The sequence below is a fragment of the Emydura macquarii genome, unplaced genomic scaffold (assembly GCF_026122565.2).
Source record: "Emydura macquarii macquarii isolate MOO-44397 ecotype Brisbane River unplaced genomic scaffold, CSIRO-AGI_Emac_v2 contig_374, whole genome shotgun sequence".
Classification (NCBI taxonomy): Eukaryota; Metazoa; Chordata; order Testudines; family Chelidae; genus Emydura; species Emydura macquarii.
Window position 1 is genome coordinate 527,007 of NW_027130511.1, and position 144,179 is coordinate 671,185.

Sequence of the window (144,179 nt, forward strand, 5' to 3'; positions counted from 1 at the left end):
TGACACCATGAATTATCCTGAACTTTTACAATTCACATTCAGACACTGAAAACTGGTGAATTTAGCTCACCCTCGCCCAGATATGAAATTTGCCCTTTCCCTTTTTTCTTTTGTTAAATGATCAGCCTATGTCTGCTCCACATTTCCATCCCTAAAGGAAATCATACTGCTGGGAGCAACATCGAGGCAGAACAGCAGACTGAAATTGTTACAGTTTGTTTTTCCTTCAGGTAAAACGGCAGTTGCATTTGTTTTAGATCGCATACATGTGTGCACACACCATCATATAAAGACTGAAGTTTAGTCTCAGCCAGATTAGGTTGCTCTGAGACAAATTTCCTGTGTTCCTTTATTCATTTATTTTTAATACACTGATGCAACAATATTTTTCTGGCTCTGCATTTAATCTTTAAATCATTCATAAAAGGCCTATAAAACTGTTCAATGTATTTAGCTTCAAATAGTGTAACTGTACTGCTAAGTTTGGAGGAAACAACTTCCAGTTTAACAACAAATGACACATAGCTTGCATTGTGATTATCAAACCAAACTCAATACACATTTAAAGTGCATGCCAGCCCATTCAGAAATGATTCAGCTCGTTCGCAAATTGGCATTAGACTGAATTTAGACTTCATCAACAAGCCATTCAATTTAATGTTCAGTCCTTGGTGTGATGGGCTGCAGTAGGAGAAAATGACATATTTTATTATTCATGTAGCATTCTAAGTGTACTAGACACTTAATGGATTAGGATGGAGACAAGATCCCTATCACAAGGTTCTTACAATCATAAAGGGTCTATGGAGTGGGGCATTGTTAATGAGCATATTTGAAAAAAAGAGACATTTTTAAATGCACAGTTGCGGTCGGTCTGCCATCTCCACCAGACTGAAAATCCAACGCTATGTTAACCATCACAATACCTAATCACATAATTGTAACAATTATAGACTGAGAAGACCAATTGGCCTAGATCCATGGCTATGCCCAAAGAAAGCACAACACAGTTCAGAAGGGATGCAAAGGTGGCATTTGCACTCTCTTGATCATGTGTGCTATGCCAGTTCCCTGGAGTAAGTTAAAGCACCTGTCAAGTTGAACTAAGTTACACCAGTTACTAACACTACCAAGGGGACTGATATGGCAGATAGGAATTTGGGTCTATAAGTAAGACCGAACCATGCCCTCATTTTTGCCCTCTCATGTCCTCAGGAGCTGGATCAAGAGCTGCTGAGCCAGCTTTATGCCATCAAGGAGCCTTCTAAAATGGGATGATGCTCTGGTGCACATCTACATTGGCTTTGGGGCTGCTTTGCAATGACAGTGCAGTCCAAAGCAATCACATTGAATCATGAGATCATGACCATTATGTCATCCGCTCAACCCTAACCAGATCATGATTGTTCCCTGTATTGTTTCATTGCTTTGTTAAAATCATTTCTAATGATGAGGCTTTCCTCACTTTTAGAGAGAGATTTTTCAATAGTTTAATAAAAAATGTTGGAATTGTTTTCATTCATCCTTGACATTCCTTTACTTAATATTTTATCCTGGTTGTACCACCTTAAATAATTATTCTCCTGACTTGGCATTCAGAACACACTCTTCAGATACAGAACCAGGATATGTGGATAGCAACACTGTGCAAATTTCACAAGTTTTTCAATGGAATTTCACATTAAAATGTTCAGCATATTGTTACACATGATTTTGCAACCCAGCATATAACTTTATTTGTAGTTTTAGAAAAAGAAGAAGCTATTTTAGCATCTAAAACAAAATTTCATACTCATTTAGAAAATGGGTCAATTTTCCCTCAGAAATAGACAGTTTTACTCAAAATATGGATAATTTGCACTGGAAAATATGTCCTTATCTGAGTCCATTTATGAAATTAAATACATGGGAAGAAAAACATTTAAATGTCAAATAGTTTTACATTTCCCTGAACCACCTATAATTTTCATTGCCATTTCCACATTATGTACATTCTTCTTTCGTATGGCAACTTTAAAAGCAGCATCAAAGGTCAATGTCCCATTTGTCATCAACTCTCTGGTTTCTGGTGACATGGAATGAATCAAGGTTGCCCCTCTAGAGAAGGATTTTAGAAGCCAGCAGTTCATTAGATGTCACTTGTTTTGGGTTTCTTCTCCACATTCACATACCAGGCTGTCATTCATTTTCCATTTGTGTTGTAGGTAATTGCAATGCCCATGTGAGGTTCTCATGCATTTTACTGTGATTCATATCTTACATGGCATGGCTGTGCCAGGTGGGTTGGTCTGTAAGATCCATATCAGGTCTTGGTTCATGACCCCATATTTCCCCACCGCCCCACTACTTGTCTTTGGTGATCCTGAGGTTTTAAGAGCTTTGGCTGCTAAGCCGAAGAAGTTCCTGGACTAACAGTAGCATCTTGGTGGTGAGGATTGGGCCAGATTTTGTAGATCTTCATAGATGTGCCAATCTGGGTTCATTATTGTTCTTTGTGTTATTGCTGCATCTCTTTGGAGGGATGATAGTAAGACATGCAAGGGCTGGAAGCCAGACTGTTGGTGCTGACTTCAGCACTCTCATGACAGTTTTCATAGATGTGTTCAATTGCATGTTGACAAGTTTCATATGTATACTCCCTACCTATTCTGGCACATAATATTCAGCTGTTGAGAAGATGAAGGCCAAAACTGTTGTTTGCAAGGTCTAAGCATCTGCTCTCCAACTGGTCCCAGCTAGGTTGTAGATTTATTGTTTCTAGATTTTATCTTGGCAGACGTCTTCATCAGATGTTGGAAGTGTGTAAGGCTATGATTCAGAACCACTCCAAGATATTTTTGGAAATACTCATGCCTGAGATTAGTGTCACAGAAGGTGACATTCAGTCATTTCTTTGCATATTGGCTGCTCAGATGGAATGAGAAGACAGCCATGTTTGGGAGATTTGGTTGGAGATGCCATAATCATAATAGCAGTCTTCCAGGTTTTATATCTTCTACCAGGATGCATTCCATTTGGATGACAAGAATGAGATCATCTATGTATCCAAATTTCTATGACTGGGTTGATGACATGTCACTGATATACATATTAAAGAACAATGGTTTGAAGACAGATCATAGAATCATAGAATCATAGAATCATAGAATATTAGAGTTGGAAGGGACCTCAGGAGGTCATCTAGTCCAACCCCCTGCTCAAAGCAGGACTAACCTCTGCTATATCATCCCAACCAGGGCTTTGTCAAGCCGCAGCTTAAAAACCTCTAAGGATGGAGATTCCACCACCTCCCTAGGTAACCCATTCCAGTGCTTCACCACCCTCCTAGAAAAAACTTTTTCCTAATGTCCAACCTAGACCTCCCTCCCTGCAACTTGAGACCGTTGCTCCTTGTTCTGTCATCTGCCACCACCGAGAACAGCCTAGCCCCATCCTCTCTGGAACCCCCTTTCAGGTAGTTAAAGGCCGCTATCAAATCCCCCCTCACTCTTCTCTTTTGCAGACTAAACAAGCCCAGTTCCCTCAGCCTCTCCTCATAAGTCCTGTGCTCCAGCCCCCTAATCATTTTTGTTGCCCTCCGCTGGACTCTCTCCAACTTGTCCACATCCTTTTTGTATTGGGGGGCCCAAAACTGGACACAATATTCTAAATGCGGCCTCACCAATGCCGAATAGAGGGGAATAATCACTTCCCGTGACCTGCTAGCAATGCCCCTCCTAATGCAGCCCAATATGCCATTGGCCTTCTTGACAACCAGGGCACACTGCTGACTCATATCCAGCTTTTTATCCACCGTTACCCCCAGGTCCTTTTCTGCAGAGCTGCTGCCCAGTTCGTCGGTCCCCAGTCTATAGCTGTGCATGGGATTCTTCCTTCCTAAGTGGAGGACTCTGCACTTATCTTTGTTGAACCTCATTAGATTTCTTTTGGCCCAATCCTCCAGTTTGTTTAGGTCACTCTGTATCCTATCCCTACCTTGCAGGGTATCTACCACTCCCCCCAGCTTAGTGTCGTCCGCAAACTTGCTGAGGGTGCAATCTACCCCATCCTCCAGATCATTAATAAAGATGTTGAACAAAACCGGCCCCAGGACCGACCCCTGGGGAACTCCGCTTGTGACCGGTTGCCAGCTAGACATGGAGCCATTGATCACTACTCGTTGAGCCCTATGCTCTAGCCAGTTCACTATCCATTTTATAGTCCTTTCATCCAACCCATACTTCTTTAACTTGCTGATAAGAATACTGTGAGAAACCGTATCAAAAGCTTTGCTAAAGTCAAGGTATATCACATCCACCGCCTTCCCTACATCCACAGAGCCAGTCACCTCATCATAGAAAGCAATCAGGTTGGTCAGGCATGACTTTCCCTTGGTGAATCCGTGTTGACTGTTCCTGATCACCTTCCTCTCTTCCAAGTGCCTTAAAATGGATTCCTTAAGGACCTGCTCCATGATCTTTCCAGGGATTGAGGTGAGGCTGACCGGTCTGTAGTTCCCCGGATCCTCTTTCCTCCCTTTTTTGAAGATGGGCACTATATTTGCTTTTTTCCAGTCCTCAGGGACCTCCCCTGTTGCCACGAGCTTTCAAAGATAATAGCCAATGGCTCTGAAATCACCTCAGCCAACTCCCTCAGCACCCTCGGGTGCATTGCATCCGGCCCCATGGACTTGTGAATGTCCAATCCTTCTAAATAGTCTTGAACCTGTTCCTTCAGCACTGCGGGATGTTCGCCTCCTTCCCATTCTGTGCCACCCAGTACAGCAGTCTGGGAGCTGATCTTGTCTGTGAAGACAGAGGCAAAAAAGGCATTGAGTACCTCAGCTTTCTCCACATCCTCCGTCACTAGGTCGCCTCCCTCTTAGATCCCTGTGCAAGCCTGTTATTCAGTAGATGAGGTCTGCTGATCTGTTCCATTAGATATACATGAAACTTGCAGCTGGTGAGCATAACTGTCAGTAAGTGCGGTATTGTTCTGCAATACATTGTTTTTGACATTTTCAAAAGCAGACTGTTCCCCCAAATCACATTATATGCCGAATACAAGTCCACAAGGGCCATTGCTATTTTGAGCCCTTGTTGATAGCTAGTTTTGATGTAAGTCATAAGTGCAATTACCTGATTGCAGACGCTTTGTTCCAGTCTAAACCCAGATTGGTTTTTAAGGAATGTATTCCTTAAAGATGGAAGTACATCTCTGGAGTAGCATCATAACCAAGAACTTATACGTTACACACAGTAAAGATATTGGCTGACAGTTTTTTGGATTGTCATTGCTTTTCCAGGTTTCAGAATGGTGGTGAACTTTGTCTGTTGCTATATCTTGGGCATTTGGCCAAGGGCATGCATGTTGGTGGGATATGGTTTTGAAGTGTCAGTCCTCAGAATAGATGTATTGGATGGTGTAAGCTTGCTGCTAACTGGTATCCTAGAATGCAACATTTTGATACTTTTTTGTTATCCAATAAGTGAGTCAATTGTAGCATTAAGCTATTGATCTTCTATTCACATAACAGCTTGATCAAGTAATCACATTTTGTAGGAGAGGCCTTCTACACTGAGTTAGTATACATATAGATATGATCCTATCTTTCAGTGTTTGCCTTGAAGAGGACCATTTAGCTTGAGATTATCACTTGAGTTGCTTTTGAGACCACAAGGCCTTTGATCAGCATTCATTTGCCACATTGATGCCAAAGCACTTAACAGGGAGGATTGCATGAAGGTTACTATTTTTCTTCCCAATATGTTATCATTTTTCTTCCTCACATTAATATTCTATTAATTCTACAGCTGTGCCTGGTCTGCTGCACCACTACTGGCTGAGCATGGCTCTGCAAGTTCTCCCTGCCTCACACACCAGGCTTAACCCTCTGGCCAAATCACAAACAAATTTTATCTCTTACAGGGTAACAAAATCCCCCCCCAAAAAAGGCCCAGCAAACAAAAAGGTTCTTCTCTTCAGGGGTTTCTCTTCAACCCACTCTCTGGTCCCAGTTCCCAGCCCCTTTCTGGGCTATCTTTGAGAGTCTTTCTGACTCTGGGTTGGAGCATTCGGTCCTCAGACTGGTTCCCCTAGAATACTCAGCCTCCTGCAGTGCTTGGGTTTAGAGACTTCCAGATGAATGAATGAACAAACCTGTGGTTACACTCCAGACTGATCTCTCTTAGCTCTCTTATGAGGCCCAAGTGTCCCATAAATTACCACCTAACCCCATAATCTCACCCCATCAGACTGGGGAGCAGCTAATTATGGCACAGGTAAGGTTGGTCCTATATCTTTTAAAGGAGCCAGTCATACTGTGATAGCCTGATTCACTTAAGCACATGCTTTCCTTGCTTAAGTACATCCCTATTCAGCCACCCATTTACGAACATGCTTAAGTCCCAATGAGACTTAGAAACATCCTTAAAGTTAAGCATATGCTTAACTGTTTTGCTGATTTGGGGCTTGAGCCTGGAATGTAAATGTATGCAGAAGAATTTTATAACAGACTCCTTCCTTTATGTTCTGTTGTAGGAATCTCCCCTAGGATTTCAATAGATTAAACAAAATGAATACATAGCTCAAATCCTTCAAACTCCAAAAGTGAGTTGAAAAGATAATGATTACAATAGGACAGAGCTTGCATTGGCTTCCTGTGAAACTGACAGATCCAGAGGCAATTCCAGAGATGTCAATACAATGGTTGACAAAACCTGCCAAGGAGCCAGATGCTGCTGTCGGAAAGAAAAAAAAAATGTCCTCCGTTTCATATCTGTTTCCTGTGATTAATATCAGCAGCACAACCTCACTGCTTTTCTCAGATTAATTAAGGAAATCTAGTCTTAGAAAATATGTTTCTTCAAAGAAAGAAAAAACCATCTGGTTCAGATTTCTTCCCCTGTCTTCCCCTTTAATTGTCATAAATTTCATTTCATTTTTGTTTGTAGATATTTGCTTAGGTTTATTTGGACAACAAAGATGTCAATGCAGTGGGATGTCATTGGTGTATGTGAGGCATGCACTGTGTGCCCCAGGACCAGCTGTGCCCACGAGATGATTCCATCTGGCCCCTGAATGCACATAAAGGATGCTATTTTGTAGAACACCATTCGTGCAAGGTCAGGCCACCTGGAGGAAGCCATTTTGCATGCAAGTGTACAGTTGCATACCTGACTAAAAATGCCATGGCACATCACCGTGTTAGGGATTTGTTGATATTTCTACAAGACAATTCTCTAATTATCTGCACCATATGTTGTATCCATTTTATAATAACTTATTCAGTAACAGGATATTTCCACAACATAAGAATTATTTTCTATACTCGAGCCGGTTGAGTAATATTCATGAATTGTTTATTTGATTCCTTTTATCCCATCAATTGATGAATTAATGTATATACAAACAAAATGTGTTAATTATTTGATCAGCTTTACAGATGGTTGAATAAAATTAAGCAAAGAAATTAGCTGAGTTTTTTCTGAATAAATTATTTGTGTGTTTTTTTTTAAATTCAATCATCTCTGTTAGATTCACATACTTCTCATCAACAGCAGCAGTTTCCTAGCAAGATGTTATTTCCTAGAATTATGAGGCCAGATCCTCAGCTAGTGTAAATTATCATAGCTCTTTTGACCTCAGTAGTGCTACGCAGTTTTCACTAGCTGTGGATATGGCCCATGATATACTTAAGGGAAAGCAGAGTTTATTTTCAGTTTTAAAGCTAAAAGCAATTGACCTTAAAAGTTTAGTGACAGGAGTGGAAGGAAGGTCTAATGTTTAATTTTTTTTCAGTTTTCATTTTTCCCCCCTAGTCCAAAACTGAAAAATGTTTTGGGTTTTAGCAAATCAATGAATAAATTGAAGAAATCAATTTCGAGTCAAAACAACTTTGGTTTTCAGTTAAAAATAAAATAAAATATCAATTTTTGCGTTTTCAAGGAAAATTCAAATTTTTCTGCGTGGGTGGAAAAAATGCTGTTTTCCAGCCAGCTGTAGCTTGACACTCTCAGTTTTTCTTGTTTAGATTACAAACTGATACCTTTGTCACCACAATCTCTTTTTAACACAAATTTGTGTGTAAATTTCAGGGAGGGGGTACGTTGCTCTATCTTTCTTTAGGTTGATTTTCCTGATACCACCTTTTCCTACTTTCTCTCACTGGGGAATGTACAGCCAGTTACACCCATTTTCTGACTACCACATATTTATGTCTTCACTGATGGCCTGACTGTGCCTCGGAGACACAACCCATAGGAAGGAACAGTAAAGTGCTTAACTTTACCACTGTGACTTTAGGAGCATTCTGCTATTATTGCACCTTCCCCTGTGGGGTGTAAGATTGAGCAACATCTAAACTGCTCCAAGTGCAGGGACTCCAATTCTGTCCTGCTGCCATGAAGATCGTGCTGAGGTTGAGGCAAGAAGGCTTCTCCACCACATGCCCATGTCAGGGCCAGGTACAGTTTTGCTCTGAATTTGGCCAGAGACATACATGCAGGATGTACTTTTTTATGTCATTTCTGAATTTGGCCCATAGATTTGTTTATATGGATGGATGTAAGTCAAGGGGCGTGGCGAGTACATATGTTCTTGCACAACCAACACCTGCACAAATGGCCTTTGGAAGAAACAGGGCCAGATTAGCACACGGTATTTTATAGGCCGGTTCTAGTGTCATATGTTTACAGGAGAATCTCAGCTTTCATTTGAAAAATATAAGTATCTAGAAAAGAAAAGCCTGACAATGTCAGCTGAGCATAATCAAAGCAGTGAAGTCTGCCTGAAACTACAGCTCTGGAGGGTGAAAATTGCCCTATTCATCTCCATGAGGTTTTAACTCCAAGAACCACTGCTCTGGAAGTGCCTTGCCATCACTGCCCCAAGAGAGGACTGTGGATGGGGTCAGAGGAGAAAAGGATAGTGGGCGAATCTCACCCACCCCGCAAGTAGACCCACCGAGGTTGCTGGGGTGATGTACTGGGGTTCTGCTTCCTGCCACCTCTGCTTCTCTGGGGGTAAGAGGGTGGCCCCTACTGTCACTCCTGCGGGGTGGGGGTGGGGGAATGGAACCATTGTCCTTACCTCTCTGGGTGAGAAGAGGAGGCTCCCAGCCACTACCACTCCAAATAGGGAGCAGGACCATAGTGCAGGGTTAAGGCCCGGGGTGCCCTATGTTGTGGTGTGCTTAGGGACTTAGATTGCCTTTAAACCAGCGTTGGTTGAAACTATTGTCTGTGCAGTACCCTTATCACACACCTCAGCAACTTATCCTCTCTCTTTGTTTTCAAGTGGATTATACACCTGTGGCATATGAATTGGCAGTTATGAAGACTCCCAAGTCCAGAAACCAATCAGTTTGATAGTTTCAGGGGGGAAAAAAATCCCAGAGCATGGTCCCCAAAGCCTTCTACATCAGCTGCTGCTCTGCCTGGTGAACTCAAAGATCAGCTCCAGTAACTCAGCCAGTAGAGGGAACTCTTACACAGTAGATAGGCAGGCAGGCACATTATTGCAGTAGAACAGTGATGTAAATACACACAAATCTGATCATCACAACCGCAGAAGGGTAGACATTTGGCTTCTTTGTGCATGAACATTAGCCTGCCAAAGGCAGTGAAAACATAACTGCAAAAAATCAGACAGCAGGTGATATTGGGTCCAGACGCATCCTTCATACACACGAGTGAATCAAACACAACTGCCTGTGGGCATTCATTTGAATAAAAACTGCAGATTGACTTTAGGAGTATGGAAAACCCCTTTTAGTCACTTTCTGTGCATAGCTGTATGAGGGAGCGTTTGCTTGCAAAAAGTGTGTGGAAAGAGAAAGTGTTGTGAATACTATGAAAATATACCTTTGCACAAGTGTTTCTGCTGGAAGTTAGGTGTGAATATGTGATTTTATTCAAATCCTCCTTCTGTTTGCAAAGAACAAATTGTTCAAACATTGATACTTAAAGTTAGGCACATAAATCCATATTTCATAGAATCATAGAAGATTGGGGTTGGAAAGGACCTCAGGAGGTCATCTAGTCCAACCCCTCTGCTCAAAGCAGGAATATTTAGGTACCTGGAATTATATTTTTAAAGGAGTTCAGTGCTCAACAGTTCACATTTAGGTACCCAAATGAAGTGCCTAGATTGCCAGAAAATCTGAGCACTTTGGGAGCTGCTGGGTGCTGAGCACTTATGAAATTCTGACCACTTCCTTTAGGTGCCTAAATGGGAACTGAGCACTTTTGAAAATCTGGGGTAAAATTCTGTACCCATTGAATTCAAAAGGAGATTTGCCATTAACTTCAGTGGGGCCAGTATCACTAAATAAGTATCCTGATTTTCAGAAGGGCCAACCACCTGCAGCTCCCACTGACTTCATCAGAATGAAATTATACAGCAACCAGTTTGTGACCATTTTAATGAGAGTGTCTATTGCATTTCTACTCTGTTACCCTGTTATACCTAAAATTCACCTTTAGAAAGTGGCCATCTAGGTGCTCTTGACCATAACATTAGCCCAATCAAGCCTTCAGTAGAGAAACTAACAGGTTATGACCCAAATATTGCTTCAGGATCCATTCATTCTCTAAGACACAACTCAAACTTCAGAGGAATAGAAATCCCCTTCTGTTTTTGGCTGATAGTGATGTTCCACATACCACTCCCAAATCCAGCTGTTTCAGGGATATATTCTTATTATCTTAGACAGTGTTATTTGTGATCATCCTTCTCTTGCTGGCACAGCCATCAATATTTTTTGTTTTGTTTATTTTTGGGCTGGGGGGAGTTATGTTTTGTTGTTTGTTTGTTTGTTCTTTTTCCTGTTATTCAGTGAAATTTCCTTTCACCAAGGACGTCCAGCCATTCTGTAGGAAGACAGTCTTCTCTTGAGTTTTTCTTTTGTTGGCTTTTGGCAGAATTTCTTTGTTCTATCTTTCCCATTTCCTATTTTTTTCTGACTACATGTTTGGTAACCTCTCTAGGGATTTTGTGGCTGGTAATAGTGGAGTGTTTGCATAGTTTTGAGTTTGCCTACGCCTCTTTTGAGCTCCATAATGTGGTGTTCTAGTCTTGTATGAACAATGCAGCAATTTCTTTCTGGTTTCCTTAGCGCATATCTGTATAGAGAGATGTGTGTGTGAGAGAGAGAAAATCAAATTCTGTCTCCTCACTAATGTACAGCCAGTATAATTCCACTAAAGCCAATGGAATTACTGAGTATTTACACCAGTGTAAGGGGTAGCATATCTTGCTCCAGTATGTATAATTCAGTGAAGAGAGATTTTGTCTGAACACTTTACTAACTTTCTAATGGAAAGGGATATGTTCCCTAACCAATCATCCACTTATATATGTGATGGATATTTTTGCCGTCTAAATAAAAACTGATAATTTTTATCCCTCTCATGTCACTCAGTCATTTAGGCTGGTGATTATCTTTTCATGTGTTTCCATGGAGTTTAGGAGGATCCTTTCAGCAAAGGAGGCAGAAAACACAGTATGTAACGGTCCCCATGTCCATGGTTTCAGACGCTACTCTATAGTCACTCAGTGTGCCTCTCATTTGATTTTCAGCTCATTATGTGTGTGCAGGATCAGAGGTATAACTGAGGACCAGTCAGCTATACAGTTGACTTCACTGGGTGTTTGCTTAAGTTAGGACTAAATCTAAATCTAAGGAGAACTTAGCTGGCCCTGAGTTAGCACTGGGGTGGGGGCTAAGTGTTATGTTATTACACTAATTACCTAGTTACATTCTTGTCTTTTCTCAACCACATAAAGAAGCAAAAGCGACATCTGTGCCCAGTCTGACAAAGTCACTTTTATCCGTCTCTGTAACAAGGGTTTATTTCATTCCATGCAGCAAAGCTTTGGTGCTTGGTTAGAACCAAGCAAAGGAAAAATCACATCACAAGTAGCACAGTGGGAAAGAGCTAGGAAATAACAGAAATCACACCCCATCTCCTCCCCACAACTCCTGACAGATGAAAGTCCTTCTAATTCTGAACCAAAGCTTCTTTATATTAAATACCAAGAAAGTATGTTTAGATAACATCAAGGGGCTGACTTAAATCATAAAAGTCAGGAAATTCAGAATTAAGGCTGGCACTCTGGTTTTAACTCACACAGCAAGAAAGGGAGGAAAAAAAATAGGAACCCAGGCACAACAGCAGGAGTTGAGAATAGGCTGTCAGACTGAACTTTGAATCCTCTTGGTTATGCCATTGGAAACCTGAATGCTGTGGGATTTATGCTATTTCCTAATGTTCTTAATTGTCATACTTTCCTCCTATTCTGGCATATTGAGTAAATAAATGTATATATTTGAGAGAGTTCTTATTATGTGCCCACCAAAGACTGTGGTTTCTTTTGCTGCAATCACATTCAGTCAGGACTTTTTCTGAAACCCTTTCTGGCAGAGGAGATAAAGCACCCCAGTAACCATTCTAGTGGCAAGTGAAATTCACCCCTGTACAGAGAGAGCCAGCTCATGGCCTGTTTATTATTTAAATAAGTAAAACACTGTGGCTACCTACATTTCTCCCTGTACTTACAGTAGGATATCATTTTTTTCATGTCTTGTCTTAAATTCCAGTCGTGTTGCTGTGTGCTATTAAAAAAGCTGCAATTTTCCAGCCTAGAGGTGGTTTCATATTAGTAGTGGGTGAAGTGATTTGTATATACAGATATATATTTTTATAGCATGCTTTGGGATTGTTTAGGATGAAAGCACCATATAAATGATATATTATCTATTCACTGTGGGAGAAATTCTCCCTTTTGCAGAGATCCAGAACAAAGCCTACTCGCCATTTAAATGTTATAAAAAGTGTGTGTCCATACACACCAGAAATATTTGTATTGTATTTTTAAAACAATTTTTTTGTCTGTGTTTATGTTTCTGAACAGAAAATGATGCACAATTATTGAATGAATGGTCCATTATGGATTCAATCAGCTCTTCTGAAAAATTGCTCATGCAGTTTTTGGAACTAATTTACCATAAAAGTTAGAATACTTGTAATATTTTTCTTTACTTTATATCCACAGAAGGCTTTCCATTAACAGCTCTCAAAGGGCCAGATTTTTAAAGGTATTTATTGCCTAACTCCAAGTGAAATAAATGGGAATTAGGTGCCTAAATATATCTTTACCAATATACCTTTAGTTAAGGTAGGATAGGATTAGTTAATTCAGCCTCACGACACATTTAGCAGATATATATTATTATTCCTGTATTACAGATGAGAAAATTTAAGCATAAAGAGACTACCCAATTTCTCAGAGTTATTAATGAAGTCTCTGACTGAGCTGGAATAGGACTCAGAACTCCTGATTCCTAATATTTGCTTTAATTACAGACAAACAGACACAAATGGATGCATCATAGAATCATAGCGCTGGAAGGGACCTCAGGAGGTAATCTAGTCCAACCCCCTGCTCAGAGCAGGACTAACCTCAGCTAAATAAACCCAGCGAGGGCTTTGTCAAGCCGCAGCTTAAAAACCTCTAAAGATGGAGATTCCACCACCTCCCTAGGTAACCCATTCCAGTGCTTCACCACCCTCCTAGTGAAAAACTTTTTCCTAATGTCCAACCTAGACCTCCCCAACTGCAACTTGAGACCGTTGCTCTTTGTTCTGTCATCTGCCACCACTGAGAACAGCCTAGCTCCATCCTCCCTGGAACCCTCTTTCAGGTAGTTAAAGTCTGCTATCATTCTTCTCTTCTGTAGACTGAACAAGCCTAGTTCCTTCAGCCTCTCCTCATAAAACTTGTGCTCCAGCCCACTAATCATTTTTGTTGTCCTCCGCTGGACTCTCTCTAACTTCTCCACATCCTTGTTGTAGTGTAGGGCCCAAAACTGGACACAATACTCCAAATGCAGCCTCACCAAGGCCGAATAGAGGGGAACATTCACTTCTCGTGATCTGCTGGCAAGGCTCCTACTAAAGCAGCCCAATATGCTATTAGTCTTCTTGGCAACCAGGGCACACTGCTGACTCATATCCAGCTTCTTATCCAATGTTACCCCCAGGTCCTTTTCTGTAGAACTCCTGCCTAGCTTGTCGGTACCCAGTCTGTAGCTGTGCATGGGATTCTTCTGTCCTAAGTGCAGGATTCTGCACTTGTCCTTGTTGAACCTCATCAGATTTTTTTTGGCCCAATCCTCCAGTTTGTTTAGGTCCTTCTGTATCCTATCCCTACCTTCTAGGGTATCTACCACTCCCCCTAGCTTAGTGCATCTGCAAACTTGCTGAAGATGCAATCTACCCCATCCTTGCTGAAGATGTTGAACAAAACCAGCCCCAGGACACACACACTTGCCCGCACTACAAAGAAGTAAGTGTCAGGCAGGATGGAACTGCTCCAAATAAAGTGTTCTGCCTTCCACTTGGAATTTAGTTCCTGTATTGAAATTTCAGGAACTACAAAGCAGATAGAAACTAAAATCAAAGGCACTTCATTGCATACACTGAAATTCCTATGAAGGATTATTTTACGGAAAAGTCAACTTTATCCTCATGTCAGAAAGCAAATAATCAAATATCCCTAAAATAAGAGTGATTACATTATATTTTGATCATATTGTTTTTATTTTTATTTTGGTGTCTATCCAGATGCTGCTGTTACTGCTTTGGAATTTATAGCTTTAAGACATCCAAAGTGTTTTTTCCTCCCTTTGTTTGAATAGGTCATAGATATTCACGCTATATCTGAGTACCTGGATGCTTAATTTCAGCTTGGGGCAAACTTTGTATAGCATAAATGTAAACCTCTTAAGACACAGGTTATTACGGAAAAGCTGACAAACTCTTAACTCTTGTATTGAAAACAGGGATGCTGTAATCAGAGGGAATTAGGTTAACTACTTTTGATCCTTCCTTATTATATTTGGCTTCACCAAGTTAAGACAACAATAAAGTGAAGCTACCAACATACATGCAATTGATCTACACTGCTTTAATGTAATTAGTTCTTAATTCTCTCTTAAGGACTCTGGATCTGCTTAAATTTTGAAACCAATTCAAAGAAATGCCTTAATTATTACAACATGCAGCTTAACGGGTGTTCTAAAGTATCTCAGCAGTGAACACCTACCAGTCCCCTCTATCCCTGCCCCCAATGTCTGTATTCTATTTCCAGCTTTCCAAAATCCAAGCATGCAGCCTCAACAGACCCACAAAGCTCGTAAATCACTGTTCCACTTTAGCATGCACACATCCTGACTGTGTCGTTCTGCTGATTTATATGAAACATATACATCTTTCTCCCTCTCTCTCTCTTTCTCACTGTCTTGGTATATGAAATTGGCAACATCTTTGCAATAAATAGTATATCTCACTATTTTATCTTATTAGGGACTGAATCCTGCAGAACTTAATCAGCCCTTGCTTAGGCAGAACTCCTACTGGCAAAACAAAGGAACATATCATGCCAACCAATTTTTAATCATACTTGATTTCAGTGGGGAATTCTGATTAAATCTTGACAATGTGACTGCAAGTTTTCGGCCAGTATTTTAGAAACTAGCCTATTTAGCGCTACACATTCTTTAGCTGAAAAGTCAGCTGTTTGTTAAATATGCAAAACACAGATTGAACCATTTTAATGTAGTTGATTATGATGTTTTCTAAGTAAGACCATTCTTTTAATTAATAATTAAACATTCCTGTTATTTGCAGCCATTTTTTCAATTAATTTCCTAAAAAGAAGGAGGAAAAGGTAATGTGATAATATGGGGTAACAGAAAGCTAACAGAAACTGCCAGACCACTGCAATTGACACAAGAGACATAGGATAGAAGGTTAAATTAATTCAAAATAGAAGGGGAAGCACTTACTCAATGAGTTAGTCAAAACAATAAAGGGGATAGGATTATACTGTAATCCAATACATATATTTGCATACCCCCTTCATATCAATGTTATACAAGATAGCAAAAAAACATTTTGACTGCCCAAAGGTTCCATTTAAAGAGTCTAGATTTGAATGACATGAAGTCATTGCAATGCTAAACATCTTCTGGCAAAAACAAACAAAACAGCAACAAAAGTTGAAGAGAGACAGCATGGATTAGTTAATGGGCACCAGACTTGGACTCCGAAGTCTGACTTCTATTCCTCTCTCTGTTTTTGGTCTGCAGCATGACCTTAGTTAATCACTTTACCTCTCAGTGCCTCTGTTTCATCTACCAACCTTTAGCTGTCTTCTCTATTTAGAATATTAACTCCGTCAAGGAGACAATCACCCTCTCGCTACGTGTTTGTACAGTTTCTATTACATTGGGGCCCTAATCTCAGTTGGTGCCTCTATGTAGTACTATAATACAAATCATAAAAAATAAATACATTATACAAAGGAAAAAGTTTTGTTGTGAAAGACCCTGTAATTAATTGTAAAGGTCCTTAAAGAAAAGTTATTGATCAAACAAGGTACTTTAAGTAGATTATAAGGTTATCAACACATCTCAGAATTACCATAATTTATGGGACATTAAAAAAAACCCAAGCTGTTAGCACAAATTTATGCTCCCTGCTGTTCTCCCCACACCCACAAAACCAATGGGATAATTTCCACTGACATACATGGAATCAGGATCCATATCACTATAATGAGAAACAAAATTTAGATTCAAGGCATTCTTTTCTTCAAGTGACATCTCCGATACAGAGGTTGTCAATCACTACCACCTACCTATCTTTTACAGTCTCAATGGACTTGTAAAGTTTCCACTCTCCTTTGAATACCAGTCTGTCTGGCAATCTTTCCATGTAGCTGCTTTCTGGTTTGTCTGTATTCTTGCCTGATAGTACGAGTCTGGAATCGAATCTCTCTGTGATAAGTGAACACTGTGTCCACAGAAATATGTTATTCTCTGACCTAGGGTCTCAAGTAATTACGCTCTTTTAAAATTCATCCTTTTCATCACTTCATCATTCACAATTTTGGTTATCCAGCTAATTAATCGAGACATAACTTAATTAAATATTGACAAATCACTTTGAAGAAAGAAAATAGTCTGCATAAAAGAAGTACAAACATGAAGTAACGCAGTATAAGAAAAATACAGGGAAAACTAGCAACTCCAAGTGTATTAAAATTCCCAATCTACCTTCTCAAGACCGTTCATTATTTCATATACTTTTGTTGTGTCCCTTCTTTTCCATCTCCTTCCTAAGGTAAATTTTCAATATTTCTCTTACTATAAACAACAACATATGACAATCCAGCTTTTAGAAACCTTCATTAATGCAGCAGGATGCAGTTCAAACTTGGAATTTGCTGCTCAAGATATATATAATAACCCCATACTTTTCCTGAAATTATAGTAGGAGATACCAGGTGCTCAGGGCAGGGATTATGCCTTCTACTCTGTTTGGAAAATGTTCCTGGAAATAAATAAAAAAATAAAGAATATGGTCCATAGGCCTAGAAATATTTGTTTGGCACCAAGTGGGATATTGCCTGCCAATTCAATCCAATACGGAGAATATAGGTCAATCAATAATTATTATGACCAGTGTAAAGGGGGCCTCAGAAGAGCTTAGCTGGCCTGCAGGCTCTTCACCCATCAGGTTTTGTTGTCTAGATGCAGGCAACCTCTGGCTGATATCATGCTGTTTAAAAACCTGTTTAAAAACCCAAGAGAACCAGATATCCCTGTCAACAAAACAGTGCAAATCAAGACATGATCCAAAGTTGGATTTTGGCAAAACCAGATGAGTGAAGCTGGAGGAAATGAATGCTCCGACACTGGAAGAAGAGAAACAACAACAACACGGAGAAAGAAATAGCCAAGCAGAGACTTGCTGCACAATTGAGAACTTTATTGCAAGAGGAGAATTTATGCACATAGAGATTGAAAGCCTGAAAAAGGGAGATTAGTGGTGCTGAATCACATATAAACATACTGGCAGACACAATGATACAGGACAAACTGCAGTCACAAATGGAAGAAATATCATGGACAAATATGAGAGAAGAAGCAGCTGAAGAGAAATATGAATAATTTGTTGATTAAGATCATGCAGAGTGTAAGAGACATTCGGTACTTAATGTTGCCAAATATGAAATTTGTTGACTAGCAAAGACTGGATGATATACAGCATTGGTTCTCAACCAGGGGTTCATGAACTCAACTAGATCAGAGAGGGTTGTGGGACAGTTTTAGGGAGGTCACAAGTGCTGTGCCAGCATTAGGAGGTGACAAGCAGGGCAATTGCCTCAGGTCCCATGCCACAGGGGGCCCTGAGAAGCTGTTACCTGCTTCAGCCTGGGCAGCAGGGCTCTGGTTTCAAATTCCTGAAAGGGGTACAGTAGTCTGGAAAGGTTGAGAACCACTGTATAAGCAAACATTGAATGAAGTGCTCAAGTAATCTGTAACATCAGTGAGTATTAGCCAGTTGAACAATATATTTTATGCTACAGCAACAGTAGAAACCCATCAGCTTAACATCAAGTCAGCTGAGAAAGTGAACCATCAGAAAACTCTCTATATTCAAAAACCTCCATGGAAACAAAAGTTAACCTAGAAGATCATGTTTTTATGTTGAGATATCAACCTATGAATTTGGAAAAAAATATTTGAGGAGAAAACAGATTTGAATGACCTTGGAAATGAAAAATCAGCTGAATGAAAAGGATGCAAGAGCTGAGAAGGAACAATGTAAACAGAAGCTGATTACACTGAGTCATACACTTCAAAGATAGTCAGCACAAAGATGTCAGTATCAAGAGAATAGATTCTTCATGAGACACCCTCAGAGACTTTTTGATCAGATCAACGTCAAAAGCAGAATAATAAAAAATAGAAAGCCAATAAATAATGTGGAAGAGTTTCAGTGCTACTGGAAGGAAATCTGGTCTAGAGGATTCACAACATAATCAAATGGAAGACTGATTAAAAATGTGAGAAAAAAAATTAAAAACCACTAAATAAGGGAATGCATAGGAACATATAAGAAATAAATAAATGAGGTATTGAGGGGAATGAAAATTTAGAAACTACCTGGACCAGATAGGGTGCATGGATTCTGACTGAAACACCTAACAGCTATCCATGATTGTTTACTTGAACAACTTAATAAATGTTTGAAGGAAAGGTGTCTAAGATGGAATGTAAGAAGGGGGGGGAAATTTAATACAAAAAAGAAAGGAAGTCCACAGTGATCCTATGAATTTCAGATCAATCGTGTGTTTACCAACTGTGTAAATTTCTAATGGCAATTCTGGCAAAGAAGATCTGGATAGTTCTAGCTCACAGTGGAATGCTGCCTCCTGAGCAGAAAGGTAAACACAAAAAACAACCTCAAGCTGAATAGAAGGATCATAGAAGATGCAAAACAAACAAATAAAAAATATAGAGGTGGTGTGGATAAACTACTGAAAAGCACATGACAGCATCCCGCATTCATGTATCATCAGGACACTGAAAATGCACAAGGTTCATCCAAATATAATTTTCTTTCTACATCAATCTATGGTTAACTGGAACACTTGATTCTACTTTGAAGGGACTTTCCAGGATGAAGTTCAAATTAAAAGAGGAATCTTTTAAGTGATTCCTTATCACCAATGCTATTCATGGTAGTGATGCTGCCACTGACAAGGATGCTCAGTGAGATAATTGTGGCTATCACATCAGCAAAGAGCAACATTTGTTATATATGGATGATCTGAAACTATATGGATGGTAACAAAAGGAGATAAAGATTGATGGCATGTGTAGAAAAGTTTGGTGAAGATATAAAGCTATGGATTGGTTTGCCAAAATGTGCGTTACCATCTGTAAAGAGGGGTAATCTGGTACCAACAGATGGCATAGAAGTTCACAAAGGTACTATCCAAGCTGTCTCTCAGCATAGCCCCTATAAATACCTTGGAATCAGTGAACTGTTGGCATTAAAACATCAGGAAGTCAGAGAAGTAAGGAAAGAATATTACAGATGAATGAGATCTACTCTAAGGATAAAACTCAACGTGAAGAATTTGATCCCAGCCATTAACATGTGGGTGATTCCAATAGCACAATATGCTGCCACGGTGATTAAGTGGAATCAAGAGAAGAAGAAAAAAACTGACATTCAAACAAGAAAGCTCATTGCAATGCATAGAATAATTAATATCAATCAAGATCTAGACAGGATTTTCATCCAACTATGTGATGGAGGGAAAGATCTGCTATCTGTGGAGGAAGCACTTGACAATTAAGAACATAACATCAAAATATATGAGGATTTAGCCAGAGTAAAAAATCATCTGGTCATGATAACATGCATTGGACAAGTGTGCATCCCAGTCCAAGAAAGCATAAAAGAAGGGGGAAAGCAAATCATCAAAGAAACACTTGAAAAATGTATAAAGAAATCAGTGCATGCACAGTGACAGTGAGAGATTGAACCCACTAGTGATCAAAGATTAACAAACACATGGATAGTAGGATACCTCAATATAGAGACTGAGAGATTCATTATGAATGTAGAAGAGCAGTCTTTAAGGTTTAACTATCTTAGAAACAAAACTGGCCGACAGAGCTGCTCCCCAAACTGCAGAATGTGTTCTAAAAAGGAAGAGACGGTGGATCATATATTGAGCACCAGCAGGAGCCAGGCTGGAATAAAATATATGAACAGACAAAATGAGATCACCAAGTGTCTGCATTAGAGCCTCCGTGGCAAGTATAGATTTAAATGAACCATGTGATATTATGACCACCAAACTGAAAAATACTCTAGAGAATGAAGAGTTTAAAATTTTATGGAATTTGACAATTGTCATAGACTGAACAGTGCAGGCAAACAGGCTGGACATAGTTGTAGAAAAGATGACAAACAAGATCATGTTAATTGATATTGACATACCATTAGATATAAATATAAATAAGAAATAAGAAGAGAAGATATAAAAGTATGAAGCACTCTGACATGAGGTGGAGTGAGTATGGAATATTAGAACAAAGATGATCACTTAGAGCAATCCCTAAGGATGTGAATGAGCAGCTCAAGAATACAGCAGGTGTGGAAGACATCACTACCAGTGCCCTCCAGAAGCTAGCACTCCTAAGCACTGTGAGAATTTTAAGGAAAGTAAAAGGAAAAGGATTGTGTTTGAGCATCTAAAATGCTGAAATTGGGTTTAACAAAACTCCTGACTATCCAAACCTAAGGACTTGGTTCATGGTCAGGATTTATTAGTGACTCATTGGGATACATTTTAGACAGTAGCTTTCCCCTTTTTAAGATTAAAGATCTTGTACATTATGAAGGCTATTGTGTTTTATGTATTTTTGTTTTTTAAATCCACGTGATGTAATAATGAGGGATTAGGGTATAGGGTATAAATTCGTAGGTTCATAGATTCCAAGGCCAGAAGGAACCCTTGTAATCATCTAGTCTGACCTTCTGGTAGCAAAGGCCATAGAACTCCCCCAAAATAATTTCTAAAGCATATATTTTAGAAAACATCTAATCTTGATTTAAAAATTGTCAGTGATGGAGATCCTACCATGACCCTTGGTAAATTGTTCCAATGGTTAATTATTCTCACCATGGAAAATATATACCTTATTTCCAGTCTGAATTTGTCTAGATTCAACTTCAAGCTATTGGATCATATTATACCTTTCTCTGTTAGAATGAAGAGCTAATTATTAAAAATTTAGTTCCCATGTAGATACTTATAGACACTTAAGGTCACCCCTTAACCCTCTATTTGGTAAGCTAGATAGATTGAGCTCTTTGAATCTATCACTATAAGGAATGTTTTCTAATCCTTTAATAATTCTTATGGCTCTTCTCTGAACCCTCTCCAATTTATCAACATCTTCTCGAATTGCTGACACCAGAACTGGACAGGGTGTTCCATCAGTGGTTGCACCAGTGCTAAATATAGAGGCAAAATAACCTCTCTACTCCTACTGAAAATTCCTCTCTTTATACACCCCAGGATCAGATTTGATTTTTTGGCCACAGCATCACCTTGGAAATTCATGTTCAGCTGATTATCTACCACAATCTCCAAATCTTTTTCAGAGGCATTGTTTTCCAGGAGAGAGTTCTCCATCCTATAAGTGTGGCCTACATTCTTTGTTCCTAGATGTATACATTATTTTTATTTATGGATGTCTGTCATATTTTGGGGTGCAATTCAGACCAGTCACAGGATATGTCATTGTCTGCCTTGAACCATGAGTGCCTAAATGCTTTGCTGCTATAGCTCTCTGTCTAGACACTCACAGCCAGCATACAAGCATGCACTGAATGTCTGATTCAGCAACTCTGACTCCAGCAGCCTACTTGTTATAGCCACATTCTGGTCTTCATCAGCCGTGGCTACTGTTTGCAGGGTAGCCTCCAGCATCTTGATTTTTCCCAAACCATCTTCCTTGAAGTGTCCAGCCCTTGCCTGGAACACTCAGAGAATTAATAAAGTTTTTTGCTCCCTTAAAGAGGCAAAAATACAGTTAATCACTTTAACATGAGTTAACAATCCTTTCAATCCAAACACCACACTGAGTTGGATTATAGTAAAAATAAAATAAGTTTATAATCAAAAGAACATAAATTTAAGTGATACGAAAGAGAAGAGATTGAAATCAGAATATTTACAAACAAATAAAAGTAAAATACACTGTTTAGTGGCTAAGTCTTAATACGCTATAGACTTGGTTCAAGATAGATTTCTTACAAATCTTCCTTCTTTCCAGTCATGCCTGACTTTCTCTCAGACAGGACCTTCCACAGAAGTACAAGGTGCTTGTTTCTTTTGTTTTCCTAGGTGAAAGATCTTTGCCTAAGCAGGTTTCTCGCTTACATGCAGTTCCCAAAGACTTCAATTCCCTTGGCTGAAAGATCCATATTTCTCAGCTTGCAAGAGCTCTGGGCCCTTGCATCTCTCTAGTGCTGGATCCCAAGATGGCTTCTTTTCACCTGTTATCTTCCCAAGCTTACTATTTTGTCCCCTGAATCAGGAAGACCTCACACTGTTCTTCTCTTCCTTTTGAGTTCACATCTCTGATTCAGATGTAAATGGGGCTTCCATTCTTTTTGGTCATACCTGGCTTAATTTCACTGGAGACAGGTAGCTAGCTGCCTTCCCTCCTATCTGGGAGAAAACCTGTTTGTCCCTTTTTTTGATCACAGACTTTAAAGCAAAATTCCAGTGAGTATTTATAATTCCTTCTATAGTGTTAATACATATATTTTACAATTATATTAATCACCAGTGTATTGTTAGCTTTCATAAAAGACTTTACCTAATACACTTTTATAATACAGTAAAATTGTCTACAACCATTTGATTCAATTACTTATAATTTGAGGTTCAGATCCCCACAAGAGGCTATCTCCCCACTCACTAGGTTGATGGCACATTATATAAAATGTAAATAAAGCCATCATTGTCTTTGCCTGATAAGCATGCTGGTCAGACAAACAAATAGACATTTCTGTGTCTAAGGCAGACTGTGTTTATGCATTGCATGCCAAACACCTTTTAAGACCATAATTCTAACATATATCCATAATTCCTTATACATGCCTCACACATACATCACTAAAGAATATTAATAATCAGTGTTATGATTTATTACATACCACCTTTTTCGTATATATCTTGACAACACTGTGTTTGGTATAGTAAGTATGTCAGGCCCAGCAAGAATTGTTGACACAGAGAAGTGAACCACCAATGGGCTTCTGTTGCACAGTGACAAATACTGAGTTTTTAATAAGAACCACTGTAATGGGTCACATAAGATGAGAATAAGCTCTCGGGATTGCAGGTCACTTGGGTATTTTCTGTGGTAAACTTAAGAATTCCTGTACCAAACATAGTATGAGAATAAAGAGAAAACATTTATAAATAGCAAATAGACAAATCTTATAATTGACATAGTGCTAAAAGCAGCAAGGAGAAAACACAATGTAAATGTAGACACTAACAGACCAGGTTATAAAGCAATACATATGGAAAATGAGAACCAGTGGAAATATTATATCAAAAGTTTTAATAATGATTTGCTATTTATTTAAAATCATTTCCAATTAAAGTTCTACAGAGAGGAAAATCTTCAACAATAATTAATTTGTCTGGAAGAAAGATAATCTTCAATAATTAAAGGGTTAGAATTAATCCTTTTTTTAAAATGGAACATCCACCCCGCTGATGTGAAATTACTGTTTGGAAACATCTTTCTAAAGGAAAGATATTCTTAAAGGGGAACATGTTCAGTAAATTGGAAATCATGAAGTGTAGGATGTATCAAATTTAATTTTATATGAACCAATTTGAAACACATTATATCAGATTATCTTTAATGCAGCCTAGTGCAATACTCAGTGAAATCATACTGTATTTACAGCTACGACTATTGTAAAATAACTATCCTGCTGGAGTGGCAGAGCAAAGATTGTATCAGCACTTAGTAACCTCAGTTCTCAAGTATTTCTATAATGTCAGCAAAGGGACTTTCAGAGCAGTTAATACAGTCTATGGTTTAGGCTGACATTGCAGAAGGTTGGGCCTGTTTTGCAAGATGAACTTTCCTCTCTAGCTTTCAATTGCCTCCCTCAGTATTCTATGAACTTGCCTTGCTGTGCTGATGAAGTGTATGCAAAGATCAGTTTGGAATGAAACTGAATCACTGTGAAAACTGTGAATCTTGCAATTACTCCTTTACTGACCTTTTTGCCTTTTTTTTCTTTCAACAACACCAGTATGTGTATGAGTTTCCAAATTCTTTTCCGGACCAGGCCAGTATCTAACTGAAGGAGAAGTCCTAAGCTTAGAGAAGGTTTTCTTTACATTTGGGAATGAGATAACTTCTTACAAGTAACTAGCCTTCTAGATGGACATGGAGATTTTGATAGTGCTGAATTGCAAGCTAGGTTCTTTTCAGATAGTTTGATACATGTGAAATATATTGATATGTATTAGGGGGATGATTAGTAGATTTTACTGCTGTTCTACGTGTTCTGCTGTAGGCCAGAAACAGAGCCAAGCAGAAAGCAGGAAGTGTGCAGTTAGTGGCAAACTGAGTTATGCACTTTGGAGAGCATATTTGTAAAGAGGAGCCTCTCTAGATGACTGGGGTCAGATGCTGATGGTGATGGTGAAGCTCCATCCACAATCAATCCCACTGATGGAAACTCCTAGTATACAACTATACAGCATCATCAGAACCAAAATGATCTGCTTTTGATACTGCTATGTAGAAAGTCAGATGGTATTGGTATGTCAAGCATTGCATTGGTGCTGGCTACACTAAAATAACAGGGATAGAATTTAAAAGAATCCACTTGAGATGGTGTCAGCGGAACTGTGACATTTCATCGCTTCATATTTCAACACTGTTAACTTTCTCTCCAATTTATCTGCTAGGCTACTGCCACCACATATGTGTGTTACCAGTGTCACAGCCACCTCTACAAATCTACACTGTTGCAATTTTGCTGTATCAATATAAAACATACTTGTTGTACTGGAGGACAGTTAGCTGAATTGTTGTTCTTTATGACTCCTCTTAGTGAATGTATTTTCTTACATTGGTTCACCTGCTGCCATTTGCCTTGGAATCTGGATGCCAGGTACAATGGATCTAAAATGAAATGCTTGACAAATGAATGCACACCTTATGTTGATGAAAAGTGGATAAAGGACACTGGGTGGTGAAACTCTTATAATGGGACTGCTTCAGACTCCATCGATGTCAATGTAAAAGGTTTATTAAATTTTGGATCAGAGCCCATATGTATTTCCTATCATTTTTATTAGGAATGGGTGAACTATTTGCAATGAATTATTGATTTGTATATAGCTGATTTAACCATGTCTTTTGTTGGTATCTTACTCCATGAGAAGTCCCATTGATCTAGATGGTAGAATATGGTCTAGTGATAGAATATGACCCAGTCTGACTGTACCATAAGGAAAATTCATGGTCCTCCTCTTCTAACCACTATACCACATTACAAAACCTTTGCTGCTTCTTCATATAGGCCATAGTTCATCATGATACTTAAGCATATGTGTAACTTTAAACTTCAAGGATTTCCACTGTCATATGAATAACAAATACTTTGCTGAATGAGGCCATTTTCCCTTCATATCGTAAAAATTAAAATACCAAAATATTCTTAAACTGTTTTGAATCTGAGCCTCAAAGAACGTAACAAACTCCATATTTAAACCATGCTGTTTCCTTCATCTTTCCACTGAATTTTGCATCCTTACTTGGTAGACATTAATCTTCCCTCCTTCAATATAAAATGTTAAAGGGAGGAAGGGGCACTAGTTAAGCCACAGTTATCTTGGGAAAGAAATGCAGTTTCTCCACTAATTGAATTAAGGATTATGGAGGGCAGCCATTTCAGCATATTCCAGATTTGCTTCGCTAATTAATACAACATGCTTCCAATATTAACCAGTTAAAACCACAATCTTAAATAATGTTTGACCTTAAATAGGATCATTATTTATGATATATTCACAAAACTATTTTCAGTGGCATTTATTCAATCATATCAGCAAGTGCTTCTTAATATGAACAGCAAAACTTCCCAAGAAAAAGATGAACATTACACTAGAGGGTAGTATAAACCCTCATAAATGCACCTTTCTTACAGACAGATACTGAAGTATCGTGTCTGAGGTCATTAAGGGCACCAGTGGACAAATAATGTACCATGAGATGTGAATCTACACTTTTTGGTCCTCTTTTTGTACTGACTTACTGATTTTTTTTGCAATTGGATATCAGATGTACAGTCTGGAGGTTTCATTTTCTTTCACATCAAACTGCATCATAAGTGAATTGCTGTATTTTTCCCCTTGTAGATTTCTCTGTCTCCCCTTTTTCTCCCCACTGCTGCTTTATGTTATCAGCTGTCCTTTATAAGACATAACTAGATTCCATATCAGACATATTAGGTAACTGCAATCTCTTTATATACATTCCTATAAGGACATATCAATTATAATCTGAAAGGTGACTAGAATAACAACACATTGAGGGGTTCCATATTTTACTCTTACTCAGTGACTTCTGTACAGAATTATTCTGTTTACAAGTATACAGATAACATTGATTTTTCTAATAGCTAGCCCTGCAAACTCCATGTGGAACCTAAAAATTAAGTGATTATATTCTGCTTCTTATATCACCAGTATTAATAACAGTGCTGCAGTTGCAGTGTAGATGCCTTTCATGTTGATGATGCCTGAGGCAGAATAAAAACCAGCTCACGCTCCCACAATTATGTTGGCTCAGCAGTGCTGACAGACAACATATTAATTATTATTCTTACAACTTCATACATATGCACTAGAGACAAATATGACATGGTCTCCATCCCATTGGAACTATTTGCAGGAGTAATGATTTATGAATTAGACAGAATTTAGATTAAAAGAGGAGCATAAATTTATTTTCACGAGCAAAATAAGCAATGATGCCTACCTGACTCCCATTGTCTTCAGTGGGCATTGGATTGGATCCATAATGTTCAATGATTTGTTTCTACCCAACCCATTTTATAAATCCTAATTAAATTCCTAATTGATTAGCCAATGAGAAACATTTATAATAGAATGTTACATGAAGACTACACAGAATAGTGCTGAATTTTGATACTTTGCTTAAAACTCTCTTAATGCATATTCAGTTAAATGACACCAACTCAGCAAAAATTCACAAATTCCCTGCTTTCCAAATATTTGCAGAAATAAAGTGCCTGATCCACTACAGAATTACTCCAAGTTTAAGCTGGAATAACTCCATCTATTTCAATGGAGTAACACAAGAGTCAAATCAGAGTAATGCAGTGGTGACTCAGGCCCAGAGCATTTAAAATCCTATTGAATTTGTTCAGATCTCTGCTTTACTGGCATGTCATAAGAAATAACACATTTTTTTTAAAAGCACATATGAATTGGAAGCTTTAGAAGCAGTATGCTGAGAAGTACAATGCTGTCTCTTTTAATGAAAGACCCCCCACAGAGTGACATTAATAGTGCAATTAATGAAAGTACAGTAGCCATTTCTTCTTAGTATGGAATACATTTGCTCTTGCGGAAGTGGGAAAAAATGTAGTTTTCCTGTGTGGCTGGATTAAAAAAGGAAAAGAAAAACGTCAAGAAAATCTACTTACAACAGAAGAGAGTGCTAATTCATCAGCTTGTGTAAATCAGAATAGCCCCACTGACATCAAAGGAGCTGTGCCAATTTATGGTAGTTGAGGATCTGCTGTAATAAAACAAAGATTGTTATGATGGGGAGAGGAATGGCAGGATTACACCAGAATCAGATGCTGAAATACCCTTATTGTTATGTACACATCCAAGTACTTTTTAAATATATGATTTTGAATTTTATACTATATGTAATGTTTAAATGTGGTAGATTATTTTTTATTTCTGTAATTTAAAAGATTACAGTCTGGATCATGTCCTGAGCCAGTCTGATCTGTGCTATTTTAAGAAAATATGGGGGATAGAAGGAAAACAATAACAATAAAATATGTAAGAGTTCCAGGGGGGTAGCTGTGTTAGTCTGTATACAGCAAAAACAATGATAGGAAGATGTCGTCTGTCTGTAAAGACCAAGGGAAATAAAAGATCCTTAACAATCAAATGATCTATATTTTACCTTCATTGAGGAAAACAGAAAGAAACTGACACATTAGCACATTCTGGCAGCCCTTCCATGGGCATATCATTTTCATTTCCAACCATTGCAAATGTAATCTGTACTTTGGACACAGAGCCAGCCCTAGGCTTGCTAACATGGCACAGTACGTTATATGCCCATTATTTGTCTCAGTGTGAAACACGAAGCTATGAGAAGCAGTCAAAATTAAGGAGTTGACAAGAACATGAAATGAAGGGCTCCATGCTGTGAGAAGATCCCCATTATCATTGCAGTGGAAAGAACTTGGTCAAAGCAGGCAGAATTATTTTATGCTAATAAAGACAATAACAGATTTCACTTGGGTAATTCCATAATCAAATATTATATCTTGTCAGGCTTCCCTAAATAGCCATTAAATGGCTGCTCACGCACACGCAGAGACTAATGCCTCAAATAAGATAAAGGCAGTAGGACCCTCCACTGTGCCTATGATGACACTTGCAAATTCTCACCTGGCTTGATTCCAATCTTTCCTGTTATTTCAGTTGAGTGTAATGCTCTTTATTTTCTCTCCTAAAAATATTAAGTCTTGTACTATTTTGATTCATGCAAAACAGCCTCTATATTTTGTCTCTGAGGAGGTATCTGTGGCTCAGTGATTGGACTAATACCATCTACATTTGTGATATATTTAGATATAGTTCTGTCTTCTGGGCACTGTAACTTTAAAATTCTGCTTATATGTCTGCTAGAGGTATGGGCTGTGAAGGGATTCAAGATAGAGGATCTTCCAGAGGAAAGATATAGTCTGTTTTCATTCTCTCTCTCTTTCTCACTCAGAGACTTTATATTAGTTCTTTCTTTGTTTTGCTGTTTTCCCTTGTTCTGAAGTAAAATGATCAGACTGAAAGTGTGAATTTTCCTTTTTCTGTACTGAACACAATTTGGTGATGATTCCAATGCACATGTATTGTTCAAAGTGTTTTGGGATCCTTCTGGAGTAAGGTGTCTATATAATTATAAGAGATTTTTTACCGTAAACTAACAAGCAACAAATATTGGGCTACAAACATTATTAATATGTAAATTAATGAATCCATTTAATTAAGTTGCATTTCAGGACTCAAGATGTTGGTTGGCTGAGTGGGGCAATGATCATGAGAAGCAGCATGATCTTGGTGGATAAATCATTGAGCTGGGCCTCAGGAGAGCTGGGATCTATTCCCAGCTCTTCCACTGGCCTGCTCTGTGACCTGTGACAAGCATTTCAACTTTCTGTGCCTTTGTTTTTCCTACTACTTTTTGTCTGTTTAGACTGTAAGCTCTCCGGGATACATATTGCCTCTCACTGTGTGTTTGTGAAATGCCTAGTATGAGGGGGCCCAACTGAGGTGTTAACGCAAAACAAATAACAATCATTGGTTTTTCTGTGGATCTTGACTAGACACAATATTTCTATCTTCAGTGACATATTCCCAGTACCATATTTACCTGTTGGCCCAATGGGCCACGGCCCAGGGCAACAGCAAACAAGAGGAAACATCCAGCAGTCAAAAGAGAGAGAGGGAAAAGACTTACAAAGAAGAGTTTCAAAATGTTTCCATTTGTATTTTGATGACTCAGTTGAGTGTGCAGTTACGGCTCCCTGAGTGCTGTCTGATCACTTGGACTATAGCCAGTGCATTCTTGGGTTATATTGCACATTTTGCCTGTTTGCCAAATTTGTCACTAGTACCTCTTAAATCGCCAATGCCAGGCTCAGCAATATGACCTGATGCTGAACATGCTTGCTGTGATCTGATGTGTGCAATAAAAGTACAATGCAGCTTTTAGAAGTGGTTCCTTTTTCATCATTTATTCATTCTTTTTTATTTACTTTTTCATTCACATTAAACAACATACAGCTCAATGAAAACATCTGCTCAACATGCAGCAGTGGAGGGGGGGAAGCAAATACAACGTGAGATTGTATTTGAGAAAAGGGTAGAGAATAAAATGAAAATATAAATCGGTGGTCCTCCAGAATCTTGGATACCGTGCTCACTGTCATTTTTATTTCCCTGCATGCACAATATTTGGGATGAATATTTTTTGTCATGCTTTCATTATTTACCTTCAGGGGTGGGGATATGTGGTTCTTGGGGAATGATCATGAAATGCAGCCTGATCTTAGTAGATAAGGCATTGCAGTGGGACTTAGGAGACCAAGTCTTTCTTCCCAGCTCTGCCATTGTTTAGGTGGAGCCTGTAGACAATAACATTTTTTATTTCAGAATCAAACAACAGATAGGGTTCAGGTACGTTTGTAAAGAAAGGGCACAATCAAAATAAATAAAATAGCTTTGAACAAAACTCAGATTGAGTTCTTCCCAAATACCTTCAACATCTACTTCTATATGGCCAAAGGTATCACAGGTTGCTGAAAGATCCAATATGATTGGATAGCATAGTCATTAATTACCTAGTACAAATGGGCTTTTAGGTCTGTGGATTTTAAGTTGTCACTGATTTTTCCTAAAGATTATGATAATTCTCAGTCCCCCTCTACTGACTCCTAGGGTTTAATCTCTGAGGTCCACGAAAACTAGGGTCAGAAATACTTAGTTTTGGGAACAGCACAGACTAGTTTGTAGCTATGCTGGACCATGTCATTCAGGCGGTCATTGATAGCATTAGGACTACTGTAAACTCCTTCTTGGTTCTTTGTACTGTACCTTTTCTATTACTGCTATCTGGAACGGGGTGACCAGACCTGAACACAACATTCAACTTTGATTTATACAAGGTTAGGATAATATTTTCATTATTTTTCCTTATCCCTTTCTTAAATGCAACCTAGCCTTTGATTTGCTTTTTTAATAACTGCTGTGTTTTGAGCATGTTTACAATGAGCTGTCCAAAACCAAGCCAGAAATCGTTTTTCCCGAGAGGCTCCATTAATTGTTTTAACAGATCAAGTAGATCCTTCCAATGTGTATTAGAACCGGTCAGGAAATGTTCTTTTCTTCCTTCTGTGAAAAATGTTAACAAACAACAAAAGTTTATCAACCAAGCACCTAAAAATATTGGTTACTCAGAAAAACATAATCACACAATGGGCCAATATTTTTCAGTTTGCAGCAGAAAAACACGCTTTTATTACCAAAAACTGAAATATTTTCAGTGTTTGGGGTTTTCAACAAAGGCAAAAAAAAATTGAAGTGGATATTTCCATTGTGGCAAAATAGCAGAGCTAGTCAAAAGTCAGAATTTCCCTTCAGTGAAAAATACCCCCAAAATTAGTTTAAAAAAAAATTGTAAACAAAATTCTACCTGGGAGTCCAAATTCTGAGACTTCCTGCTCAGCTCAGAGATTCTAGGCTCTGCAGCAGGGAGTCTGGAAGCACTGAGAGACCCTTGGCTTCTAGGCCCTCAGGTCCTGGAAACCTGGAGATCCATAGTTTCAGTTGCAGCTCTTGGTTTCCAGGCTCCTTGACCTGTGAACCTAGATTCTGAGAGCCCCAGCTCATGTCGGAGCTTCTGGGGTTGCCAGGCTTTCAGTTCTGTAGCAGGGAGCCTGGAAGCCCTGATGTCCCCATCTCAGGAGTAGTTCTCATGGCCTGGGGCCATGCACTGGGGTACTAGAAGTAAAGGACTGGAAACCTTGGGCTTATGACTCTACAACATTCTACTAGGTGAGCTGCCACGGAACCTGACAGATGAGCTGGCTGGAGACCAGGTGAGTTTTGAACACTGCCTGTGTTTCAACAGAAGATTCATCGAAATTGGCACAGTCCCCCAAAACTTTTTGATTTTAATGAAAGAGAATTTTCCAACAGAAAAAAATTCCATCTGAAATTTTTTACCTGTTCTACAAACTAGCCATTTTCCGTCAAATTATTTTGACAGAAAATTGTCAACCAGCTGTAATGAGCATAGCTTGTCTACATTCCATTCCATTTGTCATTGTCCATTTGCCCAACTCTGTTAGGTCCTTCTCAAGTTCTGTTCTTCTAAATAACCTCTGTGATAATATAACTTGAATACATGAAGAAAATGGAAATGCTGATTATGTATAAGCCTTTATTTAATAAATTGCTCTTGTGACCTTTCTGTTTATATCTGCATTTCCTTTCTCTTTCAGAGATGCTTAATTATTTAACAGAGGATAGATTCAGAACTTCTCTTCTCTCCAAAATGAGTGGGTGGTGTAGACTCAGGATACTAGTCTGCAATTTTTTAGTAGAGCAAACAAAGTGGTTCAGAATGCAGATAATATAGATACATTCCATGAGAAATGGATTCTATTTCTGCATGATATAATGTTACTAAATTGTAGAAACTGGAGAGCGGAGGGGAAGGAAAAAATCCGTCTCAACCCTATCATATTTTTCATCATAGCTGTGATACTGGTAAACCAAGTGCCAGCTCTGGCATAGGCATTAGCTAAGAAACTGACAAATTCAGAGCTGGAAACCAAAGCAGCTCACCTGTATGTTAGTTTTCTCCAAAATAGGTATTAGTCTTATCAGACTTTATATAGCATTTAGACTCTATAAAATGCTTTTAAGTTACTGCATGCATTAATTTCACTTGTAATGTCTGTATTCCATGCTATAAGAAAATATCCAAGTTTTGCTTTATAAATTTGAAAATGTTTGCTCTGAATTTGCAGACCCAGGCACAGGAATTGTCTCTTTCCCCACCGCCCATCCAGGAGGGCTATCAAAAATTAAGTGGACCGTCATGAGACAAAAGCTTTGTTAATTGCCCATCCACCCATGGAGAAGTATATGCAGAAGGTCTCATTTCATCTATGTGAATGCTGGAAGAGGCAAATAAAAATAGGTGACATTAAATTTTTTCATCTCTTTGCTGTTTGAACTCCCATGGGGCTAAAGATTCTAAACTGATCCAAGAGATCCCCTACGGTTATCCCTGGGTTTGCCCTAAAAGACATTTTGAATTAACAGATCATGACAAATCTGTCACTCTTATTGCATCTTATTGCATCTCATTTGTATTATATGCTTGCTTGCTTTAACCTGTACATAACTTTTTTTATTCCTTTTCCTAGTTAATAAAACTTCAGTTAGTTTATTTCAGAACTGGCTACAGGTGTTGTCTTTGGTGTGACATCTGGGGTACTAATTGATCTGGGGTAAGCGACTGGTCTCTTGGGACTGGAAGCAACCTGAATATTGTGTGATTTTTGGTGTAAGTGACCATTTACCACTAAGTCCAACTTGCCTGGGTGGCAAGACAGACTGGACAGCTTAAGGGCTTGTCTACACTTACAGTGCTGCCATCGCGCAGCTGCACCAGTGCAGCTGTGCCCACTGTAGCACTCCATGAAGATGTTACTTTCAGGAGAGCTTCTCCCATCATCATAGATACTCCACCTCCCCGAGAGGCAATAGCTATGTTGATGGGAGAGCTTCTTCTGTCGACATAGTGTTGTCTACATGAGGAGGTTGGTTGGTATAGCTGCATCCACACCCCTGAGCGATGTAGATATACCAACATACGTTTGTAGTGTAGACCACGGCTAAGGGGATTGTCTGTGACTCCATGGTAAGACTGGTATAGTGATCCAAAAGTTCACATTTGTTACTGTGTTGGTGAAATCCAATTATATACCAGAAGTTAGCAGTGTCTGCCTAACAGTTTTTGACAACCTGCCTTGAGGTAGCCATTCATGGTCATCAGCCACTCCAGACAGCATGAAAATAGCCTCCAATAAAATTTCTATTCTGACCTCCCTCCAATCTTTAAATAAACTTACTCAATCTTACTTCACAGAAAAAGCCCTTATAAACAGATCTGTCTTGCAGCCCATCCAGAGAGTGTCCAAATCCAGGCACAATAAGAAGGGAAGAGACTTCCAGAACCCAGCACACTTTTCTGGGAATGTCACCCTTTCAGATAAACTAGGAAGTACAGCTATGCAAATAACCCATTTTTCAGTAGCCTACCCAAAAAAATGTGGGAGGGGGAGGGAATCATTTTTCAGTTGTGGAGAAATGGAAAAATAAAAAATAATAATTTCGGATCAAACTAAATGTTTCATTTTTGAGGGTTTTTTTTAAACCTTTTAAAAATAAAATCAAGGTAAAATTCAAGACAAAAAGTCATTTTGAATTGAAAAATCCAAACATTTCATTTCTAAAACATCAAAATGAAACTTTTCAACAATTTTGGATATTTTTTTCAGCTGAAAATACTTGGCAAATTCAACAGGAATTTGTGAAATGTTTTGGTGAATGTGAATGTACATTTTTTTCGGAGAAAAAAAGTTCTGTCTGAAAAATATTGCCCAGCTCTGCCAGGGAGCTGGTAGTTCAAGGTTCTTGGATGACTCTAGTTCCCCACAAGGAAAGGATGAAGCCTTCCTGCTATGTGCAATTGATGAGAAATAGAGTTGGCAACTGCTACTACTTATGCATGTAAAAAGTCCAGGATACAAAAAGATCCTTAGATGACTTTTAGAAACAAACAGCAGAAGCTTGGGGTCTTGTTTGACTCCAGTTGTCTCTCTACCCCAAATAGTAGCAGATGCAAAGTTTGTTTCTCATCACTCCCACTTAGGAACAGGGGGACAGATTTACTAAGATATTTAGGCACCTAAAGATGCAGTTAGATACCTAACTACCCTGATTTTCCATGGGATTTAGGTGCCCACCCTGCTTATATAGGCACTTTGGTAAATTCTATTTGGCACCTATCCTATTCTCTGGCATTAGGTTCCTAAATAGCTTCATCAATCTGGCCCAAGGGCAGACCACAGTAAGGACTTAGCCACATTTGTCTTTGTCATCTCAAGGTCAGATTACTGTAAAGTGCTGTGCTTGGGACCACTCTGAATTTGCAGCTAGTCCAAACCATATATGGTCACTTGTTATTTAATATTGCATGCCAGAAGTACATTGTGCCCTTGCTCTGATTTCCAGATGATATTGATTGTGTTGGTTTTGACAATTCAAGCCTAAAGGACCTGGAATCTAGCCACCTGAGAAATTGCCTCAGTTAGGGCTGTGGTTATATCTTTTACCACATCCTCGGGTTGCTTCCCTCACCAATAAGCACATTTTCAGACTTGTCTGGGTTGAGTCTCAGCCAGCAGTATTTTGAGCTGTGCAGGATTCTACATTTTTTCCTTCTGATTGATAAAAGATTTTTCTTCCAAGCCAGGTGGGATAAATGATATTTGTCAACATTGCTGAGCATGTCTGTCAACATATTTATGAGCTAGCAACGATTTCCTTGCTTCTCTGACACTGACAAGAGTAGATAATCAATGCTAGGAAGTGACCATACAAATGATCTTCTCAAACAACGTTTTCCCCCTCACCAGCTATTGTTCATTGGCAGACAGATTGTCACTTTAAACTACAAAACAGGAATATGCACTGCACCAGAAATAATGCTTAATTGACTAATTGCAGTTTAGCTCAGCTTAACGCTTTCTAGACGCCAGCTCTATTAAATGGTTTCAGTGACTATAATAGCTTGTTGTTAAACAGAAGTAAAAGACATCAGCATAGGTAAAATCCATTAAGGTGATGATTTTATGAAGGTTTCCATAGAGGTTTTGCAAGGAGAGTACTGGATGTAGTTGAAGGGTGAATTTCACTGCCTACTGGAAGCGTGGAATGTACTCTGCCAAATACAATCTGTTGGGGGCAATCAAACATTTGCAAGAACATAAAACATCACATACAAAATTAGAAAAAGGGGGTCAGGTAGAAGGTAAAGGTATGTGGAAAGAAATGTATAAAATAAAAAAAAATCTAAATTGTTTAAGATCCCAAATCAGTTACAAGAAAATACAAAGAAACGTGGTCCTACCATTCCCATCTTCAAACAGCTTCATTCATTTCCATATTCCAATTCAAAATCTCCTTCCTTGTTTAAAAAATACTCCACAGAATTACCACTTTCATAGACCATGAGTGTCCTCTTATGACCTTTCCTAACCTTTGGCTACTCTGTCCTTTAACATTTGCTTTTATGCGAGGGTCTTCCCCTTCATAGCTGCAACTATCTGGAACAGCCATCCTCTATTTCTCAGCTTCACCAACTCTCTACCTCTTTTCAGCGCTCATCTGGAATTTTATCTTTACCCCTACATCTCTTTTTTTAGTTTATCTCTCTATAGTGTTAATCATAATTCACAGGACAGATCATATTGGAGTGGGTGGAGACAGAAAAAGAGTTGGTCAGGAATTTCTCATCAAAATGTTTTTCTGATGGAAATTTTGCTTTTCCCCCATGAGAAAACATCAATTTTACCAACCTCTCCTCTCACTGCCGGCTTTATGTTGGGATGATGCACTTTGGCAGATCAGCCATAAGGAGAGACCATGCTGCATTATGGGAGATGTAGTCCAGCTCGGGAGCCCAACCCATAGTGGAGAATGAGTCATCTGAACTGCAACTCCCATGAAGCAGTATAGTGATTCAGGAATGTTGAAACATCCCCACGTTTCTGATTCAAAACTCTTCATTCTGTGAAAAGTTTTGATATTTTGTCTTTTCATCCTGATTTGTGACAAAAACAAATGTTGAAATATGGGAATTTCACATGCGATGGAATTCCGTGTTATGATCTGCTAGAGAGAAGAAGGTGGGGTAGAAGGCACAAGAATTCCTCCTCCCATGACAACTGTCTCCCTAGGGAGACACAATCCCATAGGGAGCACAGGCTCTGTTCTAGGCTAAGTACTGATGGTATGTTAGCATCACAAAATGGGTGAGGGGGAGCAGTGCTTTTACATTGTTCAACAGAAGTTCCCGCTCCCAACAGTAGCTGTGCTAATCAGTGCACAGAGAGTGTAATCATGGTTTCTGTAGTTCTGCCAGGCACTTTTCCTTTGAGGAAGATAGAACTGGTGCAGTGCTTGTACTAGGAGACTTTGGATATGTCTACACTGCCAGCAACTTGAGGATCGATGCAGCAGGATTGATTGATTGAGACCTGCTCAGTCAATCCCAGAAGTGCTCTCCAGCTGACGCCATTAATCCACTTCCCCGAAAGGAGTAAAGCTGCATCCACCAGAGGGTGTCTCCCGTTGACACAGCACAGTGAAAATGCCACAGTACAGCAATGTAAGTAAGTCGATCGGAGATGCACAAGCTACATTATGTAGATAGCGTATCTCCCGTCGACCGCCAGTGGCAGTGTAGACCAAGCCTTTGATTACCTTTGCCTCCTTCTTGTGCCCTCTCCACTCTCATATACCCACTCAGAGCTAGTCAAAACCTAACCCTAGATTAGAAAATGCATCTATAAAACACTGGCATCAGTGTCAGTTACAGTTAAGCACATGGTAAATAGACATCAGCTAAGATATCCCACTTGTACTTGTCATTTGAAAAAATAACTCTTCTAAAATAGACTTTGAATTGTGGGTCTCCATAGTTACTTCATGTTACTATATTAAAATCCAGTCTGAATGAATTCACTGCATATATATCTATATATGAAATGTTTGTGACGTTAATTTCTTTGACATTTTGAAGTCTGCACAACTTCAGTCATGAGTCAGAGCATTTTATTAACATTCAGTTAAGAATAAGATACTGATGAAGGCCTAATTCACCATTATGTTATTCCAGTTTTATACTATTGCAATTCCATTGAGATATGTGAATTCTCGGTGCCATGGCAGTGGATTTTTTTTTTTTTTTTTTTTTAAATAATACAGAATCCAAAAGAAGTTCTTTAGAACTAGTTAGGGAATCAGTTTTTCTTTCTTACCAAAAATTTCAGTTAAAACAATTTCTATCTCATTGTCATAACATTTTTCCTAGAAATTTTTAACTTTTTCACAGAAAAGACAAAAATTTACAGTTGAAAATGGATTTCTTTCTATGAAAAATTCCATTCCAAATAAAAGCTATTTTTAATCTCAAACACATTTTGATAGAGCATTTTTGACCAGCTTTAATGTTCTCAACTAGATTACAACAATTTAAAACTTGAGAAACGTGGTCTTCAACTACTATTAGGTCTATTAATGATAAACATAATTAATATTGGTCTTGATATTTATATTACAGCAGCACATACAAGCTCCTAAGGAAAGCAAGTGCCATTGTGGTAGGTGCTGTGCATATTCATAAGAGACAGTCCCTTTTGCAAAGACTGAACAATCTACCAAGACATGACAGAGGCTGGTGTAAAGGGAATATTATTATCCCTTCTTATTTTTATTTTTTACAGATGGGAACTGAAAGGCAGTAAGTTTTAGAGACTTGCCCAAGGTCATAAAGGCTATCTGTGGCAGAAATTAGAATTTAACCCAGATCTTCTGAGTTCCAGGTTCTGTGCATTAACCACAAAATGATTCTTCCTCTTTCTTCTTAGGAACTATACTTTTGTACCAGAGTGGTTTTATTTATTTATTTATTTAAATGATTTCTGGAATCTGATTCAGCACTGCCTGGCTCCAAGTGCTTTCTGATGTGACTCTCTGTGATATTTTAAGAACAAAAAGTTGCCAACTTTTAAGTTGCTACCATCTAAGAGAGAAAGTTTGGATAGTCTATCACTTTTTCCCTCCTTTTAAATCCAGAGTTGTGACAAATTGTGATTTTTGGAGGGTCGGGGTGCAGGGAAGGGGAATGAAACTACTTGTGATGGATGGGGAGAACTGGGAAATTTCTGATATATTATTATAGTAAAATAAGAGTAATTGGGTTTCCCCTCTCACCTTTTATTGTTAACCTGCTGGGAGGGAAGGGGTAATTTTTTTTCTTGAATCAAGACAAACAATTTAGAGACTGAGAAGAAGTCACTTAAAGCATGAATGAACTAACAGGAACTAAAATGGGTTATTAATGCAAATCCAGAGCCAGATTTAGGGGCAGGTGACCCAGGTGTCCACCAGGGGTGCCGGGCTTGTGGAGTGCAGGGCTCAGGGTGCTGTTTTTGTTGTTAGAAACAAAAAGGAAAATAGAATGATGTAAAGTGTTCATTTTTCACTAACCTCTTAGAATGTTCTGGACCTTTGTAGAATCTCATGAAACCTTCCAGACTTTCTGAGAACTACATTTTCCTCAAATCTCCTAGAATATTGTCAGCCATGCCCCCATGGGTATATAAGGGGCAGGGCATCACCCGTCAGTCAGTGAGATATAAGAATGAACTGAACTGAACTGAAAGCCCAACTGCAATATTGTGAACCTTGTTTTATAGTGTAATTGTGAAAGTGTACTTGTGTTTTAAGACTTGAAGAGTGTAAGTAGCAACTAACAAAGACATATTTAATGAGATGCTAGAGGTATCAATTGAACTTCTAGGTACACAACAAAATAAAAGAAATATTGTTACTTCTTTTGCCATTCTTAACACGTAATGTTTGATGACGTTCAAAGACTGTGGAACATAGACTTTTGCTCTTCCTAATACTATCTGTTTTCCCCCGAAGAAAATAAAAGATGCCCCTGAAGAAGCCTTCAGGTGCTCATTATAGAAAGTGAAAAGCTCAATTGCAATCTATTTTGCAGCAAGGGGCAAATTTGATGGGAAAATATCTGAAACAAAATGACATAGACATTAGGCAGTAGCGATCGTCGCAGAGCAGAAGAAATTGAGGAGCAAAGAGTAAATGATGGAATTCTTATTACGAAGGAATTAGCAGATTTACCTGAAGATAAGGAATGGAAATGTGAGGAAAAATGATAGAGAATCATCCAGTTTTCTCAATGGCATAAAGGAGAATGATGGTAGGGAAAAATGAGGCTCACATGAAAAGGAGAGTAATGACAAAGAAGAATCAGCCTCACATGATGAGAGAAACAGCAGTGAGAAAAATTGCACACCACAAATCAATACATCAGATCCTGCTTTATGGCCAGTAATCCTAAACTCTGCCGATATTGATCACAGAGTTCTACAATGAGAATTGAGAATTGTACAATGTGACAGCCTGATCCAGAAGAGGGGTCACTCGCACCAGATCCAAGAACTGACATGAGGCTGTGACAAAAGGGACAGACCTTGCAGAAAGGGTTTGAAGGAATTTTTAAACCTATCAGGGTGTCCTTGTGAAGGATGGGTAACACTTGGTAAAACAGGCATGTATATAAGCTGTTTATTGTTTTCAAAATATGGTAATCTGTAATGCTTTGGTTCTAAATAAGTAATTTGCTTTATGAAGACTAGTTGGTTATTTGTTAATCCTATTATATATCCAGGATAACAGGTGCTGAACTAAACTGAGCTAAGGTGATCACAGTGAGTTGCCAGAGAAAATTGCATCCAAAATCTCTAGTCTGGATGGACAGGGATGCGAGTTACAGCCCTGAGAAAAGTGGTGGTAGAGGCCTGACCGGGTGTGCCCTTAGGGAGGGAACCTTAGGAACTGTGACAATGGGTGCTCACGGGGACACACACACACACACACACCAATGTCATGAGCTTCTTCTGATGGCTATTCATAAAGTCTTAGTTGTTGGCTACTCATTAGTTCTTAACTATATATCCACCATCTATGTTTTAGCTAGTCAAATAAAGAATGATACACAAAAGTACCATGACCAAATGTTTTATAAGTGACTAGTGATTTAGGGTGCCTCAGTTTTGGGGTGCATAATTTGAGCCACCTTAAAGCACCTGGGTTTCAGAAGCACTGAGTATCCACACCCCAAAAATCCCTTTAAGGTGTCTTACGTTGCATACCCCAAAACTGATACACCCAATATAATTAGACACTTTTGAAAATCTCAGTCCCTTGTTATTTTTTGCCCTGTAAGAATTAAATGAGCAAAAATGGAAAATGACAAAACAATGTAAAAAAAGAAGGAAATAATACAATTTTCAGAGTTCTAACACACAACAAAAGTGGACTAGTGAGAAGATTTTATGTGTAGTCAGGGATATTTCACCTTAAAACACTGCACCACACAGAGATTAATAATCGTAACACATGTTGCCCCAGGCCAATCAAAAATACAGGGCCTCAAATAGGCTTGTGTGTGGTAGAGAGCTGGCAATAGTAAAAGGCTATCTTAGATCACAGAGGCTGATCACCAGAGATGTCCACTTCAGAGCAAGGTTTGAGTAGAACATTGATAGTGCAAGGTTAGGTGAGCTCGCACTTGTGTTGTCTGGGTGTGCTGTGTGGAGAAACAGAACTCTTTCTTCAGTCTTTACATCAGTCAAACCAGAACTTAAATTTGTGGGAAATATATATTTTAAAGAAACAAACAAACAGAAGCAAAATAATGAAGAATAAGAAAGTATCTGAGTCAGATGCAGCAGTTGAATGTGCTCAGAACAATGTGAAGACTTTTGAGCACATGGGTATTTAAGAAGGTGAAGGAGAAGACATATTTTATTACTTTCATCATTCCTATGGTCTCTAAGAGAGGCAGTACACCAGATCCTCAGATAGTGTAAACCAGTATGGCTCCATTGACTTCAAGACTCAGAACACAAGGTCCTTCTGGCCCAGGAATTATTGGGAGGTTGAGGGGATTGTTCCCCAAAGTATGACTTTTCCATAATCAGGAAAACAGATTGCCTGGTACACTCTGGCACTGCTTTCTGGGGATAGTCATTCTGAGAACAGTGTTACAAAGTGATGATTCAGAGCAGGAATTTTCCTTTGCAGGACACCCTTTTGTACTGTGTTGCCAGAGAAATAAATAAAAAACAAATCTGATTTTCCCTTAATTTCTTAGCTACAAATGGCTCTCTGAGTTCCTAATTCTTAAAAGTCTTGTTTGATCTCACCAACACCTCAAACTTGGTCATGCTTAAAGTGCTTACAGAAGGCCTTGTTTTTATAAAGAGACCAAGGATCTAACACTGCCTTTCACAGGGCATGGCTGGAACCTGGTTGGGGTTAAGATAATAATTGGTTTGCAAGCCTGAGCTAAAACAAATATTGAATTTGTATTGAAGTTATTCACTACAGTCCTTTTCTTGGAGCACATCAGAAAACCCTGAGCTGGAAAAAGTGCAGTTTAAAATGAAATTAACCCACTTTCATTGTGATCTCATGGGCCAATTCACTAATGAAGTTCTGGGGATTAGATCTAACATAAGCAGTAAATATTTATATTTCAAACAGAAGATATTAATTTGTTATGATAATGCCTTAATGGAATCAAATTCATGTTAACAGACACATGCATGCTTTGAATTTTGCCTTCTTGGACTTAATAATGAAAGTTTGGACTGTTGATGTTAGGCATAAAATACTTTGTTCTCCTCCTACTCCACTTTAACACCAGTGTATCTCTATTCACTTCAGTCAAATTACTCCTGATTTACACTAGTGTAAGTAAGGAAGCATGAAGCCCAATACTATGATGATTGGCACCACTATAAGAACCAGGGTATATGGATGGATGGATCACTTTGAAAAAGGATCTGTTTAAGTGTGACTGAAAAAAATACCCTACCCCAAGTTTCTGTCATTTTTATCCTGCAGCATATTTCCAAAAATGCTAAGGGGGTGAGTGTTTTGTATTTCACATAAGTGAACTGACTGAGGGTTATATGTGTCAGACCTTCCCATACAGTAAGGACCTCTGTTTATCTGTCAGATAATTAAGATATATTCAGCACAAGGGCAAGCTTCTCTTAGACTACCCGATCTCTAATCAGGAATCTTGAATGCTTTGCCTCTCTTCTGAGACAGATTATCAAACAGTTTGCCAATTAATCCCACTTTTGGTACTTGATTTTATCATGTGGAGACCTGAATTAAGGCCACCAAGTCTCAAAGTGGTGCAAAAATATCTAACAAGAAGTAATGGAAAGGGGAAAAGGAAATTTAGAAGGTAGCATTGCGAAAAATTCCCAGTTGTGAAGAACATTAGGTTGTAAAGTCATCTCCCGAGAGAAGTTGTGGAACACTCACAGCTAAACATTTAGGGTACATCTGGGGAAACACTTCAGAATAAATCTGAGGATGGACTAAATGACCTATAGGCCAAATTTTCAAAGGTCCTCGTTAACTGAGCATGCTACATTTGTGAGAATATCCATTTGAAAATACATATGCAAAACCTAAATTTTTGTGTACACATCAAGTAGCCACATATGTGAATTGATACAGTTACTTCATCTGCACATATTAACACATTCACTTGAAACCATTGCATGCACAATTATGGAGGCAATATATGGTTGTTGTTTTTTTAATTTCACAAATGCCACTGAACTGCCAATGGCCAATGCCTTGAGCTATCACATCTCCTAAGATTCATTATTTCCCCTGTCCTCAGATCTGGAATCTGGCCTCTTGAGGGTCACAAGAACAATAAACATGCCAATGCACAAAAATGCTTTAGTAAAATCCAGATATATAATATCTGCATTGCATTGCATTCTCTTCAATAACTGCTTTTGTAACTTTAAAGGGGTAAAAGGAAATCGGGTATGTCTGACAAGATCTATAAACAATTGAGTTGGGTGTAAGTTTTCAGTGGGATAAGATAGTAATCAATGTTAAGTCTCATCTTATTTATTGTAACCTTTAATGATCTGGAAAAATAAATTAAAAATATAAATGAAATTCACAGATGATGTTAACTTGGGAAGAGTTGCAAATGCTGGTGAAAATAAAGCAATATTTCTGTGGGACTGGTATAGATAAGACATTGGGAAAACATTATAAAATGAGATTGAGACTGGAAAAAGATTCAAGAGAATATATTTGACATAAAATGATCTGAAATGCATAAGATACACAATGTCATGAGTAGCAGGGAAGCATTAATATTGAAAGAAACCATAATGGAAAACAAATTGGGCATGAGTTTACAAAGAGATATAGCTGCTGCAAAAAGGCTAGTGCAATTGCCATGCTTGATTCTGTCAGGGTAAGAGCAGCATGAGCAGTAAGTGAAGTGAGTGCATCAGAAAAATAAATCTTAGCACTTGTAAATTGTAAAGAAATGAATTCTGGCCAATATAAGTATGGCTTTTGGTACTGAAATATACTGTTAAGATTTCTGGAGTCCATTCCCAAACAGACTGTAGTGAAATATGTCCTTCTTTTGATCAATAATAAATAGATTCATTGGTCTTCTAATCCATTTGGCAATTATTTTATTTTGATCTGTTAGGACACACCAGCAGAGGACACAAAGAAGGTGGCCTTTTTGGAAATTGAGGAGTGGATTTTAGGAGCTTAACAATGGTCCTTATGTTTATGTGTTCTGAGATCTTTTTTCTTGTTCTAATTTTTCTGTTCCAAATCATAGTATATAATTGCAACATTTCTGCACTGAAACTGCTTATTTTGGGGTTTGGAGTCCATTAAATATGTTGAAATATTCCACTCACTGCAAACCTCTGTTAATTCCATTTTTTCCCCCAAAACATATTTAAAATGCAAGGAGTTTGAAAGTAATATTCCTGTGGCTAAGTAGAAGCTCATATTAGCAGGTTTTGCTTTTTCTTGTTAGTAAATGGAAAACTTTTTTTTTTAATAAACTCTTTGGAATTGCTATCCTCCCCATTATTTCTGGTAGAGAAAGAAACCATCGGGGCAACACTTCTACCCAGGTTGATTTGTATTTATTTAAATTAATAGTAGTGTTTGTCATTTTTAACCATCACCAACTCTTTCCACTCAGGTGAATTCTCCAAAGTCTTTAAAGTATATTACTTGAACTACTAAAGCTATAGTAAGCACACTGAAGCAATTAAAGTGAGGTAAAGGAGGTAATAAAAAAGAGCCTATTTACTCCTCAAAGCACGTGCGAACCTCACATTGAAACAGAAAGAGTTGACAGGTTGGACAGAGAGTAACCAAAACCCACTCTCACCTGAAGTTGCAGGGAATACGTTTTGTGAGGTACGCTTACCTTGAGCCTAATGGATGGTCTATTTTATCTGTCTGGCTTTCTGTCTCAGTGTTTCTGATACACCCATCATCACAATGTGTGGGTGCCTATACACAATTAGTACTGCATTAAAATTGTCCAGAAAGGACTCTCCTCTCTTCTTTAACCTGCTTCAGATGTTACTTATAGATTCTCTCTCTCTTCCTCACTCAGGTCAGGTCAGGGCTTATTCTGATTTCTTCCAGTAATTTGTTCTCTAATAAAGACCCTCTACTGCCTTCTGCTCTCCATTGTTTTGCTGTGGCCTCCATGGCAATCAGATTATATTTATGCATAAGAGAAGGGACCATTGTTAATCACCTTAGTATCATTAAGAGGAGAATAAACCAGAAATCGACATGAGCTACAAAGTTTGGCTCTAGATTGTGCCCCTTTTGATTGTGCTTGGATGTGGGATTTTGGTTCGGCCCAGCCAGAGACACATATAGAAGCAGAGGTAGCAGATACTTGAGAAGCTGGAAAGTGAAGCTGGAAAGGAATCATGACTTTTATGATCTGGGGTGTTGGTTCGTAAGAATTTCTGTACATTTTTGTCTTCACTCCATTAACAGCCAACCAAGGAAGCCGCCTGTTTTTGATCAAACACCATTCATCATTAGATTTTGCCTTTACTCTGTACAATCACCTCTTTTTGGTCCAGATTGAGATCCTGAGCCCCACTAAAAAGGGGAGTAACATCAGATGCTTTCTGCCACCTTTCCACCCACCCTGACAAATTCTTGAGGCACCTCAGAGCAGTTTGACACCCCCCCCCCCCCCCAGCATAAGTTTGACCAGTATTAAGGCTGCTCTAATCTGTATTGGCTGGAATGCTCTCATAGGAGCCATTTTTCTGGCCTCAGCGCAATCCCTGGTGCGGCCATTATACCATGGGGAACAGGAGTGGATGGCATAAAACCAGCTGGAAATTTCCTCAGTGGTCCTGTTAGGGCAGCTTTCATTTGTCTTTGTGCCCCAGGAGTAGGGGTTGGGGATCCAGCCTTATATTTCTACATGAGTAACCCTGCAAATTAGTTAGTCAGACATTCCCTTCATACATACCAGGAATACAGTCAAATACACCAAAAGCCAAATTAGAAAACAGGGGCTACAAAAGTAGGGATGGACAAAAAGGTCCTGAAAAAATAAGGATTCCATCCCACTGCATCTTCCATAAATAAATAACCCCAACATGAAACGAGCCTTTTTAGAGGTTCAAAAGATTTGGGATATTAATATTTTCACTCCCTATTCAATGAAGAACTGTAAGTTTTGCAGAGTCAGGAGGTCAAACAGAGCTGTGGAACGGACAAGCACAACCCATCTTAAGGCAGCGGTATTGTGTATCCAAGGTCTGAACTTAGCTCCAGAGGACTGGATTGTTCAGACGGACTGCAGATAAACTCCCACTGACTTTACCCTTTGAGTTTTGGATGTTTACCCACCCTGAACCTCTGCTCATTTAAAAGTTCACCCATCACTCCATTCAGAAGAGATATAGTGCTTCCAGAATAGACAAGATCCAAATGTTGAAGTGCTTGCACAGTAACTTTAATATAGTTTCTAGGCTTTATGTTGCATTTCACAACTAGATTTCACTATCATAGGCCATTGTAGAAAACACTCCTCCTGCTGTAAAGGCAACAAATTTCTTAAAAGCAAAAATTCAAATACTAATATTCATAAGCTTCTGACAAACAAGCCTTCATTTAACAGATTGGCCTTTATTGTCAGCTCTGCATTTTGCTGGTAACTTGACAGCTTAACATCTGTGGCTGAAAATTTCCATAGATCTATGTGTTTTGAAAAAGCAAGATGAAAATATATTACTTTCCACTTAAAGTCCAACAAAAACAAGCCTAGTCAAAACGTAAAAGACTTTTTACAGGAGGTGAAATTTAGGACAAAAGAAGAGGGATTAGAATCTTTGAACTGTCTGCCTCTCATCTTTTCAGTGCATTTCTCTTCTCTTCCTCTAAAAAATAAATAAATAAATAATTCAATTTCAGTCCCAGCGCCCTGAACACTGTGTAATCAGAATCCCGTGGTTCCATTCAATCGCAACCTTCAGATTGTACCAGATCTCATATTCTGCAAACTTTACCATCATTCTCCTTGTAGGGATCTTCTCCATTGCAAACCTAAAATATAGCTCCACCTATATCCCATCACCTCCATCCAGGAAGGGAGTGTTACAATGAATCTAGAACTGTCCACCTATAGAAACCATGCTTGTCACCTACACTGTGCACATGTGGAGGAGAACTCAGGACCTTGTCTTCTGCTACACAAGTTAAAGGTTGATCTTCCTTAGTTTTCGCTAAGTATTAGGGTACATAGCCACTATGACGGCTGATCACTAGAGAGTGTCATAGTTACAAACATTCATACAGGTCTGACGCCATCTGATAGAGGGCTATGGCACACACATACACACCAGACTGTATATATAAAGTATATCTATACCTTTGTATTTATGATGGATGTCCATTTGGTATGGCATTGACCTAGGACTCAGAATACATGTGTTCAATTCCCTGCTTTTCCCATAATCTTCCTGTGTGATCTTGGGCTAGTCACTAAATTTCTCTGTGCCTCAGTTCTCCAACTGTAAAATGGGGATAATGGCATTTTCCTACCTCATGGGTGTTGTGAGGATAAATATTTTAAAGATTGGGTGACACCAAGATAGTATGGTAATGAAGGTGATAGAAGAACCATATATCTATGCACCCACTATAATAGAGCATGATTCCTACTCAATGTTTCAGAATAAGGTGACCTTCAGAACCTTCCCAAGGTCACTGCCACTATATCCTGGGGGTAAATTCAAAGATTCTTAAACACAAGAGCCAACAAAAATGCTAAACTCTAAGACAATAACAACTTAGGAGGAAAGCACTGCATCATGAGATCATATCCCTGAATGCAATTTGCTGTGGTTTTAATTGCTTAATTGGCTTTAATTGAGCTTGTCCTTGCACTGAGAATGTAATCATAAAAATAAATAAATAAATAAAGCTAGCTTTCTGGCCCGACAGGTTTTCTGCTTTATCGCAGTCCCACAGGCCATTCCCTTCTGATTTTAGGACATTAGCATGGCCCTTAATCCATGATATTTTTCCTTTCTAAGGGTATGTGCTGTAGTGATGGCAGATTTCTTATACTGCATGAATTCTGTGCACACTTTATAATCTTTGCTTAAGGGGGAATGTGATGGTCATTGTCTTGAAGCTAGTAATGATTAACTACAGAAGATTAGGTGGGCACCTGCAGGCTTGGATGCCTCTCTGAACCTCTTGAGTCTGCAAAATGGGTCAGGATACCAATTTTCCTGTGATGTTTGGGTGCTTCTACTTAGGAGGATCCCTGCTGGAATAAGTAAGCACATAGACAACACAATAATTAATATACGTGGGTTTGTTCACCCATCCATCAGATGCTATGGACTTGTCTTCACTGCAAGGTTAGCTTGCAGTATAAGTTAAGTGTTACCCCTAACCTGACTCCCATTCCTCTAGCTTGAATTAAGCGATGCGTTAAATTCCAAGACAGCTAGGTATGAATTGAGGCTCAAGTGCTACTACTGCTGCTTCAGCTAGTAATGCAGCAGGGATGTAATCTCCCTCTGCTGCTAATACAATCATGCTTTGTAACTTGAGTGCTATTTTGCAGTGTGGTCACTCCGCAGCCAGGCTAACTTGAGACAAGTTAACTAGAATGCAGATAACTCAAGTTACCTCTGCCATAAAGACATATTCTATGTGCATATATTAAATCCTGTACAAAAAATGTGGGCAAAAGTATACCCTTATTGACAAAGCAGGGATCCATGGGACTGATTTATCTGTTGTATGAATATAAACAGCTGAATAAGATCAGAGCCTTCAGGAAATAGTAGAGATAAAGGGTTAAATCTGAGTCCTATTGAAGTCAATTGTAAAACTCCCATTCATTTCAGTGGAGTGAGGATTTAGAACTGTGATTTATCCAGTTTGTCATTGCTAATCAGAGTACTCCTCAGGCTATTCTAACTTCCACTAGCAGCTAAACTAACTCTGGATTACTGAATCCACAGCCAGAGAGATGGAGTAACGCCTCCTCCACAAGGTGTACTTTACATATATCTTATAACTAGAGTTGGACAAAATAAAAGGGCAAAATATGCAGATTCAACAACACCAAATCATTTTATGAATTCATGTTCATTTTGCCTAATGGTTTCAGACAAAAAATTGAAATGATTTGACATCTTTAAATCAATGTGTTTTGATTTTTCAGTACAAAATTACTTTTTTGTTTAAAATTTTCCATTAATTTTATTTTTAAAAATAATCAAAACTGTTTTAAAATGGTCAAAATTGAAACAAAAAGTTTGGGTTTTATTGAAATGAAGCATTATGTTCAACTCAAAATGATTTAAAACTTTTTGATTCTCCACAAATTTTGAAGAAAAAAAAAGTTTCCTTTTCAACCCAAAATGAAATTCCCCTCCCCCCCCTAGCAATTTAACCATAAAAATCCTTTATTCATACAGTTCTACTTAGAACCAGAGATCTTTGAACCCTTCATTGCTCATTTCTCATGTGGTTCACTTTGGTTTCCATAAATTGGAATGAATCCTTTCTTGGAGGTCTGCTTGGCAGTTTGAATTTCTGTGAATCTAAAACTTAAAGGGACAGGAATATGACTGAAGGCTCACACCCACACCTATTCCCCACAGATGCTTCTCCATGTTTAATAACTGGCAAGCCCCTCCTTTCCCTGTTTTTCAGATTAATGGGATTGGAACCCACTCATCCTCTTAATTTGCCCACTTTGATGATCGCCTTGCATCTACCTACTATTTACATAACATTGGCAAAAGGTTTGTGTTCTTTGGAATTAGATAAGTGTAATGCACTATTATTTAAATTATTATACACACATCTATTTTCATTTGGACAAATGGGAAGGCTCCTGGGGACACAATTACAATTTATAAACATTCCCCAGAAATCAATACCAATAAAGAAAGTGTATCATTCTGTCTTAAAAGATACTAGAAAAAGAGGTAAGAGCCACAAGCCAAGAAAGGAAAATGTTAGGCTACTTATTAGTAAAAAGTTCTTATTAGGAAGTTCAAATAGGCAATAGAACAGATGATCAAGGCAAGTGGCTGAGGCACCCCACTTATAGAGATTGGCAAAAAGGCTAGTGATAATGCTATTGTCATTAAACAGTACTGAAAAATGAAGATATCAGACCAGTCAATTCCAGTTATCATTTATGACTTAGATTCTGTGATTACTTGTGATGTTAATAATTGGGATGGTGGAAAGAGATCAAGGGTACATGTAAATAAAGTAAAAAATAGATGTGGGATGAGATGAGATTTTTTTACAATCAAATCTGAAGAGGGCAGACACAAGGAGTAATGAGGATGGGCTAAATCAAGATGTTGCACCAATGTAAACTGGGGTAACTCTGCTGAACTTAAAGGAGTTACAACTTTATAAAACCAATGGGAAAGAGAAGAATCAGAGAGAATGGGTCTGATTCTCCACTGCCCTACGCCTAGTGTTGTCATTCGTAGCTGGGCAACTTAACAGCAAAGTGGGTGTAAAATATTGGCACTGGTTTGTGTGCATTGTATCACTTTTCCCTTACTGTTCTCAGGTCCTGTGCCATGTGCCACTCATCCAGATGGGAGAAGCCTCTCATGATTTAGCAGTGCTTTACAACCATTTTGCACCTGCTCTGTCTCAGTGTAAATGACTACACATGGTGCAAGGGAATGGAAACACTGTTCCAATGTTTTTAACCACAGATGGCTGTTGGGTGTCTTAGTATAAGGGCAAAGCTGATATCTTCTTAACATAACAAAGAGCAGAAACTGAGTATCCAATATGTTCCTTACTCAAAGTGCTCAATACTCCAGGATACATAAAAACATAAGAATGACTATATTGGATCAGATCAATGATCCATCTACCCCGGTATCCTGTCTTCCAACAATGGCCAGCACCAGATGCTTCAGAGTGAGTGGACAAAAGAGGGAAATTTACAGTGATCCATCCCCTGTTGTCCAGTCCCAACTTCTGACAGTCAAAGACCAAGGTCACAAGAATATGGGGTTGCATTCCTGACCCTCTTGGCTAATAGCCATTGATGGACCTATCATCCATTAACTGTAGTTCTCTTTTGAACCTTGTTATGTTTTTAGTCTTCACAACATTCCCTGGCAATGAGTTCCATAGGTTGACTTTGCATTGTATGAAGAAGTACTTCCTTTTGTTTCTTTTGAAGCAGCTGCCTATAACTTTCATTGGGTGACCCCTCATTCTTGTGTTATGTGAAGGAGAAAATAACATTTCTTTATTCACTTTCTCCATACCAGTCTTGATTTTATAGACCTCTATCATATTTCCCCTTACCCATCTCTTTTCCAAGTTGCAAAATCCTAATCTTTTTAATCTTTCCTCATGTAAAAGCTGTTCCATACCCTTTATCATTTTTGTTGGTCTTCTCTGTATATTTTCCAATTTAAGGATGTATAAAGTGGCATTATGATATTTACTGTCCTATTAGCTATCCCTTTCCAAATGGTTCTTGACATGCTGTTAGCTTTTTTAACACCTGCTGCATACTGAATGGATACTTTCAGAGAACTATTCACAATGATTGCAATATCTTTTTCTTGACTCATAACTAATTTAGATTCCACCATTTTGTTATGTATAGTTGGGATTATGTTTTCCAATGTGCATTACTTTGCATTTATCAACACTGAATTTCATCTGCCATTTTGTTCCCCAGTCACCCAGTTGTGTGAGATGCCTTTGTAACTTTTCACAGTATGCTTTGTACTTAGCTATCTTGAGTAATTTTGTATCATATGCAAACTTTGTCACCTCACTCTTTATCCCTTTTTCCAGATCATATATGAAATATAGTGATTAGCACTGGTCCCAGTAGTGATTTTGGGAGGCACTACTATTTACTTCTCCCCATTCTGAAAACTGGCCATTTATTCTTACCCTTTGTTTCCTATCTTTTAACCAGTTACTGATCCAGGAGATGATCTTCCCTCTTATCCCATGACCGCTTACTTTGCTTAGGAGCCTTTGGTGAGGGACCTTGTCAAAGGCTTTCTAAAAGTCCAAGTACTATATATCCACTGAATCACCTTTGTCCACGTGTTTGTTGACCCCCTCCAAGAATGCTAATAGATTGGTGAGGCACGATTTCCCTTAACAAAAGCCATGTTTACTATTCCCCAACAAATCATGTTTATCTATGTGTCTGATAATTCTTCCCTTTACTATAGTTTCAACCAATATGCCTGGTACTGAAGTTAGGCTCACCAGCCTGAATTTGCAAGGATTGCCTCTGGAGCCTTTTTAAAAAATTGGTGTCATGTTAGCTATCTTCCAGTCATCCAGTACAGAAGCTGATTTAAGTAATAGGTTACATACCACATTTAGTAGTTCTTCAATTTCATATTTGATCTCCTTCAGAACTCTTGAGTGAATACCATCTGGTCCTGGTGACTTATTACTGTTTAAATTTATCAATTTGTGACAAAAGGAAGAGGGCCTACTACATTACTGTGTGGTTCAGGCTTACATCAGTGAGCCCACTGCTTACAGAAAGAACTATACATACCCAAGCCATTAGGTATAGGTACCCACCTCTATGAAAATAGTGTGTGTGTGTGTGTGTGTATTATATGCAAGTGTTTTGTTTCCCCCTCCCTGGTATTTATTTCTTTTCAGAGAAAGGGAAAATGTTGTTTAGAATCTAATTAATAACTTGTTTTTTCACATTGAAGATTGTATATTAATTATTAATAAGACAACATTTCCCCCCTCATTTTTAACAGATCTTAGTGATGATAATAAATTAAAGTACTCTGCACTTTTGCAGCATCTTTCATCAAAGGATCTCAATATAATTTAAGTCTCCCAATATCCCTGTGAATAAAGTACAGTAAGTATTATTATGAAAGCTGCAATTTTCCCCATTAATATTTATTTGATTTTTAAAGGAATTTGCTGCACCTTATCCATGCCTCTTTTATATTTGATTTGCATGTACATTTGTGCAATCATGGAGGCTTATGGAAAGGAGAAATGAACCTTATATGCTCAGATATTTTCAGAAAGAGAATTTACAATTTGTTTTCTTTAATCATTTGCATACCTAATTGCAAGCACTTGCTCATCCAGCTGTGGAACCAAAACAAAACCATGGCAATTATATGGCAGTTAAGGATTAAGGATTAGATCCTGAACAGGGATTTGTGGAGCCCTAAGAAATATCACTCAGTTTTTTAATTTTGAATAGTAAAACAGTGAGTTAAAATTAAACAGAAAACAAACAAACAAACAAAAAACAACCAAAGATGTGGTTGAATTGTTTTAATAATAAATAAATTTGAGAAAATTGTGATCTGGGTGCACTGTAAATGAGGTTCATAGGTGAAAGCTGTCAGTTAAATAATTTATTAGGAATTATTTGTTAGTCTCTAATGGTAATGTTTATTTTACAGAAGGTCACATGGAAGCAGAAAGCAAGATTCTGATGCTTTTACTCACATTGGTTCTATATTACTCTATAAACACTTCCATTAAAATTAATAGAACCACTTTTGTATTGAGGCATGGATACACAAAAGGGATTAGTTGTTGTGATCCTGAGTGTCACAATGCCTAACTTTTTGGTGCCTAGAAAATCACAAGAACCACAGGGCAATCCACAAACCTGAGTTAGGCACCTAACCGCTTACACATGAATGGGGAGAGAGCGGTACCTTAAAAGGTGATTCACAAATGCCAGCACAGTAGACAGGGAGTTGCCCGTCTACCAATGGGAGATGTCAATGACAGGAACGTGTCCTAAGCCCCACCCCTCTCACAGAGGCAGCCAACACTAAGTTGCAGGGAGGTGCATATCTCTGCTTGCAATTTGTGAACTAGGGGGAAAATAGATGTTCAGCTGCCTAAATCACATGGAGGGCTTGATCTGGTAGGTGTACCCAGAGGCCACTTAACACCACACAAAAGACCAGGGGGTAAAGAGGACTCCATCACTAATAATCTTTAGTTTAGTGGTTAGGGTGCTCACCCAGGATAGGGGAAACCCTGGGTTCTAGTCCTTCTCTGCACAATGAGGAGAAAAGATTTGCACAGGTTTCTGTCACCTTTCAGGTAAATTCTCTAACCAATAGTGTATGGACTGTTCTAACATGGTGCTCCCTCCATCTCTTCTGTTCAAGTTGTTCCACTTCAATTAAATGATTGAAAAATTAAATATTATTTAAGCCAGAGAAAGAGTTAAATGATTCTATAGCCTAGTCGTTGGGGCACTCACATGAGGGGTAGAAGACACCTGTTCAAATCCCTTCTCTCCCTCAGGCAGAGGGGGAACTTGAAGGAGGGTGGTCTCCCAAATCCTGGGTGAGTACACTAGGCAAAAGGTTATCCAAGAGGTTCTCCTCTCCCCAGCAGTTCTGTGTGGAGTTAGGTGGCCTCCGAACATGTTTGCTGGATCAGGCCCTCCAGTGACTTAGGTGGCCAAACACTTATCTTCCCTTTCTTCCCCTCCCTGCCCCTCAGGTTCATAAATCACTCTGGGGCTTAGACAGGCGACAGGTGCCTTGGAGTCTTGAAGGAGACTGCAGTATGCTCAGAGGCAGACGCATAGGCACCCATGAACTTTTAGTGCAAAAACTGAGGCTCTGAGAAAATGTAGGTACCCACAAAGTTAGGTGGCATCAAAGCAGGAATTTTGATCACATTGATGCTTAAAAATGGGCTCTAAGCACCTAGGTATCATTGTGGATCCCACCTTAAGAAACGATACAGTGTGAGGTCAGAATCTGGCCCACAAAGAGCTGACTGAATGAGCCCAAGGGTATAATAATTCAGTAATAACCTTAGAAATAGAACCCCAGTGTCCTGATCCCCCGTTTTCTGCTCTCACCCCAGCCCCACAGTCTGTCCCAGTTAAAAACACAGCCCTCCCAAATGCTGCAAAATCGATGCTCTGTTGTCACACAGCTAAAACTTCTGATGACTAGCTTCGACCAAACATTTCCACCCATGCATGAGAAACAAGGATTTTGAAATAAACACTTGTACAGTAGAAATTGCTCTGAGTCAGATGGGTCATTGGCACCTTGTGCCAAATGCAGTCATGCAGAATCGAGGAGATCATACTTAAAAGCTTGCACATCCACAGCATTATAACCTTTTGGTACAATGGTGAGGCTGTCAGCAAACTGTAACCCAACACTTCCCCTCAAGTGTCTCTGTCTTGTCCTTTCTTCTTTGCTGACTCCCATCAGCTGAAATGTTAAGTGCCTGCCTGAACTATCACTGCAGTTATGTAAAGCTTTTTAGGAAACATCACTTCAGACAGATGTTTAACCTCGGGGCCCTAAAGGGATAGCTCTGCCAGTTGCCAGGCTTGTCGATTAATTTTACATCAACAATCCTGCTAATGTAGTTTGACACAGAGGAGAGCTTTTACAGTCAGCAAGCTACATTAGATAAACTAGGTGGATGAGTGTAATCTGCTGCAAAACACATTTGCACACACAATGCATCACAACGCACATCTCCACAAGAAGTGCTGCTCAATTTTCTTTCAGCTACCAACACAGAACATCATCAGTGCTAGTGCAAATCACTTGTTTATTCATCTGTGAAGTGTCTCCCCCCCATTCTCAATTGTCACATTACCACAAATGTAGAAAGGAAACACAAGAGGCTAACATAATTGAATCCTTGGCTTATGGTATAAACAGCAGAGCCAGGTCTATACCTCTGAGACTTCTCTTAGATAAGTGCTTTCAGTTCTGGGCATCACCTTGTCAAAAACATGTCAACAAATTGGAAAGTGTTCAGAGAAGAGCAACAAAAATTATTAGGGGGTGGAAGGAATGATTTATGAGGCTAGTTTAAACAAATTACATATGTATAACTTGGCTTAGTAATGGCTAAGCAGTGATGGGTACAAGATAACCATCTACAAGTATGTGTTGAGTAAAAACACCAAGGAGAAAGAGGGGCATGGTACAAGGAAATGGGACTAGGAGAAATGGGTTTAAAATAATAAAAAAGAACATTTAGGGTAAATATCAAGAAGAATTTCTGATAGTGAATGCAGGGTATGGGGAAAGTTCTCCCCAGGGTAAGTGATGGAAATCCCATCATTTGGAATATTTAGAACTAAACTGAGAAAATCACTAGATTATATACTGTAGGGCTCAGTTCTGCACTGGCTAATGGATGGACTCGATGATGCAGTACTCTCTCTAGTCTCTAATTTTTGTGGTGCTATGAATCTCATGATTAGGATATTTTTAGAACTGATGATGATGGAAAATTTTAGGGACAGGGGAAGGTGATTTTTTTTTAATATTCCAGCTCTGATAGTGAGCCTGACTGGTGATTAGTGAGTCTGACTTCATTCTAAGCAATGCTCTCAAATTTTAAAAATGAGTTGAGCCTGCATGAAGCTTTGATCTTGGTGCTAAGATGTTAAACAAACAGGGAAAGAGCTGGGAAATGAGAATTTTTTTTTTTTTTTTTTTACTTTTTCGTGACCCTGCAGAAATAAATAAATAAACTCTAAATCTGAATATTGTGATGACTACAAATGAATCCAGATGTTAGATCTATGAATATGAATATAAATGTCAATCCTCAACACTGTGCTCATGAGCCACGCTCCAAGCTAGATTGCGTACTGCCATGCAGAAGCAGAACAGGGGATAAAGGGCTGTGCCTTCATACCTACCCACACTGCTGGTTGTCTATAGTCATAAAATAAAACAAATGACAGGGCAGGCAAGTATAATCCCTCAGGATAGATCTCACGTTCTGAATCTGGACAACGCTTTATCTCCTTCCTTTGGGCCAGGTGTTGTCACTTCCTCATGGAGAGCAATATCATACTCCACTCATTGATCTCCAAAGGAAGAAGGACAAGGACAAGGACTTGAACAAATGCACTGGTCTCCATTTATCCAGTATCATGGTTGCACCTAGAGAGGGCAGACATGATTTTAGTGCACACGAACAGCCATTGCCCCAGAGAGTGGCAAATAACTACAGAACCTGACTTGCATCAGCAAATGGACAGCGTGCGTACTTCTGCAGGCACAACCATCTGCATACGAAAAGAAGACATATAAATCAGAAAATGGAAGGTTTTTCCTTGAATGTACTTCTTATTCAAAACTGTATGATTAAATAGTTCTTGATCTGTAAATTGCTTGTGAACAATTCATTGTAAATATTAAGAATTCAGGTTACATTAGTGAGTATCACTTTATAACTCTGGTTCTGCTCCCTGCCTGACTGACTTATGCACCAAGCAGCAGCATTCTAATTGCATATTTATGTGTGAAATTTAAAAGAAAGAAATGTAAACCCTGCACTGCTGACAGCTAGTAATACCGTTTTTTATTTGCTTTCAATGAACATTCAACTGTTTGTGCATAGAATGCATTGTCCATGCATATTCATGCTGGTAAAACTTGTTTGGCAGAATAGCTATATGTGAACACAAAAAAGCGCATGCGTACAGTTAATGTAAATTTGTTTTAAAAAATTGAATCAACATTCACAACTTTTTTTCAGGGCTCCCCCACTGATGTGATGAATGTACTTTGCCGCTTTACATTTTAGTTCCCTCTTCTGGCTGAAAGGAAGAATGCAAGAGATTTCTCAGCACACAGTTCAGAGCCTTCACAGTTGCTTTTGTGCTGAGTAGCAGTGGTGTAAGCTCTGAGACGTGTTTGGCAATTCTCCTATCCCCTTCTCCATAAAGGCTCAGTTTGTTGTAAACGTATGGATTTCTGCCAATTTCTGCTGAGGTGCTAGGAATAAACTGATGAACAGGAAGTAATAAAAATGAAGTGTTTGTTAAAGAAACCTGATTCTTCTTTTGTGTTTCTGCTCTTAGGAGCAAGCATTCTACCAAAACTTAGAAATACTAGAACTAAGAGTCTCACTTCCCAGGGTCTCCTTCCGACTCCTCTTTGGTTTTCTTCTCACTGGCAATGGTTTCTTAAGCTTCTGCCAGGAGATCTTTAAAACTGTCATCATTCTTAACAAAATCCAGTGCTGGCAAGTTCAGACAGCAGGCAAACATGTCAACAAACACTGAAAGAGCAATGCTGCAAGGCAGCAAAAACACACAAGGGCCATGTTTGCTCTCTGTCCAACATGCCGATACATGGTTTTGCTAAGAGTGATGACAGTTTTAAACACCTTCTCGCTAGTGTTATGCAAAACGAAGACCAAATAGCAACCGACCAGAACCCTTTTACTCCAACGCAAGCCAAATCCCAAATGTTGAGGTTAGGAAAAGTTTTGATTACTTTTTCTTTAATTGAAGAAATAATATGCAAAGAATAAAGACCTGATACTGATACTGAGTCCAGCCAAGTCAATCCTCCCATTGAATTCAGTGGGCTTTGGACAGGTCATAAGAGGAAACCTTACATATCATACTCTGTGTGGAAAAACATAGGCACAAAAAGAAGGCTAAAGTTAACGTACAAATGCACTGTGTTGTTCTTATTAGGGCACAGAGCTTGTATTTAACTACTATATATTTTTTAATTTCATGGTTATGTAACTAATGTAATAGAAACCAGAGCCTGCTGGTCACAGCCTGCAGCTTATCTTGAGCTACAGTACAAGGTCCCACCTTTTAAAATGGACAAGATCTTTGGTCTCTAAAGCCACATTCAAAATTCTTACATCACAGCAGCAGCTGCATCACAAAAGTGTCTTATACGTATGAATCTGAGTGGGAGATTCAACATGTTTTTGCCTATTCACAGTGGATCAAATATGTTCCCAGTTAATAGGAAGCTAAAATTGTAACTGAGATATGTATTTGAGCATTCGTGTTCTTCTTTCAGGTTTGGTAAAATTTGTCCTTGCCAGCATCATTATGCATCTTGGCTATCAGATCACAAAACTCCATTGGAGCATGGGATCAGTCCATAGGATCAACATGTAAGTCCCATTAAAATTATTATATCTACTGTTAAGGGCCAGAGTTTGACAGTAATTAAGCTGGAGAATATCATGAATAACTCTTTTTTACTTTATTGGATTCCTTCCAGATTTATACTTGTGTAACTAACAACAAAATTTGGCTCTTTATCTTTTCAAGTCACCTTTAAGGATCTTTTCAAGTCATCTTTAAGGATTCAACCTTTTAATTTCCTGGTTTGGGGTTCAGACCTTTTAATAGCTTTGGTGGTTTTATTACTACTGGTCTGACTTTTTGCCTGAAAAAGTGGGTTTTTAAGGTGGAATCATAAAATATCCTGAAATATTAAAAATTGCCCTTTTTATATATTACACAATGTATTACAAAACCAGAGAAAATAAACAAACTTAGAATGTGGAACTGACACAAGGCACTGTTTTCAAACCAAGGTGCTTAAGGCCTTAATTCATATTTAGGTACCTAAATACAAGAGGCCTGCTGCACATCTGTAGTTCCCATTATGCCCCATTTCAGGAACACACTAAAACACACGCTTAACTTTCAGCATCACTGGGAGTTAAGCACATGCTTAACTGTATTGCAAAATCAGAGCCTAAGTGCCTACCTTTAAGTACCCAACATTTGAAAATCCTGGTTACAGTCCATGGACATGTCTCATATCATCTGTCCTTTTTTAAAATGTTCTTTCCCAAAATACATGTGTTGCTTGCTAGTGATAACAAATGTGATGATGATGCCAGTTACAGCTATGTGAAACACTTGGCTCCACAAACATTTCAGTATGGCCAATTTTTGTTGTGGTTGTTGTTGTTGATGCTGATATTTTATATGGAATATTGTTTTCTGATTCTGATGAAGTTTGCAAACTTGCAACTGAAAAGAAATTGACCATTATTTGCCAATGTAACAGTCATATTAGCAACTTTTTTTTTTTAAAGTGAGATCCAAGATGATTAAGATGATTCTTTCATAGGAATCACACCAGAGCTGCACTGGCAGTTACTTTATTGTTTGCCTTTTTGCAAAACTGACTGTAGCCAAAAATTTACTGGTTTCCAAGGATGTAAGAGACAGAAAAAATGTTCTCTGTATATTTAGTCATGGAACAACACTGCCACCAACAATAAGAACTCTGCTGGGCCTCTCTTTATTAGGTCTGTCCATTTCAAACCTCTAATGATTAACTCAGCACAAAATGACCACTTACTACTCAGTGGATAAGGTAGCATTTCTCCATAAAGGACATTGTTATTGGAGACTGTTTTTATAAAAGCATAGTTTCCTTAATTCCTCTATAATGATCTTTCCTGCCTTAGTTATTGTTGTTTTAAGTGGCTAAAGTAAACTTTCTTGTTCATGTACTTTCAAATGAAAACATGAAGGTTCATGGACTTGAACACATTCCTGAAGCTTTCCCTCCTCCCTTTCTTCCTTCAAACTACAGTCTTGGGCTAGGGTGATAGTTTGCACTTTCTTTTGAAAGTGAACTGTTGTAAAAAAAAAAAAAAAAAAAAAAAAACTGCTTTGGCAGCTACCAAAATATGTCATGTTGGCTGTAACCTTTTCAAAAGGAAATGCTCTGAGGAACTTTCATTGTGAAAACAGTGCGCTCTGTCCTAAAAATGGGGACATTGTTAAAGAAAAAAATAACAGAAATTAATGCATTTTTCTAACTCCAGTTTGCTGTTTAGAGGTAACTTGTTTAAACCACTATATGAGAGAGTGTGTAGTGGTTTGTGTGTGGGTGTATACACACACCCACCCACACACACACACACACACACACACACACACACACAATGTAGTAGTTTAAAGGAGCTATTTCTAAGTAGCAAACTATTATTATTAGATGCTTTGAGAAATATCATTACCTATAATACGTTATATATAGTGGCTACCATTAAAAATCAGCAATTTTCCACATTTAGCACATAGTATTGTCTTTGATACATCAGTTATTTCCTTTTCTAATTGTACAGCCATGCTGGATTTTAGAGCTGCATGGAAAATAGTGGGGAGGGTTTTGTGAAAAATGCTGACAAAACATTAAAAAAATGTCAAAATTTTTCTTGGGAAATGAAGAGTTTTCATCAAAAACTGAAAACCTAAAAATAACAAATTTTGGTCAAAAACTGAAAAACATGTTTTTGGAGAAACTTTTTGGTTTTTGAATTTTCAGTTTTTCAGCAAAGATTGAAATTTTCTATGGAATGCAGATAATTTAGGGAAAAAATAAAAATCCTATTTTCCCTCAAAAAACAGGTCTGACAGAATTTTTTTTTTTTTTTGACAAATCCTATTTTAGACATGTTTGTGTGATGACTGGGAGCAGTAGTGACCACTGTACAGTGTTACAGATATGCACAATGCATTTCAAGTAAATAAACCAGACAAAAGATTTCCCCAGAGATCTTACAATCTAAGGCGTCAATGCTTCAAACTCTTCTGAGAGTACTTAACTTTATGCACATGAGAAGCTACATTGACTTCAATGGGATGACTTACATGTTTGAAGTTAAGCAGATGTATAAGGATAAAAGCTTAGTTTAGACAACGATTCATAGATATGCAGATTTTATGGTGAAGAAGGAACCATTATGATAATTTAGTCTGACTTGCTTATCATAAGCCATAGAATTTCACCTAAATGCTCAATAAACAAAGGTGGGATTATGGAAGGGTAAGGATAAACATCAGTAAGTGCTCATTTTTTGCTATGCATGTGAAAATCCTTTTTTAATCCATATTAATAGTTTGCATTTTACCATGTGAAGCAACAAAGGGAGGAGAGGGCAGGAATGGATGGGAGAGGAACAGAGGTACTGGTTGTGCAAATTGGGTCAGATTCAGTGTTGCTTTTTGGCTACAATGGCATAAATGGGCCACTGGGCAAACATAAGGCCCTTTCAATGAAGCACCAGTATAGGAAGCTTCTGTAGTAGAATTAGAGCTTTCTCTACCAGTTCTAAGCTGCTGAGCTGGATTTCAGACTCCACTGAACAGGAGAGGTGCAAACAATTTCTGCTCAGCACACAGCGATGAACATACCTGAGTATAAGCAAGAATTATAAGCAAGAGAGCAAGGATTCAATGGGAATGGTCATTAAAGCACCTTTTTGCTATTAGGGATGGTCTTACCAGTCCAGCAGAGAAGCACATTCATTATCATTTATTGTTTATATAACATTGTTTGCTAGATGCTGTGAATCTGTCCAGTACAGTAGTGCATATACAGAGAGGTACAAGGGAAGCATATGCTGCTGCTGCTGCCCATGTTGTACCTGCCCTGAAGATAGACTTCTGTGTGCAGGGCTTCTTACAGTTACACGGATGCTGAAATGATTACCTTCGGTTACCTTTGCAGCTAAATGATATTGAGCACTGTTTTAGCTGCACCCAATCACGCTAATAGCTGTCAGCAATAGATCATTTCAACAGTGTTGACAGTGTTCAACAACTCAGACATGGAGATGAAAGATGAACTAGGAGACCTATTGGAGAATACAAACACGTTTCTGGTTCTCTCTTCTCATGCATAACACTGTACTGTAAAGGGGACTAGCTGTGTATAATTGGTTTGTAGGCTTTGTGGAGGAAGTGGGTTTTTAGGTCTGCATCAATACTGAAGGAGCACACTGGATCTTACTAGGAATAGGTCTTTCTCAGGTTCAGTAAAAATAGGGTTCATAATTTCTTACAACATCCATCATTAAAACAAAAAGGCCACAAAGGGAGGACTAGAGGCTCAGGGGCCATCTCCAATCCAGTCCTGGAAAGTAAGAATATTACTCAGACTGCTTCATGAGCTCTGTAAAATGTTTTTAGCTGGTCTCAGCCCATTGTCAAATGCATAGGCATCAACATCGTAATAACTGCTAAGAACATAAGAAAGGCCTTCCTGGGTCAGACCAATGGTCCATCTAGCCCAATATCCTGTCTTCCAACAGTGGCCAATGCCAGATGCTTCAGAGGTAATGAGCAGGCAATAATTGAGTAATTCATCCCCTGTCATCTACTCCCAGCTTCTGGCAAACAGAGGCTAAGGACACTCAGAGCATAGGGTTGCATCCCTGACCATCCTGGCTAATAGCCAAAGAAGGACCTATGCATCTTGAACTTACCTAGTTATTTTTTGAACCCTGTTATAGGGCCTTCACCACATTCCCTGGCAATATGTTCCACAGGTTGACTGTCTGACTACTGACATTCATTGTGGAAGAGGCCAAAGACCAAATCAAATCCAGACTATTGTCTCATATCTAGAAGTGCTCCCTCCAGGTCAGGGTTAAGGTACACCTTTCAGGGAGAAGCTACTCATTCCACACCTGTTATATGGTGAAACAGAGGACTTTAGTGTTGCATGCTGTCAGTCCAATAGATGTCAAGAACCCTAAATTCCTGCACATGCTCACACATGCAAAAAGGTGTCTTTCATCAGATCTCTAACTATTGTACATTCCAGAGGAAAAAAAATCCTGCAAAGGCAGAACACATATTTCTTGGGGAATTTATTCTCACCGGGGCTGTGAATAAGCTTCTGGAGCTTAGAGTTTTATTAGTTGGGTAAAAAGGTTATACAGCACTGAGTAACACTGGTTTTATGCATTTCCTCAAATGTTATGTATTAAACTCACTAAAATAACAGGCCCCCAATGCTCCTCACTCTCAACTTCTCCTAAGAATGTTTGATGACTAAATCTGCTACTTCTGAAAACATTATTAAAAATTGCCAGTTTAATATTAAAATGGGAGAACCGAGCTGAGCTGCTTCAAGCCTGTAAAATGCATGATGCCTCATCCTTGCAATAACACTGTAGATGGAGAGAAAAGTTCTAAATTTCCTGTTTTGGAAATGATTTCATGTAGAATGAGCTAGATTAAACCATGATGATTTACATGTACATATACACACACACCCATTACCTCCAGAGAACAGTTTATCTCATAGGGAAAAGATTTGCTAGCAATCTCACTGAGAGCCTTCTTTTTTTCTAACTGTTAATATTACTTTTTGAATATTCTAATTGTCTCCATTAATTTTTCTGTCACGTGGCTATAGCTGTCTAGCATGCAGTCGCCACTCTCAGAAAGGGAACAATAATATATATTGTTCCTTTTCCAAGGTTTCACCATGTATCTGGAAGACACAGAAATTAGGAAGATCTTCTGTTTGGTTTTACCTTCAGGGTATTGTTAGGAGACTACATAGATGTTATGATCAAGTCATCTGTGCTAAATGTTGTATATACACATTGTTATGCTGTCTGGAATGGCTCATGACTGTGAGTGCCTATCTCAGGGCAGATTGTCAGAAAGCAGGGCAGACACCTCAACCTGGTGGTGAAGTTCTATAATTAAATTTCACTAAGCCAATAACAAATGTGAACTCCTGGATCACTATACCAGTCTTACCATGGAGTCACAGACAGGCTCCTTAGACTCTCCAGTCTACTTTCCACCCAGCAAGCTGGACTATGTGAAAAATGGTTACTTACACCAAAAATTACACAACATTCAGGTTGTTCCCAGACCCAAGAGATCAATTCCAGCCTCAATTGGTACCATAGATCTTACATCAAAGACAATACTGGTAGTGGATTCTACAGAAAACTGACTAAAGGTTTATTAGCTAAGGGAAGGAAATGAGAGTTATTGATAGGTTAAAGCAAGTAAAAATATTAACAGCTGTGTCACAATTTGTAATTCCAAATGGTAGCAGAGCTGTAATAATCTGCCAGTTTCCCACAAGTCTCTCAGGGCTACCCAGAATAACTCTGGGGCTTTCCGACTTCTCGTTCAGTTATTCTACCCTGTTAGAATCCAAACTGTCTTTCCCTCAATACATACTTGTAGCTTCTTCTCACAGAAAACAAGCTGACAGGGTCACTACTCGTGTGGGCTTCCCAGTGAGGAATGCATTTTGAGTCTTTGACTTTCAGTCATCACCCACGATCACTTGCTTTGAAATTAACTCGTCTCTGTTCAAGTTCTTCGATTTGCATTCCACAGGGCTATTTTCCTCTTTAGATGAGTTATTTAGTTACGGGGGCATATACAGTGTAAATGTTTGCTAATACATTATAACGGGATACAGATAAATGAAAAAAATGCAAGTAACATCCCATTAGTTTTCTTGATGTGTAAATACCAAATACACTCTTACATTTAACAATCCCTTTGATCTCACCTCAATCCCTGGAAAAATCATGGAGCAGGTCCTTAAGGAATCCATTTTAAGGCACTTGGAAGAGAGGAAGGTGATCAGGAACAGTCAACACGGATTCACCAAGGGAAAGTCATGCCTGACCAACCTAATTGCTTTCTATGATGAGGTGACTGGCTCTGTGGATGTAGGGAAGGTGGTAGATGTGATATACCTTGACTTTAGCAAAGCTTTTGATACTGTCTCTCACAGTATTCTTATCGGCAAGTTAAAGAAGTATGGGTTGGTTGGATGAATGGACTATAAAATGGATAGAGAACTGGCTAGAGCATAGGGCTCAACGAGTAGTGATCAATGGCTCCATGTCTAGCTGGCAACCGGTCACAAGCGGAGTTCCCCAGGGGTCGGTCCTGGGGCCGGTTTTGTTCAACATCTTTATTAATGATCTGGAGGATGGGGTAGATTGCACCCTCAGCAAGTTTGCGGACGACACTAAGCTGGGGGGAGTGGTAGATACCCTGGAGGGTAGGGATAGGATACAGAGTGACCTAAACAAACTGGAGGATTGGGCCAAAAGAAATCTAATGAGGTTCAACAAAGAAAAGGGCAGAGTCCTCCACTTAGGAAGGAAGAATCCCATGCACAGCTATAGACTGGGGACCGACGAGCTGGGCAGCAGCTCTGCAGAAAAGGACCTGGGGGTAACAGTGGATAAAAAGCTGGATATGAGTCAGCAGTGTGCCCTGGTTGTCAAGAAGGCTAATAGCATATTGGGCTGCATTAGGAGGGGCATTGCCAGCAGGTCACAGGAAGTGATTATTCCCCTCTATTCGGCATTGGTGAGGCCACATTTAGAATATTGTGTCCAGTTTTGGGCCCCCCACTACAAAAAGGATGTGGACAAGTTGGAGAGAGTACAGCGGAGGGCAACAAAAATGATTAGGGGGCTGGAGCACAGGATTTATGAAGAGAGGTTGAGGGAACTGGGCTTGTTTAGTCTGCAAAAGAGAAGAATGAGGGGGGATTTGATAGCGGCCTTTAACTACCTGAAAGGGGGTTCCAGAGAGGATGGGGCTAAGCTGTTATCAGTGGTGGCAGATGATAGAACAAGGAGCAACGGTCTCAAGTTGCAGTTGGGGAGGTCTAGGTTGGACATTAAGAAAAAGTTTTTCACTAGGAGGGTGGCGAAGCACTGGAATGGGTTACCTAGGGAGGTGGTGGAATCTCCATCATTAGAGGTTTTTAAGCTGAGGCTTGACAAAGCCCTGGCTGGGATGATATAGCTGAGGTTAGTCCTGCTTTGAGCAGGGGGTTAGACTAGATGACATCCTGAGGTCCCTTCCAACTCTAATATTCTATGATTCTATCTATCAATGAATTGGCCTGGGGCTTTGTCATGAGCCGGTATCTGGTTTACCAGCATCACACACACACATCATAAAAGAGAACCCTTTCCCCAAAAAGCTTACAGTCTAAATAGACAAGACATAGAAAAGGTATTTGACCAGAAGTATTCATAGATTTCCTAGAATTTCAGGCCAGAAGGGACCATAATCTTATCTGACCTCCCATATATCACAGAATCATAAGACTAGAAGGGGCCTTGAGAGGTCATCTAGTCCAGTCCCCTGCACTTATGACAGGACCAAGCATTATCTACACCATCCCTGACAGGTGTTTGCCTAACCTGCTCTTAAAAACCTTGAATGATGGAGATTCCACAACTTCCCTAGGCAATTTATTCCAGTGCTTAACTACCTGACAGGACGTTTTTCCTAATGTCCAACCTACACCACCCTTGCTGTCATTTAAGCCTGTTGCTTCTTGTCCTATTTTCAGAGATAAAGGAGAACAATTTTTCTCCCTCCTACTTGTAACAAGCTTACATTTTGTTTCACCGTGATACCTGTACATTGAGCTCAGTTAGTTTAGTCCCACCAAAGCATTTGGAGACTACTTTTTGTGCCACAGGCAGAGAACAGGCAAGACTCAGGTGGTACAAATGCCCATTGTAGGAATAAAATTGTAATTGTAACCCTGTAGATTAATTCATATCTTTTAATTCATACCCTTATTTGTGTCAACCTCTATATAGTTATTATTGAAATCATGTAACATTTGAACTTCTATCAGTCATACTCCATCTTGTGTAAAAACCCCATTTTGACCCTATGTACTCCATCTTGTGTCAAACCCTTTCTAAACCTTTAGATGAATAAGGTAGTTATCTGAACAAGGTATGAATGGAGGGTGTATGTGTGTGTGAGTCAGACCCAAACTGCCAGCTTGTCCTGATGAAGTTTTCCTGATGAAGTGTGAAGTCCATCCTAGGCTGAAGAGTGTGAACATAGCCCCAAAAAGCAAAGAAGGATCCACCCCAGAAAAACTTAATCAAACTTAATCAAACTTAATCAAGACATCAAAGAACAAGCTGAAAGTCACGTCTGCTGTTGTACCAGCAATCAAGGGTCACAGAGAAGCGATGTGACACAGCAGAACTGAAAAACCTATAAAAGACTGGGTGAGATTTCAAGGCTTTGGGGGAAAAACAGCGTTCTACACATCATCTAAAGAAGAGCGTCGGTGCGCGCCCGACAAGGACCCTGCTCTCCTCGTGCCCAGCTTCCCTGGCCAGGTAGCTGCCACGAGCCACGAACTCCAGCAACGGACCCTAGCTACGGTCTCAAGCCACAATCAGGACTGGTAGCTATATATAACTATAGAACGCTTTCTGGTATGTTTGGGCGCGTGAATGTGTGTGTGTGTGTGTGTGTGTGTGTGTGTGTGTGTATGTGTAGGTTTAAGTTAGTTATTACTTTAGTTTCTGTCAATAAATGCGGCATACTGCCTTTTCCCCTTGAAAAAGTCCCGAGTGCTTAATTTTGCACAACATTATTGGTGGAGAATGCGAAGGGGGGGAAAGTGAGAGAGATTGAGAGTGAGTGAAGTATTGCTGCAGTTATAAAAGTATAAGATAAGCGCTTGATACTTGGTGTGCCACCACCGGTTGTAGGGATAGCCGGAGTTAGAGCCAGGTTTAGAATACCTGCTCTATTGATAAATAACTATTTAATATTTGGTGTGTTACCACCGGTTGTAGAATAGCCGGAATTAAAGCCTGGTTTAGTATACCAGCTTTATTGAAAAATTTATTGCCACTGGGCAGAGAGTTGTGAAATAAAATATTGGTTTACACACCACCGGTTGTAGAATAGCCGGATTTAGGACCAGGTTTAGGACCCCGGTTCTATTGAGAGCATTATATTTACTGATAGCACTATGTTTATGTTTAAGCGTAAGCAAACCCCTAAGGACTCTTCTAAAAAGAGATCCAAAAATTAAACTTTGTAAAAGAAATAACCCCGTTCTACACCATTTTAGAAAAATTTGGACAAAGTCCCTGGACTCAGCAAGTTTTGTCTGATGTCCGTACTATAGCTGATCTGGAGGACAAATTGGCTAAATACCTCCTAGTATATGAACCCACAAGTCCCACAAAAAAGGATGCAGCAGCAATCTGGCTTTTATGGGAAGCCTGTAATGATGCCTACATTTGCCTGACTGATTGTCAGGAAGATATTGCTTCCCTCCAAAAAGAAGTCCAGAAATCTGGCCAGGAAACTGAAAAATGGAAAGCCTTGGCTGCAGGCTTACAGAACCAATTGGAAATTCTTAAAGACATGTTGAGAAAATCTAGAACTCAAGAAAAAGAGAAAAATAACCTCACAAAGGAAAATGAGCATTTAGAAAAAGAAACCTCAAATTGTTTGAGTGTTACAAGTAGCAGTGTATCTGCTGGGGGGGAAGTAATCCCCAGAGTACTGTCTGTGGAGGAGGCAGAAAGTACTGTTCAACTTATGCTGGTGAAAGATTTATCAGTTGTGGGTCTGGATTCAACTGAGATCCAGGAAGGAAAGGTTCCTAAGCCCGTGTCTGTTGAGGGCAATAGCTTGCCCATGGGGAAAGCCACCCCGGTCTCCAAAAGTTTGGCTGGGAACAGCCATATGGACTGGGACAAAAAGGGGGAAATTTCAAATAGTTGGAAGGTTAAGAATAGCAGTTTGTCTGCAGAGAGAGAGTTTAGCTCCAATCATCTGTCTAAAGAGCAGACAGGGTGTGCTTCTCAGTTTATGCAAGTTAAGGGGGTGCCAGTGGTATCAGATCTGGTCCTGGACTTAACAGAAACCCAGAAAGAGTCTGTTGGGGATCAGGGAAATATTTCTTTGGAGCAGGCCCTGGATGAAAAGGGTAGGGGAGGAATTTCTGTGAAAAATGATTTGTTGCCTAAAACTGCTCCTGAAGGAATAAAACCTCCTGCTGGCTTTTGCAAGCAGTTTTCTGCAACTAAAGGGTGTGAAAGTGAATTGATTAAGCCAGCTCAGGATGAGTCATTGCCTGTAGCAAGCAACAGCTTAGATGTTGGGAAAAGTGGTTCAGTTTCTAACTGCCAAAGTTTTCCAAATGTGGATGGATTCACTGACTCTGTTATAAAAAAGTCCAGTTTGGATACCTTGGAAAAGGTTCCAGATGGGGTGAAGATTATTAGAAAGCTTAAACAGCCCTGTAACCAAGTGGCTGTGCTTAATCATTATAGTGGGGAAACAATGGTGTTGGAACCTGAATGTCTCCAGGCTGTTAGCTCTGTAGGTGAACAGATAGTGCCTCAGTTTCAGAAAAAAGACTGGGCACCTAAAGCTACACAGCAGAACAGATGTGCTGTTGATCTCTGGGAAAAACAGGGGGTGGCAGACAAACTCTCCCCTCTGAATGCTTTGGATGTATCTTGTAGTCTCTTAATGGACTCAGGTACATCTGATGCTATGTGGAGTCAGATATTAGCAATGGAAGAACATGAGAACCCTGTTTATGAGATGCTAGTGAAAATGGTTGATATCTCTTTAAAACCTAGTCCAGTCTGGAAAGGGATAGCAGTTAAGCATCTGGGAACTAGTGAACTAACTAGTGCGGGTGTTGATGCATACTACCTGCCTGACAGGGGGGGGAAAGATCCACCCATAGCTGTTTACAAGAAGAATTCCTCTCGGGTGTGGCCAGCTGAAAGTGAGTTGGGCGTGCCTGGAATGGCTCTGCATTGGAGCCACATGTGGAATGAGTCTGTTAGGGCTCAACAAAAAAAAATATTTCTTTGGAGGGGGCCAGAGTGGGGGCCCAAAGCCTAGTCCCAGCAGGAGAGTGATGTAAAGGTAACAGAACAACCAGTGGTGAAGTATGTGTCACCATTGAGCTAACTAAACTATTATAACTATTTGTACAAAAACAAAAAACAAAACAAAAACAAAACAAAACATTGTTACCTCCATGATGAACCTTGCAAGGAAAAAGCCTGTTTTAGCTAAACATGATTTTGCTAATGATATGTGTGCCATTGTTAAGTCTTGTAGTTAGTTTGTTGTTAGTGCGAGAAATGTAAAAATGTGCCGTGTACCTGATATTATGTAAAAGCCTTGAAACATGTTAAAAACTGAAGAGGGAAAGTTCCTATGATGCACCCCTTTCTGCATCAGTTTTGCGTGGTGGGGTGTCACGCTGTCTGGATAAAGAGGGAACCTGAGGTTTATTCAGGAGCTCCGATTGCTCCTTTCTACACCAGTCTCACGTTGGGGGTGTCACACAGGCTAGCTTGAGTGGGGGGGCATTTTGTATATTGGGTGACATCAGCATGGCAAAATCATGATAATGCGTGTCATATACGTCATGTCAGTTACAATGTTTACTTGAGCATGTTTCAGGTATCCCCATAAGAAGCTGAGCCTCATAAAATCTCCGGTAGCTACAGGAAGCTAAGCATTCATACCTGGATCACCTTCCACACATCCTTATGGACAGTCTCGGTACAGTAACCTACTAACAAAGACATTTCTCCAGCGCAAGCGTTTCTTTCTCTTTAGGTGGACGTCAGCAGCAGAGATGTGGACACCATTTCTGGGGCTACTAGTGCAATTTATCATTATAAAAACAACCAATGCGCATTGGGGAATCCAGTGGTTTAATTTCACCACGTGGAACCAAATTGAAATAATACCTGTAAGTAAGCACCCACATTGGACCTGTAACAGATTACAACCATGGGTGTCATCCTATGTTCCTGGATTGGTATAATGTGCTAAACTCCAAAGTATATACATCCACTCTTACAGGGCATATATCTATACAAGTAATCAGGGCACAGCCCCACAGTCACAGGGCTACCCTGTGGCCATTCAAAGCCCTCCCAATTCTCCAGGGCAAACATATCTGGGTCCCTCGATTGGCAGGGACCTATCTAAATAACCAAGGAGACATTATAGATCATCGTTCATGTTTAAAGTGGACCCCACAACAATGGATATGCCCTACCTTATCTATATTAGAAGAACCCTGTTCATTACAACATAAGAGTTTGGCAACTTGTTATTGGGACGAGTTAAATAATGATACTGCAAAGGTGTACTATGATGAAAAAACTTGTGTTTGTGTAATTGGGTTAGAAAAAATTGTTTGGCAAGACAAATATACCTCAGAGCCCCCTGTGCAACAATGTATGTGCAATGTAACTATGTTAACAACTCCAAGACTAACATATTACTTTCCATCTCATGAAGATAAAACAATCGATGGGTTAGAAGCAAGTAATGTTCTATGTTTTAATTTTTCATTGGGAATTAATTGGACAACCCTGTACAAATTAATGCAAAAGAATGAATAAATTAGCCACCTGACCACAACTACCCGCAACCAAGTAGAAACCCGCAGTATAGCTATATTGACCCCTCCTGGTCATCATTTTTAAAAATTATGTTACATCCTATTGTTATTCTCTTTGCTTTAATAGTGGTAATGTTAATTGTAATGTGTTTCATGTGTTGCTGGATGAAAAGAATGTATTCAAGGTTAAAACCACAAGCTCATATTCTATCTCAATATATTGCCTTAAAACAATTACATAAATTGTAATGAACGTCGTCTCCCTTCCACTGGCCACCCTCCTGGCTAACGAATATTGTTTCAGTAAAATGTGACCCATTCACCACATGTGAGGTGAAGGGTCAAAAGGGGGATAATGTAGGAATAAAATTGTAATTGTAACCCTGTAGATTAATTCATATCTTTTAATTCATACCCTTATTTGTGTCAACCTCTATATAGTTATTATTGAAATCATGTAACATTTGAACTTCTATCAGTCATACTCCATCTTGTGTAAAAACCCCATTTTGACCCTATGTACTCCATCTTGTGTCAAACCCTTTCTAAACCTTTAGATGAATAAGGTAGTTATCTGAACAAGGTATGAATGGAGGGTGTATGTGTGTGTGAGTCAGACCCAAACTGCCAGCTTGTCCTGATGAAGTTTTCCTGATGAAGTGTGAAGTCCATCCTAGGCTGAAGAGTGTGAACATAGCCCCAAAAAGCAAAGAAGGATCCACCCCAGAAAAACTTAATCAAACTTAATCAAACTTAATCAAGACATCAAAGAACAAGCTGAAAGTCACGTCTGCTGTTGTACCAGCAATCAAGGGTCACAGAGAAGCGATGTGACACAGCAGAACTGAAAAACCTATAAAAGACTGGGTGAGATTTCAAGGCTTTGGGGGAAAAACAGCGTTCTACACATCATCTAAAGAAGAGCGTCGGTGCGCGCCCGACAAGGACCCTGCTCTCCTCGTGCCCAGCTTCCCTGGCCAGGTAGCTGCCACGAGCCACGAACTCCAGCAACGGACCCTAGCTACGGTCTCAAGCCACAATCAGGACTGGTAGCTATATATAACTATAGAACGCTTTCTGGTATGTTTGGGCGCGTGAATGTGTGTGTGTGTGTGTGTGTGTGTGTGTGTGTGTGTGTATGTGTAGGTTTAAGTTAGTTATTACTTTAGTTTCTGTCAATAAATGCGGCATACTGCCTTTTCCCCTTGAAAAAGTCCCGAGTGCTTAATTTTGCACAACACCATGGCCCCTGCTATGACAGGGAATTGATCAGATGGAATATGTATGTATGATCCTTGCAGGTGATCCAGGCCCCATGCTATAGAGGAAAGTGAAAAACCACCAAGGTCCCTACCAACCTGACCAAGGTAAAATTAATTACTGACCCCAAATCTAATGATCAGTTTAACCCTGAGCCTGCAAGGAAGATACACAAGCCAGGCATCTAAGAAAGAGGATTCTCTGTACCACCTCAGAGCACCATTCCTTCCGGTTCAATGTCATGTCCCCAGCTGTGGCCAATTTCTCTCTGATGCTCCACAGCGAGTAAGAAAATACCCTTAGAATGAAGCTGGACATTTGTGCATTGGGGCAACAAAAATTCTTGCTGGTTCCTGCAGGCAACTGGCTGAAACGCTGAAGCATGAGGTTTTATTTCAGCCATTAACACAGAGCTACAAGGTGTTATGAGCATATTGAGGGTAATGTAGAGTTTCCTTTTCTCTCCATGGTCCATGAAAGAAGGAGATGAATGGGGGATTTATAAATTCAAAGATTCCTAGGCCAGAAGGTACCACCATGACCATCCATCCCGACCCTCTGCACATACAGGCCATGGAATTTCTCCCAAAAGTTGGATTAAAACATATATTTTTTAAAGATGTCTAATATCATTGTGAAAACTCTAAGCAAAGGTGCGTCCACCATTTCCGTAGTAAGATCTTCTCCATTTTTCAACCAAAGATTAATTACAACATATATGTCATGCTGTCTGGAGTGGCTCGCAGCTGTGAGTGCCAACTTGAAGGCAGACTGTCAGAAAACAAGGACAGACACCCCAAACTGGTGATGTGATCTATAATTAGATTTCACCAAGCCAGTAATAAATGTGCACTCCTGGATCACTGTACCAGTCTTACAATGGAGTCACTGACTCTCTTAGTCCCTTCGACTCTCCAGCCTATCTTGCCACTCAGACAAATTGGAATTTGTTATAATAGTCACTTAAATCCAAATTTACACCACATCAGGTTTCTCTCACTCCCAAGAGACCAGTCATTTACCCCAGATTAATTGGTATTCCAGATTGTATACCAAAGACAATGCTGGCAGCCAATTCTATAGTAAACTAACTACATGTTTATTAGCTAAGAAAAATAAATAAGAGTTATTGGTAGGTTAAAGCAGGTAAAAATATTAACAAGTGACTCGCAGTTTGTAATTCCAAATGGTAGCAGTGATGTAATAAACTGCTAGTTTCCCAAAAGTCTTTCAGGCTACCCAGATTGTCTCTGGAGTTCTCTACTTTGAATCTAGTACACTTCCCTGTAAGAGTCCAAATAGTTCAGAGATGAAGGATCTTGCTTTGAAGCCATATTTATAGTTTCTTCACACCCATGTGGGCTTTTCCTTTGAGGATGGTGAGGAATGCACCTAGTCTCCAACCACCAGACCTCCAACATCATGACCGCCAACCGTCATACATAATGGCCACTTGCTTTGAAATTAGCATTTTCTGTTAAAGTCCTTCATTAGCATTTCACAAGATTTCTTTAATGCATTATTTAGTTACAGGAGTACACACAAAGTAAATGTTTGCTATTACATTATAACAGGAACAGATAAGTGAAAACAATACAAGTAACATTCCATTAGTTTTCATGAAGTTTAAACACCTGCATATACTCAACATTTACACTCATTTTGATCTATACTAATACACAATGAATTGTCATGTGTTCCTGATCTGACTTGGTCTGCTAGAGTCACAATATTATTATCCCCATTTTACAACCAGAGAGGAATTCCATGACTTATGTAAGGTAACACAAGAGAACTATGGCAGAGCCAAGAATTGAACCCAGATCTCCAGTTTAGCGCCTTTATCACACCATCAATTTACTTCTCATCGTTGGATATGTTTGCTTTTTGGAAAGTAATTGAGATGCCTATATTCATTACAAAACGTTCCACAGCGGGGACTGTTTATAGCCATAACCTTAATCTCACACATACACTTCTGACTTGTAGTTTGGAAAGAAAACTAAATATCATGATCAGAAGCTAGAAGAAAACATTTCTTTCCAGAAAGACTGAAAATAAGCTTTAATTAAAATGAGACTGAGAAAAAAAATATTTTCCAATTATGTTTGCTGTAATTGTTTCCTCAACATGATCTTTCCTGAAATCAGCTGCAACAGGCAGTAAGAAAACTGTGGTGTTTGGCTGGTACTACTTTGGTCTTGTTCTTAAATTAGATGTGGCATTTGAAAACAGCATCTTTGCTTCAACTTTCAAAACCAAATAACAATGAAAAGTTTATTACTGTTTAGATTTCCCACAGAGCTCTCTTAATTTGTTTGTCCTCTATTGCCTCCCCACCCCTCTCTTGGAATGTTGTAATGATGAGATACAAAATCAAGTGAGCATTCGGTTTTGGAGCCTAGGCGGATGTCTACAGTACAAGCAATAGGAGCTTGTAGTTTGCCTTCATATGTAAATCTTGACACTTCCTAAATGAAAGAGTCATATAATGGATCATCACCTCTAAGTGCAGCTGATATGACTGAGAGGAGGTTTCTGATGTAGATAAGACTGTGGTTTGTAATGCTAAAAGGCCTATGGGCTCACGGATTAGTCATGTAGGTCAGGGTTCTTAAACTTTTTTGCTGGGCACCCCTTTGAAAATATTTTTAGGCTGTGACACCCCTCCCCCCACCAAAAAAAAAAAAGTGATAGCAAATTAGTGTACATATGCATAGAAGCATACCCATGGAATTGCCACCCTTCTATGCCACTGCTGGCTGCGGCACAGCCTTCAGAGTTGGGCAACCAGAGACCGGCGGCTGCTTTATCCTGCCACTCTCCAGTTCCCCCTCCTCCTGGCAATATTTTTTATGATCTCGTGACCCCCCCTACAATAGCCTTGCAATCCCCTTTTGGGTCGGGTTCCCCCGTTTGAGAAACACTGATGTAAAGTATACATAAGAGCAAAGGCATAGTTTGAACTTGATCAGGTTCTTCGTTCTGAGCCTTGGCTTCGGATATGACTTTAGGTCAGATCATTTGAGGATGTGGTCTTGCATTCATCTTGGGATTTTGAGCCTTCTCCAAACCTTCCTAAGGTCTTCCAGATCCTTGGACCAAACTTCTACTTCTTTCTAATGCACCCCTAAGCCTCTGGCCTGCCTCTTCTCACCTGTACCTCCTGCAATAACCTGGCTGCTCTCTTAGTCCTCTCCCAGTCCCTTTGATTTCCCAGCATTTCTTTGTTCCTCTTCAACACTCCCCCCCACACCCATCCTTTAATAAACTTGGCTTCCAATTTCCTCTGCTTGTCTGACTTCATTATCCTATTTTTGCCTTTATCAGACTCAAAGATGAATCCCAGAGAGGATGTTGTTATGCATTACTGAAATGGATACTAGCATCTACACCTTCACAGAAATATGTTTTACAAATGCAAGGGCTGCCCTGCAAAGTAATAACTAATAAAAAAAAATCTCACATAAGAAAAAAATCTGAACTCAGAAAGGATCAGAACTATTACTATAGTTAATCTACATGGGAGAAAGAGAGATTTTCTGTTAATCAACATACCAATGGTTGCCTTTAGAATGGATAGAAATTTCCTTGACAGTCAAAATATTCCAGTTCCTTTAGGTTTATACTGAACACTGTCAATGACTTTAAAATGCGTTCACCTGAAGAAGATATACACATGCATAAAATATATTCTAATTCTCATTATGCTACTGACAGGACAGCTCAGTGGCCAAGTAAATGAGTATATATACTTTTAAAATCATATTTAACCAGTAATAATCCTTGCTTCCATAGACTCCATTATCTGAGGTGCTCAAAGCACTTCATAAATATTAATTAATTTAAACTCACGTATACCAAATTCACAGGCCAAGTCAATATTATCCTTACTCAATTTTCTGCACTGACCACTACACTAATTTTCCTAACTGGTTTAAAGCAAACAAGACAACCCTAATCCCATTTTGGATTTCTTATAGATAAGTGATTTTCTTGTAATCTCCAGGATCACATCCGCTTCTTTGAAAGCAGAAAAGAGAATAACTAAAAGAGAGTAGGAGACTAAAAGGCAGGAATGTAGGGTCTTTTTAGGGAACTTGCTGTTATTCCATATCATTCACCCTACAAGTCTGGAAGTCCCCTGAAGTAAACATGGAATCTGAGGGCTCAGAACTGTAGGAACATATTTGTTCTTGTGATATTTCTGGCCTAACCTGAAGCTGAGAAAATCATCTGAGAAAATCCCTTCTGTTTAGGGTATCACAGACCCAATAGTTTCAGATGCACTATACAAACATCTCTGCCCTCTTAGTGAGTGTAGGAAGGTGAAGTGGCCTTCCTCAGAGCCTGGGCCCAAGGAAGGGCTACAACAACCAAAACAGACAGTGACAGGGCTGGCAGACCAATCTGCCTGGCAACCGGGGAGTCGGACCGGGATAGGTTCCCCCGACCGGCCTATCTGGCAACAGAGGAGTGGAGCTTCCTCCGGGGCAAGTGGTATAAAAGACAGGCCCCGCAGCTCAGTGGGAAGGAGACTGCCGCTGGAAGCAGATGTGCTGTTCTCCTGGCTGCCATGTAGGCCTGACCCCAGCTGGGCCGCTGCCCCGAGTGAGAGTCTCCTGGAGAGACTCCGGGAATGGCCCAAGTGACCAGGCCCTACAGACTGGATCAGGCCTCCGGGCCCCAAAGATTGGCCTGAACCACCAGGCCCCAAGGACTGGACAGGGCCTCTGGGCCCCAGCAACTGGACCGAGCCCCCCAAGCCTGAGGGCTGGGGGATACCCTCGGAGGCCGGCTCTGACCTGGAGGAGCTGTCTGATGCAGAGGAATGCCAGGAACCCTACGACCTAGAGGAGCTGCCCTCCGCCAAGGAGCTCCCCGCCTTGCCGCTGGTCGATGAGGAGGGACTGGTGAGCCTGCCACGGGCCGTGTACCCCAGTGACCCTGATGATACAGGTACCTGGGGATACGGGGAGGAAGTGGCCCAGGGACAGCCATAGCCGTGGCTGAGACAGGGGCAAGACCCCGTCGGCATGTTGTGGCGGGAGCCCCGCCGACTCAGTGGCAATGCTTTTGCCACTGCTAGGGCCCTGGGCTGGGACACAGTGGAGACGGGTGGACCTGTGTCCCCTTTCCCCCCCTTGTCCTTGCCACCCAGGGAGTGATTATCGTCCCCTGCTCTACCGACCAGAGAACACTGCGTGCTCGCCTGCCCTGCCTAGGGGCCCGGGCGATAGACTGCGTGTTCGCCCGCCCTGCCTAGGGGCCGGACTACGACTCCTACGGATGCTAACATTCCCCTTTTTGGAAGGTGAAGTGGCCTGCCTCCGAGCCTGGGCCCGAGGAAGGGCCGCAACGACCAGACCGGGCAGGAGCCTGTCCTATAGTGACATAAAGCCCCATGCCTGACAGTTAATCAGTTAAGTGATTGCATATAAATCCAGCCCCGTAATGGTTCTCCAGCCCCGTAATGTTTATCTACTCGTTCAGTTATCACTAAACAGTCTGCAGCATGAGATAGTGAACAGGCCATCAACATGAAACTCAGAGAACCAGAGTTTCATTCCCAGCATTGCCATTACCTCACTGTACAATTTTGCACACATCACAAACTCTCTGAGCCTCAATTTGCCCATCTGTAAGACTGGATAGTGAAATGGAGTATTTAATAGCACTGAAGTGACATAGAAGCACGTATTCCATTGGGACCTGTGCTCCTAAGGGCTTAAATGCTTCTGAAAATTACACTCAGAATGCTTATTCACCTTTTAAAACTGCTTTGAGACGTGTATGAAAAGTGCCATCTAAAAACATCCCATGGCCCTAGAATACCAGCAATATGCTTTCCATTACCCCGGTGTTTTCTTCTAGTTCCTGGATTTTATTTTTCTCTACATTTTAGTGGGTTGTTGTTGGGTTTTTTTTTTTTTTTTTAAATAATGGTTCTTTGTTGTTCCTCCAGAATCTTTGACTTGGTTTTTAACAGTCTTGGACCAGGAAATATGAGTTCAACACTTTCTGGAGATCTCTATTCCCTAATTTCTATGATTTCCCCCCCACTCAGCCCAGTCTGCAGTTAATATATACTAAAGGTTAATTCTGAAAAGCCAGCTCCATAATATTTATACAATGAAGTCAAACTCTGAATGAAACACACTTGTAAAAACAACAGTGGTCTTTTACTTGTGCAATATAGGATGTGGTCAGTCATTTGGCAATTCAATTTTGGCACATCATGAACTATTTATTTGTTAAATCCAGTTCTTGAGGCTGCCTAAGCTCTGGGAGGTTTTTCTTTTTTCTTTTCTTTCCTCTCAGTACTGGAAACTTTTAAATTTACAGGAGTCTGATGTTTATTTCACACTGAAACATGTACTATGGTATTGATAAATATTTAATGGTGTTGGAGTTCAGTGAATACAGCCTCATATGTTTCTATTAAAAGGTATTTTATTACTCAGTGAGTGCAGTGTGGTCGATCAAGGAAGAAAACAAAAAAATACCTTTCCACTTAAAAATGACACAGGGTTCAATTTCGGTTTCACGAGGAGAAGAAAAAAGGAAAACAACCAACTAACTATATACTTTTCTGAGGCTATCACAACTGGCACTGTACAAACAATTCCATTTGGGATAAACATCTGGGGTATTGTATAGCCAGGCCATAAAAGTGTTTGGGTGGGAAGAGATATGAGCTAGAAGAGACTGAATACTTAAAAGAAATGACCAGGAATATTTACTCCAATATTCCCCCCAGCTTGTGAACCTTTTGTAAATCACTTTTCAGGGACACTCATGATCTGATTTGACAGACACCAATGTCCATTGGCCATGATTTCAAAGTCATATGCACAAGGAAATAATTTTAGATATGAGTCTGAAATATTTGAGTGAATCCATAAGATTATTAGCATGCACCTAACAAGTTCAAGCTGCGGTTGAAATGGTCTGATGTAGAGTGAACTGGGTCAGATGGGACCGAAACAAACAAACAAAAGATGAAAGCACTCCTTTCTGGCAATGATGAAGAGTACAGGCTTTCTATTCTTGTCTTTAGATTAGCTTCCTTTTTTTACTTCTCCAACTCTATTGAAGTCAATGGGAGCCATTTTATTTACTTTAGTGGGTGGTGGATTGGGCGTGATATGAATTTTGAGGCAAGAACTCATATCTTTTTGTTTTTGGAAGTTGCCTGTCAGAGTTAGGGCATGAATAACATAGTATGACTCCAAACTATCTGTTGCTCAGTTGACAAATCCTAATGTTTACACAAAAGGATTTTACTAAAGTAAGAGAAAAATGGACTTTCAGATGATGAAAAACCACATTAGGTTGTGAGCAATGAGCCAAAAAAGATACGTCCATAATTCCAGAAAAGTTTCAGAAAATATTCAAATATTATGGAGCTCTTCTAAACAGAACTTTCAAACCTCTTGAGGTTCAGGTGTCACCAAATGTATTATTCTTTTGCTCATTTAAAATACAACCATTTCTCTCATTGTGGACGTGATTCATTCTTCTAATGTCTCCCCCTTTTACTCTGCCTATTTTAAGGACTTTTTGGTAATAAGTAAATAAATTAATTAATAAATGAATATGTAAATTTAAAAAATGATTGCATTTCCTGAAGTTTCAGTCATCTAATCAGGGACTGGAAAAAGTACCATGTGAATGTGTGACTAGCCATAGAACAATAATAAATAGTAAAAAATAAGAGGTCATGTAAAGCAGAATGATTCAGAATTAGAACCAAAGAGATTTCCAAAACAGCAGCTGTGTGTGTGTGTGTGTGTGTGTGTGGGGGGGGGGGGAGGGGAGGGGAATGGTACGTGTAGAGCTTACTGTATGAGAACTAAGGAAAATCTAGCAAAAAATGGGGTAAATTCATCAATCTATGATCTCTGAATTCTTGTGTCTTTCGGTTTTAGTGAGACGTTAATTTGGATGTCAAAGTGTGTGGCTTATTGTGAGGTGTATTAAACTGACAAAGCATATGGATGAAGCTTTGGGGCTTTTGCACTAGGTTCCAGCTGGGCACTATAGATACTGTCCAAAAGATGACCTCCAAATAATTAAATTATTTCCATATGTCTGCAATACATATGCTGTTCTAATCCTCAGTCAACCATCACATCCTCAGATCTGCGTTTTCTTGTTCTGTTTGTCCGTTGCTAACATAAAACTCGGAACTGATGAAACTGTTTCCTGCAGTGGAGTGATTTTAAAAAGGTGAAAATGTGATAAATAGAGGGGACCCCTCACTTAACCTGTAATTTAGAAGCTTTTCCATTTCATTTTTAGGAAATTATGCTATTATGCTTTTACTGGAAAAATCTCTCACTTTGGTGCCATTAGAAAGCAGACAGATGTGAGTCACCCAGCTGTTTGAAGGGTATATTTTTATTCTGAACCCTGTCTTCTTTTTTACTCCCCATCCCATCCCCAAACTCAAATTGGAACAGCATTGTAGCTGTGCAAAACTTTTGTGAAGAAACCCAAATGCCGGTGTTATGTTTGAGCCCAAAACTCAAGGTGATACTCAGTGGGTGAAACCAGAAAAAAAGTGTTGCATTAAACTCTTGCAAACAAAAATCACTGACTTATGAAGACCATGGGATAAAATGGAAATTGCACAGCACACGTCACTATCATCACATGTGAAAACTATTTTCATTAATTTTGCAAACTGCAGCTTGAGTGGAATTCTATCATTTTGTTTGGAGGATAGAGCTGTTTTGCAGAGGAAATCAAATAACTTCATTTATTTGGTCCAAATGAGTATTTGCCAAGTTCTAGTGGGTCTTTCCCATCTTTAATTTCTAAGTGTTGTGTCCTGCAACCAAGCTAATTGTTGATATCAAGTCCTATGGTTCCCGTTGACTGCAGCAGTAGTTGAGGGCATTCTGTGTGTCACAGGAAGCCTTCAGAGTCAGCATCCTCACAGAACTGAGTTCTATGACTATATGGTTTGCATGAAGGCACTTATCCAGTTTTTATGGCTTCAGTTTGAGTTGGATGTAGATGCTGCTGCTATTCTTAATGTAAGCAAGAACCAGTGAAACCAGGAAATACTGGAAATCTTTCAAAGGCAGCTTTTACCAACAAGATTGCCAGATTTCTAAATGAAAGAGGTTTGGATAAGAACCAATAAGCATCTGAACTGAACGTCTGAACCTTTTGAGATTCATCAGTTGTAATGAAAAGAATGTGTGTGGGTGGGGGAAGGGCACCCCACCCCTTATTGTCTACGAGTGACTGGCTCACAGAGACTATAAAGGATCTCCTACTTCTTCCCTCTGAGAAAGGGGTCCTTTAGATCAAATGGTAGAAATGTGTTATTGAAGCTCAAGGACCAGGGATTTAGTCTCAGCTGTGTGTGCGCATGATTTATTCAGTAGTTCTGTCTGGTGTCTGCAACACATAAATACCTTACTCTCAATACTTTTGTTATGGTTGTGTTTATATATATTTTCTCTCCCTTGGCAAGAGAGTAAGAATGTAATGGGCAAGCAATGAAGTGGGAAGATGTAGAAACACTCTGAGGCACTGGAAGGAAATGTCAGCAAGTACTTGTGGAATTAGGAGGTGGCTAATTGTCTAGCACCTTGTTTCAACAGATGACAGCTATAGGGGATTTACAGTAAAGCAGTGGAAGCATAAAGCAGATCAAGAAAGGGACACAGATCAGAGCAGATAGGGGACTTGAAAGTGGAAGCAGGAAAGTGGGGGAGAGGTCAGTACTCAGGTCTGGAAACAGAACTACAGAGATGGTGTGCTTGCTTTGCAGCATGTGTTGAGGCAGGCAGCAGAACACAAAAAACAGGCAACATGAGCCAGATCTGCCTCATGTTTCACTCTCATTTGTCCTAATAGACGATAGGGAATATTGTATGTGCAAACAATCCTGTTTTTCCTTCTGAAGAGCAGGTCGCATCTCCATTCATCTTTGCCCTCTAATTACACTGAAACCCTGGTCTGTGAATTTATATGTTTGTTCCAAACTGGATTTCAACACCCCTCTCGCTTAGCCTACATCTTGCCTCCCACTCTCACAGTTGCTGTAAGTACAATATATGGCTGCTAGATTTCCCTGTCTCCCTCCTCTGCTGGTGAATAAATTACCTTTAATTATTGACACGGGATTCTTCCCTCCAATGTCACATTTTTTTACAAAATTGTAGTTTTAATTTACATGTTTTCTCTATAGATTTGGCCCTCAATCACAGACTGACTGATGGACTGACTATTTGCAGACTCCTGATCAGCTCCTCTGTCATTAGCATAAACTAAAAGGATTATATTAGTGAAAAGCATACTTCATAAAACTGAATTAAAATAATTTAAATAAAATTTGGTGATCTATTAAGTCATCCTCATTCCTGAGTAGAATTGTTGTCTACAATACCCAAAGGTTTGGAGAACTAGGTGAACTTTAGCTAAACAATCTTGGTTTGAACAAAGTGGATTAGAAATCTGATGAGATTTCTGCTAACACCTGTTTGCCGTCATCACATAAATAAAACCAGAACAGCATTTCTCAGGGAATTTGGGCCCTTCCATTTTCTAGCCAAAACCAGGAAATGCAGAAAATAATGAAGAAAAATTAGCCCTTCCCAACTTTCTATGTAGGGTCTGAGTTTGATTAAGTTTTGGTTCAAAATTATATTCTACTTTAACCAAATCATTTCACACACCCCTTAGTTGAGTGTGTTAGTCAATCCTATGCCAAAATGATGGAGATTTTTCTTTGTAAATTTCTTTTTGTATAATTTTTAAAGGGATAGAAAGCATGGAGGGGGAAAAAACTGCCTTGCTAACATAGTTACTATCCCAGCGGGTACCCAGAAGGGCTCAAATATGAACAAGTTTTGTATTCAAGCTCAGTAGGAAGCTGTTGTAAATCTCTCCTTTGTTTGAATGAGGTTAGAAGACAGGAAAGGTTTTTTTTCCCCCATCTTGTAGAAAAGTGTTTCTGGCATTGCTCTGAGAGGCTGGTGTAAGCCAGATGTCCATGAGTGTGCTCAATGTTTGATGCTGTGATTGAATCATCAGATGCACCACCCAAACAAATGCTCACATTTTCATGCAACATACGCAACAGTGAACATTATCTTCTTGGTTTTTTGTGGGCTTTTTGTTGTTTGTTTGGGTTTTTTTGTAGCAGTACCATATGAGGCTGTTCAACATGGTTTTGAGTCAAAGGAGTTCAAGAACATTGGTTATGTTATGATCTGTTCAATCACAGCAACACGCCTCTTAGAAATGAACCAAACCTAATAAACTAGTTATTCCAAAAGAATATATAGTATTATATTTTCATATATTTTCCCCTCTTTTGTGCACATCATAAGCATCTTAAATGAGTCAAAAATATTTTTACTGGGGTTGGATGTGTCTGAGTTCAGGTTTAGGTTTTAATCATCTATCTATAACCACAACCTTAAATCTGTGGCCACACAAACTTGTGCTCTGAAAATCCTGTCTGGTTTCTCAAACTAAGGCAGGTCACTACTTGCATTGAACTCACAGGTGCTGCTGAAAGTGGTTCTGGTGATTCAGTGTCACGTGTTACCTCTGACGTAGTACTTAAATCAATGCCACAGGGTATTTATCAGGAGCACAATTGGCTGCCACCCTGGTCACTAGGCTACTCAAAACTCAGCTGAGCCCGATGAGCCTTCTCCATATGACCATGATTGGGCAGGAGAGACTTGCAGAGGCACCAGCACAGTGGCTGCTCAATGTGTACCACACACGCAACTGTGCTTGACCTGCTTTTGGTTCCAGGCCTTGTTCGAGTCCTGCTTCCAGTGCTTTTTCCAGCTCTGTCCTGCCTGTAGCCCATCTTCCAGTCCTCGTTCCAGCCCCATTCCAGCATTAACTCCTGTCTGCTCCAGTCTAGTCTTTGTCTTGCTGCCCTACTTCCGATCCTGAATCTCGTTCCAACCTTTGACTTGGCTTCTCAACCCTAACTTTGGCCTACCTTTCTGCTTGGTATCCTGATCCTGACTCCAGTTCTGTCCCTGGGCTTGGCTCCTTGACTCTTTTTTTTTGGCTTTACCCTCAGCTCTGTACCTGGGTCTTGGACCTATGCTCACCACCATGCTGAACTACCATTGCAACCAGCAGACAAGGTCCCGCTCCACCCACTAGGTCGGCCATCCTTGCACCAGCCTCTTGTGGTTGGGCAGCCTACAAGGACAAGACATAGGAAAGGTGCAGGATTAATGATATGGAGGTCTGTTCTGGAATGACCACAGTGGGCACAGACTTAGTCGTGGTCTTACAAGATCTGCAGGCTCAGATTGTCACATTTTGAGGGCACAATGCAGTCCTGTAGATCCAAAAAGTGCAGGCCAAGGTTGCCACACTACGAGACAGGAATAATATCCTACAGGCCTACATAGCCCAGGCGATGGCTATGGCTCCCCCAGACTCTCATTCTTATTGTCTGTGAGCCCAAGGTCCCTGTACATGCCAAGTTCACTGGGGACTGCACCAAATTCTGAGGGTTCTTGAACCAGTGTTGCCTGCTGATCATACTTCAACCGCTATCATACCCCATGGACCAGTCCCGATTGGGACTCATGATTAACCTGCTTACCAGACAAGCCCTGGCCTGACCTTCCCCACTATTGGAGGGGTCTAGCCTTCTTCTCACACAGTTTGAGGAGTTGTGCAAGCCATGGCCGGCATTTTTGACAACCCTAACAATTGCAGAAGCTGCACTCCAGGCCCACTGGTAGGGGTCTCAGTGCATTACCAAGTTTTGATATCTGGCAGCTGATACCCACTGGAATGCCGGCAAGGACTCAATGATCCTATTAAAGATTAATTTGCTTGAGAGAAACTCCTGCCAAGCTTAGGGACTTTGATTGATCATTGCATTTGGATTGATGACCAACTAATGAAACTAGGCCAGGAAAAGAGTTGCAACACTTACTCTTCCATCAAATCAGATCCTTCCATTCTATGTGACTCTAGGTAATCTATCAGACCCTGAGCCAATGCAGATTGACCAAATTCAACCCTAATTCTCTGCTCATGAAAAGAACTGGCCCTGAGTTCTAGGATTCTGTCTATTCTGTGAGGAATCTGGGCATTTTGCAACAAGGTTCCCCACCAAGAACCGACGCCCCTCAGATCAGAAAATGCCCAGACCCAGCACTAGTAGTGGGTCTGGGTCAGTATTTCACTCCACCCCACACTGAGACACTCTGCTGCTGTTCTGCGTGAATCCTGACAACCCCTAACTAAGCACACTGCTCCACTTCATTTTCCCTTCCTTCTGCTAAGCCTGGCCTCCCTGGGAGACATAGACTGATTCAGGCACATCCAGTAACCAAAAAATTGTCAAAGGTCATCAGACTGCTACTCCCCTCAAAAGACTCCCTTGAGCTCATTGATACCATTGATAGCACCCCTCTCTTTAGGGCCCCATCATGTATCAGACAGCCTTTTAGAAGTCATCACCAGTGGTAGCCACTTGGAAATCTTACTGTTCATGGTGATCTGCACCCCATATTTATCAGTTGTCCTTGATGTTCATTAGTTTGTCACCCACAACTGTAGTGCCTATCCAGCACAGTGTTCTTCTAATCCCTGTGGTGCCAGCAAGAATGCCAGGTGAATGCACTTTGTGGTGTGCTTCAACTCCTGTGACTCCCAGAAAAACAGACAGAGGATCCAGCCACTAAGATTCCTGTCAAATACCTGGAGTTCACCAAGGAGTTTGTCAAGTGGAAGACAGTGTTCTGATCTAGGTACAGCCATTTTGGTCATGCCATTTGGCCTCTGTAATGCTCCCACTACCTTCAAACATTTTATGAATGATGTCTTCAGGGATATCCTTGATCAATTCATGGTCATCTATCTAGATGACATTCTCATCTTTTCTGAAAACCAAGAGCTCCATGACTGCCACATACATATTGTTCTAGATTGGCTTTATGCCAAGCCTGAAAAGTGTGAATTTTGACAAGGAGATGGTGAAGTTCTTGGGTTACATCATCTCCCCTGGAGGGTTCACCACAGATCCCACAAGGTAGCAGCAATCACAGATTGGAAGGCACTGTCAAATATACATGTAGGACAACAATTTCTGGGTTTTACAATCTTTTGCAAAGCAGTTAGGGATGTCTCCATTGCTAAATAATTCTCCATTAGGTGGACCAAATGAGCTAGAGACTCTGGCCAGTATTTAAGCACCTAGTTTTTATTCCTGGCTAAGAGTATGTGATCAAATTGCTCTAAGAATGAGGTCAGCCATTTCAATTCCATTCTGTGCATCCAGTTTCAACTACCACCAGCACAGGTCTCTTACTTTCTGGGCAACCTGTGGGCCAGACTCCCCAGGATTTTTTCTCCCCTCAAACCTCTGTCAGAAAATCTCCTCCATGATGTCAACATAGTCTAGCATGGATGCTTTCATCTGGGCATAGTCTTAGACTGATGCTTCCTTCATCCCCTAGTATGTGGCCTGGGCTGGTCCTGTCAGGTACTGTGATAAGTGTCCTACTGCTTAGGTGGCCATTGGGCTGTCATTGCCATATGTTCAAATGTTACCAAGAAGGCCTCTGGGTTGCCCCAGCACCCATCTTCGTGAGTTTCACAGGTACAGGCAGGGCTCCCAGCCTCAGGCTTACAGCCCCTGAGAGGGAAGCTCTGTGGGATCCCCGGACTGCATCAAGGCCATGACATGTTGGACCAAACATTGCTGTTTGTTCCTACTATTTCCCCTTTAAATCCCAGACCAGCTATTGTTGCTGGGCAGTCATTTGTTGCAGGTGTTGCTGCTGCTGGGCTGCCTGATGCTGCTGCTGCTTTTCTGTCATCCACTTCAGCAGATGATCTTCTTCCATCTCACCAAACCTACCAGATCATGTCATATAGTCTGAGGCTGTCCAAGTATCTGATCCTTCAGACCTTCCCTTTCTCCAGAGGTGGGAAAGTTGCCCACATTCTCCACCAAGTTGTGATGGTTTGCTTTCATGGGGAGCACTGCCTAGTGGTCAGAGCTTAGGCCCTTCAACATTTGGAAGGGTGTTAGTAGGGAGAACGGGCCCTCCCATTTCATGGCTTCTGGCCCCTGTGAAGGTGATCAAAGGTCTGACATCTAGGACCACCTTAATGATGCCCTCCCTGGTCCACTTCATACTAACCCACTATTGTCCAAAATTTGCAGTCTGTGGCAAGGAGGTGTGAAGGAAGTCATCTCACTGCTGGGCACCTCTTTGTGGCTGCAGCTGTCATGGCAGCATTATCGGGGAGAAGGTTGCCTCATCCTGTGACCTGGCCCTCAGCCAGATCAGTTCCCAGTCTCTTCTCTGTGGGGGATAATCCATAAATAACACAAGGGGAATTAACACAAACAAACTGAGTTCATGAGAGAAAGAGAAGGAAATGCCTCCCTCTCGGGGCAAACGAAGCAGGTCCTCCCTTCCCACAGGGAAAGACCTTGAGGCAGATATTGTTGGGAGAGATGCTGTCAACCTTCCCTCAGCCCTTGCCTCAGCAGCTGAGAGTTGCAGGTCTGCTCTCTTCCCTGGTCTGTCCCCAAGTGAACTGTTCTGCTTCTTTTTTACTCCTCCAGACTGTGCATCTCTTACAGGTGTGGTAGGGTGGGGCTGGCTGAGCTCAGAGCAGCTCCTTAACTGTTGGCCTGGATTTGAGGGATGTGTTACCCCAAAATTTGACCAAGCTAATTGCAACCATATTGTGTGCATTTAGCCACCATGAATTAATAAAATAGAACACCACATAGTTAAGGGTTAATTGAAGAACCAGGGCTTCTAGAGACATGGTCAGATGCTAGCTGCAGGCTGGCAATTTCTACTAATCACAATGAGAGGAGGGGAGAGAAAATTCAACAATTTGAGACTGAAAGAATACAAGTGGATGGGAACCTTGAATTTAGGTGCCTTTGATATAGAAGTTTATTATAACTATGATTATGAGAAATGTGTTGTTAATAAGTAGTTACTGAAGGTAAGAGAAGTGATGACCCAATAGGGGTCACTATGATCTATGTGTTCTGTGAAAATCAGCTATAAAAAGCTAGATAATAGAGTGTACTTTAGAACAGTTTTCCGAAGCTATTGGGAGAGATTTTTTTCTGACATCTTTACTCCCCAGTGGGGAAGCATCTGTCCAACGCTGATCTGCTACAAATTACTCAATACTGTTCCAGATTCTAGGTAATTATTTGGAATGTTTAAACCTATTGCTTATATCTGTGTGTTTAAATCTAATAAATAGTAATTTTAGATAAGATCATGCTTGCTTGTATTAATCTTCATCAGTTGGAAGTGCTGTGTTCCCATTGTTATTCCTGAAACCGCCTTGAGTGAAACAGATATCACTGCTGTGAGTTCTGAAAACCCTGGGTAATATTACCATTTGTTGCCCAGTGTGGGGTTTGTATACCCCATCAAAGGCATTCAATTCATCTCCCAGTTCTGGCAGGAATTCCTCCATCTTCTTGGCACCAAACCCCTGATGTCAATTGCCTACCACACTCAGACTGACAGCCAGACCAAAAGGATCAACTAGACACGGGAATAGTACCTCTGTGGTTTCTTGACCAGTGCTGTTCAACATATTCATAAATGATCTGGAAAAGAGAATAAACAGTGAAGTGGCAAAATTAGCAGATGACACAAAATTATTCATAATATTTAAATCCAAAGCTGACTGCAGAGTTACAAAGGGATCTCACAAAACTGGACAACTAGGCAACAAATGGTAGATGAAATTCAATGTTCATAAAAGCAAAGTAATGCACATTGGAAAACATAATCCCAACTTTATACACAGAATGATGGGATCTAAATTAGCTGTTACAACCCAAGAAAGATATTTTAGAGTCATTGAGGATAGTCCTCTAAAAACATCCACTCAATGTGCAGCAGCAGTAAAAAAAAAAAGCTAACAATGTTAGGAACCATTAGGAAAGAGTTAGAGAATAAGACAGAAAATATCATAATGCCACTACATGCCACATCTATGGTACGTTCACACCTTGTATACTGTGTGCAGTTCTGGTCCCTCCCATCTCAAAAAAGAAAATGTTAGAATAGGAAAAGGTACAAAGTAGGGCAACAGACATGAGAAAGAGTATGGAATAACTTCCATATAAGGAGATATTAAAAAGACTGGGACTGTTCAGCTTGGAAAAGTGATGACTAAGGGGGTATGATAGAGATCTTAAAAATAAAGACTGGTGTGAAGTGAATAAAGAAGTGTTATTTACCCCTTCACCTAACAAAAGAACCATGGATCCCACAATGAAATTAATAGGCAGTGGGTTTAAAACAAACATAAAGAAGTACTTCTTCACACAACATACAGTCAACTTGTGGAACTCATTGCCATGGGATGTTGTGAAGGCCAAAAGTATATGAAGTTCAAAAAAGAATTAGATACATTCATGGAAAATAGGTTCATAAATAGCTATTAGCTAAAATAGTGAGGGACGCAATCCCATGTTCTGGGCATCCCTAAACATCTGACTACCAGAGGCTAGGACTGGACAACAGGGGATAGATCATTTGATAATTTCCCTGTTCTGTTCATTCTCTCTGACACATCTGGAACTGGCCACTGTCAGAAGACAGGATAGTGGGCTAGATGAACCATTGGTCTGACCCCATACAGTCATTCTTATGTTTACCAAGATGATTGGTTTCTCCTATTATGCCTGGCCAAATTCACTTACAATAACACAACTGACACCTCCACCCACCAAAGCCCATTCTTCTTTAACTCTGGTTTTCACCCGTGGGTTCACACTGGACTATCAAAAGGCCCCCTCTGTTCTGGCAGCCTCAGACGTGGTCTTCCATCTCCAACAAATTCATCAGGAGCTCTCAGAGCATTTGGTTATTGCCAAGGATTTTTATGAGAGCTATGCTGATACACATTGGCAAGTCACCCTGGACTTAAACATAGGTGATAAGGAATAGTTTTCTGTCCAGATCTTGAAGTCAACCTAGTCTCTGCCAAGCTCAGCCAGAAGTACTTTGGCCCTTTTCAAGTGACATTTATTCTCAAGCTCCCAGAGTCCCTCAATATCCACCCTGTCTTCCATGTCTCCCTTCTCAAACCATTCATGAACAACCCCTTCCCCTGTCAGATGAATCCACTACTGCCACTCATAACAGTCCAAGCACCAAGAGGTCCATCAAATCCTTGATTCCTGGCAGATCAAGAGTAAGCTCCAATACCTAGAAGATTGGAAGGGGCACAGGCCAGAGGAGCAACCTTGGGAGCCTATAGAAAATATTCATGGACCCCCATCTTGTAATAGGAATTTTACCAGTGATACCATGACAAACCAGGACAAAGAAGTCCTAAAGGAGGCAGGTACTGTCAGGAAAATAGATGGCTCCCATCTTTGTCACTAGGCAGTCCTGCAAGCTCAGCTGGACCCAATGACTCTTCTCCAAATGGCCAGGTTTCCTGATTGTACAAGAAAGCCTGCTACTTGAGCTTTGCAGGAGAAGCAGCGCAGCAACTGCTCAATTCATACCACACTTTCAGCTGCATTTGTCCTCCACCTGCCTCCAGTCCTTACTCCAGCCTGACTTTGGCCTGCTTCTAGTCCTTGTTCCATACTTGTTCCAGAACAGTTCCAGCCTTTACTTGTGTCTGCAGACTAGTGTTTGCCCCCCTGTCCTGTTCCCAATCCCTGACTTCAGCTCACCCTGTGGGTCAGTATCCCGATACTGATTCTAGTTTCACCAGTAGCTGACTCCTGAATCTTTGCTTGCCACTACTCCAAACTGCCATCGCAACCACCAAAGAAGGTCCTCCTCCACTCATTAGGTAGGCCTCCCATTGCCTAAGACTGGAGAAGAGGGGGTAAAATGGGGCCCAACTGGGGCCACTGATCCTCCAAGCACCCTTAACCCATGGACCCACAAGTTTCCATGGGAGACCCCCACTATAGGGACATTAGGACCCAAGTGGTGCCTCCCACCATCCTTGCACCTTCCTCCATTATATGGCCATGAGTTGACTGCATTTCAGCAGTAGATACAGTGATCTGTATATTTATAAGATGTGCTGGTATGCTTTAGAATGGAAGGTGTTCTATTAATATGGACATCAATGTCATCACAATTTGGAAACCCAGACCACTCCTTGCACTATGGGGTTGAACACTGCAAAGCAAGGCTCTTCTAATCTAGCATCATGCCATTCCATGACCCGATGTTGTCACCACATTTTTACAGCAAAAGGTCTTTGATGAGAGGATTATAGAATAGGCCTGTCCCCTAAAGGTATTACACTGGGGAATCTGAATCAATTTGAAACAAGCAAGCCTGCTGCAAATCCTTGATTTTACTGGCAAGAGTGGGCAGCAGGAGACCAGAGAGAGGTACTTTTGTAACAGTGCTCCCTAGAGGCTCACAAATCTAGTCATTTAAGGCTGATTAATTCAGTTTTACTGATCTTGTGTCCTACGGTCGTGATTTATCTTTGCTCCTTTCATATTATTCTTGACCCCCTTCTGAAGCACTTAAATTAATACAGACAGCACCCTTTAACATTTCAACTAACCCTCCTTTATTCATCTCAGTTTTTTGTTAATGTTAATTCTCCCAGACTCATTTCCCATAACCTTTTGTTTTCAGTTTTTGATTTATAATTTCTCCAGAGATGACATCAAGAATGATGGCTAAAGTGACTGGGTTACTTGGAAGAAGAATATTTTGCTCATATAATCACCTTTCATCTAAGGATCTCAAAGCACTTCACAAATGTGAATTCCCTGACCCTCATATTACCCTTTGAGGGAAGAGGAGATTATTATCCCCATTCTACAGATGAATGCAGAGCATATGAGAGATTGAGGTCACGCAGTAAGTCAGAGATGGAGCCAGGAATATAAGTAATGAGTCCTGACTTTTATCCACTTGGATCTCACCAGGAGAATACACACCTTACACTTAAGCTACCACAGCACTTAGAATCATAGAAGATAAGGATTGGAAGGGATCTCAGGAGGTCATCTAGTCCAACCCTCGAACACTTGAACAAAACATTTCAGCACAAGCCTGTTTTTATTGCTTTCTAGGAAATGAAACTGATTAGGAAACAGAGAGCTCAGCAAAGCTTAAGGAAATACCACCATGCAGTCAGCAACCAGCAGGAGAGGCGGTGAGCACATGTTCAGTCTATTGTGTGTCCTTAGTTTCTTCTCATCTGCATTTTCTCAACATTGGTATGAAAAGCAATGCATTACCAACCAAATTCTCAGATGCACGGATGCTCAGATTACCCCTGCAAATTGAACATGCATGTGGAAACCTACATTTGCATACACACAGACAACAAAATGTATAATTACCTGTTTGCAAACACACATATGGGTTGTGCATGCCCAGCATGAACAAGCACAAATTTTCAGGATGCAAATTAAGCAGCTAGGTTGGAAAATGTATAGCCATTGTGACCAGTCTTACACCCTAAGCACATTTTTTAAACTTGACTGTTCTTGATGAGCACCCAAAACCTCCTGTGGAGATCCTGAAGTCAGTACTCCATCTTCTTCCATGACCCAATCTTCACTAGTATACAGCTATGATGTGGAAAGTCAGAATGCAGTGCTGCTGTGGGACAAAAGTCTAATTGATGGGAGGACAGAGTAGCAGACACTGTGAAGGAGGCAATCCCAGCACAAAGACAGATATGATGTAGGATAAACATGTTCAGACCCCTACTTTTTCTGGCCTCAGGAAGACATGTGCTAATATACTGAAAGTGAAAGTTAACTCTTGTAAACCATTTAGTGTCTTATATGTGCACATGGCATCTAGCACAATGGGATCCCAAGCCCTGACTGGGGCCTCTGAGTGCTACCGCAATACAAATTAGTAATAGTAGTAGCAGCACAAAAAGGATCATATAGGCCCCAAAATGTAACTATGCAAGATCTGCAGGTTTTGAGTCAAGAGATTCCCAATAATCTATCTGTGTAGAGGGTTTTGAGATAGTGAGGGATCCTTTAGCTAATGTTACAGAAAACATCCATTTTTTTCCACAAGGTGTGTGTGTGTGTGTGTGTTAGGGTTGCATTTTTAACAGTACTTTCTAATATCTTACTTGTGCTACTATAAGTTAAAGAAATAGTTACTATGGACGCAAATACAAATCTGTTCAAGTAATTAGCCTTTAGTATTGTGAGGGGAGCCTATGGGCTTGAATCTGTCTTTCCAGTTTTGCTCTGCAACTTAAAACATTCAAAAATCCTGAGTATGGCTCAGTCAAAAAAGACATGAAATTACTTTAAAAAACATCAGAGTTTCTCCAAAAATAATTTATATTTTTTAATTGGCCTTCTGGGTTTTGAACCTTTAGGGTACATTCAGGACCTACTTTCAAGCTTACCTTTGCAACAATTAGGGCTAGAAAAGGATGCCTTCTTAAAGATAAAGAGTTAAGTTATTGCGACATAAAATAACTCCTGGAGCTAAGGCTTTAAGAAAATCATCAAACATCATGAGACTTGCAATAAAATCATGAAAGTTGGCTACTCTGATAAGGTGTAAGCAACTTGCCCAAGTCATAGAGAAAATGTTGGCAGAATCAGACACTGAATTAAAGATTCCTGAGTCCTGGTCCACTAATCCTCGGTACTACACCATCCATTCTATTTGATCTCTCTTAGAACCTCAAGCTGTTAACTGAAGTATAACTATTTGATCTCTCTCAGTTTTACTTCAGTTAACAGCTTGAGTTAACACACCAAGTACCCAAATAATTATAGGTTAACATAATTATATCAAACTATTATATCACAAAATATAATAACCTAGGTATTTAGATTGTAAATTCTTTGGGGCAGGGAGCATCTTTTTATTTTGTGTATGTACAGCACCTAGCACAAAGTCCTGGTCCACAACTTTGGCTTTTAGATGCTACCACTATACAAAATAATAAGTAATGATTATAATAATACACAAAGTATTGGAACTATTTTCATCTTGTCTAAAGCAAAGTAAAACTTCTTCAAGTCACCATCTAGTGGTAATTAATATGACAGTAAGAGGCTTAAGACATTTAAACAAAGCTTCCAGAGAACAGTACTACTTTTGCACTCTCTTCCAACTGATCTCTGTGAAATGTATCATTGCTGCTCACATAAAGAGTAGAGCAGCCCAGAAAATTAAATAAAGACTTGGAACTGTGCTCTGGCCCATTTCAGCTTACTTCCTTTATTGAATTATATTTTGACTGCATTTGAGTATATAAATCCCTTCCAAAGCAGCTTATAAAACTACAGAAATCCAAAGGAGTGGTGTGTAGTGGTTAGAGCAAGCATCAGGGCACCTGGGTTCTATTCCCTCCTTGACTCACTTGTGACATTGGGCAAGTCACTTAACCTCTCTGTCCCCAAGTTTTAAAATTGCAATGATAAAACTTACCTACATCATAGGGAACTTGTGAGGCTTACTTCTCAATGCTAAGAACTTTTAAAGTCCTAAATAAAAGCAGCTATAAAAGTATGGAGTATTACTATCATTAACTTTATTTGTTTGCTGGTATGATGCTTTTTTTTCTATTTTACTGATGGAGTGTAATTGCACTCCTCCCTCAGATAACACTAACCAGAATAAATCCTTCCAACATTGCTGCTACTAGGAATACAGAATGTATATGTTTTCAGTCAGGAAATTTTGCCTACTATGCTAAGGTCAGCACATTCATTTTCAGCACTCTCAGTTCCTAAGGACTGTTTAAACTGTTAGTTAATTTTGCTCATCTGTCACAGACCTGTCTTTGCATGATTGTTTGAAGGCTTAGAGTGCAATCCTTTTTGTTTTCTCCTTGTACTAAAGAACTACTTAGAAGTATACAGATTTATCCCTTCTTGTGAAAAAAATCATTATTTCTGGTTTTATGGTAGCAAAATCAGCTAATACAATGGTCTCAGCAGGTTTCATTAATCTGGAGGTTTTATTTTCAACAGGATGTCACATCTGAATACTTTGCAGGGAGAAGGATAATTCTGCTGACTTATGCTGGAAGGCAGGCCACATAGGACTCATAGGGACCAAATCACTAGCAATACAGAGGAGAATCAGGCCCATAAGCTTCTATCAAGGGTAAAAGAGGGTTTTGCTGCTGTATGAGAGAAAAAGGAATCAAGGACAGGAATACAGAGGAACTTAAAGAAACCTTAGTGAAAATCATGCTCAGAAGAAAGCTTATGTTGAGGTTTATGTTAACAATAAAAGCAAATTCAAGGACAGTATTTTTGGATCCAAACACAGTGCACATACTATGTTGACAAAGCAGAATATGTGGCCAGCCATTCACATTAGTCAAAAGATAACACCCCTAGATAATATTCTGAAAACATTTTTCTGGCTGATCACTCTATGGGATAGAATGATTTTTCCACAGCTGAATTCTGATTGGCTTATTGATGATATCACAATGAGATGTAGGCTATCAGGTAGCCTCAAGACTATAGTCATTTTGTGCTAAAGTCTTTACTACATATAAAAATCTGCCTTACATATCATGGAAAAGTAGGATAAACCTGTAAGACTCATTAAACTTATTACACCATAAATAAGTCCCTCTACAGAGAAAAGGACCACTAGATACAATCAAGCAATCCTATGAAGAGCTGTACTCCTAGACAAAAGCCCTACTTACTATGTTTCCTTCAGCTCCCAAACGGAGGTTTTTATAATTGCAAAGCCCAGTAAATGCACAGGTGAACTAATGCCTGCTATTACTCTACCCCAATTAAGCCCAACAAGATCATTTATAAGCTGGATTCAGGTGCTCCTTCATTCTTTTAGCATGGGGTGGGTATAGCTGTTTATAGCTGCAAAAGGAGGAACTGAATAAGTCAAGATATAAAGAGTCTGATTTTGATCTCATTTATATTCTAAATCAGCTCCTTGGATGGTGGAAGCAAGATTGGGCTCAGTCTCTTTGTGGCAGTAGTTTCAATTCTGCTCATGCTGCTAGAGATTGAAACTCTTTAAGAGTTGATACCTGTTTGATAGGCAGGATGAAATAAGTTACTAGACTCTATCCAGTTCTTAGCAGAAAGGTGTTTATGTTACAAACAAGATCCTGCAAGGGAAAAGGATTCTAAGTCCATAGAGAGTGGGCTCAAAACCAGCTTCTGCTTCTGTGAATCTCTATTGGCCCTGGCCCTCACTGGCAAGCATACATTCTGTTGAATGTTGATGCCATTGTGACCATTCAGTATTGGCTGCTTTGAGCTGTATTAACTTGTGGCTGGAGTTCTGTATGGAAATCCAAAATCCTGCAGCAGATGGGACTAATGGGAGCAGCTAGTCTCCATGGATACATGATAATGCCAGGATCGAATCCTCAATTCAAGCAGTTTTTTAAAATGATGTGCACTATTATAAGACATTAAATATTAGTACTCTTATGGAAACCTGATGTTTTTTAGTTAAAGCAGCAAAAAATAATTTGTTTTTACTGGCAATCTGTGTATCTTGAATCACAAATTAGCAATTCCAAATACTTATGGACTAGCACGGCCTGTTTTATTTGTTTTGAAAGGGGGGCCAGGGAATAATCATCCTGAGTAGAATCATACCCCATTATGTGGTCACTTCTACCGTTTAGATTTTCCAGTCTTAACTTCCCCTGCCTCACAATTATGTCACAGCCTGGAGGAAGTATGGCCCTTTAATCAGTGTTGAGCATTTCCATACTGAGCATCCAATCAGTAGTACCAAAACACCTTTTCAGCAGCAATAGAGGAATTTGCTTACTCTATTGCTTTCTGCATGATGGTATTTTACAAATCCAGCTAAAGTTGATAATTCTCAATATATCAAAACTTTGGTGCACAATGACCTAATATTTATTTTCATCTGTTTATAACACACAGTTCACTACTTCTGTGAAAGTAGTTCACTAATTCCTTCTAAGAAGAAAGATTCTGCAAGAACCACACTGGGCAGAACTTGAAGTTGAAATTTAATTTGTGGAAAAACAGACCTCTGAGATTTTAAAACCAGATACTTTTTAATCAGACTGCAGACATAACATGTTGAGCTGTGATCATTTCACATACTGCAACTTTAGAAGCTTCTTAGCTCTCTGGTTAGTAGTTCAATGGGAAATTACAAGAAAATCCAGGATGCTGTGCTTCAGAAAGTGGTGTTAGCATTTCACTCAGTGAGGGTCTTCCCACAACCAGTCCTGAAACAAAGCCCCTGTATGATGTGAGAGGTGTAACACTGATGAGTTTTAAAACATAAGGGATAAAATTGGTTTAAACATTCTTTGAGAAATTAAAGGAAAAGAAGGTGATTGAACTTGCAGAATGTAGACTTTTAATCATTGGGTTTTAAAGAAAACCATATTTAAGGTATGGAAATAGAGAAGAGATTTGGTGAAGGGTAACAAACTTCAGACTAAACTGTTGAGCCTTTATATTATTTTACTTTATGCAAAAAAGGTTCTGTTATAAACTCCACAAGTGTCAGAGTAAAACCATGCTTAGAAGTAGGCTTTTGTGGGTGGAAAAATAATTTTGTTTTATTTTTTACTTTATTGTTTCTACCACCCTAGAGAAAGCCAAAGGCTTTTGTGAGCAAAGAACAAAAGCATCAGAGCACAGTCAATGGTTTGAAAGTGAGGTCCCCCCCGAAATCCTGCAATTTTTGTGTGACATCTGAAACTAATCAGTGGGATTAAAAACAGAGAACACCTTGATTGTCTTTCTTGCTTACCTACACAACTCCCCATTAACACTAATGAGAGTGAGCATGGGATTTACACACCTCATCAAGGGCACAACAGAATCTTTTGTCTGTGTGAGATGAAAAGTTCAGGAGAGATTATACATATGTAAAATGTGCAAATACTTGTACACATACACACACGTATTGTAAACTCCTCTGAAGCACTATTAAAGGTCCAGAGATTATAATTTTCAAATAAAAATGACTGTAGTTATTCCAACCCACACAAGAGACAGGTTTGCAGTGGCAACAGTGGACTGTGAAGGAGAGCCTCCCTGAGAATGAAGAGCACTGAGTTCAGTTCCCAGCACTGCTAAAGAATTTGTGTGTGACCATTGTCAACTCAATCTTTCTGTGCCTCAGATTCTCCTCTATCAGATGGGCATAACAATACTTCTCTTCATTCACGTCATGATGATTTAGTTTGTCAGTCCTTTGGGGGTTTGTATGTGTTTTAATATCCACATCCATGTATCCATCGTCTAGTTAGTTACCTGATCAACTACAGAACACCCAATACTAGCTGTGAGCCTTGAGAGTAAACCTTTTGCTGTCTACAGAGAGACACATTTCTGGAGTCTGTTTTGTGATTTTGGTTTGCACAGTTCTAAACATGTTTTACACAAGGAACATAGGATTTGTCATGCGAAATCGAACTAGTGGCCCATTGAGCCTGATGTACGGCCTCCAGCAGTGACCTATACTTGATGGTTCCCACAAGACACCTGGCTAATTGGGTTATGCTTCACAGGAGAGGAAAAACTCCTTCCTGATTGATCTCTTTTGCAACCAACTAGTGGTGGGCAAATTACAGAAAGCTCAGTTAAGTATACAAATACTTGATTCTTATCCAAAGCTTTTCTGAATGTCTTAGTCTGGGAACTGGACTAGAGACTGTGAGGCAAATTCCTCCATGTGTACTCCACTGAGATTTATGGAAGGCTGCTTTCTCTAGGGGCAGCTACTATTTTATGAAATGAAGGAATGTATTAGAGAACAGACACATATTGTGCTCTCTCTTCAAGACTTTACTTTAGTTCTTTCTTGTTCCATTATTTTCTTAAATCAAAATGAAAAAAAAGTAAATTCACACTGCAAGGATAGATTTGTTTGTGTGTGAAAAATGTAATAACAACCCCCATACTTTCTGATGGATAAGAAAGGCTTCCAAACATTCAGTGCTGCAATATCCAGGATTAGTAAAATACTGGCCTACATCCTCAGCTGTTATCAACCAACATAAATTCATAAATGATGATGGGTTCATGCCAATTTATACAAGCTGAGGAGCTGGTCCATTTATCTTAAACACAAGCCTACTGTCCTCTGTTTGATCAGTGAAGATCTCTTATGCACAGATCAAACCTTTACTGAATATCCTTCACTCCAGTGGGAGTTCATGTGCAGAGGAGGTTCTATGCAACTAAGATTTCCAGTAAGGATTGGAAAAGACAATATTGACAAGAGTTTTTAAACCCATAGAACTTTTCATATACTTATCACTAACTGAAACAAGCAGAAAGAGTGGGTGTAAAAGTATCCTCAGAACAATTGACACAACAAGGACAAATGAAAAAAACATCTGACTGCCTGTCATGGCTTTCTTTCTTTCTTTCTCTCAGCCACTTTTAGTGACTTTGAAAAATTTTTGTACTTTTTCCAGTGATGATTCTAAACTTCTTCTTATGGAGGTTGTGTCTTTTTAAAGACATCTTTCGAGAACTGCAAGAGAAAAAGAGTCCACACCAGTCTCAAGTTGCAGTATGGAATGCCATAAGACCAGGGGAGCAGGTGAGTCAATCTTAATTACATAAAGGCACTTACATCATATAATGAAAAAAAGTATGAGTTAATAAGCAGGTCCTGGTTAAACTTACTTTTTTTTTAAAAAAAGTTGAGGTTCTCTTGGATTCATGTGACTTTAAAAAATATATCAAATATCTTGAACCTAAGGATAAAATAAAAGTCCCTCATGTGAGGGAATCCTCAGCTGGTGTAAAGCTAGCTGAGCTAACTCTACCGTAGGCCCTACCCATCCTCCTGATGAAGGGGGATATCAGGACCATGTGTGGGACAGAGTGCACTGTACTCCATTCATCTTTAGCAAAATAAGGGCCCCTGGGGGGATGTTGCATGGCACTGCAAGATATACTTGCTCTTACATTGTTTTACTCTGTATCAGTGATTGGTTTAGCTCCTTGCCAATCTGAGGCTGGTGGATAGGAAGAGAAAGGTGGTTTAAAGACACCTTTCCCCATCCTCAGAGGCACAGACTTTGCTTAGGCACAGCAGAGGATTTAGCCAAATATGTTCCTTCTAGTCAGCCTGAGATGAGAGACTGAATTCAGACCAGACCTAAAACCCAGATCCCCATCTAGCAGTTAGCTAATAGGTTATGTGGTTTATTTTCTTTCCCTCTTAGGTTATGCCAGCTTTTTGTGGGAGAGAGTTATTTTAATGATGGATTGAACATCTTATTTTCAGACACTTTCTTTCTGCTCTAATATTTTTTTCATTTACCTTTAATCTCTCCTGACTTTGATTAATCTGCTCTCTGGCCTTTAAGATCATTGGTTTGTTGATTTTTATTTTACTTTTCCAAGCGAGAATGCCCATCAGGCAGCTTTTCCATACATGCTGACCGCTCCCTTGAAAATAAATATCACATCAAGCAATTCATTGAGAGAACATAATGCCACTAACCAAGTGAATTGCTCAGCTTAATGATATTGTTTCTATTGAGAGTTTAATGCATTAACCTCAGACCTTTTCCGTATTTAATGGTTACAGAACATTGGGATTCTCAATGCCCTCCTGGCTCTTTGCAACATCTGTTCCACACAACCTGTTTTCCTTAATGTTTTGATTTTGTTCTTCAATTATAAAATTCTGGTATTCTGTCCTATTATTTGGTCTAATAACCATCACTGATCTCCAGCAGCCAGTGTTGTTATTAGGCAAACCTTCTGCCAACTCTCCTCATCAGGATTTCATTCACATATGTTCTTTTAAATGAGATTAATTTTGTCTGCCTTCCCAGCTAGTTTGTAGGTCTATTGCCTCAATCAATACCAATCATTTAAATTAATCCTGATTTTTTTTTTTAAACTCTGCATAGTGATGTGGGATTTGGTAGTGTTTAGGCTATCCCTTCATGTACCTTTTGGCATGCCCGCAACTTTCTCTTTCATCACTGGAGCATAAGGGATAAGTGAATTAAATAAGCAGTAGCAGTAAACAGTGAAGCAATCATTTTGTAGAGCAGTGATAGTAAAACTCTACTAGCTTTCTGCAAAACATTTTCTGACGCACAGTAGGTGGTTTATCATCTTGCGGAATGATTACAGCTCCAGGAGCCTCTATTGTGTCCAAAGCTTTGTTGGATTAGTTTATATAGACATACTGTATTTGGTTCATATGTTTCATTCCTGGTTTCTACTCGTGTAAATCAAGACACAGCAACCCTTATGGAGGAAAGTCTGCCAAGTTCCAGCAAGAACCTGAAGACAAAGTACAGCTCCATCCAGTGAGTGCACTGGCTTGAGAGGAAGCATTATGACATCTCTAGGTGATGTATTGATTTACTACTTCCTTGCTGAAGCCTCCGCCTTTGGGGCTGCTGTGGAATTTCTGATAGCAGCTAAAGTTGCTCTTCCACAACAGAACTAGTGTAGGAGAACAACCATGTGCCTTCCCTCAGGAATGAATCCCCACAAGACACATTGACCCCCAAGATGCATACCTTCCTCTGCCAGTGGGGTACATCTGTCAGGCAATGAGGTGCTTAGATTTGCTGTGACTATATATTTCAGGAGGAAGAACAGTGCAAAAGGTAAAGTCTACAGTGATGAAGACACTTCTACATTATGTAATATTGTATTAAACACTTGGCCAGGAATTTTTCATACTCTCCTGAAGCTTCCAGAACTAGCCAATCTTAAAGGCAGGGTTAGTTGGAACATTGTTCAATTTCACTATAACAGTTCATATACATTCTTAAACCTAACAACTAGAAAAATAAAGAACAGGTAAAGTGGTGACATGAGGTAATTACTGTCAAAGCAATCATAGGAATTAGAGAAGAGACCATCTGGTCTAACCCTGTCTTTGCAAGATCATTTCCTCTGTTTTGTCCAGGTTAATTTTGAACGACAGAAGCATCTGTGGAGATTGTTCCACAGTCTAATATTTTACTGACTCATCACAAGATAGTTCAAATTCATCCATGATGTGAGCACATTGTTGTCCATGGAGTTACAGCAGGGATGAAATTGGCCCACTAAAGATGTTCACAAGTTATTATTTGTATGACTCAGTGTGTGATTGAGTTATATGTCATACAAAGTCGCACAATGATAACCCAATTTTTGTCACCTCTTCAAATACATTGTTTTTTGATAAACCTATTGGCAGTCCAAGTAAATAGCAATGACCAAAATGACTGATCTACCTGAATTTTCCTATTTCATACTTTGCTGGTTTCAAAAGAACAAATCTATCGTAAAGTCTAATGTATAATAAATAACATAACCTTTGAATCCCTGAGGAAATATTGTACATCACATGGGATGGGGCTCTGAGAACTAGCCTCCTATGGATGAAAGAGAAGGTGTTGCTGGCACCTGGTGTGGTCTTCTGAGGGGTCTCTGCTGCCCCTACTGGCCCTCTTTAGTTTGCCCTTAGTTAGGGCAGTGCCTGGACCTTCATCTCTAACTAAGTCTAGAAGCATGTTTCAGTCTCTTGGTTGTGTTTAAGAAGGCAACCTGGTGCAGGGGAGTTGCCCCTTTGATGTCTGAAGCCTTTCTGCCTCCCTTTCCTTCTCTGTATTCTCCCCTTTGTAGTAAGTCTTGTTTCCTCTATTAGATGCAGCTGTGGGTGCCTGCCTCCATGATTGGCAACTCTGGCAGCTGCGAGGGGGTGTGGTCAAGCTGCTTGTCTGCAAACCAGAGATGGTCTCCTCTCCCTTCTGTCTACTGTCTGTATGGCTTTACTAAGCCATTACAGAAGGCTTAGTACTCTAAGCATCAGGTCTGGGATATTGAGAAATACTGGAACCACACACTGAAATGAAGACAAGGACGATTCACCCCTTCATCCTTCTCATGTAGACATATTCACAGCATACTTTTTACCAGTCAGGGTGGTCTTTCAGATGCGGTCTCAAATGCAGTCATATCTGCACTACTTGGATATTAAAAATACCCTGACACTTTGCATTGGGATTAAAGATATGCCCAAAATTTCCTCTGTAATGGTGGTGTTAAGCTATGTGTCAGTTGGCTGCTGTCCTCCATCCCACACATGTATGCTTTCCATGGTGTTATATTCTTTTTGATTGTGAATCAGCCTAGGGTTGTGGGGTCTGATGCTATCCCTTAGTATGCCTTTGGTATGACTGCAACTTTCTCTTTCATTACTGGTGCATAAGACATAAGGGATAGAAGATGCTACATAAACTGGATATCTGTTTGTGATGCTGTATGATTAAAATGTGTCATAGTATGATTAAAATATGACCATGCATATCATTGTTGCGACCACTGTTATATCATTGCAATAAATCTTATACAAAGTATGTTATATAAAATATCAATGAAAAACTTATGATTTGCTGCGTATGATTATCTTGTTTATATGCATGTATCATCTTTGTATCTGAAGTTATTAATGTGACTTCATCTGGATTTCAAATGCGTTTGATCCTGAAATAACACTTGTTTGTATCCAGTCTAGTTACTTTGTGAATGAACAATGCCAGTTAATGGCCCATCAAAGGATACTTAGTTTTCACAATGGGCCATAAAAGAAGCTTGACCATATCTGGTGAGTTTTCCTGTGGATGCTTTAGCCAGTTAACAAGTAATATCTGGTCCTATAACTCAACAAAGCATGCAAGGACATGTGATTTGCTCGTGTGACCCTGGCCTCTATCTTCTTTCTGTGAATTTCCATAAGGTGAAACAAAGAGCATCCACCCACACAGCAGAGGATATACAAGGCCCTGAGAAGTCTCCATTTTGTCTTCATTTCCTGAATTTCTTCTAACAAGGAAGCTTTTAAGGACTGGCTGATGACCGCCAAGCTGTCTGGGTAATTTCCAGAAACTTTTGCAAATTAAGAATTTTGCAACTCAGTTATCTCTACTCTGAAATGCATTTATGGATTTTATTCTTGTCTGTATGTATATGATCTTTTAACCAATACACTTTCTTTTTTAATAAATATTAGTTTAATTAATAAGCATTGGCTTTAAGCATGTATTTGGTTAAGATCTGAAATATTCATTGACCTGGTTGGTAATATATCTGATCCTTTGGGATTGGAAGAACTTTTTTTTACATATGATGGATAAAGATTTTCAGTAATCCCCATCATATTTGACTTGGCTGTCTGGGTGGAGGCCAGAGGGCTGAATAACTTTAAGGGAACAGTATTTTTATCATCTGAATAACCAGTGAGGTGGTCAGAAGCTGTTTGTTGCTGGCTTGGTATACCACTAGTATTAGGGGTCTTCCTGCCCCATTTTTTTGCAGTTTTGCCCTGTTCAAGCTATCTCAGCGTGGCTCCCGTACAGGCCAACGTCACACTATAAAGAGATCTAGTTGAGGGCTACCATTGAAGACCAACCAGCTATTTAAGCTAATGCAGAGTACAGAGCAGCCTGAACTATAAAGGTGTCACCTATGTTAAGCATATTACAACTGTGCCCACTTTTGGTGCATTTCACTATCTCCACTTCTAGTCCTGAACTGGAAGTGCAGAAGTCTGCAAACAATATTTATCATGGACCAGAAAAAGTTAACTGATCATTTCTGAACTTCAGAGAGGTTCAATTAATGTTTGGTTCAGGTTCTGGATGGATGTGGATGGGCAAGGGTGATTCTTATTTCATTGCTTCTTTTTTTTTCCCCCTGTAAAAACCACATTTGGACGTGAAGGCCCAATTCAGTTTCCTTTATGTGGCCATTTTAGATGACAAAATTAAAATAATCTATTTAAGAGAAACAGCACATGCATGAATAGGACAGTGAACCAGGATTTTCATCACATAGTTGGGGAAAATGCTACAGTGAAATTGACAAACTGATATTTCCTGAGCTGTATAGGTTAGCCCTCAGGGTGTTGGTTGTACAATGAACAAGCTCTAACCTCTGGGAAGAAAACTATATTGTACACATATGTAATGCACTGGACGTTCTACAGCAGAGCAACATTTCTAATACATGCTGCAGGGCAACATTCTACAATGTGAGTGGAATTGCTTTGCGTCTGGAATTTCAGGGAAATCAAATAAGTTAGTATTCTGTGGCCACAAAAACCTCATCAGTTCTGTTGTTTTCCACTCAATCTCTTGCACATATTTTATTAAAAATGATTTAAGTTCACCCTGTAGTAGCCGGCAGCCATTTAGCCAGATTGGAAACTGTTGACAGTTCAACACAGTGTTACTAGAATGTAAAGGAATCTAGAATGCGCTGCTATTGCTGTACATTCTTTACTAAATGTCTGTATTTTCCCTCTCCCTTCTTCTGACTTTTGTTTCTTTACACATATAATAGACCCGGTTACTCGGAAGCTAAACTACTCACTGTGGAGGTGGGCTGGGGAGTAAAGTTAATCAGAATCAAGTAGAATTAACTTTCATGCAAGGCTAGTACTTGGGTGATCTTCATTAACATGTAGATAACATTTAGGAGATAGTTTGGGTTTTTTAATCTCTTGTTCTAAGTACAATATAAGAGCAATTGTCGCAGCAATTAATTGTAAACAGTATGATAACTTCAAGGCAGAGCCTTATAATATTAACTCAAGGTTAGTGTACATCTGAGAAGATTACTATTTTTTCCTCTTTGTTTTGAAGTGGCACTGAGAGGCCCCAGTTAGGTGCACACATGATGAAAAGATGGTCCTTGCCTTAAAGAGCTTACAACCGAACTATATAATGAGAGATAAGACATGGATAAAATTAACAGATTAAGGGAGTACAAGGTAACAGAGATAATATGCAGTCCCCATGACTGTTATATTTTACAATGTAAATTAATTGAGTCTGATACACCTCTCACTGTTTTACACTGGTGTGACACCATTGACTTCAGTAAATTCCTCCTCATTTATCCTGGTATAACTGAACAGAGAATCAGGCCCATTTCTTTCCAGGAAATTAGTTAATATTAACACCATTGTGGCTGAGATCAGTACTTGGCCTCATGTATAAATCTTGCTCTTGAGCTGTATCAGCAGCATTGCCAGGTGCAAGATGGTGAATTCTGCGTTCAATCTGGATGGGCTTTTCTGAGTCTTAAAGATGGTGACAAATATGGGTAGAAGAATAGCTTCATCTCTCTAAAGAGGCTTTCCCTTTTCTTCCTCCATTTTTTGTTTTCTGTCTGTTCTTGTGACTCTTAATGGATCTCCCTCTGTGTTCAGATTTGGGATGATTTGAGGGAAATTAATCAGGTCACTCTCCTCTGCCTCTGATCATAGATAGGTAGATTTTGTGGCCACTTAACTTTTCTAAAGTCTCAGCTTTATCAAGCAGAGCCTAACTGACTTGCATCTAGCTTGACATAGGTTTAATCATGAATTATGGAGGGGGATGGGTTTTTTTAGGTCAGTTTCTGTTAAACTGACTCTGACCTCCACTCAGTCTGATTTCCAAGCCATTGACACTTGAGCTTAGCTAGTCGAATTTAACACCCACCATAGCTGTTCTATCTATGGTGGGTGGGTGGGTGTAGGTGTAAGTATGAGGACAGCTCCAAAGAAGGGCCTGCATCAGTAGACCCATCATCCCCAGTTGTAAAGGTCTGTACAACACTCTTGTTCTGCTAAGGAATTGCTGAAACATAGGACCTCAGAGATCCCAATTTATTTTTATTGTTCCCCATGTCTTTAATGGTCCTGTGGCAATTTAGTAGCAAATAATAGACTGCTGAATGCTTAAATATACATAAACTAAAAATCCTTCTTTGGAGATCATTTGAAACATGTACACTCAAATTAGACATCAAGTCCTACTTCCATTAATCTCTGTGGACCAAAGCATGCAAGCAGGAGCAACACCTATTGAAATCAAGCGCATAAATAGGTTACGCTATTTGCTACAACATGTTTGCATTTGATTTTTTGGATACATGATCACCCTGAACTGTTTAGCTTCATTTATTCATATTGATTGGTACTGTGGAATGCTTAATAATTACTCAGTTGATTTTTAAAAGGAACTAATTGCATAGTTTATACTAGTATCAACTTTCACATATAGGTTATATGTAAAACATGTCCTGTACAAATTATAATTAAGACCTCATGAAAGTTTTTTAATATTAGAGGCCAGATCAGTGTGTCCAACCAAACTGGGCTCAGTGTAGGACACAATAGACCGAGGGCTGGAGAGGCAAAAGTAACTTTAAATCTTCTTAGCCTAGTTCTGTAACGGCAGACCAAATTCTGCATGCAAGATCAAGAGTTTTTAAGAATGTGGGAGCTGGATCCAATTTTGAACACCCCGAAGTCTAAGGGTTTTGGATCTTGTGTTTTGATTCAACCATTACATTTAAAGAGGAGCCAAATGTAAACTTCTGGTCTAGATTCTGGATCCACAAAATTCCTTGATGTTCATGAGAGTTTGTTCAAGTCCATCTCTAAAGATCATATATCAGAACCTAAGATGATTATCTGTTATTTAGGCACACTATCTCCCATTGAAGTCATTGAGAGAGAGCTTGAGTAAGAGTAAAAAGAAACTGATTAAGGCCTAATAATAATATTAGAAAGTTATTTGATCAACTTCAAACCTGGAAAAAAGTTAAATTTTGATTTGTTCTTATTTTATTCAAATCACTTTGCTAATCTCTATAAAATTATAAATCACTGGTACTAAAACATCTGAAGTTTTGTCTGCCCAGCTAATGTATTTCTAGCTGGAAACTATTAAATCATTCTGCAATAATATTGTGCTGGGTAACTTTGTAAGCAATATTCGTTTACAAGGGCCTGATGGTCAAGGCCATCTGAAAAGTGTCCAACAACCACAGAAACAAGATCTAATTGAGGAAAACATTGGAGCGATGTGTTAAGGTTTGCCAGGCTTCCCATTTTAACATCAGGTGAAAGCTTTCCCCTGGGCGTCACTTGGCATAAAAGCTCTCAGGTTAGAGGGAAAGTAAAACATTCAAATTGATCCAGGGTTTTCTGAGTCACAAGAACAGACACAAAATCATACATGTTAAATTTTTGTCACCTTTTTTGCTGAACCTTGAAAAAAGAGAATTGTTGGGTTGTTGTTTTTTTTAATTTTATTTTTTATTTAGCTAGTTATTCATCCTTACCAACTCCAGCTGAGATCTCTTCAGAGCTCAAAAGGATAAAAGTGTTGAGCCAGATCAGTAATGATGAGAAAATGAGTTAGTATTTCAATTCGAGTTTTATTCAGTTTTGGGGATTCAAATATTATCATTATTATGGATTATCATTCCGACCCCCTCCCTTTACGGTCAGGATTATGCCGTTGCCTCACACGTCTGGGCCTCCCATTACCACTGATGTGGAAAAATGTGCCAGAGAAGGTTGGTCTAAATTGTCTTGGGCCCATCACTCTCCTCCTGGTATTTTGGGGTTTGCAAGCTGGGCCCTTCACCTTTCCTTGCTTTTCAGTAGGAATGGCTAACTTGCTCATCTGCCTGACTCATCAGCTGGATGACAGGCAGGCCCTCCCTTCCCTCCCAAGTCTGCCAGTTACCTCTTGGGAGGTTAGGGATGGTCATGCAATGTATGTATCCCATTCTGCAGCAATGGGATGGAAAACAACCCTCCAGGGGTTAGTGGTGCTGCTTCCAGAGTCCATTAACTGCCTCTGTGGCTGAGATACCTTAGTATATGCTGAGGTGATTACAGACAGATTCAAGATAACTGGGTGATCTAAGAGCAGAACAGTGCCTAAAGGCAAACTCCCCAAAGAGGAGGGAATGGCCATCCCTCTCCCTCAAAGAGTCTAGAGTCACCTAGATCTCAAAACAACACAAAATAAGTCTTTTAAGAAATAATTGGCTGTTTTTTCATTAATATGCAACTCTGCTCCTCTGCTTTCAAGCCATAGCTGGAAGCGGAAATGCTGAAATACTTCAAAGAAGGTTGTTCCTATGGTATTTCTGGTCTGAATAGGAGCAGAAATTTCCATAAATTCACAAGAAATCCTATTCTTTGAAGAGTTCCAGCCCAATTTTGCAGGCCTAAGAGATACAGATAGCGGACCAGCATTTCCAACTGGCATCAAACTGAGGGCTTGAGCCTCAGTCACAGACTCCCAGTCTCACCTACTTGGTGTAAGAGGCATGGCAGGGGAAATGGCTAAAGTGTGCTGTGCTCCGTTGATGCCTCTCTGCTCCAACAGCTGGGTGCAGTGAGTTTCAGCAGCCTAAAGGCTGGAGCCTCTAATGGCTCTGGAAATTGAAGAAGCCACAAAGGATGGCATTAAGCCACCTTTCTCACCAGTATAGATATCTTCCTTGTCCCTCTCATGGTCACAGGCCTAGCTGAACCTCTCTCCCTTTCCTGGACTGAGTATACCTTATCACTTTTTAAGCCTTATGCCTTTACCTATCCTGGGGTGGAATTCCACAATTCTTCCACTCCTGAGCCTACAGTACTCTCCTATTCTGCATATGAACTATTTTTATCCTGCAGATCTGACTGAGTTTGAGTTCTTGTGGTTCTTCCCTTTGGGAGCTTGTGACTAGGGTGACCAGATAATAAGTGTGAAAAATCAGGATGGGGTGGGCATTAATAGGCGCCTATATAAGACAAAGCCTTGAATACCAGGACTGTCCCAATTTTATAGGGACATCTTGTCACCCTCCCTGTGACCAATGATGTACAATGATCAGACAGTCTTCTTAAACCAAAGTATAATTTATTTTAAAAATAAGAAGAAAACATTTAGAAAAAAAGGATTTTAAAACAACCCTCTATATGTATGTCTATTTTACCTATAGGATTGGCACCCTTGATTGTAACCTACCCAGGCCTAACTTCTTCAGTCATATCCAGTAACATGTCAGGTGTCTATTTGGTTCCCCGAAATAATTCCCTTCTTTGTTCAGTGTTCCTTTTTAGACCTGCCAAAGTTTTGAGTTTGTGAGTTCATTTACCTGTCCTGGCATTGTCTTGAATTTTTGCTGAGAAGTAGATTATCTTGAGACATTCTTTTTTCTTCATGCTTTTTTCCCAATAATCCCCAGTAAACTAAACCAACATATTCATACACTAACAATCCCAATAACCAACTCAATATTTAGCATTCCCGAACTCTTACAGAGCAGCTCCAAATACAACACAGTCCCACTCTCATCATCTTCCCACTGAGACTAGTCTCAAATAGGAAGTGGACATATCCTCAATTTCATGGGACTCTTACCTGCTGTTTTAATTCATGAGGCCTAACTCTATTTTCAGGGACACTTGTGCAACTCCATCAGCTTTTGTGGAGTTGTATAGGTGTCCCTGAGAACAGAATCAGGTCCATGACTTTTCATGAATGTGTTTCATGAACTCTTACAGGGCTAAATTCTGCTTTGATGTACACCCTGTGCATTCCGCTGCTGGCAATGGGGTCCCACAATGTATAAGTCAGGGCAAAATTTAGTGTTTACGTTGCATTTATGAACATTCCACATGCATGTAACTGTGATCTGATCAGCCTCATGTATTCTCTTGTTGGGTTTGGATCAGAGCCATGGAAACTCAGAGACCCACATCTACTAAGGCATTTAAGGCAGTGTCATTTACATTTAGGGCATGACCCTGGTTTTAGTGGGAGATCTGTATTTGCACTGCAGCTGCAAAATTGAACCCTAACTAATCAAACTGCTCAGAAATGGATAGTGGATCTTCAGCTGTCTATACTGAAAGCTGTGATGACAATCATTTTGCCAACTTGTTTAATAAGTGGCAAAACATTATTATTTGCTTTGTATTGATATTTATTGTGCTAATTCTTTCTTATTCATTGCTCTGCTTTCAAATGAGTCCCATAGCCTTTGCAATCCATCAAAATTAGAACTCATGACACCAACCGCCTCATATTTTATATTTTAAATTTACAGATTGTCTGTCTTTCTAGACATCTGAAATTATATTTTAAAAAAGTGTCATTTGTATACTTAAAAAAAGTGAAAATTGTGTGAAATGTACCATGGTTTTCAATTGCTTTCAATTACCATTAAACCTTTTTGAGAGCAATTTGCATAATGTTTCATAAACATGTAGGCAGATTAACCTTTTTTTAGTTAATTTATTCATTAGCAGTAAAAATTCAAAGCACCTCTTATGAGAAAATAATGTCTTGCTGTTAAATTACATGGAAACAAAGCAATCAGGACACACTTGCTTAAGTTTGCCCTGTGTCAGAGCACAAAATAGTGGAGAGAATAAAGTGTCGCCTGTTAGCAGAGTGTTGATTAAATTGTCTGTTTGTGAACAATTAGCGGGATTAAAAAGATTAGGTGAAGTATTAATTATAGATGGGATAAACTGTTCTGCCCAGAGCAGGTACCTTCAAACACAGTGGGAGGGAGGGAGGAAATTCGAAACACCAGGAGTGGACAGACGGTTTGAGTTTTTTCACTGTTTTTTGTCCTGTGTGGTCATTTACATATGTGCAATAGGAGTGCAGAATGTAAAAACTCTGCCACTGGTGTGAGCAGAGAATTTGATTTGGCAGCATCTTACATCCACTTTGCACTCATGTTGCACTGATGTAATAACCACATAAAGAAGAAAAATGGAAAATCAGATCTAGAGGGCTTATTCTTTCATTTTGAGTCTGAATCAATGGATTATGCAGTGTTGTAGCTGTGTTGGTCCCAGGATATTAGAGAGACAAGGTGGGTGAGATAGTATCTTTTATTGGACCAACTTCTGTTTGTGAGAGAGAAAAGCTTTTGAGCTAACTCAGAGCTAAAGAAGAGTTCTCAATGGATTATGCAGCTTTTTATGCCATAACCAATGTGTGAGGGTGTAACTTGAAGTCAGAAATCTGTATATGATAATATTTTGCACATGTCATCTTGCAAACAAGGAATCTCAAAGTACTTTGGAAATATTAATGAATTAAATCTCCTCCCTGTGTGATAAGAAACACCATTTTCAGATTTTGAGACACAGACAAGTCTAGGGATTTGTGAAAAATTACACAGAATTTTATGACAGAGCCAAAAACAGAACTGGGGGTAGATCCTCAGCTGATGTAAATTGTCATGATTCCATTGACTTCAATGGACAATTTGAGAAATTGACAACAAATTGACAATTTACACCAGCTGTGGATCCCTAGATCTCCCGATTCAAAAGAACATCCAGCCTGTCCACACACTGGATGTTCTGTTGCCACCACTACTGCCCATAGTACATTCACAATCTCCCAACACAAACAGGCTATTACACTCTGTGGGCCAAATTCTGCCCTCACACAGATGTATAATCATGATATAGCAGGTGCGGTTATGCTGAGAGATCTGACTTTGATCACTATAACTGGAGTTTAGATCTAGATTATAAATTCAAAATTGTCACCTAGAGGATGCTCAGATAGAGATTTTGACTCAGGCTCAGATCTGTATTATGGCTTTACGGTTGGAAGAAGGAATTGATAAAGCTTTCAAAATAAAGGGAGTTCCGTACCATAAGGCCCACACTGGCAAAGACAAAACTGGCTGCTGACCTGAGGCACGCTGATGAATTGGGTGGGATGAGAGTCTAGAAATCAGTTACAGCATGGGTGAGAAGAAGGAAAACTCAACTGTATGCTAACAATTATTATTATTCATGATAGTCTTCCTCTACTGTCATGTGCTTCTAATAGAATGTGATTGATTTAACTGGTGTAAGTCTTAAGATATTTCAAACCACTGTAGTTTGCTGAAAATAGATCATAAAAATGAATAGGGTGTTTACTTAATTTTAAACCAGGTTAAATATTTAAATATAATTTTGTAGCTTTTAAGTATGTCTGGATGAATGACCTGGTCATAAATATAAAAAAAAACAGGAGAGTAAAACTAAATGTCTCCACTATCAGATTTCACAGATTGGAAGACACTAAAACAAGGCAGAAATGCAATGAGTTTGGTTTGAAGGAAGTAATGTAGCCTTTATACTAGTTTTGTTTCCAGTGTATTCTCAAACATTGAATTTTGATTTTAGTTTCAGGTTCAAAATAAGTAAAAAATGAAGAGCAAAACTCAGCCAAAAATGCTGAGTTTTGCCTAGTTTTATTTTCAAAATATATTATTTCCATCTGAATAAAATAAATCTTTTCAGGATTGCTCAGAACTAGCTGTAAGTTACAGATGGGTCTGAATTTAGGCCCAACTCAATTCTGGGGGGTGTATCTCAGCCCGTGGGTCTAATCATTCTCCCACTGAATCCAAACTCCCATTAATTTCAGTGAGAGCAAGAACTGAGACTGTGATTGCAGAGATTTTCACAAGGTTTGGCCACCATGCCTGAGTCTGAGGCTGGGTTTTGTTATGGAACTGCTCTTGTAGGTCAGATGCACACAGCTGGAAAAACATTTTAATTGACACCCCTTACAAATATTTTTCTATTGTGTCTTGGGTGACTTTGTACCTCACATCCTGCTTTTCAGTGAAATATGCTGAAATGTCTATTCTCACTTTCAAATGCATGTTAAAGCCAGCTTTCACTTGCAATGGGCCTATTCTGGTTATTTATTTATTATTGTAAAAGTGGCCTAGTTTTGAATGAATATTTCATGTTGCCTGGCAAATTTTTCATCTCTTTCTTCCTAGTACATCCCATTTTCTCTGTTTCAGGCCCCATTCTTTTTATGAGCTGAATACGAGCTGACCCCTGTATTTGCAGAGAGCCCCCTGACTTTAGTGGGCATCTGTGAACTCACAAGCATGATTTTAGTCAGTGGGACTCCTCAAGAGCTTAAACACTAGTGTCTTTGCAAAATCTCAGCCTTAGACTATAAATGATCTGGGTCAAGAATTGCCTCAACATTTGTGTTTGCTACAGGGATTATCATATGGTTGGAACTAAACAAACATGGTTAATAATAGTTAAAGTGGGTCTATTTTGAGTTCGTAGTGGAAATTAAAAACATCATTTTCAAACATTCAGCCTTTGTTGCTAATATTTCACATATCTCTATTACACGCTTTGCCTAATAACGAAGTACAAGTCAATGAACACCTTGAAAGGGAAGCAGGATGTGTGGGGGCTAATCAAATGGGTAATTATGTGAGGCCACATTTATGCCTGGCTTCAAACCTTATCATAACTTATCTTCAGGGCTTTTTCTTATATAGGTGCTTCTTACCCCCTCTCCTGATTTTTCACACTTGCTATCTGGTCACCCTAAATCCCCCACATCTTCCTCCCCTAACCAGATATAACAATATTAATGATGAATAATTTACATTTACATAATAACAAATTTCAAATACTTATAGCCAACCTATTAAGTAAACTAACAATGTTCTGAAGAGCCCTGCATTGTCACATGGACCTGCAGGTCTACCCTGAAAAATCAGCACCACTGTTATCAGCAGTGGATAAGTCCAGTTCTGGTTCTGCCATGTTCTGGTTGTGCCAGGCCCTGGGTCTCAGCCATCTAAACCTGCTGTGGTTGTTGCCTGTCTGAAACCTTCTTGGGTAAGATGGCCAATTCAGTGCCCCTTATCTCTCTCCTTTCTGGAATTTGGAAAAGGAGTCGCCTATTCCTCCATAGTATATCCATTTGAGGTAGCAACCTCCTTTGACCCCACTCCAGTTTGTGCCCATTGTTTCTTATCTCAGAATTACACAGCATCATTTTCAGGAAGTGGTGGCAGCTGCTGGGCTCTCAAATCATTCTGATTGTTTTTGTTTTGTTTTGCCATATCGGTCTCTGTATACATCTGCAAGTCACCAGTGATTCTGACATCAGTTTCTAACAGTGCAGGCATTCTTGGTTCGAGTTTTCTGTTCAACAAAATTTCAGCAGGTGACAGCCCATGCTTCATGTCATTTAATAGTGCTAAACACGATCAGAGACTGACTTGACACTTTTTTTAGTACGAGCTTTATTATTTTGATATGTTTTCCACCAACCTGTTGGATTGGGGATAATGGGAACTAGCAGTTATGTGTCTAAACCGCTTTGTCACTCTAAACTGCTTAAACTTATACCCACTCAATATACCCACTAAACTGTAGCCCTGTTGTCAGACATTACTATGTCAGATATACCATGGCTAGCAAAAATGGATTTGATATGCACAATCTGCTATTTCTTCTTGTAAGAGTATCTCATGGAAGTGCGAATAATAGTCTAAGACAAGTACGTAGATGTTTTTTCCAGCCAATCTAAACAAACCTTTGCCTGCTTTGCTCCAGTGAAACAATTTCCCTGTGCCACCTACATGGGTTCTTGTTCTTCACTTATTTTTGGAATATGCAGCACGTCTTAACAGCTTCCTCAGGATCACTGCTTATCTGAAGCCCGTATAAAATTTCTCTGGTCTTTCTCTTAGATTTTTCAATTCCTAAATGACCGACCTGTGTACTTTTAAACACACTCTTTTCTGTAACACCTTAGGAATTATCAATGAGGTGCTGTTAAGCTGAATCCCACTAATATTGAAAGATCCCCCTTAAATTGATATTAGGGGCTGGGAGTATGCTGTTCCAGACACCATAAGGCAATAAACTTAATTACTTTCTGCAGAGTCTCATCCTGTGAAGTAACTCATGCAATCACAATCTACATTTTGTCTGAGGCTGGACAGTTTGGGTTGTTTTTTTTTAGACTGGTATGTAGAATGTCTACTCTAGACATTGCTCCTCTGCACTTTTGTCAAATGCTTTAGCCAGTGCCTGCAACTATCAAATCTCTTCCAGGTTTGTATTCAATTTGCAAATCATACATCTGGAACTTGAAAAACTCAGCTCTACATTCTCGGGGGAGTATCTGCCAGGCTCCTTTTGGCAATGTCAATAAGTGGTTTATGATCTCATAAATAAAGATATGAAACTTTCACACCCATGGAGTAAGGCCAAAGCTTCCTTCTCTGTTTTAGCACAGTGATGCTCTATTTTTGTTAGCACTCATGACACAAAAGCCACTGGTCTCCAGTTCTGACTGTACTGTTGAAAAAACCTCACAGGAGTGCAGTGATCTGTGGAAAACTTAGATTTGTGGTTACCGTCTAGTACCTCAGGACTGGGGCGGGGGAGGTCTTTTTAATGATAATAACTCCTTCAGTTTCTCAACTCTTTATTAAGGTTTGCAACCCAGGTCCATTGGATATCTTTGCACAGTATTGCTCTTAGTCTGCTGGTTGATGCAGCTAGGTTTCGCACAAATTTCTTTACGTAGTTCACCATTCCAAGCAAACTTTATACCCTTTCCGTGTCTATTGGAGGTGATGGCGTCAACCTTACTATGATCTACCTGTACTCCTTGCTGTGATAACTTCTCTCCCAAGTATGTTATTTGTACTACACTGGATTTATTTTTGTTTGTTTGTTTAGCTTTATTCCAGCAGTTTTGGTACTTTCTAAAGCTGCTCAGAGCCTCTGGTCATGTTCTTCTACTGTATTACCCCAGATCAAAATATCATCTTTACATCTTCCTGTAGTGCACAGGTGTTTGTGTTGCTGGGCTGTGTGACAATGTGTCTGCAATTTCCAGATGTTTACCAGGAATATGTTCAGCAATTGGGGTAGATCCTATCAGCTTAATGAAAAGATGCTGGCATCTCATTGGTGCTTAATCCAGATCTTTTCTGTTGCTAAATGTTGCAAGAACTTTATGATCAGTTATCAGTTTAAAGAAACCCAACCCAAACGTATCTGTAGAAGTTCTCACATGTCACATGCCAGGCATTCCTTTTCAATCTGTGCATATCATTTTTCTGCTTCTGTAAGTGTACAAGAGTAGAATGCAACTGGCTTCCATTCAGATCCACATAGCTGCAACAATACGCCACCAAGGCCATAGCTACTGGCATCAGCATTGGCTGTTGCAAGTTTATGTTGTAGCACTTTAAAACTGGAGCAGTTAAAATAATTTTTTTTTTACCCTTTTGAAGGCAGTCTGCTGATTTGGCCTCCATAACTGGGATGTATTGGACTTTAATAGTTCATTGGGTGGTTTTGCCACTGTAGAAAGCGTCTTGCAGATACCAGCCAAGATAATTTACCATCCCTGGTATGTGTCTCAGTTATGATACATGTGTTGGTGCATTCAATTCCCTAATTGCTTTTACTTTCTCAGAGCTCGGACTAATTCCATCTTAATTATCTGTCCCAAAATTCAGTTTGGTGTAGGCAGAACACAAACTTTTCTTTATGTAACTTGACTCCAGAGTCTCCGATTAAGCTCAGACGGTTTTGTCATGTCTTCCATTCACTACCCATATACTAAAATGTCATCTATAAAAATGAAATTTCATTTATGTTCTTTAATGGGTCTGCCATCATTTTTTGGAAAATTTCAGGAGCCCTGGTAATCCCAAAGGGTAATCTTGCAAAGCAAAATCTTTCAAAAAGTGTAATGAATGTAGTCAATTTAGCACTTTCTTTGGCTAAGGAAATTTGCCAGAAACCACTTGAGGTATCTATCTTAGAGAATACAGTTTTCTAGTATTGGGGGGATATATTGTTTTCTTACTACTGCTTCATTAAGTCTTGCATGATCTGCACATATCTGTATTTTCCCATTTTTCTTTATAATGGGTACTATTCATGCATATCATGCTGTTGGCTCAGGGATGTTCTCAATTATGCCATTCTTTTTCCATTCTTTTTAACTCAGCCTCTACTTTATGAAGTAACGGGATAGAATTATGTGGGGCATATGTACACTGTATGTCTCCTAAGATTATTTCTACTAGATGTCCTTTTAAATGTCCAACCTCACCACATATTCCATTAACTTTTTATACCTTTCTCACCAGACCCTTCATGGCAACCACGCTGCAATTAAGGAAATTGTCAGCCTCCAACCCTCTAATCACATACAAAGACAAAAGCCTTAATTTTTATGCGTATATTGTTTCTGTTGAAAATTGTCCAATGCAGTTCAAAATACCTCTGGGGCTATTTAGGACAGTATCTGCTGGTTTCAGCTCCAGGTGGCATTGAAGGTAATTATAAGTACCATCTGATATGACTGTTATGTCTGCACTCAAATCTATTTTAAAATTAACAGTCTTTCCACAAAGACTCAGTTCCACCCTCCAGACTGTCTCAGTATCATTATACATTATTGTTCCCAGAAAAAAAAAAGCTATTGATTCTCAGCGGTCACTTTTCATACTGCCATTGAGTGGCAAAATGTCTTTTTGTTTGTTTGTTTGTTTGTTTGTGCATTTAACTGGGCAATCACATCTTGGACTGTAATCTTTCCCCTCCTCTTGTGCATCTAGTCTGAAAAGTGTTATACCTCACAGTTACCCCACATTGTCTTTGAGGATTTATTACAATTGCTTTTTGCAGCTGTACTGTATTTCCTGTTCTGACTCTATTTGTAAGTCACTTCCTCTTGGTTTTATTCTGGTGGCCCCTGGTCTCTATTTTGATTTTTAATCATCTCTGATTTCTTGCCATTTGTATTACTATATGAAGGGTTAAGTCGTTCTTCATTTGTGGTTTCTCAGACTCTCCCTTGTCTAAAATGACAATCACCACTCTGTCTCTAATGTGCTCTTCCTTTTTTGTCTTCAAAAATTAGTTTTCTGCCATGCCATACAAGCCTCTTATAAAAGTCCATAGACTCCCCAGATTTTTAGATACGCTGGTTTGAAACATACTCATTCATAAACCTTATTACACGGAGGTATAAATGCTAATCAAACTTAGCCAGCACCACTGAGTAATTGCTTTTGTGGCTCTCCTTTCTCTTGTGGAAAAGGATTTAAAAGATATATGGTTGACTTTCCTACCCATGGCATAGACTAGGGAACTAGTCTCTCCGTTCTCCTCATGGAGTTTAGTTGTGATGGAAAAACATGCAAACAGCTCCTTCCAGTCAGGCCATTCTGATGATCTGTTGCTTTCTGGGGCATGAAACTTTGGTACTAATTCTGCAGTTTCTATTGTTTTTCTTTTATTTTTTTCCTGGACACCATGTCAGGTTAGTCACCCAGTGGCAAAATGGGTGATAGCAGCAACAACAACTTTATTGTAAAAAATATGCAGATTGTCTCTAACATCTGGTAAAAATACATTGCAGTATTCTTCACACAGCGCCATGTAGTGACTAAACATTATAATTCAGTTTAACCTTTCCATCACAGCATTAGTGCCCCTGAAATTGTAAGATTAGCTCTTCAGTTTAGATCAGTCACAAACTTTTTCTATGGTTTCACCTTTTTTTGTACTTTCTGTTTAAAAACATTTCACTCATATATTTAATTTTACCATGGAGTACAGGATTCTTTGAATTTCTATAGTATAGTTTCATAGTTAGCCTCCTCTGCCAATATTTCTTCTCTTGGACTGCAAGGCACCTCCTGGTGCTGTCAGTCTGAATGAGCTGAGATCCAGAATTAGGCAAAGGGTGTACATGGAAGTCCTTAACACTAGGGTGGGAAAAGGGGGACAGCCTATTTCCTTTCCAGGTAACACTCAAGCACCAGTTCTAAATTCTAATGCAGAGCTCAATGTAGGGTAGAAACTCCACCAGGGGGTCAACCTGATCCAGTTAATCCTTTATGGCATCATTCAATTCCTGAAGAAAATGGTAGACCTGAGCCACCTCATTCCAGGCCAAATAGGTGGCCAGGCCCTGGAATTGGCCTGAATAGGTGGAGGTGGGTCGTGAACCCTGGGTGAGGAATGGTAGGATTGTTTCAGTGGTACAGGCTCATTTGTGGTTGTCGAATACTAATGAGAAGAAACAAATGAATTCCCCAAAGTGACTGGGCATTGGGTCGGCCTGCTCCAGGATGGGTGAGGCCCAATCTAGGACTTCTATGGACAGTAGACTGAAAACCAGCTCCACCTTCATCAGGTTGTCTGGGTACAAGGATGGCTGAATCAGGAACAGCAAGCAGCGCAGGTTGATAAAACCTTGGAACTTGCAGTAGTCACCATTAAACTATTCTGACAAGGCGATTTTCATACCATGCTCCGGGGTGCTGCCATGGGTGGGCCCAAGGGTCCTTGAGGGATCTGGACTTGTGCTTGGAGAGAGGCATCCTCTTATTTCAGCTAGGCAATGTGCTTCTGGAGGTTCTGGAATAGGAACACCATCTCTGGGACTGCAGCACACAGGTGCTCCAAGAAGGTCCTAGGGTCCAGTACAGTGGAATCTGTGAAAACTATCAGGTGCTTCCTCCTGATTGTCAGGCCTCCTAGTTGGAGGGGAAATCAAAACCAGCTGTAGGGTCAGGACTGGGCTGAGGATAATGCTGGAACTGAAATCCCGGGACATGCCAGGGTCAGAACGGAAATTAGAGTCTGCAGACAAAGCCAAATCAGTATCATAGCTAGCATCCAGATGCAGACAGAGGTTGAATCTGGGTGATCAGAGTCTGAAAGGGTCAAGAGGCAGAGGCAAGGCTGGAGTAGATTAGTAATAGGGCTTGTGCAAGGTCAGGAAGGACAAGATCAAGACTGGAACTGGGCTCCGGCAGGAATATGAACTGGATCAGGAGCAAGCTGGGAGTCTAGAGAGTCTGGTACACTGAGAAGCTACAGAAGGGTCCTGGCTGGGTAGTGCTGTTGCACTGAATGATCTGCACTGAATGATCTGCAGCTCTGACAGTCATGTGACCCATGCCCCATGCTGAAATAGGCTGCTGCCACATGCCTGAGTGGTGACACACCACCGCTCTGTTGGAGGGGCGCCTCTTGTACCTGCCCACATCTAAAGGCCCTTCCCCCATCCTAAAGGGAGGAGCCACTGGTCCCAGGGCTCAAGTATATCCAGGGGGGCAACAAATGAAACACAGGGATAGGAGTGAGAGTCACAGAGTCAAAAGCAGGGAGTCAGAGTGGGATACCAAGCTGAGAACCCTGGATAGCATCCACTGCTCCTCGAAGGCATCCACCGAGCCAGTGGATGCAGCCAAGAGGAACTCTGCCCTGATATGTGACCTAAGGAAGGAGCGGAAATAGGCCCCTCACAATCACAGACCACCTCCTAGTATGATGGATGTCCACCTTGGCCAGTGCCAGGAGGAGGTTGATGAGACAACCATGTGACTTTGTGAGGCCATGGATGGGGTGTGCAAATATCAGGAGGTATGGGGAAAAGTGCGCCCAAAACTTGAGGGGCAAGTCCTGGAGGAGCCAGAAAAGAGACTGCAACCTGGTGCACTTGAGGTAGATGTGTGTCAAGGTCTCCCTCATGCCATACAAGGGGCAGGTGTTGATTGTGAAGAGATTGCCCTGAACAATTAGTTACCACCTTGCCAAGAAAAGATCCTCTGTTGAAATAGCTTCCATTATTCTATATCCGTTAAGCAAAAATCATAGGAAATTAGACAAGTTTCAAGAGTCACAGGCTCATTTCCCTATGATAGAAAGTACAGTGTGAAGTGTTTAGAGTTAGTGTAAATTAGTGTCCATTTAACCCAAGAGTATTTTATAAGCATTGTAATGCATTTTTTTAGTTCAACCCAGGGTTCCAGTTACAAACTCCTCCCATTCCTGCAGGAAAACACAGCTGGGAATGTCATCTATATCTTGGGCAGGAAATGGCACTGGACAACCAGAAGTTCATTACGAACTATGTTGAACATCAAAGTAAAAGAAAAAGTATGGTTTTGTTAAAGCAGCAGACTGTGACTCAGGAGATATGAGTTCAGTTCCCAACTGTGACACAGACTCCCTGTGTGCCTTTGTTCAAGTTGCTTCCCCTCTCTGTGCCTTACGTCTAAAATGGAGGGTAAATAATACCCACTATCTCCTACCCATTATTTGTCTTTTCTTTTCAGATTTGTAACTTTTTAGGGGCAGGAACCATCTTATTTTAATTTATAGTGCCTACCATAATGAGGCCCTTATCTTGGCTGGGGTCTCCAGGTGCTACTGTAATACAAATAAATAATAAAACAATGGATTCCTTGCACTTCTGGACAAGGCTGGCCCAAGACCAAATGGTGCCCCAGGCGAGGGGCATCTTTGGCGTCCCTCTCTCCAGTTGTTAAACTTTTGAATATCTTGTTTTTTATTGCATTTGTAGCTCATTTCATGACTTTGATGCACAATTTGCATGCATGATTTATCCCTGTCATATAAGATGATAAATTTGCACGCTAGGATATGTAAATCTGTATTTATTCTTGCCATATATAAGCAAATAAAAAATCATTTCCTCTAAGCTTAGAAACTTTTTAATTTTCTTAGTGAAAAATGAATTCACATACGGAATACCTGAAACATTTTACTTCAGACATTGTACTATCCCTTTTTTCGCTAACAACAAAAACAGCACCCTGAGGCCAGCAGCGCCCAATCCTGCCCACCAGGTGGTTGCCTGGGTCACCTGGAATCAGTTGACTGGGAAACAGAATTATACTAGTGAGGTCCATGCTGCTTATAATGGGTAGGAGACTACAATCTGAAGAGCAGAGTACTACTCTGCTCCAAAAAAATTTAAAATTAGATCTAGCCATATAATACAAAAAAGAGGTTTACAACTAAGTTAATTAATAAAAGCAGCCGGTTTTATTCAGTATTATTTGTGAGCCATATTCTATTTTTATTCTCCATTGTTTAGAGAACAATGCTGCAGGATATTTGTGTAAACTTTTGAAAATCCAGACTTTTTAATGAATGTTAGCATAAATGATTATTCCAACTCAAAATGCATATCATAAAGTGCCATTTGCTGATTTGATCTCTGAATTTTTTACTTAATTATAAATTTAGAGGATATATTTTGGTTTTGGACAACAGTTGTCTTATTGTATATTTTAGTGTTTATGGACATATCACCAATAAACAGTGACTACATCTTAGTTAGTGTTTGCTCTTTGTAAACAGTACTTAGTTTTTTTACTAATTGAATCCATAAAAGAGGGTTTGTTTTTCCTCTTATTTTGGAATAGCTCTGAGCAAATTCACCTCCCAGGATTTCTAAAGTGATTAACCACTTCACTTTTAATAACAACATATTTCAACATGAAAACTTAATTGTTCTAAGGACTTGCTTGGTTTCATACTCTCTATCTTTCCTATAGATATTTTATATTGCTTCTACTTATGTACATTTATCCAGTTTGTTTTAAGCTTGAATAAACAAAATATCAATAAATATATAAAGGACCCATTGATTTAAATTGATTTATCAGTTTAAAACTCAGATCAGACATTGTTCTAAATTGAATGAATTTTATTTGGTATTGTGCACAGCAGGTGAGGCCAAATTTAGCATAGTAGATGTTGCACAAAACCCACAGAATGAAAAATAAATACATATCCTGAACTCTCTGGAGGGAAAAGATGAGGTTTTTAGTATCATAATCTTTTGCTGGAGGCGCAGTTACATTATTATTAATTGGCCAAATTATGAACTTCTTACTAAGCTGTGTCTCAGTCCTTAGCCCTGTCTCACTATGAACTTGATTTGGCAGCTTGTGAAAATCATAACCTGACTCCCATATTTCTTATTCTTCACTAAGGGAAAATATATCTATATTCTTCACACTAGCAGATATGTCAGAAAAGTCCAAAGACTTACATTTCAGCATGAAAACACTAAGAGACAAGGATGAAAAAAGCTGTACAACATCAATGAAATATTCACATCTCAAGGAGGAACCAAATGGGAACAGTGTTCTATGAACCATTCTCCAAACAGTATGGGTGAGGGTGTCCTGTGTGATGACAAAGAGCATCAATAATAAGCCGTTTCTTGCTGCATTTGTGGGCTGGACAGCACATCGCACTGTCCTGTGAAATGTTTTATTCTGGAGGAAAGGATGAGAGGTTTCTTCCTGGGGCAATGCTTCAGATTACAGCACATGACCACAGTGGCATTTTGCTTTGAGGCCACCCAATATAGTTTTACCTATTGCTCTGAATCTCACCTTTGTCAGACTAAGTAGAAATTTGTTACATTGATATTATGTATGCTATCTTCGAGTGCTGGGCTGAAACTCTCGGGACCGCTGATCCAGAGTCGATGGTCACTCCTGAACTTTTGTAATGTGACATTTGCTTCTTTGTGGATATGGTTAATTTGGGCTTTTTCTAAAGAGACTGAGATAGATCCTGAGCTCATATAAATTGGTGCGACTCCATTGATTTTAATGGTGCTCTTCTGATTTATGTTAACTGAGGATCTGGTCCATTGTGTTTTATTTAACCAGACAAATAATATCTGAGCTACAGTCTATTTACGTTGGGTAGGATGATATCCTGTGTTGACTCAAATTAGCCCATAGGGAAATTATGAAGTGAATACTATGTTTTCAAGATGAAACACAGATCTTTATATCAGCTGAATATGTACCTCCAGCGTCAGCAAGTGAACTAGTTATTGACTGGACACTGGCTATATACAAGAGAGTATGGATGTTGAACACCTCCCACCATGCACATCCAGATGCTTGTGACAGGCAGATCAATCCTTAACAGATCTTCCCTTACAGGAAACTACAGCTGCATGACTCTAAGGGACAAGAGACTTTGAAGTGCAGAGGGCATGTGCCAGAAGATATTATGTTGGCTGCATGCCTGTTATCAAAGAATTTCATAGGATGCACATTCAAGGAGTTTTCCTGAAGGGAAAGTCAGCTGGACAGTCTGGGTGGATCTTGTACTTCAAGTAGAAGTGAGATTCTGGGCTGTGTGAAAAGAAGATCTGAAAGAATGGTTGCCTCTCCCAGGGAACGAAGGGCAATTTCAACTGTAGATTCAGTCTGAGGGATTGTATCTCTGATTCTCCAGGTAGAGGCAGAAATAAAAGAAACCCATTTTATGGGTTTATATGGGATTTTCAACTCGGCTACTTTTCTGATCACAAAAGTTAGTTCAAATACAACCGTCTCCATTGAAAACTACTAATTATCAAATAGAGTGGTAGAAGTAGGGTGGGGGAAATAGAGACAGAGGTAACATCTCTTTCAAGCAGATCCTCAGTGTCGTGGAGGGAAACACTCCTCATCCTGGTAAGTTTAAACACTACAAATTAGAGTTAATTTGGTGGCAGGTAAAACTTAATTCCTTTCATCCTGTTTTTGAATAAGATCTGCCAAGCTTCATTGTAAGATCCGCCAAGCTGATTAGAGGACCCAGAAGGATAATGGTCTAAGACTCTAAGGGATGGAAAACTCATTTACCCAAAGCCTCCATTTCCAGTTAATTCAGACTTTTTGTTTCATTCTGCTTTGTGGATTTTATACAGACACTAAAGTATCATTGAGGCTTCATGGAAAACTCTAAAACACTTCAAGCCAATACTGCTAATTATATGTATAAGAAAGAGAGCGAGAGAGAGGGAAAGATGATAAAAAAAATTTCAGCTGGCAAAAATCTGGATTTGTCACAATCAAAAGGTTCCATTGGACCAGGCCAAATTTGACAATATTTTGCTTAGAAAACAAAAATAATAATAAAATATAAAATATTTTAAGTTAAAATCCAAATAAAATGTTTTGATTTTATCAAAATGAAGCATTTCAATTGATCGGAAACATGTCCACCTATCTCTACCCTCTCCCCCCCAGAAAAAAAAATCATTTCTCAGGAAATTTCAAAATTTCACCTTTTCTGATCCGGACAACAAACAAAATTCAAAATCATGGAATTTCTCACAAAATGAAAATTCCACTTACTGACCAGCATACTCTCTCTGGGATACTGCTATCATAGAAATACTATATTTGGTACATGCAATGTACCAGATCCTGCTGCTTATTTTCCACCTTAGGTGATTTTCCACAACAGCTAAATGTCTCATGTGACATCACAAGCAGAGAAATAAAGGGCAGATTTTTCATTCTGGCTGCACTGTTCTTGGTGCAAGATTTGGGGCTGGAGGAAAAGTGGCTTTAAACCATCTTTGTGCTTTATATCTGAGTCCATTAGGGACTAGCCTCTAGTGGCCAGTCCGTAACTGAGACTATCTGGAGTGCAGTTTCTCCAGCCATATCGCGTTCTTTCCTCCAGCCCCACCCATGAAAACTCCCTACACTTGAGGCTATGAGGGAAGTGAAAGAGAACTTTATGTTGGCTCTCCCAGGGGCTATTTCTGCTGGATTTCTGCCTCCTTTTATGCCACTGGTGTGTCATAAGAGAAATACTGAATTAGGTGTGTGGGCAGGGAAAGCAACAGGATCAGGCCTATAGGTATGCAGTGAAGACTTTGCTCACATGCAAATATATTCCACAGGAATAATAAACAAGGTAAGAGAAATACAGAAAGCATGAGATAGATGAGCAACCATTGTCTCCATATATTTGTCAAAGTTTCTGTCAACACAGCTTTCAAAATCAATGCAAGAATTTGAAGTCTTCTTGTTAGAGAGCACAAGAGACAAAGGCAGAAACCTGCAGTAAGTTTGCCTTTGCTGAGAGACACCCAGGCCTGCATGTCTATCTCTTTAAGTAATAGGGCAAGAACCAGGATATTATGCGGATTAATTAAACATTAGATGAATACAGGTGTGTAATTAACACACGTGTATCTAATTAAGAGCCAGACATTATGTGATGCCGGGCTCAATCTAGGATATGAAAACTCAGCTCTCAAGCCAGGCTGTTGGTGGCAGCACAGGTCAGGGAGGAACTGAGATGTGCAGAGACTAGTAAGCATTGTTTGAGGTTGTTTAATCATTCAGATAAAGAATGGGCTTATAGTTAAGGCACTGGACTGGAACACAGGTGAACTGAGTTCAATTTCTGGCTCTGCCAAAGACTTTCTATGTGCCACTGGGCAAGTCATTTAGGGACAGATGTTTAAAAGTATTTAGATGCCTAAAGATGCATGTAGGCGCCAAGTGGGATTTCCAAGAGCTAGAGTGAGGCACCGCAACATTTTTGAAAATCTATTAGGCTTATATACCTGATACCTTTAAAATCTGGCCCTTAACCTCTCTCTGACTCAGACTCAGATTTGCTAAATGGGGATAACACTACTTCTAGTGTCTGTCTTTTCAATGTACAGTATAAGCTTTTTGGGGCAGGGATGTTACCATATTACATATATGCACAGTGCCCTGCACAATGGGGCCCCAATCATAGTTGGGCCCTCTAGACATGACCATAATACAAATAAATAATAAAAGCATGGGCATAATTACACAATAACTGAACACAAACTAAGTTACGTAACACTGGACTTACTTAGGAATCCTGTTACCCCCCAGTACATAGCATTTAAGTTGACAATAAATGTAACAATTTAAAACTTTAAAACACTGTTCCCAGTATGATGTGTGAGGTGGAGAAGAGGAGCTATAGCATCAATAGCCCGTGAAAGACTAAATCCCCACATATCAATGAAGGAATTGACCCCTTGGAGTATTTCTACACTGCATACTCAGCCGGTGCTGGGTCTCAGGTTTGAGCCCAAACCCCACTTCCAGTCTACACACAAATCAGACTGACTCAGGTCAGCAAGTAGCCTGGACCCAGCTCCAAGAATCTGCTAAGGGAGTAGGTCAGAGCCCAAGTTCAACTGTGACTTGGGTCCAAGTCCTGTCATTTTGCAGTGTGGACATGGGCTGCAGATGCGAGTCAGAAAGTCTGCATAGTACAGCATGGATATGTTAACATGGCTGTGAGACCCAGGTCCAGCAACTGTAAACCCAGATTGGTCTACACTTACATTCAAAGTCGGTAGCAGTCAATGGGAGTAGCTTGCGTAACTCCCGTTGACTTTGTAACTCCTCTTCTATGCGGCTTTTTCACTGTGCTGTGCCACTTGAGGGGGTGGTTTTAACGAGTCAACTTCCAGAACGATGGAGCGGGTCTTCACTGACTGCTCAATCGATTTGGATATATCGATCTGATGGCAGCAAATTTGAAGACGTACTCCCAGCTTTTTTTTGGGTGGTGGGAGAAGTTCAGGTATAGGTTTTTGGTACTCTGTGTGATTTTGCAGTGTATATTATCTTGGGGTTTCAATCATTGCCTCCATCTGCTCCCCTTTTGGAACACTTGTTCATACCAAGACAAGAAATACATTGAGAGTGACTTAGTGGACCCAGGATTTCACCCACTGTGTCTATGAATATAGTTTTAACATTGACTCAATGATAAATTCCAAATGTTTTACCTATGATAGTGATTAGATACAAAGAAAAGATAATAATATAATCCAATAATAGCCAGCACTTGTCTTCAAAATGTTATACACTCACTAACAAATAAATATTATCTTACATTTATATATAATCTGTCATGTCAACATATTGTATTAAAATCTGTCTTTTTCCCTGTGAGTATATGTATTAGATCTAAATAATGTATTTGATTAATTTTACCTATTTTCTTCACAGAATAATCACAACATATTGTGATTTTCAAATGTATGAATTATTCAAAGTTACTTGAAGACATTTTTGTAAAGTCAGTGTTCTACTGTCCAACATTTGAAATCTGAAGTTCAAGATATATTGATTAGTTGTGATCAGTTACATCAGTCACACATTATATCTGTTTTGAGCATAAATCTTATAATCAGGTTCATGATATGAATTTAATGGATAGTAATTTTAAAGTTTGATCTGAAAAAAAGAGCATTCAATTGAGCATTCACTGACTGAATGTTTAAGCTAATAAAATTTGATTTAGTGAATTTTTAGAGAAACAAATTAACTTAACATGCATACAGTGGGGGGGGGGGGCAGTATTTATACAGGACATAAATAACTGACTTCATGTTCTACTGACTTGCAGCCACCTCTTGGGTAGAAAGCTGCAGCTGTTCAACAGTGCACAGCAACACTATTCTGAGCGTTGTTTAGATCAGGAAGTGAAAGTGAACAAGATATCCACTTGAAACTGCAGGGGGAATGTAGCTAGCCAGAATGTTATCAGGTTGGAGAAAACAGGTTTGTGGAGTACAACAGAACAATTCTGCTTCAAAGAGACCTGGAAAGCTGAACAATGGCTGAAATTACCACTTTGTGGACTCCCAGTGGCTATGGAGTAAACTTTGCAAAAGACACTTATACCACAAAATAATGTAACATAATAATGTAATCACTCAAATGATCAAATGACTTAGAGCTTTCCCTGCTTCCTCCCTTGCTTGCTTTAACATCTCTCTACAGTGCAATACAGGTTGAAATGATTATAAGTAGTCTTATTAGAGAGACAAGTTGAGTGAGGTAATATTTTTATTGGACCAAGTTGGCAGAATTCAATTTTTATTTGTTTATAGTTTCAGTGGATAATATTGATGTTAATTTTTATGCTTTTTATATTTTTTAATCAATTACATTTTTCACAGTTGCATAAAATTATGGGGGAATGGGGAATAATTATTTAATGACAGTAGACACCGATTTTCAAAAATTTAAAGCTTTATTAATGCTCATAATTATATGAATCTGCATCTCCAGCTCCTCTAACTCCCGAGTCAGCTGTTTCAGCCAAGTGGTAAATACATGTTTTATGCAGTGTTCATTACAACACATCTGATACACATTAAGGTGGGACCCTACTAAGTTCTCAAGCAGCATTTTTCTTAATTAGTTCACCTTTAAATTTCAATTATTATCAGTAGAATCACTTTATGTTGGTTTGTGTGTGGATGGTGAAATCGATGTTTACAGACATTTATCAATAAAAATCTAATTCTTCCAAACCTAAATATACGTATCTAGCACTCTTTAAAGACAAATAATAAGTTTACAAGATGGCACTACAACACTCAGGAGAAAAGATGATAAATTCGGCCTTCCATGATGCAATCCTAACCCAGCAGCCACTGTATTTTTTTGTCTGTCTTACCAGTTTTGTTTATTTTTCAGATGATAGAGGTAATAACTAGTTTCAATCATATGTTGCAGAAGCAAACAGGCAGCACCAAGCTTGGAATTACTGTTGTTCTTCTTCATTCCATTGGCCCACAAATGTGGTCGAAATTTTGGCTTGACTGTATGCTGTTATGGCATGACTCTTTCTTTTTTTTTTTTACATTAGAAAATGATGGATGTGTAACCAATAGGAAGTGGTTGTTTGTTAAATAATTAATTGAATTTCCTGGGGAAAGTAGATGTGCAATAATTTAATAAGGTGTATGGTAAAAGAAATCCTGTCTTTTTATTTGTTATTATTTTGGCTAGAGTTGTAATCACCAGTATCGGAGAAGCAGATCAGAGTAAGTTAAGTCACTAGAGTCCTGCTACGTAAGTACTGGGGAAGGGTTATAGGCCAGACTAGCAGCAAGAAGGTATATTTATTAGAATGCTGTAGATGTCACTGGGATAAAATTCAAAGTTTGGCTGATTTGTACAAAATAACTATTTTAGACATGATTCCATCTCAACAGATATTTCCAAAATAGAAATTTAAAAATGATACAGCAGATGGTAATATAATTTGCCTAATAATTAAACATTAATAGACCAGTCTCAGTTCTGAGACAGAGACAGAGAGAGAGATCAAATTCATCAGCCCACTCATCCCTTACAAAACCACATTCACCCCACCTTACACTTATCATTGGAATGTTATATGTCAAATATTTAAAGGCAAGATTGTTATATGCCCTGCACTCCCACCCAGGGAAATAAGAGGGCTGAGGATCCCACTTACTCCCCTTCATGGGCAATGTACTGACAGGATCCAGCATGATGAAGTGAACAGCTTCTATGAGACTGTCATACCCCAGACTCTCTTGTGGGCAGAATGAGATCAGGAAGGGGAAAGAGTGGGAGGAGCCTTGGTTTTGCCCCTTCCACCCAACATGCTGTCGAGGACAAATGTACTGGAGCTCCAAGAGAAGTAATCTGTGCAACCTACAATGGTAGGGAGAAGCAGGAGGAAACTGGAGGCAGGAAAAGAACTAGGAACCAGGCCGTGACTCTCTGAATCACAGTCTGCTGTCTGGTCTACTCTGAGGCAGCACAACTAAGTTCTACCCTTGCGAAAGCTATAATTCAGCCCTAAATTAGCTGCAGTTCAAAAAGAAACCCAAGCTACAAAAGGAAGAGCCAGATCAGGATTTCAAACATTCCAAAATCTGAAGGTTTTCAAACCTAGGATTTTGGTTTGGCTCTTTATAAAGAAAGAGTCAAGCTGACAAGTTTCAGTTACAGATCTAAATTCAGCTTTTAAGCACCCACAAAGTGCAGAGGTTTTAGGTTTGTTTCTGATTATCAGAATAATTGTAGAACCATGTAAAATTTGATGAACTTTAGTAAATGGTTAATGGAATTCGGGTTTGTTCTAAGTTTTGAAGATGTTCGGCATGAAAGGTCATGGGGCTCCCGAGGGATCTATGTTCAGATTTGACGCAAATATGGAACCCAAAATCTTTGGATGCTTATCTAATACTCTTGGGTCTGCAATGTCAGTTTGGAAAGCTCATATGAAGAGATGGTGAGTGGGGAAACACTTTAGAGAAACACACAGCATGCCTAGGAAATTCAAGGACATTTTCAATTTTTCCTCTCCCCGTTTGCAAGAAAAGGATACTATATTTGGCCGTGCACATAGATCCCAGATTTTAAAATGTCTGATATACAAGCCCTTCTGTCATGAATACCCATAACTATGTGGAAATATGCTCATTCATGCACAAGTATCTATCTTCTCACAAATATGGTTCTAGCACTCTACAAGCCAGATTTAGCAGACATGTTCTCAAATACATGATTGCCTCAGCTACACTGCTTAAAGTGGCCATTATGCCAATATCCATCCACATGATACAGTCCCATAATTTTTGGAAGTAGAGGGGAGATTTTGATAGACTAGTAAAAGGGCCAGGGACCACTTGATAATGTAATATTGATTATCATATTTGTTGCTATTAGCAGCCAAAATAGGTAGGCCTTTCTGCAGACCTGAACAGTCTTGGCATGACAAAGGCAGGAGGGAAAGGAACCTCTTGCTCAAACTTTGCCTGACCCTGCACCCCTCCCTGATGCTCTGGTGGACTTGCTTCTGAGTTTCACGAAAAGACCAATAAGCTTATTTATGCATGTCTTATGGGAGATGTTTGTCCGGGCCTCGAGATTTGTAGATTTTGTAGGAACACATCTAGTTAATTAGTATTCTGGTGACCTTAGGTCTAGCTTTTGAAATTGTCAGCCCAATAAGGTTTTTTTTTTTTTTTTTTTTTATGTGTTATTGTCTACTAACAAGGATTAAATAGGAGGGAGAGGTTTGGACTCGTTGGAGTTTCTTCTTGAATACAGCTTCGGGATCCTCCAATGACAGCTGGAGGATCAGGCCAGTCGAAAATCCATTGCTGTTTCTATTCAAAAGCCGCCCCAAACTTCAGTAATTATTGAGGGTTGGAGATGTTTTACTAACCTGTTGCAGATGTGTGTAAATGCTTGAGCCCAAGTAAAGTATAACTTTAAAGTAAGAGCACTTTTGTGTTATACTGTCTCTACCAGTCCATCTATCGGCTGGAAGGCCACGTCTCCATTTGATTTATTTCCTGACACCACCTTGCACAGAGTAAAGTTACTAAGAGCTTTGGGTTGGCAGAATCCTGGGTAACAGAAGTACAGTAAAGCTTTCCATATCTGTTTTACTGTGTAAAGCCTAAATCAATATTTATGTTGCGCTTCATTCTTTTGGACATTATTTCCAAGGTTTAGCATTCTCCGGCTACATGACTTTGACCAACAGTATCTAGGATAAAAATGTTTACAGCCCTCTAAGGCAGGTGAGCCATTAGGTGCAGTTTGCACTATTTACCTCTGTCAGAAAACAATAAAAAATTCTCTCTCGTGGACATTCTATTTTTTTCATCCTCTCCCTTCACCATCTGAATGACCAGAATCCCCAGAGCAGTGAAGTGTTAAGAGGTTTTTACTTACGGTACAGTTTTGCTTATAAAGCATATTAGTTTTGAAACCCATCACGCCAAATGTATCTAAGATAAATTTATACAAATATCATTCTAGTTTAGTTGGTCTTAAAGTTGGCGGAATCCTGCCTCAGAAAACCATCCAGTTACGGTCAACCTCTACTGACTGTCCTTTTAGTAAACAGTAGTAAAGAATGGCACCAAATATTTTGCTGCAATATTTTTTTAAACAATAGACCACATTTGCCTTGATTTATTAAAATATAATCCTCTGCCACATGGTAAACGATGTCGCTATTAACATAACAGATCACTCTTCAAGTTAATAAATGCTGCCTTTAACATACTTCCCTCAAGTTTTCATCTACGTGCACAGTTAAAGAGCACAAACTGACAATCAGTGATTGAGCAATCCCTACGCAGGCCTCAAGTGACCTCATAGCCAATTGAGAGGCAGATCATAGTCAAATCATTTTAAAGGGTACACTGTCAAAGCTGTTAAGCCTTAAGGCATAAAAATTGTCCTACTTTGATAATGCATCCTTCTGGCCTGCCTTATGGTCCAGAGAATTTCCCTCGAGATCTTTTACCATCTGATCATTACAGCTATCTGCATTTATTTTAAAATAGTAATGCAACATACTATGATGTTCCCAGTAAGCGAAATAGTGCCCCCCTGCTATCATAGTTTTCATGTTCGGGTATGCTAACGTTAGGTGTCTTTATTTTTCTATTCAGTTATAGGAGGGGAAATGATGGAAAGCATCAAGATATTTAGTTGATAATAGTGAAGGGACATTAGAAATGCCCAAGGCTGGCCTAACTACCTAGAGACAACTTAGTCTCAAGGTAGCTTAACTTTCAAGTTTACCATTCACTACAGTATTCCATTAATGTCACATTTTACTGACTTTTACACACATTCTCAGCCAATATAAGTCAGCAATGACTTGATTTCAGTGGAGCTACACTGATTTATGTTAGCTGAGCATCTCGTCCAGTATTGTCATACTGAAATTGCACGAGCTGATAGCCAATTCAGATCAGATAGCATTTCCATTCGCTACAAGCCCTTGGCATAGAATTACCAGGTGCATTACAGTAAGGAGGCTATTCATATTCAGTATGGCTAGATTACTGCCAAAGATAGACACTGGACTTGATCAGCCAATGTACTGTTCCACTTTGAAAAAACCCGCATTCCCATGTGCATCATGGATTTCGTAATAATTATTATATTTAATATTATTCCTGAGGAGAGATAAGATTCCTCATTTTCCTCCATATTTTGGATTTTACAAGAAAATAGCAACTTCTTGCTCTATAGTCACAAAAATCCTGCAATACCAAGTACTGGGCTTCCAACACATCCATTGGAAAGTAATATGGTCTTGTGGGTAAAGCACTGATGTGACAATTAGAAGACCGGGATTTGATTCCTGAGTTGAGCTGGTTGAAAATTTTCCACTGAAACTTTTTATTTCTTGGAAAATTCCATTTTTGACTAAATGAAAAACTTTCACTAAAAGTGTCCACTTACAAAGAATTTTTTATGTTTTTTTTCCATTAGAAATCTGAAAAAAATAAAACTGTAATTTTCAAACAATTTTTTGTTTGTTTTAATTTTGTTTTAGGCAGTTTTCGGCTTATTTTTTTGACAGTTTTTTAGTAAAATGTCAAAAAAATTTAACCAGCTTTATCTCTGGCTCTGCTGTAGACTTCCTGCAAGGTAATTACTTAACCTCTTTGTGCTTCAGCTTTCCACTTGTAAAATGGGGGTAACAATACTTCTTTCACCCACTCTCTATCTTGTTTGTTTAAAATGTCAGCTCTTTAGGGCTTTCTTTTCTATGTGTATGTATAGTTCCTTAGTACAATGGATCCTCAGACTCAGTTGAGGTCTCTGGGCACTATTCTAATACAAACAATAAATAATAAAGGGAAATTTCCTAGTCTAATAGCACTCCATAGGCAAAATGTTTACAATTCTTCTTACTTGTTCAAAACTCCACTTGAAGTTTTGATGGAATAATGATTGTGGGATTTTTCTGAAGATATTTATTGAGTAATTCTATTCAGTAGTTAGAAAATACTTATAGGGTTCATAGATGGGAAGAGGAGAGACAAAAAAGTGTTGTATGATAGCCACTGGACCCATCTCTCTTTAAAACAGTAACATTTTCCCTCCCGGTAATTGTCAGTTCACTTTACTAATAAGTTCAATTCACTTTTCCCAGCCAAAGAACTGTGAAGCAATAGATCTGAGTCTACTGTTTATGCATAGATAGAAGAAGAGCAGAATAAGTGGGAAAGATATGTTAGCTCGAACATTAATCTGTCATGTTAATGGTTCCATTGCTTGCCCTAATAGAGAGGGTCATGATTTCAAACATTACCTTGAATGGATTCTTTTTTTCCCCCAGCCACTCCATGATGTAGTATTTGAAGGTAACATTGTCATTGCTCACTGCAGATGCAGAAAGCAAAAGCTAGTCTTTCTGTATGGTTTCCTCAAGCCCATCTTATGCTGTGATTCATTAGCCAATTGTAGTGGTTATATACAATTATTATTCCTTAAACCAGTTTCTTCATCTTAATGCTTTAATTTGAATCTGCTGCATTTTCCATTGGTTATTATTTCTCCATTAGTTATCATTATCTTCTCTACAGCTATCTTCTTTCCACCCTTCAGATCAATAGAATTTTAACGATACTGTAGTTGTGGTGGAAAAGTAGTATTTAGTGTTCATAGAGGTGTGACATCTGTTTGCTGTGTAGCAATTACCACTTTATTGTAAGAAGATACATTGCCAGGGAAATATCAGCTACCCATCGATGTCTGCAGATACCTCTGAAATATACACACACACACACACAAAGCCCAGTGAAATCAGTGGTCATCTTTCCATTGATGTCAGTGGGTTTTGGATTAAACCCATACTGTACATGCACTGACAAGCCACCCTGGGAAGTCAAACCCTGACTCACCACTATATACAGATGTAAACTGTCAGAAAAAAGGCAATTGCGAATGCAAAATTATACATGTAAAATTATACATGCAAAATCTTCAGGGTGAGCCTGCACCTTTGGTTTGTAAAATGTTATGAACATTTACCTTATTACATAATTTATGAATAATGATAGCTGTACAACTACTTTGCATATGCAATTACCACGATTGCTCATGCAGTCATGATAAAAGTGCATATGTAATACAATGGCTGCATGTATATGATTGTGTCTCCCATTAGTGACTTGTCCACATTAGTGACTGACCTTAAGAACCTCCTACTTAGTCTAAGCTAATGGAGTGATGACGTTAGCTGAAATGGTAATGACTGGTGATTTTGGTCCTGAAGGTCTTTGGTTCAGTCTCCAGTAATATTTGTATTTTATGAAGCCACATACTGGTCACACATTCAAATGATTGGTTGGATTTGTAAATGTGCTTATGCAATTGCCATGATTCTGTACATAGTCATGATAATTGTACATACAGTAGGTGCATGGTTATGCGTGAAATTTTGCATATGAAAGCATACTTGTATTTTTATGTAAAATTTGACCCATAACTACATTTAATTATTACTGTTCCCTTTCTCCTTTACAAACACATGCTTTACAAACTATTATAGGATCTGTATTCCTTTTTCTACTAAAAATTTAAGATCCACAGAAGTCCACTAAAAATATAGGATGTGTGAATGAATATGTAGCATATCATCCAGTCAAGAGGAAAATACATTTTATCCACATTCAGTAGATGTGGTTAAAAAATCCATTGAAAGTCATCTCTAGCTGAGGATACCTGATTTTGAAGCATGTGTAGTACTTTACTACTAAATGAATGTACAGAAAATGTACTGTAACATTTTTTAAGCCTTTGAGAAGAAGCAGGAGGTTGTAAGTACACACATATGCTAATGCACACAGACACACAGTTCACTGGTAGTTTCTGCATGTTCAGAAGTCCCCTGAAATAATTATATTATGCAATTACAAGCCATATCTATTTATATAAGTTGCCTTATGTTGTTTGTTTTTGAGTATCATTGGTATAAGACCATTATATCACAGGAAAGTTTTTCCCTTGAATTTGGGCTTTTGTGCAAAGTAGTAATAAATTCACTCAACAGTATGAAATGGGAACATTACCTCACCCATCATTGACATTTAGCCATCTCTGGGGTCTAGTCTGTCAGCTATCTTAACAGCAGCCAGCAATAGTATTCAACAATTTAGAGCAAGAAGTCAAGATGAATATCATTGGTGTGTTACAAAAATTTACACTAAATACAACCTAGTAATATCCAATTGAAACTGAAAGGAAAATTCCAGGAAGCAAGAATACACAATAAATAATCAAATTGGAATTTGATAAAGATCCTGGACTTTAACCCTTATGCTAATAGAAGTCAACATAGTCATTTTAAATAGAAATTAAGCTGCTATTGATAAGTGAAATTTCACATTCATATTTTTTTTAGAGTTGAAGTACTGAAGTACCTGTCAGCAAATCTTGTGGGCTTGACGCTTCAATTCCTGCCAATTGGTAAGAAAAATGTACAAAACCTTGAAATGACACATTTGTCCATCGGTGGAATATCTACTTTCAAGTGAATGGCACTGATGTTTTTTGGGATACCAACATCTGAAAAATCTACTTACAGTAGAACCTCAGAGTTACGAACACCTCGGGAATGGAGATTGTTCGTAACTCTGAACAAAACTTCATGGTTGTTCTTCCAAAAGTTTACAACAAAACATTAACTTAATACAGCTTTGAAACTTTACTAAGCGGAAGAAAAAATGCTGCTTTCCCTTTTTTTTTTTTCCCCCGTCTCTGCTGCTTGATTGCATACTTCCAGTTCCTAATGAGGTGTGTGGTTGACCGGTCAGTTCGTAACTCTGTGTTCATAACTCTGCGGTTCTACTTTACTTCAATATGTTTAACAGTCAGTCTTCTTATTCTTACAATATTTTGCTGTCCTTGTACTACAAAGCAGCCTTCACGTCATGCACGTCATGCCATCCACCTCATGTGGTGGAGAGTTCATGAACATATCTTTAAACCATGAATAAAGCTAAAGTGGCAAAGGGAGGATAAAGTAAAAAAGCAAAAGATTAAAAAAAATAAAAGAATTGATGTCACATTCTAAGTTAATGTATCACAGCACTGCCAACAAATTAAGTCTGAAATGAAAAATAAGATCTCTCAGAGGGTTCTGTCCCATAATGAAATGACTGAGATATAAAGTGTCCCAAGAGGTAGATTCTTAAAATATATCCATTGACAAATAAGAACCTTATAGAGATTTGATTTTGATTTTTTTTTGGGGGGGTGTAATATTCCTTTTTTTCTTTTTCTTTTTTTTACATTAGCAGGCAAGCCAACTAGCCAAATTGTGGACCATCTGGAGATGAAATATGACGAAGAAGGCCAATGAAAACATAATTACGACAGTTCGTCTAGAAAAAACAACAGAATTTATTAAGAACAGCATGAACAGGGCAGGCCAGGAAGAAATCTGACTTCCATTTCAAATTCTGCCTAAGAGAGGGAAAATGAAGAGAAAATTTCCTCACATGAAGTTTCAACATGACCAGCCAGAAAGACAGAGTGGAATTCATACAAATCCCTAGGGCAATGAACCATAAGGTATTTGAAATTCCACTCGTTCACAGGAATAAAAAATGTTTTGCTTCAAAGGAAAATGTCCAAATGCCCTCTAAGAATAAAGTTTATTTTGCAAGAATTAAAGTGGTGATGTTGCAAACATGAAAGAAGAACAACAACTGGTGGCGGAGAGAAGGAAGAGGTCCAATATAATGAATACTACAGAGAAGTGTAATCAGGCATTCCTGCTTCCCTATCTGAGGCAGCAAGATACTACAAGGATGAAGGCTATAGAAGTACCTTGACATATAGATTGACCACATAATAAAAGAAGAGAGGTCATTCACTGAAATTAAAGGAAATCCTCTTAAAAAAATGCATAATAATTAAACCTGCAGTATTCACTGCATCAGGATATTATTGTGAACAAATAGTTTAATAAAACATTTTAAAAAGAGATTTGGGGTACAATTTTCATAAGCACCTAAATCATTTTAGGTGCCTAGATTTCATTTTAAAAAGTGACTTGGGCACTTAGTAGCCATTCAATAAGATTTAGGCTCCATAAGGCCGGATCTGGCACACAACGTCCATTGAAATCAGTACCTTTAATAATTTGGGCTTAAGTGCCTAAATCACTTCTGACTTTATAGTCAAGTTCCACCTTCAGTTACACCACTTGCAAATTGTCTGAGGGCATCATTGGGTCTAAGACAGTGAATAGGATTTGTAGTTACAATAAGTAGAATAACAGTAATGTCATTCATTTGTATAACATCCTTCATGTCACAAAGTACATTTAAAAAAAATAAATGGGAAGTATTGAACTCTGAAGAAAAATAGTAGAGAAATATTAGATGGTAAGTGCCATATGCTAAATAAACAATGTGGGCTATATTCATCTTAGGCGTAATGCTGTTTATTTCACTGACCTTATACCAGCAATGAATTTGATCCTATGAGCTCAAACAAGAAACAGACATTAAATCTTCAGAGGGAAGATATCATTAAAAGCTAAGCAGGTGTAAAATCTGTGCCTAAGCATTTACAGAAATGATTTACAATCCCCAAAACAAAATTATAGAAGTTTGCTGACAAATCATGAACTCCTCCAGCTGGTCTGTGAATTTTGCTGTATAACCCTCAGTATTGTCACTCTGCAGGGTAGTGGACCCAATCCAGATTAGGGATTTATATGCTTGGCATTATACAAACACATAGTGAGAGACAGCCCCATACCCACTGAGTTTGTAATGTGAATAGATAAGCTATACAAAGGATGGGAAGGGAAACAGAGGCAAGGTCCAAAGTCACCTGCAGAGCCAGGAATAGAATCCAGAGTCATTGTAGTTTAGTCCAGTGTTTCCACATGATATTCCACATGGCTTCCACTCCCTGTTTTTGGTTTTGAGACATTTAGTGTTGAACGAATCCAAAATTTCTAAGTAAAGTTCAGTTGAAACCAATTTTGAGCAAAAAACACTCAAATGAAACCATGAGTGATTTCAATTGTAAATTCTGTGTGTTATAATTTGGATTAAAAGTCTTGTACACCCAGAAAACCCTTGACAAAGACAGTCTGTAGTTCAAGCTTGAAACAAAACCAGATAAGTTTCACCTTGTTCTAGATTTTATTGCCATGGTTTGCTAAAGTCTAGTTTTCAATATGTTGAGCATGTGAGGGGTTAAACTATAATACCTGTACTTTTAAACATGAGAAACCTTGAGACTTTTTTCAAAAGGTTGACCTAGCTAGTATTGCTTTTGCTATGGATAGGAATGGGGAGGAAGGTTGATTTTTATCTATGTGAAAACAAAAATTGTGCATTCTGGGAAGCAGAAAATTTGTGAGTCTCTCAGGTAAACTCTGAAAGCCAAGAAGTAAAAGCATTGATTACAGCTAACAATAAAGATAATTGTGTGTATAACTCCATGCACAGTGCACTGAGGATTTATGTCCAACATCGGGCATTTGCTGGCCAAGTTCACTTCACTTTCATATTAACCTTTCATTATTGTCTGGATTCATTATTGTCTGGATGCTACACTGGGTCCTAGAAACCTTGAGAATTAATATCATTTTCCAATCTCCCTTTCCTTAGCAAAAACATTAGAAAAAGTAGTGACAACTGAACTCCAGCATCATTATTTCTGTTAATGGAACTTTCACAGTCAGGCTTCATACCAGGCCTTGGCACACAGAGAGCTCTGGTAGGACTGCAAGATGATCTCTTTATAGAAAAAGAACAAACTTCAATGTCCTTAGTGTTCACTTTATTGGCAGCCTTTGACTTAGTGGATCATAAATTGCTAATCATAGAAATGTAGGACTGGAAGGGATCTTGATAGGTCATCTAATCCAGTTCCCTGCACTGAGGCAGGACTAAATATTATCTAGACCATCCCTGACAGGTGTTTGTCTAACCTGTTCTTAAAAACCACCACTGACCTCAAGTGATGGAGTTTCAACAGCCTCCCTATGTAATTTGTTACAGTGTTTAACTACCTTTGCAGTTAGGAAGTATTTCTTAATGTCTAACCTAAATCACCCTTGTGGCAACTTAAGCTCATTGCTTCTTGTCCTGTCCTCAGTGGTTAAAAAGAACAACATATCACCCTCCTCTTTATAACAACCTTTTACATACTTGAAGACTGTTATCATGTCCCCCTCAGTCTTCTCTTCTCTAAACTACACAAACCCAATTTTTTCACTCTTTTTTCATGGATCAAGTTTTCTAAATCTTTAATCATTTTTGTTACTCTCCCCTCGAATTTCTGCAACTTATCCACATCTGTGGTGCCCAGAACTAGACCTGTAGCCTGATTTTGCGTGTTTTAGTAATTTGAAGGGGGTTATAGGATTGCCAATTGATCTCATCAGAAGTTAATGAGGTTCTTCTCCCGGAATCAGGCTCCAGAAGAGTTTTGTAGGGACCACGGGGTACACGACAGGAAAATTCACAGTGATGGCCAAATTTGTATAATTTTATAAGCTTTTATTGTGATAACATAAAATAATAGACAAACGACTGATTAAAGGAGAATGAATAATCAAATGGGTAATGGATAAGATTACAGTCTTATTTTAGAGACTCGTGATATATATATATCTCTAAGGTATGCTTTGGATTAATTTACTCACACTTTTCCCTGATGATCTGGTTGAGAGAGATGTCTGGTTCCTCAACTCTTGAGTAGAGGGGTGGAGAGCTGGGTGATGCTCGAGGGTTAAGAGCTATAAGACTAAGACTAACACTACAAATAATACTAAGTATAAACGAAGAACAAAAATCTTAACACTAACTAAAAGAAGCTTCAAGAAGGATTAGCTGACAATCAATTGTCCCAATTAACATGATTTGCCCCTTCTTATACCCTGAGCAATATGGGTCCTCCTCCTAAGTCCAAACTCAGATTCTTCACCCTCAAATTATTAGGGTACACTTATTCTATAGGATGGCAGGTTCGTGTGTATTAATGATATATCCTCGTCCTTTCCAGAGAGTTAAAGACGGTTCGTTTATCTCATCTTTAATATTTCTGGCCCTTTTGTGGGTTCTGTGGTGTACCTGTGAAGTTTACTCAGGGCATAACCTGTGACAGCCCCCCCCCCTCCCGTTTTGATGCCTCCTGACTTATCTAGGGTAAAGGTTATAACCATATATGTCTTATCCTTTAATTCATCAGTACTTATCTGGGCCAAAGGTCCCAAACAGATGTATGCTAACTGCCTTAGCTTTCATACAGGATGTGGCCTGTAGGGTACCTTGTATTACAGATAAAATACTTTAATATAAATCTATGACTATTATAATCAAACAACCTTACTTAAATCTATAAGGAAAGATATATATATGCAAGCAAGCAGGCTAGTCCTATAGGTTACACCCAATACTCCAGTTGAGGCCTTATCAGTGCTGAGAAAATTGGGAGAATTATTTCTTGTTTCTTGCTTAAAACACGCCTGCACCCCAGAATGATGTTTGCTTTCTTTTGCAAAAATATTACATGGTTGACTCATATTTAGTTTGTGATCCACTCTAACCCCCAGATACTTTTCTGTAATACTCCTTCTGAGGCAGTTATTTCCCATTTTGTATTTGTGCAATTCATTGTTCCTTCCTAAATGTAGTACTTTGCATTTGTCCTTATTGAATTTCATCCTATTTATTTCATACCATTTCTCCAATTTGTCAATATCATTTTTAATTCTAATCCTGTCCTTCAAAATGTTTGCAACCCCC